Source organism: Phalacrocorax aristotelis, chromosome 19 (assembly GCF_949628215.1).
Source record: "Phalacrocorax aristotelis chromosome 19, bGulAri2.1, whole genome shotgun sequence".
NCBI lineage: Eukaryota > Metazoa > Chordata > Aves > Suliformes > Phalacrocoracidae > Phalacrocorax > Phalacrocorax aristotelis.
Genome location: NC_134294.1, coordinates 2,195,217 through 2,314,112, shown reverse-complemented (window position 1 = coordinate 2,314,112; position 118,896 = coordinate 2,195,217). Strand labels below are relative to the sequence as shown.

General features: G+C 46.6%; 5 protein-coding genes and 1 long non-coding RNA gene across 14 annotated transcripts; 4 read left to right on the top strand and 2 right to left on the bottom strand.

Moving 5' to 3' along the window:
- Positions 1-2,931: 2,931 nt before the first annotated feature.
- SLC66A1 (solute carrier family 66 member 1) lies at positions 2,932-8,360 on the bottom strand. Of its 4 annotated transcripts, none has more exons than XM_075114247.1 (9): positions 8,239-8,355; positions 7,796-8,119; positions 7,323-7,527; positions 6,495-6,624; positions 6,203-6,290; positions 4,937-5,091; positions 4,608-4,718; positions 4,023-4,208; positions 2,932-3,675 (listed from the first exon to the last, which is right to left on the bottom strand). In XM_075114247.1, the coding sequence occupies exons 3-9, from the start codon at positions 7,490-7,492 to the stop codon at positions 3,577-3,579; spliced, it is 939 nt and encodes a 312-aa protein (XP_074970348.1). In that variant the 5' UTR covers positions 7,493-7,527; positions 7,796-8,119; positions 8,239-8,355; the 3' UTR covers positions 2,932-3,576. The 4 variants fall into 4 exon arrangements, with proteins under 4 accessions (XP_074970348.1, XP_074970350.1, XP_074970346.1 ...); XM_075114249.1 differs by having other exon boundaries at positions 4,608-4,700; XM_075114245.1 differs by having other exon boundaries at positions 7,796-8,360.
- Positions 8,361-8,397: 37 nt separating this feature from the next.
- On the top strand, positions 8,398-11,887 carry AKR7A2 (aldo-keto reductase family 7 member A2). The gene is made up of 7 exons (XM_075114244.1): positions 8,398-8,623; positions 9,071-9,258; positions 9,728-9,832; positions 10,337-10,433; positions 10,534-10,633; positions 10,971-11,100; positions 11,370-11,887. The coding sequence occupies exons 1-7, from the start codon at positions 8,428-8,430 to the stop codon at positions 11,529-11,531; spliced, it is 978 nt and encodes a 325-aa protein (XP_074970345.1). The 5' UTR covers positions 8,398-8,427; the 3' UTR covers positions 11,532-11,887.
- A 240-nt stretch (positions 11,888-12,127) lies between these two features.
- MRTO4 (MRT4 homolog, ribosome maturation factor) lies at positions 12,128-15,307 on the bottom strand. Its single transcript, XM_075114252.1, has 8 exons — positions 15,174-15,307; positions 15,024-15,082; positions 14,699-14,802; positions 13,888-13,969; positions 13,595-13,662; positions 13,213-13,364; positions 12,672-12,748; positions 12,128-12,456 (listed from the first exon to the last, which is right to left on the bottom strand). Exons 1-8 carry the CDS (start codon positions 15,199-15,201, stop codon positions 12,307-12,309), a joined length of 720 nt encoding a protein of 239 aa, XP_074970353.1. The 5' UTR covers positions 15,202-15,307; the 3' UTR covers positions 12,128-12,306.
- A 43-nt stretch (positions 15,308-15,350) lies between these two features.
- On the top strand, positions 15,351-26,862 carry EMC1 (ER membrane protein complex subunit 1). Its single transcript, XM_075114243.1, has 23 exons — positions 15,351-15,476; positions 15,636-15,760; positions 16,041-16,106; positions 16,273-16,366; positions 16,827-16,955; positions 17,109-17,235; positions 17,607-17,756; positions 18,164-18,331; positions 18,929-19,000; positions 19,482-19,541; positions 19,787-19,909; positions 20,144-20,240; positions 20,654-20,770; positions 21,694-21,893; positions 22,144-22,293; positions 22,876-23,037; positions 23,276-23,395; positions 23,660-23,797; positions 24,163-24,336; positions 24,500-24,710; positions 24,936-25,020; positions 25,508-25,637; positions 25,856-26,862. The coding sequence occupies exons 1-23, from the start codon at positions 15,394-15,396 to the stop codon at positions 26,033-26,035; spliced, it is 2,961 nt and encodes a 986-aa protein (XP_074970344.1). The 5' UTR covers positions 15,351-15,393; the 3' UTR covers positions 26,036-26,862.
- UBR4 (ubiquitin protein ligase E3 component n-recognin 4) lies at positions 26,852-107,225 on the top strand. Of its 6 annotated transcripts, none has more exons than XM_075114238.1 (107): positions 26,852-27,268; positions 31,989-32,086; positions 32,838-32,941; positions 33,612-33,741; positions 33,847-33,986; positions 34,334-34,436; positions 34,977-35,118; positions 35,277-35,401; positions 36,065-36,189; positions 36,433-36,492; positions 36,623-36,813; positions 37,058-37,157; positions 37,247-37,384; positions 37,895-38,012; positions 38,446-38,633; positions 39,214-39,373; positions 39,507-39,592; positions 40,599-40,768; positions 41,432-41,714; positions 42,341-42,473; positions 42,894-42,973; positions 43,601-43,729; positions 44,167-44,349; positions 44,576-44,698; positions 44,788-45,017; positions 45,665-45,789; positions 46,364-46,461; positions 46,589-46,746; positions 47,495-47,704; positions 48,719-48,820; positions 49,688-49,788; positions 49,990-50,188; positions 50,418-50,606; positions 50,895-50,958; positions 51,143-51,334; positions 51,952-52,022; positions 52,160-52,307; positions 52,812-53,039; positions 53,262-53,432; positions 53,533-53,715; positions 53,995-54,153; positions 54,734-54,886; positions 55,254-55,481; positions 56,317-56,474; positions 57,521-57,692; positions 57,855-58,056; positions 58,345-58,508; positions 58,734-58,950; positions 59,351-59,567; positions 60,937-60,969; positions 62,114-62,177; positions 62,661-62,795; positions 63,453-63,627; positions 63,868-64,005; positions 64,420-64,541; positions 64,905-65,016; positions 65,543-65,673; positions 65,813-65,990; positions 66,178-66,282; positions 66,844-66,975; positions 67,645-67,813; positions 68,563-68,659; positions 69,098-69,205; positions 69,687-69,803; positions 70,967-71,176; positions 71,923-72,072; positions 72,774-73,001; positions 73,115-73,193; positions 73,649-73,891; positions 74,824-74,992; positions 75,603-75,747; positions 76,447-76,532; positions 77,052-77,139; positions 77,275-77,468; positions 78,518-78,757; positions 79,937-80,075; positions 80,618-80,743; positions 80,910-81,038; positions 81,491-81,834; positions 82,065-82,155; positions 82,510-82,594; positions 83,058-83,185; positions 83,885-84,014; positions 84,492-84,649; positions 85,188-85,297; positions 85,843-85,984; positions 86,744-86,825; positions 87,809-87,982; positions 88,413-88,534; positions 89,799-89,996; positions 90,123-90,203; positions 92,542-92,629; positions 93,021-93,148; positions 93,593-93,700; positions 93,929-94,048; positions 94,780-94,970; positions 95,320-95,493; positions 96,031-96,130; positions 96,685-96,903; positions 97,162-97,275; positions 97,604-97,746; positions 98,055-98,180; positions 98,956-99,150; positions 101,114-101,338; positions 105,272-105,362; positions 105,938-106,100; positions 106,834-107,225. In XM_075114238.1, the coding sequence occupies exons 1-107, from the start codon at positions 26,928-26,930 to the stop codon at positions 106,896-106,898; spliced, it is 15,726 nt and encodes a 5,241-aa protein (XP_074970339.1). In that variant the 5' UTR covers positions 26,852-26,927; the 3' UTR covers positions 106,899-107,225. The 6 variants fall into 6 exon arrangements, with proteins under 6 accessions (XP_074970339.1, XP_074970338.1, XP_074970342.1 ...); XM_075114237.1 differs by having other exon boundaries at positions 66,838-66,975; XM_075114242.1 differs by having other exon boundaries at positions 26,854-27,268; positions 66,820-66,975.
- Positions 107,226-111,449: 4,224 nt separating this feature from the next.
- On the top strand, positions 111,450-112,316 carry LOC142066605 (uncharacterized). Its single transcript, XR_012663745.1, has 2 exons — positions 111,450-111,581; positions 112,141-112,316. It is a non-coding gene; the product is annotated as an uncharacterized LOC142066605 (long non-coding RNA).
- The last annotated feature ends 6,580 nt before the right edge of the window (positions 112,317-118,896 follow it).

Sequence of the window (118,896 nt, the reverse complement as noted above, 5' to 3'; positions counted from 1 at the left end):
GGGGCTTGTGCCCTAAACGCTGTCTCCCGTGGTGCCTGGAAGCGGTCGCGGTGGCCGCAGACATGTACTCGAGAGCAAAGGCCGCGCACGTCGGTGCTCCAGACACCCAAACAGCTGCCGATTGTACAGCCCCAGAAAATGAGAAAGCTTTTCTTCCTTTCTTTTTTTTCCTCTTGCATCTGGGTGAGCTGAAACTCATTTGTTTCAAAGAGGGTGTGATGTAGAGGGCTGCTGGTCGCACAGGGAGCGCTGGGGAGCTGCCGTCCTTGTTTCCCTTCCGTTCTTCCAAGCTGCTGGGCACCGGGATGTTGGCATCCAGCTCCACGCTGGGGCTGATGCTTCAGGTGTCCGGTGAACACAGAGCAGGTGTATTTAGAGGAGGAAGATTAGTCCAGCTTTACTGGGTGTGTTAAAAATAGTCTTGGGGGGGAACCTGCGTGTTGAAACCTTCGGGCGGGGAGAGGTTTGCTCCGCAGTCGGAGGTGGATGCTCACCCAAAAGCTCCTTTGCTCGGTCCCTGTGAACCTCAGCCAGGCTTTCCCCCTCTTTAAACCCCCGGTGGTCAGGGTTACCGCGGGCACCTTCAGGTCCGCTGCCTACTTGGTCCTGCTTTGGTTACAACAGACTCGATCCTGGTGAAATTGAGAAAGCAAATACCTGCTGGGCTCTTCCTGCGTGTGGCCATTGGAACTAGCCTCTGGGTGAACCTATGCAAATTGAGACTGTTGGCATTAATATTGATTAATGCACTTCAATTTTGCTTTTCTAAAGTGACCTATTTCACATCCCGACATCTGCGGGTGATTACGGCCCCGTGTCGTTTTATTTACCCGCCGGCCTCCGGTCCGTAATGCAGCTCATATGGGATGCAGGCTGGGGAGAGGCTCCCGCGGGCCTGCCCCGGAGCCGGGACCCCCACGGGGAACATGTTAGGACTGTGTCGTCATTTCTTGGTTCTGTCTGAGGAACAGCCTTTTTTGAAGTCAGAAGTTTTTGTGAACTGAAGCTTGGGAACAGCGCGTTAGCCCGGGAGCGGGGAGACTCTCAGTTCCTCTCGCCTGCTTCCCGCTATCCCACGCTGAAGTTTTTGGGGGGTTTTTTCCTTCTCCAAAGCCATCTCTGCCTGAGCCAGAAAGGGAAGTGTCTCAGATAAATTTAATGTGTAGGCCCGGGGTGTGCAGACACCCCCCGCTTGCTGGTGTGCCGGGATATACCCTTTCCGCAGAGCAGTCGCGCGCTGCAGGACGGCTCCAACGCCTGCAGCAGCTTATTCCTCCTCAAAGCAGCGTACCCTGACGTTCGGGTGCTAACCGCCAGCTTTGGCTTGGCTGCTGCGGCCCCAGCCTCCCGTCCAGCTCTGGCCTCACTATCCTTCCTGGCCCGTGCTTTCTCTCGTTGAACGTTTGCCTCCACAACATCTTAAATCCCGGAGTCTTTTGGGGACGCGTTGCGCTGCAGCCTCAGAGGGATGATAACCTCAGCGAGAGCCTCTCCGCGACACGTATTTCCATCCGGCACCACCCAGATGGCTGCTGGCACATAAAACCACTTATAAGTTTTTTACCTCCTTGTATTAGGGGTTGTTTTTCTGGCTTTAAGAAAAGCTCTGGGCTAGCTGGTACATGGCAATTACCTAGCGTCATGAACCTTCGTTTCCGTGAGGTAGGTGTGCTAAATCCTATCCTATCCCCCTGTGTAAGCTCAGCTTAGTAAATCCAGCTTTCCGTAAACCAACTGTGCCTTCCCCAGCACTTCAGGGCTGAGCTAGCAAACGTGAGCCAAGGTTAAAAAAACACTCCTTTAATAAAACCAAGCCCTGGGGTCTTTATCCATAATAAATAAGTATTGAGGTCTAATGAAGCTGTGCCTTCTTATCTTGCTAGGAATCTGCTCATGGTTTGTGCTAGCACTGGATATGAACTGTTCTTCTGCGATTCCTAGGGAAGGACCGCAGAGGAAACCCTGCTGGCTCGAGGACGGGGAAGAGGTGAGCAGCCCCTTCGCCTGCGAGCCTGGAGGGGAAGGATTGTGAATTAATGGCGCGAAAAACCCACCCGCTTTGCTCAAGGGGCTCAAAGGGCCTGAAAAAAAAATCTGTTCTCTCCAAACCCCAATGGGTCAGCTCCAAATACCGGCAGAGCTTGTGTTTTAATTAATCTGCTGTTGCAGTCTGACTCCCATTTCACATACGACCTAGGCTGAGCTCTGTAATCACAGAGCTGTGGCTGGGCTTCCTCAGTGCGAGGACGAAGCAGGGAGGAGGGTGACCTCCTCAGGAAGGACAGATGGCAGGGGACTGGCTGAGGAATCGGAAATTAATGGTAGAGGTAAAGCCAACAGGCGCACGGAGCAGAGTGCGGCGTGGGAAGTGCTGGCTATCAGGAAAGCAGCTGGAAAGGGAGAGAAGGGGGGCAAAAAGAAGAGCTAATAGTGACTGCAGGAAAAGGAAAGTCCTTGTTTTTGAAATGACAGGTTGTGCCAACGTTTCTTGAAGGACCTACAAGTTTTGCTTGCTTTGCCTCTTGCTTGCCCAGTGAGACTGAGCTGCTTCCCCCCAGCAGAAACAGCCTGCGGGAGGGAGCCCGCGGCGCCGGGCTGAGGCAGACGCCACCGCTGCCCCCTCCCCACCCGAAAGCTTCTCTCCTGCCGGGGACACGGCTTCTTCCCAAACCGCCGCTGCTTCTCGTCCTACTGCGGTCAAGGAGCCACCGCGCTGGTATGCAGGGCCCCGAGAGGGCGATGGATTCATCAGCGTTGGGGATAAATTCGTTGAGAGAAGGCAGAACTAAAAACCAGACCGAGCAGAGAGGCAGCATCGCCTGGCTGGGTCACTGCCTCCGCAGCTAACCAGAGCGCGATGGAGCAGCCTCCCTGGGAAACCGTGCAATTAAAATGTGCGTGAGACAAAAAAAAAAAGAGAATTCAGAGAAATGGGGACTATGAGACGCATTAAGACAGAGGCAGGAGCTGCCCGATGAACCAGGAACATAAAACCAAAAGGAGGCATGTGGGGCAAGGACTTGTTTTACAGATGTGTGAGCCATGCTAACTAGAACAGGTATGCGTGGACTTCGGTTACGCTGCTCCTTCCCTTCCTCCTTCTGAACTGGCTCCAGCCCTGCTGTATCTTCCAGAAAGAGCGCAGCAGTAGAGATGTGATGCCCACAGAGGTACGTGGTGCTCATGTTTGTGAAAGGTTGGTCATCCCTGTCCCCTCCCCACAGCCCCTCAGGCTCTTCCCATGTTTGCCAGTACTGAGGAAGCTCCAGATCACTCCTGAGAGACAGCAGGTAAAGCAGAAGTGACCGGGCTCAGCTGTGGGGGCTAAGAGCAGCAGAGAGCGACCTTTTGAGGTATCAAATAATTCCCTGTTTATCCTGATAGCACCTTTGGTACCAAAGAGGCACAAGGTCTCTCAGCAGCGTCCTCTGCCACATGGCTGGGCTTAGCAGCACAACACTGGCTCAAGTCCTCCTCTCCCAGGAGCCACCAGGATGGAGGGGCCGGTTTGCCTGGCTTTAGGGCCAGCTTCCTCGTCTGCATCATCCTGTTCTCACTCCAGCGCAGGTCCCTTCGTCAGCTCTCCAATCTGCCACCCTGCTCGCCAAGAAGAGCATCCCTCTCTTCGCGGGTACCGGGTCTTCCTCTCTGATAAGCAAGGAACTGGAAGGAGATCTGAGAAGAGGTTAAGGCTCTTCACGCAAGCGAAGGTGGATCTACGCGACGCGTTGGGTCTCACCACCCAGAAAAGGGATGTTTGTGTCAGGAGAGGTGGAAACAGGACAACGAGCTTAATGCAAACAAGGGTCTGAAGCATTCAGCTGTTACAACACCATGAATTACTCACCGGCATGCGGGTGAGCAAGTACAGCTCAAAAGCAACCGCTGAGTAGCATCAACCCACCCGCTCCTGCCTAACTAACTCCTTCCTAACCCAGCCTGCCCTGAGACGGGATCACTCCCCGCAAAGCCTCGCTGGTGGGATGCAGTCCCGGAGGGAAGCACTGATGGGGAAAGGATACAACCACGTCGAGGGACAGGACGCCCAGGCTGCCCACCAGCCAGGGCAGGTGGTGCAGGACGTAGTTGCCTTCGCTTTGCCCTGGCTCAGGGTTCTTCAGGAGGACGCTGAGGCCGTAGAGCAAGTTCCCCAGCATCACCAGGGCAAAGAGAGAGTAGGAGACCCCGATGGTGGATTTCCTCTTGTACTGGAAGAGGGGCCAGAGAGAGGAGCTTGGGTGCAGCTCTCCAAAATCTCACTAGAAAGTAGTATTAATCACCCTCCCCCCCAAAAAGAGAAGAAAAAAGGTGGTGACTGAATGCCAAGAGCCTTTTAGTTCCCCTTTTGCTTGTAAATAAAGACAAAATGAAAGCCCCACCCTCAAAATATTGGTATGTTAAAGGGAAAGGAGAAAAATGAATCAGGTTTTGGAGCAGAAATACAGAAAAATAGTCCCTTGAGAAATGATCAGAGATGGGGGACCTGGGACCTCTGAGCAAAGAGGAGAAGGATGATCCCACCGCCCCTCTTCAATCTGGAGTCTCAGGAGCCCAGGGGGTCCCAGGACCAGGCTGCTGTCCTGTCCCGCTCACGGCACGGCGCTTACGTTCGTGTAGATCTGGGGGACTCGGGAGCACAGGTACAGCACGGAGGAGATGGAGCCGATGGTGAAGCCAATGACCTCGCTCCTGGTGAAAGGCTGCAAGGCAAGGAGGGGCTGCGAGCAGCCCCCACGTTTTCAGAGACGCGCTTACCACCCACGCCACGGCTCTACACGAGGCGACAGCGGGGCTAAACCCCAGCCTTTGATCTCCCCATCTATCCCTCGCCCTGCTGAGCACGAAGCGGGATCACACTGCTCCAGCAGGACATCCCCACCCCACCGGATAGTTTATCTTCTCTCCCCCCATCCCCCAGGTTTAGGAACCGGCTCACCTTTGACCCAAGCTCATCCACGTGAGCAGAGAGCAGAGACCTCCCTTTAAACGTCGCCGGGCCCTGCACCACGGCAGCACTTCTGCCCAGGAAGGAGACGGCCGACACCATCCCCAGGGAAAGGAAGACGAAGGCTGCGTTGATCTGGGCGGCGACTGCGGGGGATCAAGCGGAGGCTGGTTCGGGAGGGCTCCTCCAGCAGCCCCCAGCGCAGCCCAGCAGCCCTGGTGGGTGCCAGGACCCTCCCTGGGTAAGGAGACTTCCCTTACCTCTGCAGCAGCACAGCAGTCACTCGGGCAGTAGCTGCTGCGGGCTTTTTATCTCACAGCGACATGGGCAATTTGTAAGTTATCAGGGAGGAAAGGGCTCCTATCTCATCAGGCCGAGAGCACTCGACTTTCTTTGGCTGTAGGGCTCTTAAAAATCATCCCTCCTCTCTAAAAGCTTTTCACTGTCTTAACTCACAAGAGCACACATTCAGATCCCTGCCAGACCAAGCCCTGCTTCGACAGCCAGACTTGTATTATAGTCTGCAAACAAACTCTCCAGCGTTAATAAAACTATACGGTTGATGGGCCATCTATCAGTTGGTTTAATAAACTCAGATGGCTTTAATAAGTTAAATAGTTTTCAGGGTCCAAAGGGATGCCTGTTTGTAATTCACGGAAAGCTGCTACGCTAAAAAGTGGATTTTCTCTTGCTGTTTAAGCCTTGCAAGAACTGCAGAGCCCCATTCAGGTTCCCTTTTCACTCCATTCGATCAGGGAGGAACTCCTCCATCACATCAAAGCTGCCATTATTGCAAGAGGAGTATTGACCCCAAAACAGCTGGAAAACTTCACCCCGTCCCTCAAAGCACTGGCCTGATTCAAGAGATGTGGCTGTAGTTTCCAGCTCCAGGATGGAGTCACCAGGTAACTGTGGGTAAGTAATTTCTTTCTATGCTTAATGCAACTCACAGGGGGTTTATTTTCAAACCCGGACACTGTGCAGGGCTGTTTGCAGGGGTTTGCAGAAGCCCCAGTCACGGCCAGTAGCTATTTACTAGCTGTGGCTTTCATGGGTGCTCAGATTACCTAAGAAAGAAGCCAGCAAGCAACAAGGGGCATGTGATAGCTGCATCAGCGCATCTGCAAAGCATCTCTGCCCCGATGCATCTCTCCCAGGGATCGCTTCCTCCCCTGGCTTCGCAGCCGAGGACAAGCCGGCCCGAAAGACGTGCCAAGGGGAGCGCACAGCCCCGCTGCACCCGTAACCCCGACTCACATCCTCCGCCCCTGTTCTTCACTTTGTAATAACAGTAGAGAGACAGCATCACCAGGTCTGCGAGAACGTAGTAAATAGCTGTGTAAACCTGTGGGGAGAAGGATGGGGTGGTCCTACCTGCAGAAAGGCTGACTGCGGGGAGAAGGGAGCATCCCCGGGGCAGAAGGGAGCATCCCCGGGGCGTTTGGGTTGCTGATTCCCATTGCTGGACTAAGCAGCAACCATCCCATCCCTCCTCCCTGGAGCCTGGGGTGTTTGAGAGCTGACTCAGCCCCAGCGAGCTGGCCAGTACCTGCAGCGGCAGCTGATCGGCCAGGAAGGAACCGATGAGGTTTAGGAGGTCTCCGCCCAGCCATCCCAGCAGGAAATATATGGAGAGAGCCCGGTCCATGTTGCCTGTTTTGCAGGCTTGGTAGAACTGCCTGCAAAAAAGAGGGAGTCGGGCAGAGCCACAGAGCGTTACCTCCGGCCGGTTCAGCGCTACCTGGGAACCATCCCCAGGCTTCCCTGTTGTTCCCACCTGGGTCATTTTGCAATTGCCACCTGCCCAAAGCACTCGGGGGGGACGAAAAGGTGACATTTCCTCTAGCAAAGCCACGTGCTCCCCAGCAAACTGGCCCCTGTGAGAAGCCCTGCGACCCGCTGGGTGCTTGCAGCAACCTGCTGGGCTCAAGCCCTTGTGATCCGTCCCTCGTGCTGGAGCAGAAAGCAGCGAGGAGAAGCGACAGTTGCAGAAACCGCCTGTCTGGTTACGAAATAATCCGATGATACACTGAGACCGAGTGCGATTCCCCACGTCCCCCTCTGCCACGGTTGTCCCCAGCACTTCGAAGAAGCCCAGAGCTCCTGGAAACATTTCTTGCGCGCGTATGACCTGCAATGACTGCATTGCAGTTGGCTTACGTGGGTTATTACAGCTACCAAGCATAACAATAACAATATAATAACAAACAAGGCTTTGGGGCTGTACCGCCTGCTCCCTCTCCTGTTAAACCCAAATTTTCCAAGCCCAGATTGCTTTTGCTGGGTAGATTTAGTAATTCAGGCAGCTTGAAATTTGATTTTTAGAGAGGTGTTGTACCAAGGGAAGGGCTCGGCTGGGTTTGGGAGTGATACTCACGGAAAAGACGCAGCTGCGAAGCAGAAGATGGAAACCAGACCCAGGATGACGCTGGTGATGTCCCAGCCGTCCTGGGCGCATTCGTTGAACACGTCCATCACCCAGCGGGAGCCGTTGGGACAGTCGGAAAGGTTCCCGGGTGGGAGACCCCTCCAGCGCCGCGCGTCCATGGCCTCCGGCGCTCAGCTCCAAGGCGTGTTTAACGCTAGGAAAAAATGCAATAACATGGGGAAAAATGAAATAACACTGGAGAAAAAGTGTATCTATGTTAGGAACAGGCTCGTGGCTTCTCCGGCTGCGGCTCGGAGCTGGCTCGTGTTGCAAAAAACTCATTACTGGCCAATACACCTTTACTGGTCTTAATTTTGTGTCCGGTTGGATGACCCGGCCGGGAAGGCCGCCAGCCCGGCGGGATTTGGCCTCAAAGTAGAAGGGAAACCCAACCGGCGCGTCCCTGCGGAACAGGGACTTACCTTCCTTCCCTGACGGCTGTTTGGAAATTGGCTTTTTTTCCTTTGGAAACCGACTGTTTTCTTCTGAAACTTGGAGGTTTTTTTTCTTTGCCACTCCACTGCTTCTTCAGAAACTTGCTGGCTTTCCTTTGCAAATCCTTTGCTTTTTCAGAAACTCGCTGCTTGTCTTCCAAAGCCGCTTTTTCAAAAAAATGTTTTTTGTTCTTTGCCACTCCGCTCCTTCTTCAGAAACTTGCTGGCTTTCCTTTGCAAATCCTTTCCCTTTTCGGAAGCTCGCTGCTTTTCTTCCCAACCCGCTGCTTCTTCGAGAAGTTGCTGGTTGTTCTGCAAATTTTTTGCAAATTTACTGGTTTTGAGGGAAACTACTGGAGTTTTTTTTGCAAGCCTGCTGCTTTTTCAGAAACTTGTTGGGTTTCTGCAAGCCTGATTTCCAGGACACTTACCGCCCTTTGTGCAAACCCGCCGGTTTTGGGGGCACCGGCCGCTCCCGCCCGGCGGGGACGCGCAGGGGCTCGGGACGGACCCGGCGCCGCTCCACTGCGCATGCGCGCTCGGACCTCGCCCCGGCAGGCGGGGCGAGAGCTCTCCCCACGGTCCGCGCCCGGCGCGCATGCGCGGCGGCGGCGGCGGCGATGGCGGCGGGTTCGCGTCCCGGGGTGGTGCTGGGCGCCATGGAGGTGGGGCGGCGGGCCGGGCCCGAGGCGAGCGCCGCGCTTCTCCGCGCCTTCCTGCGCCGCGGGTATCGCCTCCTCGACACCGCTTACATGTACGCGGGCGGCGAGTCCGAGCGTATCCTGGGCACGCTACTGGCTGGCAGCACGGAGCCCGGTACGGCCGGGGCTGGCGGGGGCGGTCGCTGAGAAGGGTTCTCCCTGCTAGGCTGACGTTATCCCTGAGGAGAAGGGCCTTCTCCTGAGCCCATTCTCTGAGAAGAAGGATTGTCCCTGCCAGAATGACTCCATCCCTGAGGAGACGGGCCTTCTCGCAAGCCTGTTCCCTGTGAGAAGGTCCTACTCTGCCAGCCTGACACCATCCCTCAGGGGAAGGGACTCCCCTGCTAATGCTGACCCCCCAGCCTTGAGGAAAAGGCCCTCCCTCTCTAGGGCAGACCTGCAGTTCCTAAGGAGAAGGGTTGCCCCTGCTAGGCAGACATGGTTCCCAAGGAGAAGGGCCTTCCCTGAAACGCCTTGAGCAATGGTTGCATTATGCCCCTTATCCCCATTCCCTTCCCGAAGGTGGAAACATCCCTGCTCATTCTTTCTTCCTCTCTGCCAGTGGAGGTTGCCACCAAGGCCAATCCCTGGGATGGGAAGACACTGAAGCCCGAGAGTGTGCGATCGCAACTGGACACATCCCTGGAGAGGCTGAAGAGGACGAGTGTGGAGCTCTTCTACCTCCATGCTCCTGACCACGGGACGCCGGTGGAGGAGACGCTGCGTGCCTGCAATGAGCTGCACAAAGAAGTAAAGTGGGAAGTCCGAGTCTGGACCATCTCTTGATTCCCTTTTTAAACGAGGGCTGCTCGTCACGCATTTCTGCAGCGCTGGGTTTGTGCAACACTAGGAAGAGGGGACGCAGATGACCGGGGCAAAGCCAAACAACTGGCCCTCCATTGCGTGTTCACATGGTGCCCTTTGTTCTCAAAAGCTCTGGGAAACGTTAGAATATCTGAACTTTGCTTTCAGCCATCTTAACTGGCTGGGTTAAGATTAGTGCTGGTAATTAAAACATCTGAATTCAAAATGAACAGAAAACTGGAAATATTTTTGTCAGGTCTTGTAATTCATTGGTATCTAGAAGAGGTGAACAGGGGTGAGGAAAGAACTCGAATAAAATTTGGTGACTGCCCTTTTCACCATAGGCATCTTGCACCATCTAGGTACAAATGCACGTTTAAAATTTGGATTTGACTAGCCTTTTATTCCTCTGCAGGGAAAGTTTAAAGAACTTGGCCTATCAAACTACGCGGCGTGGGAAGTTGCAGAAATCTGCACCATCTGCAAATACAACAACTGGGTGATGCCAACTGTGTACCAGGTGAGGGATGGGGGCTTGCTGAGGTCCAGCAGATCTTTTGTGGAGGCTGAGATGGATCAAACTGAAAGAATACAAGGGTTCGGATCAGAACAGTGTACGGGCAGTTCTTGTCTGCTCACAGCAACGGTCAGCCACTGTGGGGAAGGGTCTGGGAGCCCCAAATCTTGGACCAGTCCCCAGTGGGCCAAATATCAACACAGAAAAAGGAGAGTGCTCCGGTTTAGTCTGGGAAGTCCTTTCAGGACACATGTGATTAGAAAGCTGAGTGAGATCACTGCTCGGAAAAAGCTGAGTACACGTTTTGTTGCATGAGTCAGTGACTCCCTTGATGTGGAACTGCGAAGTTTTTGCATTACTTGCAATCCTTTACCAAGTCTGTTCCTAAGCAGATAATAGCCTCGTGTGACCCGAAGCTGCTCTTCTCTGGGATAAGAGTATTGTCCGGGGAGGGTGGGGAAGGAGTTCCAGGGGCTCATAAGTTCTTTCTCCCTCATCTTTGTGCAGGGTATGTACAACGCAACCACTCGCCAGGTGGAAGCCGAGCTGTTCCCTTGTCTGAGATATTATGGGCTGCGGTTCTATGCCTACAATCCGCTGGCAGGTACGGGGAGGGAAAGGGTGAGACTTTGAGATAAAAACAGGCAAAACGGGGGCTGTAGAAGAGCCAGCCCATCACTAAACATGCTGCTGACCTTTTCCAGGAGGGCTGCTGACCGGCAAGTACAAGTATGAGGACAAAGACACCCGCCAGCCCACTGGAAGGTTTTTTGGGAATGACTGGGCTCAGGCCTACAGGGACAGGTACGTTTTGAGTTGACAGGCGAGCAGGGAGATGTGGCAGGAGCAGCTACATAGAAAAACCCCACACTAATCATCAGCTGAGAGGAAGCAGGATTGACCAAAGCTTGCGCAGTGATTACGTCTGCACATGTGGCTGGGGCCGTGGCTCATGACCAAGCTTTGCAGAGTGGTTTTTAGGCTCAGCTTCCTCCCGGCTTGCAGGGGGGGATTGCAGAAGTCCTTGGACGCTACCAAGAGTTGTGTGAGGCTTCCTGAAACCCTTTCACGCTTGATTAGAATATCAATTTACCATTACTAGAGGTCCCAAGGGCAATAAGAGCAATTTCTTATCTTGCAGGTACTGGAAAAAGCATAATTTTGAAGGAATTGCCCTAGTAGAAAGAGCTCTGAAAGATGCTTACGGTTCCAACGCACCAAGCCTGACCTCTGCTGCTTTGCGGTGGTTGTACAATCACTCTAAACTGCAGGTAAGTGCTTGGTGCGGCTGTAGCCGGCAGCCTGTGCAGCACCACTAGAATGGGGCAGCTGCTGCACACACAGATGGGGAAACGTCTCTGAACAGTTACCTGTTACTCTGCACGTCCCATGGGCTTGCTGGCGTTCCAGAGTGAATATTGCTGTACAGACTCTGCCAACCACACCATGTAGTTCTGTTCACAAGGCCAGAATGTCAGCAGCGGCTCGGGAGGTGAACTAGGTTTCTTCCGGGATCAGCAGCTTCTCTTTACCCTTCCAGGGTTCTCTTGGAGACGCGGTGATCGTTGGGATGTCCAACCTGGAGCAGCTAGAGCAGAACCTTAACTACAGTGAAGAGGGTCCCCTGCTCCCAGCTGTCGTGGAGGCGTTCGATAAAGCCTGGAACCTGACTGCACATGACTGCCCCAACTATTTCCGCTAGACACTAGGGTAGGGACAAGAAAGGGGGTGTCATGGGGGTGGATGATTGAGCACAAATCTCTCGGAACACGGGAGAGGTACGTACCCACTCTGCCCTTTGATTGACCAGTAAAATGGGTTGATTTTTCCCTGTATTAATGAAGCTTTGTAGGATCCACTAACACTGTCAGCACTTTGCCTGTTGGGCCATGCCTTATTCTCCCTCCCCTCACGGACCCTCAACCCTACGTAGCACGCACCGCTATTTAAAGGTGCGGTTAATCATGGAAAATAGACATGTAACTGGATGAAGGCTCCAGTTCTGCTTTAATACAGTTTTAAGTAATTATGTACAAGAATAAAACCATTTTCAATGCAGACCCTATCTCCTAACTGTACCTGTAACCTGGCTGGCATCTCCTTACTGGTGCTCGGTGACTTTAAGCTGCAGCTTTTAGCAGAAGATAAGAACAAACCCTCAGCATCTTCCCCAGGGTCACGCATGCCATGACGATGGTGCGTTACACTTGCATGCTTTCTGCCTGGCTTTCATGTCAGGGGGGGAATTTCCTCAGCCCCAGTGCACTTGAACGGTGACAGGCAGCAGCAACAACCAGCTCAAGTTTTATATATAGATTTGTATTTTTTAAAAAAAGCATAATTAGGTATCTTTTATGAAAAGCACATTTGCGCTGATCGCCCTTCTCCTCTGGGTGCGAACAGGGAAGGGAAACATCCTCCTCCTCTTGTCTCTAAAATAGAGTAGAACCGTCTAGAGTCCAAGCCAAGGACCGCAACTAGTCCTCATTGCTGTCTTCATCATCGTCATCCTCCTCTTCCTCCCCCTCCGCTGTGTCTCCCACAAGCTTCTGGAAGTCTCCCGTCTCAGAATTCCACACAAATTTGATGGTGACTTTAAACTCTGCCATCTCGTAGCCAAAGAGTTTCTAGGAAAGGACACAAATCAGTCATTCCTGTCTCTGGACAGCCAAACAAAAACACTAACAGGACATAACGCTTCCGGATGGGAACTGCAGCAAAGCCGGAGGCAAAATAATTGCTGCAGAGTTTTTGTGCTCATACGAGGAGTGTGTAAGGCTGTTATCGGGGGTGGGGGGGAGGCGGAAACGGGCTCTTGCAGATGCTGCATTATGTTACTCACCAGGACGCGGGCTTGTTCGGGGGTAAGAACGTCCCCTTCTTTGCAGACTTCGTAATCTGAAAGTAGCGTCACCACTCCTGCCAGAACAAAAGCTCATGAAAATAGGCTCCCAAATACTGCCTAAGCCCACCAAGGTGTGGAGTACAGAGCTAAGGCGCCCTCAGGCACTGCCCTTCGGAGCTGACACCTTCCTGGGCAAATACCCCTACACCCGAAGAGGCTGGGTGAGATCAACTCTAAAGAAGAAAAAAAGCCCAGGTCTGGTTTCTGCTTGGGATGCCAATGTGCTGGGTTAGGCTAGGCCTAGCTGTGTCCACTGGAAAAGGATTGTGTGTTGTAGAAAGTTGGCTGTTTCATTCATCCTTTGACATCCATTTGGGAAGAATGGTGCAAGAATAATGAGTTCTAGCACCAGCCCAACAAGGAGAAAGCTGTCCATCAGATTTTCTCAAAACTAAGTTCTACTTGGTTATTTAATGTTCTTCTTACAATGTTTTATCAGATGAAAAACAAAGCTTACCTTCGCGGCCGCTTCACCTACCTTTCTTTAACGCCGTCGGCAGTCCCAACTGCCGTAACTGAGGCTCCATGGAGTGGGGGAACTGCTCCAAGGGCCCCGTGTCCAGGCTCACCGCGTACGTCGCCTTGTTCCCTGCACGGGCAAAGTCCACCTCTCTGAATTTGGAGAACCACCTGAGACAGAGACAGGTACCAAGAGCTTTAGCTGTGGGAAAAACGTCCCTTGGGCCGAGACGGGATTACGGCGTAGCCTGCCGTAACGTCTTCCCCGCTGTTGCGGGGATGGCGCAGAAAGAGGAGCAGAAAAGCTAATTGCTTTAAGGGAAACATCAGTGGGCAAAGTAGTTGAGTGGAAAACAGACTGCTCAGCATTTCGAAACCACGGCCGAGACACGCATACTCACTCGTCCACCTCGTCCCTGGTGCGGTTAGTGAAGAGGAGACCGACTTCGCCTCTCAGGTGTTTGCTGACCTGAAAGAAAGAGGCTGTCCTGGGACTCGGGCAGCACCCAGGGACTAACCTCTTCCAGGGCTCAGTCCACAAAAGCTCTGCTAACAACAGAGCTTTTGTGTCACGATAGGGATGGATTCAAACAAAACACCTGTGGAGAGACAACCCAAGGAAGCTTCATCGTCCCCTGATGTTTGTTCCGGCTGCCACAGGTGAGGGGAAGTGTGAAGAAACCCCAGCCCCTACCTTGTGTAGGTTCTCCTTGTACTCGCTGCTCGGCTCACGTCCCAGTGCCACCATCATGACTTTGTTCTTCCCAAAGAAGATCCTGGGGTGGTAGGAGGAGGAGGAAGAGGAGGCCGTCAGCGCCCAGGCCGCACTTGCCCCTCAGGTGGCAGCATAGAATCATGGAATCATTACAGTTGGAAAAGACCTCTAGGATCAAGTCCAACCCCCAACCCAACACCCCCAGGCCTCCTAAACCATCTCCCCAAGTGCCACGTCTACACATTGTTTGAACCCCCCCAGGGATGGTGACTCCCCCACCTCTCTGGGCAGCCTGTGCCACGGCCTGATTGCTCTTACAGTGAAGACTTTTTTCGCTGATATTGAACCTAAACCTCCCCTGACGCAGCTTGAGGCCGGTTCCTCTCGTCCTGTCACTGGTGACTTGGGAGCAGAGACCAGCCCCCCCCTCACTCCAGCCCCTCTCAGGCAGCTGCAGAGAGCGAGAAGGGCTCCCCTCAGCCCCCTCTTCTCCAGGCTAAACCCCCCCAGCTCCCTCAGCCACCCCCCAGCACACTTGTGCTCCAGACCCTGCCCCAGCCCCGCTGCCCTTCTCTGGACACGCTCCAGCCCCTCAAGGGCCTTCTTGTCCCGAGGGGCCCAAACCTGAGCCCAGCACTCGAGGTGGGGCCTCCCCAGGGCCGAGCACAGGGGCCCCATCCCTGCCCTGCTCCTGCTGGCCACACCAGTGCTGACACAAGCCCGGGGGCTGGTCAGCCAGCACCCCCAGGGCCTTCTCCACCGGGCACTTTCCAGCCCAACTCGGCCTCACCTGCTGTGCTTCCAGGCGTTCCGGACATCCTTCAGCTTGTTGTTCCTCATGTTGGCGACGGAGAAGACGAAAATGTACTTGTATGTGTCCACGCATCGCCGCAGCTGGGGGGAAGCGGGATAGGTAAGCGGGGCACCGAGCGGAGCGGGGCACCGAGCGGAGCGGGGCACCGAGCGGAGCGGGGCACCGAGCGGAGCGGGGCACCGAGCGGAGCGGGGCACCGAGCGGAGCGGGGCACCGAGCGGAGCGGGGCACCGAGCGGAGCGGGGCACCGAGCGGAGCGGGGCACCGAGCGGAGCGGGGCACGGCACCGCGCCGCACTCACCTCGGCGATCAGCGCCTGCTTGGCCTCCAAACCCTTTCTGGGCGTCCGCGTCAGGGACACTGCGGGGAGCGGAGAGAGAGGCCGCGTTAATGCGGGACCGAGGCCAGGGTGGGGGGCGGTGAGAATGGCGGCAGGGCTCGAGGCACTCACCCTTGCGGTCTCGCTTGGACTTCGGCATGGCGCCGCCGTGCTTCGAGGTCCCCTCCGGCGCCGCGCGGGGTCTGCTGGGACCTCCCTCGGGCTGCCCTGCGCGCTGCCTGCCTCCACCCCAACGTGTTGACGCGTGTTTTTCGCGCAGGCGATGGAGTGGGCGGCCCCGAGGCGTTTAGGACCCCTCTCCCCCGACCCTCTCCAGAGGGCGGGCGCTGTCATGGCTGTCGTGCTGTGGTTGTTGCTGCTGTTGCCGCCGCTGGCTGCCGCTGTCTATGAGGATCAAGTGGGGAAGTTCGACTGGTGAGTGCTGGGGGAACGCCAGGGCCCTCCTTCTGTAAGCAGGCCCCGGGCCCGTCGTGCTGCGGCTGCCCGCCGGGCCTTCTCGCCCCTCTCACCCCCTCGTTCCCCCTCTCACCCCCTCGTTCCCCCTCTCACCCCCGCTCGCGTTTGCTCCCTCAGGAGGCAGCAGTACGTGGGGAAGCTCAAGTTCGCCTCCTTGGAGGCCTCACAGGGTTCCAAGAAGCTCATCGTGGCCACCGAGAAGAATGTCGTGGCTGCCCTGAACTCCAGGAGCGGCGAAATCCGTAAGCGAAGTGGGGTTTTGCTGTGGGGAGTGTGCCTGTGGCGCTGGGGCTAACACGTCAATCTCGTTGTGCTGTGTTTTCGTACTGGTAAATTAATGCTGGTGGTATTGATTTGTCAGACTGAGGATTCAGCCAGCAGTTAGTTCAAAAGCCATTGCTTAGGGCAGGCAGTGTTCTCTGTATAAGCTTATTGCCATAATGAATCTAGGTTTCAAAATAATAACAAACAAATGCCTTCGGGGGAACAAATCTTGTTCTCACTTAACTCTGTTTCTTTCAGTGTGGCGCCATGTGGACAAGGGCACCCCTGAAGGAGCGATAGATGCGATGCTGATCCACGGGCAAGGTGAGGAGAACATGCAGACGGTGTGCTGGGGCTAGCAGTTGTCCCTGTACCTTGATCTTGGCCACGTGTTAGGCCACAAGTTGAGCTTGCTAGAACTCATTGCCTTGTTGATCTGTGGTGGGACACAACTTCTGTGTTCACCTCCTTGTCTTTATTTCCCGGGCAGATGCCATCACTGTGTCCAATGCTGGGCGCATTCTGCGTTCCTGGGAGACCAACATTGGGGGGTTGAACTGGGAGATGTCCCTGGACACTGGCAGGTGGGCTTTTCTGTTTGCACTGTCTCTTTCCGTTTGTAACACTGGTCTAGGAAGGAGGAAAGGGGTTGTTATATTGTTTGGACTTGTATTATAGGGGAAAATTAGGTAGAGGGAAGGTTTGTGAAACAACACTTAGCTGAATTGCTAAGGAATGCCTGAATCTTGCAGTTAAATCTAATGCTGTTTCTTAGAAAACCAGTGAGAGGAAGAGATACAAATTTTTTCACGGGTGCATTTCCTCTTTAAATATACAATATGTCAAACCTGCATCTTATTTGGGGTGTTTGGATTCCAGCCTAATGGCCTCTGTTGAGGTAAGCAAGGATAGATAAAGTGGGCTGTAAATTGTGCTTCAAAATTGATGTTAAATGTTTGAAGAAGGTCTTTAGAATGATTTTTTTTTTTCCCTCCCCCTAAAAGAAAATAATTTTCTGACTTCTTGTCTCTGACCTGGGCTTAGCTTCCAGGTAGCTTGTTTGGTGGGGCTACAGGACACGGTGAAGTATGTGGCAGTCCTAAAGAAGGCCGCCATCTCTCTTCATTACCTTTCCAACGGGCACCAGAAATGGGTGGAACAGTTACCAGAAAGGTGAGAACGTGTTTTAAGAAGAATTGTAAGCTTCTGACATGGAGCCTGTTGCCTTAGAGAGGGAAGGAACTTGTACTCGCCTTACGCTTTTGAAAACATCTGGAAACAGTAACGTGAGAAGATGATGCTTCATGGTTGCTGCCTCTCTTGCAGTGAGAGTACTCAGTACCAGTTGTTGTATTCCCGGGGGACTGGAGTGATCCACGTGCTCGGAATCGTTCCCCAGAGCCACTTGAATGTTTTAACGTTCAGTGTAGAAGATGGAGAAATTACGAAACAGGTAGTGCTCGATTCTGGATCTAGAATACTGATTTTGATGTTAACAAATGTACTTTCAACTAGACGGGCTGTGGTGTGGTGTGGTGTGCAAGGTAATTAATCGCTATTGTAGCGCAGATAAGCTTCCCTTTCACTGTGGCATTGTCTAAAGGCCAATAAATGGATTTCACTGCCGTTTGCCCTGAAAGCAAAACTTAGTCTTAACAGGCTTACAGCTGTTAGTGAGGACAATCCTGGAAATCTCAGGCCAATAGGTGGTTTCTCCCAGGGTCATGGGAAAAATAATTCTGACTTAAATTGTGTCCAAGTTGGTTCTTTGAAGGTTTTGTTCTGTCGAGACCTTCATCTGTCTGCTTCTGTCTCGCTTGGCAGATCAGAGTAGCAGCCCCTTGGCTGAAGAGCTTAAACGGTGTGTGCGGCGTGGTGGGGGAGGCAGTGCTGGTGTGCATGGACATGGACACGCATTCGCTCTATGTTTGCTCCTTGGAGACGGAGCAGGAGATGAAGCAGATCCCGCTGCAGGTGAGAAGTGCTGAAAGAGCGCTGTACGTAATTCATTGTCTGACTGGTTTGGTGCCTGACTGAGCCTGGCAGCGCAGGGGGTTCTCCTGTTGGTAAACTACAGAGTGATGGAAGAGGTGTGGGGTGGAACATCATCCATAAATTGAGGGAAGGGAGAGAAAACGATATATTGTGTCTGGCTAATCATTCCTTCTGGACTCATGTCCCCAGAGTTTGCTCCAATGGGAGCCTAGTTATCCTCCATCCTGTGTCTCCTAGGTCCTACATCTCATACAGCTTCTCCCGTATGTTTGTCCTGACATGGGGAACCTTTTCATAAAGCTTGTATTTCTGCTAATAAAAGGAAGGTACTAGTTTCAGTGAAGAAAAAGTTCTTATGAACATATATGCTTGTCTCCCTTTCACAGTCACTTGACCTGGAGTTTGCTGATGGCTTCCAGCCCAGGGTATTGGCCACTCAACCCAACGTGATCAGCGCTTCGCGGACTCAGTTCTTCCTGCAGCTGTCTCCGAGCCAGTTCTCTTTGCTGCAGTACAAACATGGGCTGCTCAGCCACCTGCGGGACTTCCAGCAGGTAACCAAGCTAAATGGACACAAGCAAGAGGGCCAACTTCAGCTCAAAATTCTTTAAAATAAAGAAATATCCTTGTACTAAACATCCTGAACAAACTGCTGAGCTGCTCGTTTCAGTTGTGCTCTTGGCTGCAACACTAGAAACCCATTTGATTTAATTTATACTAGCTACTGAAATACTTCCAGACGTCAGTATAGGTATGCTTTGTTGCTGAGAGCTGTCAGCGTTGGGTACTTTCCTTATTCTGAGGTGGACAGAGACACACGTGTCTAAGTGGCCAGTGGTGCAGCACTACTTTTATTAGGCCAGCCGAGAGGTTTTGAAAAGCAAGCAAGCTTTAAAAAGCTCAGTAATGCTGGACATAATGGTTCAAAAGCCTGTGGCAGGTCAACTGTTTTCGTTTTTGAGAAGTATTTTTAGTCTTGTAACAAATAGTTTGTTTTTTACTTGGTGAAACAAAAAATCTAGAATTCGGCTGTGAAAGATTGTCTGGTTTTAATTCCAGTATGGCTTAACTTGCTGCACAGGTATTTTTTTGGTGGGGTTTGGGAATTTCCTTCTTTGTCTTATGATTTCCTTCTATTTTTTCCTTTTCAGGCAGCTCTGGTGAGTTTTGCAACAACTGGGGAGAAAACTGTGGCTGCTGTCCTGACCTGCAGGAGTGAACTGGTTAGTACCATTTGCCTGGACTGTGTCACCAGCACAGCTCCAGCACGGATCTGCACTGGGGGTGGGCTCCACAGGTGTTCACCTTCACGGGCCCAGGGATGGGTAGTAACTTGAGGAAGAGGAGGATTTTATTAGCTCTCAGACGTATGAAGACAATCGTAATGCAGGCAGATCTTGACTACATCCAGCTCAGGCTATCTCTGGCTTCGTGCAGCATGCTGTCCTGCATGCAGCCTGTTTCAGCCTTCTGTAAGGCGGGCATGTAACCTGGGAATCGGCTCTGCTGATCTATAGAAGACTTCAGTTCGTAGGGATACCGAACTTAGCAAGGCTTCATTTTGATTAGGAATAGAATAGAACAGAACTGTTTCCTGCCTGTTTTCAGAGTCAAGCTGAGGCTTGTCAGGCACTCAAAACGCTATCTTTTTTATACTCTTACTGGGGTCTGAAACCATATTATCTCTTCTCATCCTCATTTCAGAAACCTACGAGCTCTGATGACCTTCATGCTGGAAGTACTCTGGAGGATTTCCAGAAGCAGGTATAAAGCGCACTTGTTCCCAAGAACAGCAGAAGTTCCTGACAGTCTGTTTTCTTCTTCTGCACATGGGAACAGAATGAAAACGGTGTTACACCGTGTTTTTGGTGACTGTTGTTTTGCAGCAACTCCATATAAATAATCTAAAAATATCTTGAAGCCACAGTTCTTGCTCAACAAGAAATCCTCCTGCAGAATTTGGTGCGGCATGTATGTTTAACTCAGCTGTTTTCTGCCTCTTGTTACAGGAGCCCTTAACCTGTTCCAACCAAACCTACAATATTAATCTCTACCTGGTTGAAACTGGACAAAGACTGTTGGATACCACAATTACCTTTAACCTGGAGCAGAGCGGTGCCAAGCCACAGCAGGTGAGTGGCGAGAGATTATTTCAGTCCTGTGGTTTATCAGACTTGCAATGCCCTCCCCTCCCTGATTTGGCAAGATTTGTCTGACCCTTCAGGCAAGGTGAAAAGCATTCTGCAGACGCCCCAGATTACTGCCTGCAATCACACTGTCTGCTCTTCTTTCACCTGAAAGCTCTGTTTTCTCCAAGGAGGTTATGTGATCATTAACCTCGGTGTTTTGTTTGCTGTTTTTTCCAGCTATATATCCAAGTTTTTCTGAAGAAGGATGACTCTGTGGGCTATCGAGCCTTGGTGCAAACAGAAGACCACGTGCTGATGTTCCTCCAGCAGCCAGGTAACTGGCTAACAGCTAACCTACTCCATTTTTAGCAGCGCACACCTTGTCGCTGTAGGATGAGAGGAAGACTCCAAGTCTCAACTGATTATGTTTTTATCAATGCTTTATCTGGAATCTGGCAAAATGCATTTTAACTGTCCTAAGTCCCATGAAAGACACTGGTGACTCTTTCACCCTCACGAGACATTGGATCTGAGAAGACAGTTCTGCAGTGTCCTTTGTGTGGGCAGGGCCTTTGAATTTCACGGGTTTTCTGCAGATTTCAAAACTCTCTTTGCAGGAATTGGGTCTAAGTCCTCAAAGTTCCCTCAGAAAAGACCCTGATGGCAAAAATGTTAATTTGCAGAAAGGGTTGAAAGTCCATCTTGGCAACATAAATTTTCCCATATTCTGCTCATATTTCTTTCCAGGAAAAGTTGTGTGGAGTAGAGAGGAGTCACTGGCAGAAGTGGTAAGCTTGGAGATGGTGGATCTACCTCTGACAGGTGCACAGGCCGAGTTGGAGGGAGAATTTGGAAAGAAAGCAGGTAAGCCGTAGATTTAATGGAATTACCTTTGTGAGTTTGTTTTTCTTCCTGAGCGAATGTATGTATTGTTTTCTTTTTCCTCTGAGCTGAGAGTTAAGATTGACATTTCTACTAATGAGCAGAAATAAACTGATTCCCATCTAAACTTTTGAAGTCCGATGCCAAATGCAGATGGCATGAGCGCATTACATTGTTATATTCACTAAACAGTCAGCAGCAGTAGGAGGGATTTTGGCCATGTCTCCTAACTGTTTCCCTTTGACTCTTTCTGGAAGACTCACTTGCAATAGCTTTTGTTTTTGCTTTGTTTTTTGTTTTTTTTTTTTGCTGTCCTGGATGCAGCCATTCAAGGTAACCCCGACTGCATGCAGTGTTTTGTAACACTTCTGACTAATGCTTCCTAGTGGAACTTGATCTCCTGCCTGCTTGCTTTCCTCAGTGGTGAGATATAGCTGAAGCCTGATATTTCACTCCTTTCAAGAAGCTAAATATAAACCCTGATTGGGCAGAATTAAGTATTTTTTTACTTCAAGGGCTTCTGTAGCTCTGAGTAATGAGTGCAGAGGGAGATATAGACCTTGTGGGTGGGTGAGCTTTAGGTGGGCACTTGCTGTGAGCGTACCAGTGAGAAAGGAGGAATGCGAAGGAAGAGGTTATGTACTCTGCAGGAGGTTTGCTTTTAGTTGATGAGAGCATCTTTAGGGATGAGCTGTAGCACTGTGAGGTGGGAAGAGGTTGGTAAATGCCAGAGTCTGTCACAGAAATGATAACTGACTCTGCTATTCTGGAGTGGGAGGCAGAGGCAAAGAATTATCATGGGCTTGTGCATGGCAGCATTTCTTCTACTGGCTGAGACCATAATTCCAGTTGTGGAGTGGGATGTAATGTTTTTGCCCTCGTTATCACTGTTGATCTATTTGCAGATGGCTTGCTGGGGATGTTTCTGAAGCGGCTGTCCTCCCAGCTTATCCTGCTGCAAGCCTGGACCGCCCATCTTTGGAAGATGTTCTACGATGCCAGGAAACCCCGGAGCCAGATTAAAAATGAGATTAACATTGACAATTTGGCCAGAGATGAATTCAACCTCCAGAAAATGATGGTGATGGTCACTGCTTCGGGAAAGGTGAGGAAGGCAGGGTAGGAATCTGTTTCTAGACTGTAGCAAAGAGTCTCAGCTCTGAATTCATTCCCACTCCCATTTTTAGCCAGGCTTTGGGCAGAGTTCTGTGAGAAGATGTGCAGAATGTTTTGTGGTAGATTTGGAGAGGGACTAAGACTCTTCTGTCCTTGTCATATCCCGAAGAAAGATGCAGCTCTTGAATGGGAAGGGGGTGTTGTTCTAAACTTTGGCTTTACTGTGTCTCTCTGCTCAGCTTTTTGGTATTGAAAGCAGTTCTGGCACCATCCTGTGGAAGCAGTATCTCAGGAATGTGAGACTGGGCTCCTCCTTTAAGCTGATGGTCCAAAGAACAACAGCCCATTTCCCACACCCTCCGCAATGTACCTTGCTTGTTAAGGACAAGGTGAGTCCCTATCCTCTATCCCTCCGTTGAACTGCCTTAGCATGGAAATCTGCCCTTTCAACGGGCTGAACAAAATACCCTTTTGAGTATTGTCTGTTTATCACTGATGCGGGGACAGGAGGAGAGTGAGAGCTGGAGTGAAGCAGACATGCAGTCCTAAAGAATTTAAGGATGGTCATGTTGAAGCCTTTTATCGAAACAAATCATTTCATGCAGTTTCTTCGGTCGTGTGAGACAAGTCATGTGGGGCCTCCATCAGCTAAGCAGCAACGGCTGTCCTTTAGCTAGCTGCAGGATGTTCTGTACTCCGTACCTGAGGGAGGAGGAGACACTAGTATGTGTTGAGACTGCTTCAGCAGGTGGCGGGTAGGATTTAGTTAAAGCCGCAAACACCTTGTTACGCCACGGTATGGTTTTGGTAGCAAAACGTGGGATGGAGAGTATGTATGTGTCCAAAAAGAATATTTTGAGGATGGAATAGCTGAATCCAGGATATGAATAGTTGACACCAGCAGGTAACAGGTAGAAAAACAACTCTTTTGTCCCCCTTAGAAAAAGTTTTGTCTCTTGTTTGTTTTTTAGGAAACCAAAATGAGCTTTCTGTACGTCTTTAACCCCATCTTTGGGAAAAGAAGCCAAGTAGCTCCCCCTGTTTTGAAGCGTCCAATTCTTCAGACTTTGCTTCTGCCTATTATAGATCAAGACTACGCCAAAGTACTACTCTTGATCGATGATGAGTACAAGGTAAATTGCTTTGCCTGGAGGCAATTTTCTTCATGTTCTGTTTAATTATTCCTCTCTCTTTTGGAGCAAGATTTTTTTTTTAAAAAGCCATTGAGTCCCATTTCACACAAACTATGAGGTTATTCTGGTAAGACAGACCTCATCCTGGTAAATGTGTTCAAAGTCATCTGTCTGTGTTGGTTTTTTTTGTCTTTTGTGTGTAAGTTGGTTTTTAACCTGTATTTCAATTCTTTTCCAGGTTACAGCTTTCCCAGCAACTAAAAATGTCCTTCGCCAGTTAGAAGAAATAGCCCATTCTATCTTTTTTTATCTAGTTGATGCTGAGCAGGGAAAACTCTCTGGATTCAGGCTGAAAAAGGTATGGAAGACTCATTACAGTCTAAGTGACATTGTTTCCCTAAACGTCTTCTAAATGGTGGATCTCTTCATTTGGCTTACAGAGAATAGAATAGAATGTTCAGAATAGAATACAGAGCTCAGAATAGAAACAGTTCAGCCTCAAAATGTGCCTAAGAAACTTTTAAAATTCAAAAGCAGAGAAAGCTCCCTGCATCTTATTCATGGAGATGGTGTCTTCTGAGGACAGGACAAAACCTCCTACGCCGTGTTTGTTTTCTCACAGGACCTGACCACAGAGGCGAGCTGGGAGGTGATCATACCCTCCGAAGTACAGAGGATAGTGACTGTGAAAGGGAAGAGGTCCAATGAGCACGTGCACTCGCAGGGCCGCGTGATGGGAGACCGCAGTGTTCTCTATAAGGTGCCGTTGGAACTTTTCGTTGGCTTTTTGTTGAAGCATTATCTGATGGGAAGATCTCAGCACCGTTTCTAGGTGCTACGCTGAGATTAACTGCCCTGTGGTGCCATTGTTTCTACATATGCATCAGCGTCCACACCCCTCTGCAGAAGCCGCTAATTTTGGTGGACACTTCTTTTATAAAATGTTTTCACACAGCAATTAGGTCAGTCAAACATCTGATGATGGGAAAATAGCTACTTGATATCTTCAGGTGATCTGTGCTAATAAGATACTTTGTTATATGCCTAGTCCCAAATGAAATACAGATAAACACGGTGCCTGTGGCACTGAACTGGGGGGCTCGGTTGTTTTTTCTTTCTCTCTAGTCCCTGAACCCCAACCTGCTTGCTGTGGTGACGGAGAGCACGGATACACATCACGAGCGCACTTTCATTGGAATATATCTGATTGACGGAGTCACAGGCAGGATCATCCACTCATCGGTGCAGAAGAAAGCAAAGGGACCTGTCCACATTGTTCATTCAGAGAACTGGGTGGTGGTAAGAAGTTATTCTCACCCTCTCATTTGTTATGTTTGGGAGGCAGGGGTGGTGGCTGAACCTGTATGGAGGAGACTTTTTGATTATTCTCTGTGATTTCCTACTACCTCTCTATTACAGAGCCTGCTTGCCCCATATTCCTAAAAATCTTCTCTTGTTTCAGTACCAGTACTGGAACACGAAGGCGCGTCGGAACGAGTTCACTGTGCTGGAGCTGTATGAGGGGACGGAGCAATACAATGCCACGGCCTTCAGCTCCCTTGACCGTCCGATTTTACCTCAGGTTCTCCAGCAATCTTATATCTTCCCGTCTGCTATCAGTGCCATGGAGGCCACCATCACCGAGAGAGGCATCACCAGCCGCCACTTGCTCAGTAAGTGCATGCTGCTCTGTTCTGAATGCATTTATGCTACCTGCACGAGCCAGGTGTCGCACTGAAAACCAAGCAAAATGCAGTTTTCTGCCAAAAATCCTGCCTGTGGGTTGCCCTGGACTCCTGGCAAGTGCAAGGATAAACACCAAGAGAGCGTTTATATTTGCTGTTAGAAAATGCTGTCAGAAATGGCTGTTTTTAAGATGGATTTCTTTTACTGCACAGTTGGGCTTCCCTCCGGGGCCATCCTCTCCCTTCCAAAGGCTCTGCTGGATCCTCGCCGCCCAGAGATCCCTACAGAACAGAGCAGGTAAGGAAAGCACCGTAACTGCTGCTCCTGGGCAGCTTGGAAGAGTGATGCATTTTGTGTTTATTATGGTAGTGTGTGAAATAGAACAACTTGTCCTGGACAGATTCAGGGCAATTCATGCATGAAATTAAGCGAGGTTGCTTTGTTGCCAGTCTGTGACGATGGAATGCATTTCTCTGTAATGCAGCAGGTCTTACTGTTGGCAAACCAGCCTGTTGTCTGCATTCTGAGCAGCAGCAGTCAGAGTAACTGTCTGAAGGTTTTAGAATGACACTTATTTTTAAAACTTTAGAAGCCTAAAAGGAGGGTGCGGCAGTGTAGTCTGACCCAGCTGGTGCATTTATTTTTCATCTTGAAGCAAAAATGAATCTGTGCTGGGAAAATTTGCTGGTTTAGGTCAGCTTGTGATGAGCAGAGTGGGAAGTGCAGACAATGTCCTTTGTGTGCTGTTTGATTGCATTTTGATTTCTCTTTAAATGCCTTTCAGAGAAGAGAATCTGATTCCATACTCCCCTGATGTGCAGATCCATGCCGAGAGGTTTATAAACTACAATCAAACCATATCCTGTATGAGAGGGATTTATACAGCCCCCTCTGGCCTCGAGTCTACGTGTTTGGTGAGTACAGGGTGGAGGTTTCAGCATAGGGCTGTGGAGTTTGTGGGTAGAGCAGTGCGATATCGCAGCCTGTGGCAGGGAGATCTGTAACTTCCAGTCATGCTGCTGCTCACCGCTTAAATATTTTGATCAGAACTATAGACCCGAGTCAATGATTTTTCACGTATCTGCTTTTCTGCTGGAAGCTGCGTTACTGGCTCATGATTTAATCTCTTTAGGTTGTTGCATATGGCCTGGACATCTACCAGACCCGAGTGTACCCGTCGAAGCAGTTTGATGTCCTGAAGGACGACTATGACTATGTGCTGATAAGCAGCGTCCTCTTCGGCTTGGTTTTTGCTACCATGATCACAAAGAGACTCGCTCAGGTGAAGCTGCTGAACCGTGCCTGGCGGTAAGGCTGCGGGGAGAGGCAAGGCGGAGGCTGGAGAAGGGATCTGAGATTCGGACTGGATGAAGGTCTGCCACCCACTGCATTGCTGCTGGGTTCAGTTAGAAATTCCAGCTTGTGTGACTGATGGATGCAAACATCTGTATTATATTTTGGCTGGAAGATACTTGGGACGAAAGGCTGCTAGCGCAACATGACCATACGCTGTCTACACCTCTCCTAGTGAGAAGAAATGGAAAAGAGATGGAAAAGAGGCATGTTATGACTAAGACAGACATCTCCTAAGCCTCTGTTAAAGCCCTAAAACCTGCCGTCGTATCATCTCCAACATGTTAGCAAAGAATACTAAGGACGCATGTCCAATTGATCCTTGCCTCTTCCTCACGTCTCGGTGCGAGGATGGAGAGGTGAAGGCTAGGCTTGGTAATGCGTGAGCTGCTGTATGTGGGGCCTGAGAAGAGGAGGAGATGTTGGGTCATGTCGTTAGGAAGAAGGTTAGAAATTGTGTGGATGTTGGCGGGACACGGCCTCGTCGCATCGCATAATCACACAGCTGCTGGAGGAATTTGTCAAGTCTCTCCATCTTATTTATTTATTTATGATGATGATAACGTTGGTTTTTAAACCTCTCCCGCCTTTGGTGTGTGGCATGGCTCAGGAGCGAAGCCCTCATGCCGTTTCCCCTCCGGACCAACAACGCCGTTATTCTTCCTATGTGGATTTAACTTGTCATAACCCAGTTTCGCAGCACGTCCCGGCCCCGGGGCGAGGCCGTGTCCTACCAGCCGCCTCCCCGCGGTGCAGACCGCCCCAATAAAATCCCTGTGCCCAGGAGCAGTGCCTTTTTTCTTTTTTTTGCCTTTTTCGGGTTATTTGGAGACCGGGGTAGCGCCCCACCAATGCGCATGCGCGCCGCCCGCAGCCGCCGGGCCCCTCACAGCGCGTGCGCCGCCGGCAAAGTTGCTGACTCATCTACTGCGCAGGCGCTTGGGCCTGACCCTCTTCTTCCAATCGGGAGGCACGGAGCGCGCGTGGGCAGTGTATCACTTCCGGCCCGCTGCCGCCGCCACCGCCGCCCCTACCCCCGGGCCCAGCGGAGCGGCAAGATGGCGGCGGGCGGCGGCGTGGGGGCCGCGGCGGAGCCCGGTTGGGAGGTGGCCGTCCGGCCGCTGCTTTCCGCCTCCTACTCAGCCTTCGAGATGAAGGAGCTCCCGCAGCTGCTCGCCTCGGTTATCGAGAGGTGAGGGCTCACCGGAGTGGGCCGGGGTACCGGGGGGGGGCGGGGGGATTGCGGTCCGGGCCCTGCCTCCCCTCAGCGCCGTTCTCTCAGGGCGGGCGCCCGGCGCCATGGAAACCCTCGGGGTAAGCGCTGGGCGGGCGGGCTGCGGGTGAGGGGCTCGGGGGTGGGCAGGGGGCGGCGGCGGAGCCGGTGTCCAGCGCCCGCTGGGGCTGCCTTGGGAAAAGCAGCGCCCGGCGGGTTCCTCACGGCCAACCTCCTCCCGCTCTGCTGGGGACGGGGAGGCTCTCGGGGTGGTGCCCTCGGGACCTAATAAGCGGGGATGAGTCTGCACGCCCCGGCTGCTGGCGTTGGCTGCCGCTCGGCCACAGCTCCGGCACCTCTGACAGTTATCCCGCGGAGAGGCTTCGGGACGGTTCCTGCGGTTTTGCTTTTGTTCAAGCGCGTTATGCTTTCGCAGGCTGTGCGGTGAAAAGCGTTGCCTCACCTGGCCTGTCTCCTCTGGTGACAAACTCGTGGCAGGGGGTCACTGTATGGCATTGGCTACTCTTTAGGCTTCTACCAGTGAAATATTTGTGTTTTAAGGAGAAGTCACAGAATGGTGGGGGCTGGAAGGGACCTCTGGAGATCACCTCCAGAGATCTGGAACCCCGCTGCTTGAGCAGGCACCCCCAGAGCAGGGGCACAGGACCGCGTCCAGGTGGGCTGTGAATGTCTCCAGGGAAGGGACCCCACAGCCTCTCTGGGCAGCCTGTGCCCCTGCTCTGGCACCCGCACAGGGAAGGGGTTTGTCCTCATGTTCAGGGGGAACTTCCCGTGTTCCAGCTTGTGCCCGTTGCCCCTTGGCCTGGCGTTGGGCACCGCTGAAAAGAGTCCAGTCGCATCCTCTTGACACCCACCCTTCAGAAATTTATAAGCATTGATGAGATTCCTCCTCAGTCTTCTCTTGTCCAGGCTGAACAACCCCAGGTGTCTCAGCCTTTCCTCACAAGGGAGATGCTCTATCCCCCTGATCATTTCCGTAGCTCTCACTGGACTTGCTTGAGCAGTTCCCTGTCTTTCTTGAATTGGGTGGCCCAGAACTGGACACAGCACTGCTGAAGTACAGTGAAAAATGAGGCATGAAGGTGAAGCAAATCAAGTCTACCTTTTCTTAACCAGAAGGGTTAGACTCAGAGCATGAGAGCCTGCACTGGAGCTATTTAATTTAACGTAAAGCTTATTTTATGATGTAAAACACTACAACATTATGCTCAGTTACAAAGATATAAGCCTGACCACAATAAGTCACTAGGGAACAAAAAACAAACACTGTGCTAAGGAAGATGATAAAATAAAGCCTTGTGGTATTTTGCTTAATATAGAATGGCCAAGTGTACAAACAGCAGATGCTTCAAATTAACATTCTGTGCTTAAATACACACAGCAGTGGTTCACCTGGAAGGCTGCATATACTCAATATTTGTGATTTGGGCTGTTCTTAGGCTAATCTTTCTTTTAGGGACTGTTTTGGCTTTGCTTTTCCTTGCGGTGCTCCGCTGTCGCTGTTCCTATGGTTTGTTATTGGAGTGTTTTGGCAGAAGAATATCACATAATCACTTAAGTGGGCGCAGTTGATTTTTGGGAGAGGTCCCTTTTCTCCATTAGTGAGAACGAGGCTCCGTTTCCCCCTTGAGACAGCAGTTTGTTGCCTTGAAGTTGCGCTGCCCCAAGGTTTGAGCTGTGTGCCTGATGCTGACTGCATTTCAGACCCAGCAGGATTTAATGCGAACACGAGGCTTGTGGAGTCTTGTGGGAGGGTATCTTTTATTTCACGCCTTGATATATGTATGACATTTGGCAACTCATGGAGGAATAAGTCTATCTTGTTCGTGTTTGGAGCCGTGCTCTTCTCTTCTGAACAAAAAATCTAGCTTCACATTTCTAATCTAAAATATTTCATCTGTTCAATTTATTTTTAGATGATGATTGTTAGCTCTTGTGGTGATGCTGCTGTTTGACATTGTCTGCAAAGTGGCTGGATTTCCCCTTAACTAAACGTGGTCCAGTGACAGCAAAATCGCTAACATTGTTCTTTTCAAAATAAATCAATAAACTCCCTTTCCTGACAACTCGTATGTCTCATTTTTTAAGTTTAAACATCACCAAGTTACTGGAAATCCCCTGTTAGCACGTATGTTCAAGAACTGATAGGCTTTGGCCTCTTATTTGGCATAAGTTATGGCAAAGCTGACTTGGAAAGATGCAACCGAAGTGGAACATGGTTTTGCGAAGTCTGTGACGGGCAAATGAGGAAAAGGTTTTCAGGGAAGAGTTTTCAATAGGAGGAGAACTCCTGCACCTGCTGCTGTGCCTTTTCAAGGAGGAGGCTGCTTTTGTGCCTGCTGCCTTACATAAAGGGTCTATTTCGGGCCCGTTTAAGGTTTGGAAGCAGAGCTGAGGAAGGAGGTGGTATTTGTTGCTGACATGTTATATCTGATACTGACACGGAGGCTTCTTGCTTAGCGTGAGTGATGGTTTTCCTTGGGAAGCAAATGTTATTTAAGGAATAAATGACAATACGATAGCTGAAAGTTCTCATGAAATCTCACAGTATGTGCAAAACATAACTCTAGCACATCACAGATTAAGCTGTTATTTTTTTTTATGTTTATCTGCAGGGACCTGATGATTAGTTGACAGACGCCTTCCACTTTTCACTACCATAACAAGTCCATGACTTGTTTAAACGAAACTCAAGCCTCTTATTGTCCAATCCAGATGAAATTCCCTATCTTGCTTTTTGTGTTCTTATACCTCGTGGGTATTGTGTCTTGTACAGCTTGACCTATACAACAGAATGATAATTGAGGAGCTGCCAGTCTCTCCTGTACTCTGGTATTCCCAAATTGTTCTCACTTGTTCTCTTGAAATGCGTTGCATACACCTACTGCTACTAATTTATAGCTGGGCATAAGGAGGTAGGTGAGCAAAACTAGTTTCTAAGCATAAGAGAACATGAACTTTTTTGGACGTTCAGTCTCTGGGCTCGCTACCTGTCGGTGCATTTCTGGTAGGAGATGGTGAGGTGAAGCCTGGTGAGTGAGATGTTGAAACTCAGTCGTGTTACGCTGCTGAATATCTTCAAGTACAGCTTCTCGCTTCATAACAGCGACTGTGTTGTTTTGGCATTTGGGGTAGACTAAATGGAAAAAAACAATCTCAGAACTAGGAAATCAAAGCTACAAAGCTGCTGAGTATTCCTTTCGGTTCGTTTTTCCAGAAGAAATGGTATGTTTTACAGTGTCTTCTGTTTCAGCCGCATCTCCCACTATGACTGGAAATGATGACTTAGGATAGGCAAAGGGAAGGTGACTGGGTGTAAATCGGGCGCCGTTCACGCCAGCAGGGAGTGGTGTGTCCCCTTCCTCCTCCCACTTGCCAAAGTTGTGTGCAGGTGGGCGAAGGGGATGCATGGGTTCCTTTTGCCGTACTCTGCAGCAGCACTAGCCATTGCTGAACTTGAGACATCATGGTTGTAGTTGGGTATAGCATGCTGCGATAGCTGCTCCCCTCTGCTCCTCGCCTACCCTCCGGAAATAGGCTGTTGCCAGAGGTGGAGAAGTCTGTGTCTTGAGATGAAAAGGGGCTAGTGAAGTTCAGTCATATAATCCATCCTTCCAACTTGCTCATTTGCTTTGTGGAATAAAAGTTTCTATCATCTGAAAATGTGAAAGAAACTAATTAAAGCGTTTCATAGACACCTATCCACGTACCTTAGTTTTGTCGCAGGAAAAACCAAGGGCAGAACTAAGTGTGGAGGCAGAGCTGTGTTTCTGTTCTCAAGGTGGTTGCCTTCAGGTTTCTGCGCAAATGGGGTGTGGTGTGACACGTTACTGTGGCAGCCTTTAATGTGCCATTCCTGTGCATAAATAGGTGTTCTCCGTGGCCAGCGAGCCTCGCTGAGAAACCTTAGAGGCTTGACTTTCAGTGTGTTGATGCGTATTTGGCTTTTCAGTTTTTGCTGTTAGTTTGAGTCGGCATTACATCTTCCCTCGCTCTGAGCTGTGCTGATTTGTGTGCGGGGCAAAATGATGCAGATCTCCTAAGTGGCAAGTCTCTACCCATGAGGCTGGTTACAGTGGATGCCTCTTTCCCCGCTGTGCATTACCTGCCAAAAGCCTTTACTCCCCATCTCATTGCAGGCGCTGCCCTTGTGTATTTGTTGTTACTATGCAGTTGCCTGTTTGAATCCTTCTGTTTTGCAGGACTGAATAAACTCCAGTTGACTCTGTGCCTTGACAGAAAGGGAACGCCTGTGCTCTGCTCCTGGCAAACCCTGCGTAGCATTAGCAGAACACACAGTCCAAACTTTATGGGCAGCTGAGTTTAGAATAACTTAAAGGTTAATGAATCTCCAGCTGGGAGAGCAATTTTTAAAGAGGCTGACCTGCTGGTGGTATAAAGGAGAAACATTTGCAGTACTGGAACTGGTTCCTTACATGTCATATGTGGATAGCGATGCTGGTGCCCTGATCTCTCTGCTGCTGGAGGACTCGGTCCGGAGGACACGAGAGATGGGACACAAGGGAGAGAATTCTGTTCTCAAAACTTTGATTTGGGAAGAGCACGTGATTTTAATGGTCTTCTCTTACATCTGTGAATAGAGTAATGCATTCCGAGTGTTATGTGGTGCCCTGTCATGCTGAACACAACTGACGTATCTCCTGTTCTCCTGTTGCAGTGAATCTGAAATCCTGCACCATGACAAACAATATGAGCCTTTTTACTCTTCCTTCGTTGCACTTTCTACACATTACATCACTACTGTGTGCGGTCTAAGTAAGTGTTCCCCATACTTTGCTTCTATTGCTCTTGTGTTATGGTTAGGATATAGTAAAAGTGAACTAGAACAGAGCACAAGTAAGCTAGAACTGGGGTCCTTTTGGTGTTTGTCTCAAGCCCACTTTCTGAATCAGACTTGTGATGTGACAGCGTGCCAGGCCAGCGTTGGTAGCTTTTATACTGGCAAAACATGGTTTCAGGTGGAAAAGGCAACTTGCCGATAGGAGTGATTGGCCACCAAGTACTGGATGGCATTGCCTTTTTGGTTGCTTATTTGTTGGCCTGACTACATTTATGGAAAAGAATTTTTGGTCAAATGAAGCATTTAAATCTCGTTTCAGGATTCCTAGATTATTCTTTAGCAGTTATGTTACTATGTTGGAATTAACAATCCAAACATTGTGACTCAAAATATTGTATGTTATTTGGCTGACAGAATTTGGCAAGTTCAGCAAAAAAATGGTTTTGGTCAACTTGTTTCATGTTCCTCAGTGCTTCTCTCAGCATTAAATAATGTTGCTGGGGAAGCCATTGTATCTATCGAAATTACCTTGTTGGGTAGAAGGAGTAATCCTTGCTTTACTGACATTTCTTGTGTTACATTTTAATGAGACTGAATTTATGTTGCATCTGTGTGTTAGGCATGATAAATTGCGTACTGTTCAGTTTTACTGAAATCACGAAGAACATCTTACACTGAATTACGTAAAAACTTGTACTGAGTGATGCAAGCATCTGCTTTTTTCAGTACCAAGAAACCAACTGCAATCAGTGGCAGCTGCTTGTAAAGTCCTGATTGAATTCTCACTGCTGCGTCTTGAGAACCCAGATGAAGCGTGTGCTGTTTCACAGGTGAGCACAGATTTTGACCATGTGGGCAAGGCTGAGTGCGAAAATGGACTTTCGCCTCTAATTCGGAAATATTTGCTCTAATGTTGCATAAAGCAAAATTAATTAAGTTCATAATAGTTAAGGTGTACCAGTTTGGTAGAGACTGATACCTGCTGAATCTTCTCTGCGTTCTTTACTCAGAATTTCTGCTTGTGAACAAGCTGAAGTAAAGGTGACCTGAAGCCTCGGTTGATTCTGTTATAATTTCCTACAGTCTTATTTGGTTTTGTAGAACAACCTGGATCAAAACTGTTTGAGTTTTTAAAGACGGATTCTTCCCCAGTTGTATTTTAGTCTTCTGGGAAAGCTTAAACCTGTTTCAGAGGGGAAAGGCATGTGAGAAGTGTTCACATAATGTGGCTTCTGATAGGGCTGGCTTTAAAGCTTGGTGTGTCATAGGAGAGAGAGCTTTTCCTTAACAAGCACGTGGGACAGTGTTAGTGACCCGAAATACCTGCAATTAGTAACTGTCACGGCCTTAGGTATGAGCTCGGAGTGGATTTGAGATGTTGCAGTAGCCTTACTAGCTGAAGTTGCAGTACTCTTAATGCAGCTTCTTAGAATAAACGCTATTGAGGAATGATGGGAGTCAAGAGAGTGTAGGTTGTACTTGATGTCTTTTTCTTTGTAGAAACATCTCATTCTACTGATAAAGGGGCTGTGCACAGGCTGCAGCCGCCTAGATCGAACTGAAATTATTACCTTCACAGCAATGATGAAATCAGCCAAGCTGCCTCAGACTGTCAAAACCCTCTCTGATGGTAGGTGTTTTAATTTACAGTTATATCCCTGCGGCACTTGAGTTAGGGCATAGAATATACTCTGGGTTTGATGTACGAAATGATGTCTTGCTGTTTCCCCTGCAGTAGAGGACCAGAAGGAGCTGGCCTCCCCGGTGAGCCCAGAACTAAGACAGAAAGAAGTGCAGATGAACTTCCTCAATCAGTTGACATCAGTCTTTAATCCCAGAGCCTCCTCATCACCATCTATCACGCCAGAGACGCAGGTAAACAAACAGCCCTAGAATAGAAGCAGCCTGAATTTTAGCGTTAATATCGTTGGTGCAGGCAATGATAGAGGGCATTAATTGGTAGTTTTTTAATACACACGTGTAAAGAAAACCTTTCTTAAGTATGTGAATCCTACTTGGGTGTTGATGAACAGCAAATGAGCAAATACTGTTTGCGTTGTATTGGCAGTGGTAGTTTTGTTGCCTCATGGAAGCTGATGTTCAGTGATATTCATAGCTCTCGAGTTCTGCTGCTGATGAGCCTTGCTCCTGTGTAGAGACTTACTGCAATACCCTGTATTTTTAATGCTTCCATGATATATTTAGTACGTGCTTGCTTTTAGGTGGAGGGAGAGAGCGAGGATCAAGCTTCCACAGATCAAACCTCTGCGGCAAAGACAAAAAGCATATTCATCGCTCAGAATGTAGCTAGCCTGCAAGAACTCGGTGAGAATCACCTTTTTTAGAGCTGGGGGAAAAAAAAACACTAGAGCAAATGACTCTCCAGTGTTACACGTTAGAGCTCTGAATGGGAATAAACTTCCTGACCTCAGGCGTTTGTTCTTTAGGACTCACCCAGTTGCATGCTGATGTTACCAAGGGAGGTTCCGACTGTAATGTAGTTTTCCTCATTGCAGAGGAGATAAGCTCATTATATTTGTATGCAGTAGCTTTGTTTTTGGGGTGAAAAACAGGTGGATGATACAAAATAGCCTATGGGATGGATTACTGAGCAGGTATGAGTTATCCCTGGTGTGCCACGTAACATGCACACGGAGTTGTGTGACACCCGTTACAAGTACTGGCTGAAAACTTCCCATCTGCTTTGTGTGTTGTAAGCTAGTCTTCACCCTGTTGCCTCATCTGTGATGGTATTTTCTCACCGCAAATAATAATTAAGCCAATTGTTGATGACTGTTAGATCTGTTCTGCTTGGAAGCTCTCCAATGGAACGGTAAAAATAACACTGCTATTTTTGTTTGGTAGGTGGCTCTGAAAAACTGCTGAGAGTGTGCCTGAACCTCCCGTACTTTTTGCGATACATAAATCGATTTCAGGATGCGGTGTCAGCCAACTCGTTTTTCATTATGCCAGCCACTGTGGCAGACGCCACTGCCGTTCGCAATGGGTGAGAGTCTGCCGTCACTCTTCTCTGGTAGATGCTGGGTACTCTGCATGAGAGAAAATAACTGTGCTAGCTCTGCAGTATCAGTTATTGTGCTGCTCCTGTGAGCTGTCTGATGTGTTCATTGTATCACTGAACCTTGACGTGTGTCGTTACTGTAGATTTCATTCGCTGGTAATAGATGTGACCATGGCACTGGATACTCTGTCTCTGCCTGTGTTGGAGCCCCTGACACCCACACGTCTCCAGGATGTGACTGTTCTTGCTCTCAGCTGTCTCTATGCAGGTGAATGGATTTCCTATATTTTCTTTGGAGCTTTAAGGCGCTCTTGCTTTTGCTCTGCTTTGTTACCGGCACATTTGAGGCTCAGCTCACAAGTAACCTTGATTCTCACGAATATGAAAGCTGTGCAGCATACTGAGTAGTCTGTCTGGTGACTGGGTTAATACGAAAATTGTTACAAAGTCTGATATATTCTGCAGATGTTCTTGTCAGTAACTTAAAGAAAGACCAAGTGACTCAACACCTTAATAGCCTGTAATTTCTGCTCTTTTTTTTAATGACTTCAGCTTAATTGGTTATGCCCCAAATCAACCTCGTTTCCTAGGAGTGGTTTAAATACACCAGAATCCTGAGTGTTTAATTGGTATGGGTAAGATTTTAGAGATGTGGTAGTCAAATATGAATATTGCCCTAAAAATGGTATTGAATTACATGGTAAAAATATTTCCTCCTTTAATTGTTCTCATGCGTTTCTGTAAGAGAAAACTTGGCTCTTTAGGGGGGGTCCTTCAGAAAGATACTTATTTTTTTTTTTATCTCTCAGCTGTAATATTGGGTATTCCCAGCTCTGCCAGGTTTCTGGGCATGTTTTAATGTGCTAAGAGGAACATGGAGTCCTGATGCTGGCTCTTAATAAGAATGTTACCTCCACTTGTTTTCAATCAGGTGTGAGTGTGGCAACTTGCATGGCCATCCTACATGTGGGTAGCACTCAACAGGTACGCACCGGGTCAACAAGTTCCAAAGAAGAAGATTATGAAAATGATGCTGCTACTATTGTACAGAAATGTGTAAGTCGATGAGAGAGCGTTTGTTGTTTTCATTCTCGGGAAGTGAAGTGGGTAGAATTTATTTGGATTGCAATACATATCTGTTATTTCTAGGCATTAAACTTGCTGATAAAGGACGTAATGGGGAGGCTAATTGTAGAGCGCAAAATGCAATTGTAATTGGAGTTTTAAAAGCGTGTGTGGTGGTTTATTATTGCCCAGTGGAGCGCTTAAACATTACCGTGGTTTGGGATTTATTTGCAGCTTGAAATCTACGAAATGATCGGACAAGCCATCAGCAATTCACGCCGTGCAGGGGGTGAGGTAAGATTTCCACCTCGACAAGCCTTTTTCGCTGTTTTTGTGCTGATGTATTTTGGCATTTGGATTAATACTATTTTGTCTTTTTGGTGTTTTCCCCCCCTCCCCACCCCCTTCACTTTTGGGATGATAGCATTATCAGAACTTCCAGCTGCTTGGGGCTTGGTGTTTGCTAAACAGCCTCTTCCTCATCTTGAACCTCAGCCCCACGGCCTTGGCTGATAAGGGAAAGGAGAAAGATCCATTGGCTGCTCTTCGCGTCAGAGACATTATTGCTCGTACCAAGGAGGGCGTTGGGTCTCCCAAACTAGGACCCGGGAAAGGGTATGTAAATAGCCCATTGAAGTAATCATTGTCAATGTATCTAACCATGCCCAGCAAGCAACTACTCTGGGGTCTTGTCATCTTATCTGCATTTGTAATTCAAGTCTTGATTCTTGAAAAGATGGTAGTCTTCAGTTTAGCAAAGCAGTCACTTCACTCAACTTAATATATATATATATATACACACACACACATATATATATTTTCCCCCTGAAATTACATCATATCCTTTATGTTTCTGTAGGCATCAAGGGTTTGGTGTTCTGTCAGTGGTGCTAGCAAATCATGCCATCAAATTGCTCTCATCACTTTTTCAAGATCTGCAAGTGGAGGCATTGCACAAGGTGTGTAGGTAGCACGTATGTTCCCATGAAACATGTTGCTTTCTCCACTGAAACACACTTTAAATTCCCTTTTCAATGCCGTCCTCCAGGGCTGGGAGAGCGATGGTCCGCCAGCAGCGCTGGATATCATGGCTCAAAGCACATCCATCCAGAGAATTCAGCGGCTGATAGATTCTGTACCACTCACTAATTTACTGCTGACTTTGCTATCTACTTCCTACAGAAAGGTAGGAACTGGCATACAGCTAGAGAACTTCTGTAGCTGAACCGCTCCTACTAAGTGTCATCTGCGTGGAAAATTCTCACTTTACAAACTGTGCCTATGCTAGGAAGAATTTAGGATTCTTCTTTTGGAAGTTGTCAACTGGGGCCTTTCTCTTTCCTCTTCTCAGAAGAGACTATTAACTTGACCAGCTTGTTCTAAGAAAATTTTTCTGTAAGCTCAGTGGTATTTGTGAGTTTAGTGAGAAGACTGAAAGGCTGTATTCAAAACAGATGCCTTTGTTAGAGCTGTTACTTGAAGTGTTGCTTACAAGCTTCGCTTCGATTACTTGTTTTCAACCATCCTGCATAATTTTTAATACAACCAAAGGGGGAGAAGCTTTGAAAAACTGTTAATAAATTAGTTGAGTCAAATTTGCTAGAAGGAAATTAAAATGCATTGGGAAGTTACTCTTGTTTTCAAATTCTTATCTTTCATAATCCTAAAGCTTAACTCGTTCTGCTGTTCTTCTAAGGCTTGTGTCTTGCAGCGTCAGAGGAAGGGCTCCATGAGCAGTGACGCAAGTGCCTCCACCGATTCTAATACTTACTATGAGGATGATTTTAGCAGCACTGAGGAGGACAGCAGCCAAGGTAATGCAGTTTGCAGCAAGCAACTTAAGTCAGGATTTTACGCTGTCTTTCAGATTTAGTGGAAACCTGGCTACTGGTCTTATGCCTTCTTGGACTGGAATGCCATGTAATGCTGAAAATATGAAACAGTTTATAAGGTCGATTTGGCAGAAGTAATGCTGACTGTACTCTTTTATGTAAACTAAAGCCAGAGTGGCTGGGATTTGGCAGCGTTTGCTTACAAGGAGAGTGGAAATAATTTCTTCTTGTAAATTCCTGCTGGAGTGCTGCAGAAGTGCTTAGCCTTGTGATTTGGAAAGGAAAAATGAAGGTAGCAGCCGTCTTAACTGTGCTCACTGAAACTCTTTCAGGCCTTTTCTAAGCTGCATAGTTTGCATAAGGTAGTTGTTTATAATATTTTGCCTTTTTTTTTTTTCCTGCCCCCCTGCGTTAGATGACGACAGCGAGCCAATCCTCGGGCAATGGTTTGAAGAGACAATCTCTCCAAGCAAAGAGAAAGTGGCCCCGCCGCCACCCCCGCCACCACCCCCTTTGGAGAGCTCGCCTAGGGTGAAAAGCCCTAACAAACAGACTGCTGGAGAGAATGGGAACATCCTGGCCAGCCGCAAAGATCCAGAATTGGTATGGGAAGGTCTTCAGGCTTAATGAAATAACTGATGTGCTGTAGTGTTGTTCCCTTGTCAGTGGCTAGCTACTGTGACAGACAACACGATAAATGTCAGGTATTTTAAATATATGGCTGATGGAGAATCAGTGACTGTCTTGGCTTTGAAGAAAGACCTTTTCTCTACTCCTCCCTCAGGTGGAATATCTTCGTATTTGTTACTGCCAGGGAAGCAAAGCCTGAGGATAATATCTCTTTGGGTTACAGAGGGAGAGGGAAAATGAGAGCAGAACTATAAGTGAAATGTCTTGCTGATAGAATGCTTTTAGCTCCAACTCCGTTGGGTAAAGACAAAAATCAATACTGCGGTCGGGAAGTTAGAGACGTGCAGCCCTTTCAGAGAATTCTAAAATTGGTCCCGATATAGAACGCAGAGTGCAGCGAGCTGGATTGTGATGAGTAAACCCGTACTCCGCTGCCAGGGCTGGAGTTGGGGGCTTGATTTGTTTTGCTGGTGCTTTAGTTTTTGTTTAATCTCGTCTTACAGTCCCTCTGCTTTTGTTGCTTCTATAGTGTGTTTCTCTCTCTTCTTTTCAGTTTTTGAGCCTAGCTTCAAACATTTTGAACTTTATCACTTCTTCTATGCTGAACTCCAGGAATAACTTTATTCGCAACTACCTGAGCGTCTCTCTGTCGGAGCAGCACATGGCTACACTGGCTAGCATCATCAAAGAAGTGGATAAGGACGGTCTTAAGGGTGGGTGAGCAGGACTTCTCTGTTAGAGAAACAGACTGTAGGATTTATAGGTGTATGCTTCCTTAGTTTCACGTGGAAATTTTAAGCGTAGGAACTCAACGGTAGTAAATGGCTTGATCCCTGTCTATTGCAGGCACGTCAGACGAGGAGTTTGCTGCTGCACTGTATCACTTCAACCATTCCTTGGTGACCTCGGATCTTCAGTCCCCTGCCTTGCAGGTAAGTCTGGTTGAATGTATAAATAAAATGAAGAAGCGTTGGTGTCCATTAATGCGTCTACACGGACTCTCTGCACCTAGAGTAGTGTGTTGGTGATTCCATTTGGCCTTAGAGTATATTTTTTTGCAAACAGAAGTTGGAGTATTTTGGATCCAACAAGTGGAATGACCTTTGCAGTCATCCAATACCAAACATCCCGCAGAGTGTAAACTTAACATCTAGAGTTCAGATTAATCCACTGAGCTTTGAAGGTGGTGAAAGCTGGAAAGGAAATGAGTTTGTATACTTTGTTTTGGAGAGTTGCCTCTATCCATGCATTTATCAAGAGGCATTTCTGCAGATTTGCCTTGCTGTCCGGGCTGATGCCAAAATTGGAATCAGTCTCGTTCCGGAATTCTCTCAGGAGAGAATCAAATTAATCCTTCTGCTTTCATGTACTGACTTTGTAGCCTCTAGGTTTCTCTGCTAGGTCGTAGGCTGACCCGACTTAACACTGTAAGGGGAGGTTATAAATCTGCTTACCAACCAGTCAGTTCAATCCCTATACTTTTTGTTGTCTGTTTTCTCCTGTATTTAAAACACTGTTTTGTGTTTTGTTATTTTTTAAAAAGTTGGACTGTTCAGAAATCTGCCATTTTACTATATTTGAAAAGAAGCAAGCATTACTGTGATCGGTCAAAGAGGTGGTCTTCCAAATTCTTAGATACACAGCAGCATAATGTCTCCTGCTGCGATACTGCAGTAAATGAGTAGAGCTCACTAATGCCATTTTTACTGCATTGGCACTGAAGGTGAAAGTCTGTTGTGTTTTAAGTGGCAAAGTGACAGCGTAAGTGTCCCTCAGTCACCATGCCATATATTTGAGATAGGAGGGATACTGTTGTGTGAACCCTTACGAGCCCTGAGAGCCCTGCTGTTTATTGCCATCTGCATGTTCAGATCATGCTTTTAATTAAAGCATCAGGCAGGACTTGCCTTTCCTCAACAAGTCTCTGTTTCGTTCCAGAACACACTCCTTCAGCAGCTGGGAGTTGCCCCTTTTTCTGAAGGTCCGTGGCCTCTCTACATCCATCCTCAAAGTCTGTCGGTGCTCTCGCGACTTCTCCTGATTTGGCAGCATAAAGCCACTGCCCAGGGAGATCCGGATGTTCCAGAATGCCTTAAAGTTTGGGAAAGGTGAGATAATTTTATGTGAAGCAGAAAGTCATCTCTTACCTCTCTCATTTTCTGTCAAGTGAAAATTCTCTGGGACCACCGTAACAAGTGTGTGTGTTCTCTGAGCGGTGACGGTATGAGACACCTGGAGGAGCAGGGGGTCTGTCTTCTGCATTGCTGGAGTCCTTCACCTAAAGCATAGGAAATGAAATCTAGAATTGGAATTTAAGTGGGTGGAGGCTGAATTACTTACAACTGTGCTGGATTTAAAAAGGGAAGGCAAATGTCTTACTTCAGGTTTCGGGTGGGTTTTGTTATGAAGGTGCCAAGAGTTCTCTACGCCATTATCTGAATGCGGAAGTCTGTTCTAGCTGACTTAAAGCTATGGTGGACAGCCTTTCCTGGGGGAGCAAGTTCGCATCTCTTTTTCTCCCTTTGCATGATTGTTCATATTTTCCATCAAATGTATTTGCTGCTAATTGAGCTTTTGTAGGTTTTACTGTTTGCATAGTCTCATTCCAATACATCATGTAGTGAAAAATTTGTGAAATTGTTGGTATTAGAAGAATAAACAGAAAAATATGATTATGAAAATGTTTCTCAAAAATCTCTTTAACTAGAGTTTAAAAGAGGGATTAAGCAAGGAGAAAAGTAAACTTTTTAAACTTCCTCTCTCATTGTCAGGTTTGTGGGCACATTGAAGCAAAATGCCTTGCAGGGGACCCTTCCCAGCGACACAGAAGATCTGAATGTTGAACATCTCCAGCTGCTGCTGCTTATTTTTCACAATTTTTCTGAGAGGGGCCGCAGATCTATCATGATGCTCTGTATCCAGACAATTGTGGAGCTGACAGTGAACATGGACACCCAGCAATGCTCTGTGCCACTTATCGTGGCACGTCTACTCTTGGTATTTGACTACCTGCTCCATCAGTATTCCAAGGCCCCCATGTACCTGTTTGAACAGGTAAGATTTTCACATCGTGTTCTGGATATTTAGTTGGTTACCCAGCAGAAATCTGTACCAGGCAATTGTTCGGTGTGTTCTCGTGTCTTCGTGGCCTTTGGGAGTAAATTGGTTTTGATATTGTTACCGGCCTCTGGAGTTATAATGCGTGATTAACTGCAGCTGCTGATTCCTAGCAGCAGGTTCAGTTTGAGTATAAATTCCTTGTGTAACTACTGTCCTAATAAATCATGTTAAGGACAGAATAAATGCCTTGTCTTTCAAAATCTTGAGTATTTGGGCATTTAGGCACCATTTCACAAATACCTTGTACACTGTGTCCTTGCTTTAGCCTTTCACTGTTGAGGTTTTTGGCACTGCTCTCATTAAAGGGATGCTAGGAGTTTCCGTGTGGCCGTTCCAGCTGTTGGAAGCTTGACCATTGATTTAAACTGCTCACTCCAGAATAAAAATTCTCATATAGTGTCTAGGGCTTCCCTCAGAAGCTGGGAATGATTTATTTTAGCAACAGGGTTGTCTGTATTTTATGGCTGTTTTTCTGTTGGTGGTGGTGTTTTCCCCCCTACCCCTTAATGACAAGGATGCCATGGGTCGTTTTTTGTCTGTTTTTTGTTTTTTTAACTTAGGTGCAATATAATTTGCTGACTCCGCCCATTGGCTGGGTGAGTGGATCCCAGGAAAGCAGCAGACGAACGCCTGTCCCACTTTATCATGGGTTTAAAGAAGTAGAAGAAAACTGGACCAAACACTGTTCATCAGGTAAGAAAGAAAATGTAAGGAATTTTTTATTCCAAGATTTGCTTTTACAAGTAAATGAGAGCCCTTCCTGTGCCCTGGTGTGGGTAGCTTTTCCCCCTTCTAATGGGCATAGTTACAATAGATAAAAATGCATGTAATAATGCAAGAAAAGTTTTACTAAACAAAATAGTTGTCTAGGAGTATGCTACAAGTAATTGAAAATAAGTATGTATTTATTGTGCCAGGACTATATGAGTAAGAAAAGCTTGGCCACGTGTACCATAGGTTAAAAGCTCCTATAATGTGCCACGGAGCTAGCTTAGTAGAATCTGATATTAGTCTTAAAATGTGAAAGGTTGTGGGGAGGAGGGGAGAAGATAACACAATACTGCCTAATTATAACTGTCACTTTGAATGTTATTCTCTGTCCTCACATTCCAGACACAGTTCCACAGCCCCGGTTCTACTGCATCCTTTCCCTAGAAGCTTCTGAAGATGATCTGAACCGTCTAGATAGCACGGTACTGGGATTTCTGTTTTAAAGACCTTTCCGTAAGCCTCGAGGGCCGCGTTGATTTGACAAGCGCATGGGAAAATAGACAAGAAGGAAAGACTTGAAGCAGCTAGAGCAGGAATATTTCACTGGGTGGAGATAAGAGTAGTGGCTGAATCGGATAATACAGGATGCCTTTTTGTGCCCAGTTACATGCCAGGGAGGTCAGTATGCAAAACCGGCGAAGATGTGTTGGGCTACTTGTGGTAATGCTCGCGACTCCAATATGTGTGCTGTGACAGAGCGCCCTATCATACTCATGCTTACTTTTCAGCGCTGCCAAAACATCTGAGACAAAGACAGGTGGTGTTAGAGTTGCTTTCTCATCATTTTGCTCCATATTCTTCCTGGGTTTTGTTTCCTCGGTAAACTTGTTGTCATGAAGGCTATGGGCTTGCTCCACGCACGCTCCCTTATAACCTGTTCGTTGCTACTCCGACTGGGGAGAGAAATGCCTGACAGAACTAACTTCCTGAAGTTCTGTTTTGCATAGTTCTGGTCTGTGGGTGTTCTGAATACTTAAGAGCTTGACTGTATGTAAACGCAGAGCTGCGCAATTTGCAAAGCAACAGTCCTGACTTGTCATCTCTTGCAGGTTTGTGAGGTTCTTTTCTCTAGGACTATGAAGTATGATGAGCTTTACACAGCCCTGACTTCATTACTTGCAGCTGGGTCACAGTTTGATACACTCAGGAGGAAAGAGAACAAAAATGTCACTGCACTGGTAAGACTGTAGCTGTAATGTTGTCTGTACTGAGGACTAACAAGTTTTCAGACTTGGTATTTTCAAGCAAAGTATTTCGGGCAGTGGTTGGAGTAACGGGGAACTTAAAAATCCCTTAGCTAATGGTAGTTCTTATGGTGCAGGTACAGCTCATGTGAGTTTTTAATTCATAACATGTTTTAGACTTGGTGTATGTCTCTGGTAACTCCAGGAGGTCTGGCTAGAATATGATGGGGCAGAAGAATTGTGTGTAATCTTTCCTTTTTCTGTTCTCACTCTTCTTTGTTGCATAATTTGTTGTATAGTGTGACAGAAACTCAGTTCTCAGTATGTGGTCATCTGATTTGGCACAGCTGCAGGAGCCTAGAGTGTCTAATGAGACAATTTCAGTAGCTGCAACAATTGAAACTGCAATCTTTCTTTACTAATTTATTTAGGAAGCCTGTGCACTTCAGTACTACTTTTTGATACTGTGGCGGATACTGGGGATTTTGCCTCCATCCAAAAACTACATGAATCAATTGGCCACAAACACACCAGAGATGAGTGAATGTGATATTTTACACACATTGCGCTGGTCTTCCCGTCTGCGCATCACTTCTTATGTCACGTGGATCAAGGTACAGCCTCATCTTTATAGGGGTGTTTGGTGATGTTGTTGATGGTAAGAATGTCAGCCTCTTGGTCCTCCGTGCTGACTGCATGTGGGATTTGTTATGTGGGCATGGTGGTGAGGAATAGGACCTTCTGTCCATGTTTTCTAAAGTGGTCAAGCTGGTAATTGTCAGAGTGGTTTATTATAGAGCACTTTTACAGTATGACTGGTCCTTTTTTTGGCCTCTGTAGGATCACCTTATAAAGCAGGGCATGAAAGCTGACCATGCTGCTTCCCTCATTGAATTGGCCTCCAGCAAGTGCAGCTCGGTGAAGTATGATGTGGAAATAGCAGAGGAATACTTTGCTCGACAGGTAAGGTGGCATGAACGCAATTGTGCGTATGGAACTTCTGTTTTTGAGGAATGATTTACACTTACTGTTCATTCCCTTTGTATTTTAAGATATCTTCTTTCTGTGGCGTTGATTGCACAACTATTCTCCAACTGCACGAAGTTCCTAGTTTACAGTCCATTTACACCCTTGATGCTGCAATTTCCAAGATCCAGGTTTCTCTAGATGAGCACTTTTCCAAGCTAGCTGCAGAAACTGATCCACACAAGTCTTCAGAGATAACCAAGAACCTCCTGCCTGCTACGCTACAGCTTATTGACACTTACGCTACATTTACCAGGTACAGTCCTTACGGTCGCTGGGAGGAATACAATTTTCTCTGCATAGGACTTCCTTTGCATTTTGTTTGTTGTTCTCTTAGAGGTAGGTGCTTTCTTTTTATAGTCCAATATAATTACTTTAACTTTTGTCCTCTAGAGTGTCAACTGTTTTAGAAGAATAATAAAAAGTAGCTTCTCAAGCCATGTATGTGAAGTTGTTGTTCCTAAGTAGCCTGCTTGTCTGATTGTTCAAGACTTTCTAGCAAGCTTGCAAAACCAGCTTTTCCTCCAAAGACGAAACCTCCCCTTCACACTCTCTAGGATAGAGCTACTTAAGGTTATTTAACTGAGATAATATCGAGACTGTCAGACCACCAAGAAGGAGAAGGGGGTTTAATTCTTACATTAAGAGTCTGAAGTCTTCTAAACTCTCGTTAGAACCCATGTAGAAGAAAGCAAGAGTAAATCAGCTTTTTCTTTTGAGTGGGCACTTTTCCTGGTAAGTAGCTTAAGAGGAGATAAAAGCCCAGAACTCCCTTAGTGGTATAACACAAAGTACCGGGCAGAACTTCAGAAGTTTGCTTTCTTATCTGTCACTATATTGACACACTTTGTTCTGAAATGCAGAGCTGTTTCCTGAAATAAATCCTTTTCATCTTGAATGCAGATCTTACTTGCTACGGAGCCTCTCTGAAGAGGGCTCCACTGAGAAACAACCCTCTGAAGAGAAGCTCCAAGGTTATGCTGCTGTCCTGGCCATTGGATCCAGCCGTTGCAAGTCTAATACTCTAGGTGAGGGTACTGGATAGTTCAGATTTTGGTCTCTCTGTAGGTGAAGCTCTCTACAATGCTGCCAATGTTCAGCTCCAAAGCTCTGTGCTGGCTAATGTGTTCTCAACCACTTTGTTCAAATGAGTGCATTATCCTGTCAGCAGCAGACTGGGAAGTCTTTTCCTTATAGTATCCTAACAACTGAAACACTTGGGCAAACCGTGAAAGAGTAGCTATCTTGTGGGTTTATCTGGCTTAATGAAATGCTTTATAACCACATTGGTGCTCTGGTGGCATGGCATAGTAAGGGGAATTACGGCACGTTGATACGTTGAAGACTGCTGTGAATTAGTATTTCTGCCATGTTTCCTGTTGTTTTAATAAAGTGAAAGAAGCTGGGAAGCTCTTGAAAACTTTAGGGTTAATTTTGACTTGTAGAAAAGCATGAAACTAGCCCTTATTAGAATTACAGCTCAACTTCGATACAGTTGTGGCTTAATCAAATGATCTAGTTTTAAACTGTATTGTAGAAGCATTCTGGTTTTCAGTAGGACCCATGAAATTACTCTGACTTATGATTCCGTGTTAATCGCAGGTCCAACGCTTGTTCAGAACTTGCCGTCAGCTGTGCAGGCTTTATGTGAATCATGGAACAACATCCATACAAATGAGTTTCCAAACATTGGCTCATGGGTGAGTCTAGTGTCGCAGATTGATCTGGTCTGATCTTAACTCCATAAACTGCTGGGAATGGCAGGCGCTGTGTCTTTCCGTTAAAGATAAACGGTTCTGATTCTTGTGCGTGTGTCTCAATCCGTAGCGGAATGCCTTTGCGAATGACACGATCCCTGCAGAAAGCTACATCGGTGCAGTGCAGGCCGCCCACCTCGGTACTCTCTGCAGCCAAAGTCTACCTCTTGCAGCTTCCCTAAAACACACCCTTCTCTCCCTGGTCAGACTCACTGGGGATCTCATTGCGTAAGTGATGGTTTTTATATTACATTCTCGCTAGGTCTGCCTGCTCTTCTGAATGTCTGTCTTCATCAGACTGTTCAGGTGCAACACTTACTGAACTGGATCTGTATTTTGAACTAAAGCCTTTAATGGAGTTACTTCCCTGTGTAATTCTAGTTTTTAGTATTACTAAATCTAGTAAAAGTACACTTGCAGTGTACAATTCTAAATGAATGAAAAATAGCCTTTCTGTCTTGATCTGGTATCTCTAAAAGTCAGACTCCTTGGGAGAAACCTTTAGTCCTTTTTGTTAAACAGGGGCTTGAAGAAACTGAGACAGAAACTGAGGCAATGTGCGTCTAGTTAATTTCTGTTTTGTTATCATTCACTTGTGTGATGTTTTCAAAGCATAAGTGAAATGAAAGAATTATTTTTTTCCCAGGGACTTACTCTAAGATGTTCTGAAACAAAAAAATAGTTGTTGACGCTGCAGACAAGTCCAAAAGCCATACTGCCAGATAGCGTGGCTGTCTAGGAAAACGCTGTAGCTGTACATATGCAAAAGTAATGTGTGGAGTTTTCCAAAAGAGAACAACTTTTCCAAGAGGAAAAATGGCCAGGTCCCTGTATTTATCCTGGCTGTTCAAGAAGGGTTTTCATCACAGACTTCCATCCACACTTGTGCCTTACTTGTGTGACGTCTGATTTACCCAATAAGGATGTTCTCTGATACACCATACAGAGAATTAACTTGTTTTCTTTTCTTTTCAAGCTGGTCGGATGATTTGAACCCGCCACAGGTGATCCATTCCCTATTGCCCCTCCTTTTGGAGACCAGCACAGAGAGTGTGGCAGAGATAAGCAGCAGCTCCCTAGAAAGGATATTGGGCCCTGCAGAATCAGATGAATTCCTGGCGCGTGTTTATGAGAAACTGATCACAGGATGCTATAACATACTGGCCCACCACTCTGATCCGAACAGGTAATGGGCTGCGTGGCTTGTAGGTCTCTTCCAAGAAAGCCGCCCACAAAGAATCGCTACAGTATGTTTAAACAGCAGTGTCAGTTCTTGAACAGCACAACAGAAAGGCGAAAAATCAGCTCATTTTTATCTGTTGAAGACTTCTATAGGTGCAGACTAAAAATACAAGATATTTGGTTCACAGTACCAGAATTTTCAGCACTGCCGTTCAGGCAGTTTGGGTTTTAATCATCTCTTGTAACTCTGAATGGAGTGTGTATATATTTGCATAGGTTTTTATTGAAGCAAATAGAAAGCTATGTAAAGACAAGCACGAAATCAAAGCTGAAGATGCCAACCTAACTTGCTTTATATTCCTTTGTCTCTGTTCTTGCTGTTTATAAGGATGGCTAATCCGTGCTTTATCGTAGCGAACTAGCCAGATTTGGGCTTCCCACCCCTTTCTCTGTGTGTATAGAGGGAATAAGCTTGATGTGCAGATGTTGATTCTACCCATCTGAAACATAAAACCATTAGACACGATGATGTTGCCTCTTTTTAACACTGATCCTCTCTGGATGGAAGGTATTCAGCGGGAGATCTACTGCGTCGTCTGGTAGAGAATGTAAATGTAATTGGATTTTACTTGCAGGGTGTGTTGTGGAGTGGGGATGAGCACAGGAGAGAATGGGGAGGAGTAACACTGAGAGAGACTTAAAGTATAAAAAGAGCAGCCATTTAGAGTTTGTAACACGAGGAGTCTGAAAGGTCTAGATTATTCTAGGTTTCTGACTGTGTAACTTGCCTACAGCATCATGTGTCGGTTTTTTTTTTCTGAACATCTGGTGGATTTGTTGGTGGTTATGTATGTTTGTTCATCAATTATTTTCCTCCTGTCTCTTGGAAGGAGAGCTGCTTTCAGCTGGTGGAAAGTTTATTAGAATTGTATTAGCAAAAGTGATCACTTCTTGGCTCTCAGAACTGTTGAAATTGCTCCTATATGTTCGTATTTAATACGCATCTTCTGATCCTCAGTGGCCTGGATGAGTCCATCTTGGAGGAATGCTTGCAGCATCTGGAGAAACAGCTGGAGAGCAGCCAGGCCCGAAAAGCCATGGAGGAATTTTTTTCGGAAAGGTAGCCCAAGGACTTTATTTCTCTTCCTTTTCTGTTTTCTCTTAGCTTGTCACTGTTGACACCTAAGTGATGTTAATGCCATTGCACAGAAAGAGAGAGAAGCCTGTAAGGAGAGGATAGTCTTGAAGCAGCGCAGTAGAGTGTGAAAAGATTTTCTGTGTGGGAGAGGACCTAGATAGTTGTCGCTCCAAATAAAATATTCAGCGAGTTCTCATAGCGATCATCAGTGGGGAATCTTGCAAGATGATTGTGGCAAGGAGGTTTTTGGGAGATGCTGGTCTATAAGGCAGTTGCAAAATCCCAAATTCTCTCAGTGCTTCCCTGGGGCAACAGGTTGATAATTTTGAGGGTGGAGGCAGGGTGTTGGCCTGACTTAGAACTGTGAAGACAAATTGTGATGGAGACAGCACAGCACAACAGCAATGCTCTGAAGGGATGTGGGTGAACTGGAGGAAAGCTTTTCTCTATTAGAAAGCCAGCCATTGTCTGGTTTTGCTCTCTACTTGTTCAGTTCAAAATTGAAGCAGTCTGGTGGCTGACTGTTGCACTTTGTTAACATGGAAAGGTAAAATAGGCAAGAAAATCTTGCATTTTGGTTTGGAAACCAATACAGGCCATTTTGTGACTTGGTATATGGAGAGCACTGATCTGCTACGCAGGAGCTCACGAGATTTACAGGTTTTAGTCCAAGATAAGAGTTTGCTTTTTGTCTGAAAGCAATTTCTGTGGCTTGGCTGCTGTGCTGAGCAATGTTATACAAACTATTACTATCTTAAATGTGAGGGCAGATATAACTAAGTGCAAATGAAAAAAAGGAATGCGTTGTCTTTTACAAAGCTGTCTCAATTTCCCCCTCCATATATATAGTGGAGAACTGGTCCAGATCATGATGGCGACGGCCAATGAAAACCTCTCAGCGAAGTTCTGTAACAGGGTGCTGAAATTCTTCACCAAGCTCTTCCAGCTAAGTAAGTGATTGTGGAATCTTTTCTGTCCTGCCTTTCTCCACCTTACGCTGGTCTTGTATTAGACTGCAATATGAAGATGCCTGAAAAAAAAAAAAAAGCTGTAAAAGAAAGTAGAGCGACAGCTTCGTGCTTTTAATGGAAAACCATCTTCAAACATGGTCGTTGTAGCATCTGTCACTCACTAGTAATTTTCTCCACTAGCTGAGAAGAGTCCCAACCCCAGCCTGTTGCGACTTTGTGGCTCCTTGGCTCAGCTGGCTTGTGTGGAGCCTGTACGCCTCCAGGCCTGGTTAACCAGGATGACCATGTCCCCGCCCAAAGATTCAGATCAACTGGATGTTGTGCAAGAGAACAGGCAACTGCTGCAACTCTTGACAACTTACATTGTTCGGGAAAACAGGTGAAGTACAGCCTTTGTCATTTCTTTCACGTGCTGTTCGTTTCTTTTGTTCTCTGGATGCGCAAACTACTTGCGAGTTGCTGACTGGCTTCTTGCTGTCAGCTTTCTGTTTGCCAGGCCTGGCTGTTTGCCCGGGAAGCATTGCTGTGTCAGTGCTCTCGCGGAGTGGGGCTTAGCTGTATTTCAGCAGGTGACGTACCGTGTCTAAAACTTTCTTCTTTTTGATTAGCCAAGTGGGAGAAGGCGTGTGCACTGTTCTGCTGAGTACTCTAATACCGATGGCAACAGAGATGCTGGCCAATGGTGATGGCACAGGCTTTCCTGAACTGATGGTCGTGATGGCAACTTTGGCTAGTGCAGGACAAGGTGCGGGACACCTCCAGCTCCACGGTGCTGCTGTTGATTGGCTAGGCAGATGGTAAGAGTGTCCGTTTGTGTCCCTTAGACTGGTTTGGTTGTTTTTTTCCCCTCCCTGGTAAATGGGGACGGAAGCTCATGTCTAAGAGAGGCTGATCTGTGTCCCCCCATTAAGAACAATCATGAGGTTTCTGTGTCTTTTCTACTCTTGATGGTTTAATTACTGCATTTATGTTTCCTGTTGCTAATCTAAAGCAAACTGAATGCTTGAAGCTAGTGGTGAGAACTGAGTCTATACTTCCCAAAGACTGTCAGTTGTAATGATCTTCTCTGCTGTTCTGCATTACAGCAAGAAATACCTGTCTCAGAAGAATGTGGTAGAAAAAATGAATGCAAACGTCATGCAAGGGAAGGTAAGGCACGGGACTACTGCTTAACTTGCAGGAATAAATCCCAAGCATGAGCCATATCAGCTGTCCTGGTTTGGTTACGGAGTGGGAGTTTTAAAGCCACTTGGTCGGGGGCTGTTATATTTCATTGCCTTATCGCAGCTATTATGGGATCTAAGTTGCCTCTCATTTTCATTCATCTCTATAGCATGTGACTATCCTGGAGTGTACGTGCCATATTGTCTCTTACCTGGCTGACGTCACTAATGCACTGAGCCAGACCAGTGGCCAAGGACCAAGTCACCTTTCTGTTGATGGAGAGGAACGGGCGATTGAGGTGGATTCAGACTGGGTGGAGGAGTTGGCAGTGGAGGAGGAGGACTCTCAAGCTGAAGATTCGGTAGGCAATAGTTACAGCTAATGGTGCAAATGAGATGAAGATTCATTTTGCGGCTTCCAAATCAGAATTACTCAGGTTATAAATTAAGATTTTTGTTGTTGTTTATTCCTAATGTGAGACTGAGTGAAGAACTCCAGTTGTCAGATCTGGAAGAGAATATCTGTCATTTGTGCTCAGACCTGTTGGCTTTGTGAAGTCAACAAAAGTTAAAAGCTGCTTTTTAAGGAAGAAATTGAGTAAGATGGGTTTGTTCCTACCAGTTTGTTTGCTGGTTATGAGCTTTTATACCAACAAGCACCTTAGGTTAGGCTTTTAAGTGCTGTTGGGTGGGAAAAAAAAAAAAGCTGTTACTAATGCATTCTTTAAAATTTGTCTTCCCAATATATTATTTTTGTTACTGTTTTCTTGATTCACTTTTTCAAGTTGCTATAAAATGTTTCCATATCCTCTTTCCACGTGGTGGCAGCTGATACCAGCTGCCTTCTTTTAGCTAGGTGGTGCTAAAACTTGCTGTTCTTAACATGCGCGTTTAGTGTCTGAGGAACGTGCCCTGTGCCATGTGCCTTTACTGTAGCTGCAGTTCTAACACCTTTCTAAAACAACTGTCTTCTTGACAGGATGAAGATTCTCTTTGTAACAAACTCTGTACCTTCACTATCACACAGAAAGAATTCATGAATCAACATTGGTAAGGATCTCAAACTTGTGTTCAGAATTTCAGACTGATACTTCTGGCCATTGAGAAGGAAACAGCCTGTGGACTGCAGTCTGTGGAGCCTTCCTGAGGGACTGCATTTTATAACTCGTATGGCTTATTTTGTGCAGGTATCACTGTCACACTTGCAAGATGGTTGATGGGGTTGGTGTTTGCACGGTTTGTGCTAAAGTTTGTCACAAGGACCACGAGATTTCTTATGCCAAATACGGATCGTTCTTCTGTGACTGTGGAGCCAAGGAAGATGGCAGTTGCCTGGTAAAGTGTCTTCATGTCAACATACAAGCTGTGATCTCTTGAGTTTTTAAGGGCTTTTGCAGAGGTTTCTGTTCTGCAATAAGTTACATCATGATATGAGTGTATAAGAGCCTGAAGACTTGAAGGCCTTGGCTTTATAGTGAACCCTCTTAATTCACAGCTTGCCTGGCAATTTATTTTTTTTACACCAAATAAATGCATTGGCAAATCTCTGCCCTAGTGACTATTGGGATTCCACCTACCTTTACAGAACTTGCAAGGTAGCTTAAGCTACGCAGCAGTCAGATACCACCTTTTCCCATGTTTTCCACTGGAAGCAAACGAAGTAACTTTATTGTAAACACAAAAGGTTTTCTAATAGCCAGTGGAGAGTGGCATGCAGGATGCTGTTGTGTTTTTTCTTTAAAATTACATTAATCTCGCTGCTATTACAATGTATATTCATTTCGACAGTGGTAAAATTGAGGCTGGTTTGGGCTTTCAGCATTGCTGTGTCATTCCCAGGCTTTGGTGAAGAGAACTCCCAGCAGTGGTATGAGCTCTACCATGAAAGAATCTGCCTTCCAGAGTGAGCCCCGAGTGCCCGAGAGTGTCATTCGACATGCAAGCACCTCTCCTGCAGAGAAAGCCAAGGTCACCATCAGTGAGGGGAAGGGCCCTGACGAAGAAAAACCCAAGAAGAGCAGCCTGTGTAGAAATGTTGAGGGCTGTCGAGAGGAATTGCAGTCCCAGGTATAATCATCAGCAAGCTGTTAAAAGAAGCTAGGTTATAGTGAGGATCTTAGGCAGACTGTGTTGGTTATCAGCCAAGTTGCTTGAATTTTGTGCTATTCTTTATGAGAAGAGGGTTCATAAAAGTGGTGTCAGGCTTTAAAAACCAACTGACATGCAACTCTTGTGAAGACTCCCAGCAGGAGCACCTCATGCCTCACTTTCCTTATCTGTTTCTTGTAGGCCAACTTCTCCTTTGCACCTTTGGTGCTGGAGATGCTGAATTTCCTAATGGATGCCATTCAGATAAACTTTCAGCAAGCTTCAGCCATGGGGAGCAGCAGTCGTGCACAGCAAGCTCTCAATGAGCTACATACTTTGGACAAGTCAGTAGAGATGACAGATCAGTTGATGGTACGTTCTACAGGAGTAATTAGATTATGGATAGGTGGGATCGCTTTTAAACAGAAAAACTTCAGTGATGTACTTCTGTATGCTTTCACTACTGACTCAGGTTCCAACTCTTGGCTCTCAAGAAGGTGCTTTTGAGAACGTCCGCATGAACTACAGTGGTGACCAGGGCCAGACGATCCGGCAGCTGATCAGCGCCCACGTGCTGAGGCGGGTGGCAATGTGTGTGCTGTCGTCCCCGCACGGACGTCGGCAGCACCTGGCTGTCAGTCATGAAAAGGGCAAGGTGGGTTCCCTGATACTGTGGGGGATGTTGGAATGTAAAGGAAAATGAAACAGCCTTAAAGCACTGAACAACAAGCAGAATATGATTTGTTCTGCCTATCCTGAGATCTAGATCTACTGTATAGTATTGCATAGCTTAGAAAAGCCTCATTCTTCAGAGAAAAGAGTTCTTGCAGCAGAAACGGTGAAGACTGTGGGGACACAATCATAGAGCTGAAATTGAAATGCCTTTTTCTGCTTAGTTGTAAAGTTGGGCAGCTAAGTTCATTTTGTTCTGCAGATTACAGTCCTTCAGCTCTCAGCGTTGCTCAAACAAGCAGACTCCAGCAAAAGAAAACTGACCCTTACTCGCCTTGCGTCTGCACCCGTTCCATTTACTGTGCTGAGCCTAACTGGAAATCCCTGCAAGGAGGACTACCTCGCTGTGTGCGGGCTGAAAGTAAGTGCCTGACAAACCTTTTTCTAGGCAGTTGCAAACACCAGCTCAAAATCAGATGTATTTCTCTCCTCTGAGGAGCTAGCGAAGAGCTAACTAATTTTAGCTCATCAATCGCTTTCCTACTAGATATATGAAGTAAAAGAAGCAATACTTGTATGAATAATATAATAAATGAGGCAGTGCCTCAAAATAATGCTTTAAGACAGGAGGTAAGGTTTAGTCATGTGAAACTTAGTGTGTTAGAACTAGTCTATAACAACTAGTTTTGTAGCAATGACTCCTTTTCTGTGGATTCTCCCAAATTTAGATTCAGCTTTCACAGTACAGAATCCGCAAGTCTATTATTTAGCTAAGAAACAGCTGGACCCTGTGTGGTTTTGGTTTGGGGTTTTGGTTTTTTGTCTGTGTGTTTTTCTTCACAAACTTCATGTCATTCATCTTAAACGCAGGAATTTTCAATTCCTACTCTGTGAATCATTATTGACAGTAAGAGAAATGCTAGTTTTTAACTCCGTTCTTGGCTTGAAATGTTTATAAACATTTTGTCCTAATGCTTGACCAATCTTTTTTGTTACTCCAGGACTGCCACGTGTTAACATTCAGCAGCTCTGGGTCAGTCTCTGACCATTTGGTACTTCATCCCCAACTAGCCACGGGAAATTTCATCATTAAAGCTGTGTGGCTGCCAGGATCTCAAACAGAGCTTGCTATTGTGACTGCAGACTTTGTGAAGGTATGTTTGATCATAAGCTATTGATGTGTGGTCACCTTCTTTCAGGCGTTAGAGTCTAGATCTTTGTGGAGTTGCGCGCAGAAGGATGTGATAATATTCTTAAGTTAGGAATAAATTGGAAATAGAAATTCGTGGTGTTTGGCTACTGTTGCCATAAGAAAAAGCAAAACCAAAGAACCCAAAGAGCAAAAAAAGCTTTATTTTACAATCTCTGTCTATAGAGATTATAATCTATAAATATCTATATATAAATATCTATTTATAAGCTCTATCATAACATCTAATAGACATTCCCATGTCTCAACTCTTGTCCATTTGCACTGTTTTGTATTGTAGTAGTTAACTATTTTCTTGATTCTTCCCACAGATTTATGATCTCTCTGTAGATGCCTTGAGTCCAACCTTCTATTTCCTCCTACCGAGTTCCAAAATCAGGGATGTCACTTTCCTTTTCAATGAGGAGGGGAAGAACATAATAGTGATCATGTCCTCCGCTGGGTACATCTATACGCAGCTCATGGAAGAGGCGAGCAGTGCCCAGCATGGACCATTCTATGTCACCAATGTGCTGGAAGTCAATCATGAGGACCTAAAGGTACCGGTGACTTCCCTTTCTTGTGGTGTGGACTGCAGTGGTTTTCCCTCTTCTGTTTGTGCCTTACATTTGAAGGCAGAAGTTTCCTTTTTCTTTTTTTCCCTTTTAAGCCCCGTGATCTAGATCAATGCCATTCCTCTAAAGAGAGAAATATCCTTGCAGTGAAAAGGGGTTGGGGTTGAAAATTAAACCCCTTGATCCTTTCATCTAGAAAATGGAGCATGTTTTCCATGTTGGCTCTGAAGTCATGCCCAGCAGGATTTCTCAGCAGGGAGATGGCTTCAGAGCAGTGCTGTTCTCAGAGCGAGGCACCCCAAAGGTGTGGTAGCTACATACTGACCATTGCTGGGGCTGCAGAGGTGGAGCGAGCATTTGCTTCTGGTCACTAGCAGTTTTTTAGTCTTGGGGGCCACTTTTAAAACCTGTCTGCGTTTCACTCAGTGTTTTTACCCCAGCCTGCTCCAAAACAGGAATAGATGAGAAGGCGGCCCTCAGGAAAGCGCTTTTATGGGCTGGGAACATGGGGAGTGCTGCACGTGAGATTGTCATACAGCAGTCAAGCACACAGATGCAGTAGCTGAGGGCGCTGCCTACAGCCTCTGGCTATGCAGTCTCAGTATCCCCTTCAAAAGCCTTTGAAGTATCTGATGGATGAGTTCACCAAGGAGCTGAGCTTAGAAAATTGTCATTTAGGGCTGCGTTCTCTCACTGGTGGGGACGGGGCGGGAGAGAGGCTTTTGGAATAATTCTGTCATGAGAAATTTAAAAGCCTGGCAGAGTGTTTCAGAGCATGTGTGTTTATCTTAAATGTCGTTGCTTCTCTCTGATCCTACAGGACAGTAACGGCCAGGTAGCAGGAGGCGGTGTGTCAGTGTATTACTCTCATGTGCTACAGATGGTGTTCTTCAGTTACTGTCAAGGCAAATCCTTTGCAGCCACCATCAGCCGGGCCAATCTGGAAGTGCAGCGGCTATTCCCGATTAACATAAAGAGGTGAGGCTTATGTGGAAGGCTCCCTGAAGTTTTAATTTCTGTTTATTATTAACAAATATTACTAGTTATTCTTAACACCCCAGCTCTGAATGGCCAAAGCTTGTGGCGAAGATCCCCTTTTTGACTGATGATTTCTTGCTTGATCACGTTGCTCCTGCCCTACTGGCAGAATGATTTGAAACCAAAGCTGGCTGTTTCGGCAGTGGGGCACCGATGCGTTTTTTCCTTCCCATTAGGATTTCACAACAAAAAGGTGGCTTCAGAGCGGCCTTGCTGCACAGTGCGGAGCTGCTACTGGTGCAGCAGCTGGAACCGATGGGATTACCCACCCTCGTGGAGGCTGCAGAGCAGGAAGCCTTTGTTTCCTGTAGTGCAGTGGACCTTGTGTATTGTGCATATTAAGGCTTATTTTCAGGCTCCCTTGAGGCAAATTGCTCTCTTATGCTATGAATGTGACAAGAAAAAAGCTATTCTGTCATCTGTTCTGACAACCAGAGCTGGGCATTTAGGCCACAGGCTCTTCACTAGCCTGGCACAAAGCCACCGTCGTGAGTAGGCTCTGTAGAAGGGTCAGGTTCCAAGAGCTCGCTAGCCCCGCTTGAGTTTGGCTTGGTCTTTGTGTGGTTTTATTTTTTTCCAGCGAGCAGAGTCACACAGATCCTCCTGCATTGGCCTTTGCTTAGTGCCACTGGGTGTGTTGAAACATGGAACTGTGCATCTGTTCAGATAGAAAGATAGCTGAAAGCCATTTTAAAATTACTTCCTTAGTTCCAGGCATAAAATGTTACAAAGTGTCTTTCCTTGAGTTCTCAGGGTCGAGATAAGGACTGTGGATTGGGATGATGGTGCCTTCTGCCCACTGAAGTGACTGTCTCGGGTTTCTCACCTATAAACTGAGCCCTGATATTCCTGGCTGTTCATTAATGCAGTGCTTTGAATTCCTGCTGAGGACAAAGCTTTAACACATTTGAATGGTGATGGATTTTCTGTGTTTTCACTGTTGTTGCTTCTTAAATTAATGTCATCCTGTCCTTCATTTCTTGCAGTTCGAACGGTGGGAGTAAGACTTCACCGGCACTGTGTCAATGGTCTGAGGTGATGAACCATCCTGGCTTGGTGTGCTGTGTTCAACAAACCACAGGTGTCCCGCTGGTGGTGATGGTGAAGCCGGACACCTTTCTCATCCAGGAGATTAAAACCTTGCCAGCCAAAGCAAAGGTTAGTCATAGTTCCCTGCATTTTTGGCCCTACAAATGTGGTTTCTTGTTGTTCCATCAACAACAACGCTAGTCTTTGCAGCTGTTCTAATGCAAAGAGTTTGTTTCTTTAAGGAGCAGTTGGCCAGGTCCTCTCCTTGACCTGCGTTGCTTGCCTTTGCAGATTCAGGACATGGTGGCCATCCGTCACACAGCCTGCAATGAGCAGCAGAGGACCACTATGATCCTCCTGTGTGAAGACGGCAGCCTGAGGATCTACATGGCCAATGTAGAGAATACCTCCTACTGGCTTCAGCCCTCTCTCCAGCCCAGCAGCGTCATCAGCATCATGAAGCCAGTTCGCAAGCGCAAGGCAGCTGCTATTAGTAAGGGACTTCTTATACGTACCTTGTGCAAGGTAGCAGTGCCAAAAGTAGATGCAAAGATTGATCAGCATCATATAGATACTTAAGGCTTTTACAATTACCGGTTAACCTCAAGGCTAAGTACTGGCTAAGTCCGGGTAAAATGTTTCTATAGATATATGTAAAAAATTGTAGTTATGTGGCTCGCATGGGCATTTACAAAGGAGGCAAGCTCATTCTGCAGATTTCTTACCATAGCTTTGCCCGTTTAGAATGCATTTTGTCAAAAACGCACCTCTTCCCTTTTAGCAACTCGCACATCCAGCCAAGTGAACTTCCCTATTGACTTCTTCGAACACAACCAGCAGCTCACAGATGTAGAGTTTGGAGGCAATGACCTGCTGCAGGTTTACAATGCTCAGCAGATAAAGCACCGGCTCAATTCCACTGGCATGTATGTGGCCAACACAAAGGTAAATGGGGCAATTTGGGGATCCTCTTGGGCTTCTTGGTGATTTTATTGTCTGAACTTTTCTTCGAAGGTCATTTCCTTCAAAGGTCGTTGTTCAAATGACCCTGCACAAATCCCATGACACTGTTAGATAAACAGTGGAGGCACCTGGGTACAGACTTCAGATTCTTAGCTTAGGAGTGAATTTTTGACTTCACCTTTCTGAGCTGTGATTTGTCTTCTGCAGCCTGGGGGTTTCACCATTGAAGTGACGAACAATAACAGCACGATGGTAATGACAGGCATGCGGATCCAGATTGGCACACAAGCGATAGAGAGAGCGCCCTCATACCTGGAGATCTTTGGCCGCACCATGCAGCTGAACATGACCAGGGCTCGTTGGTTTGACTTCCCTTTCACCCGTGAGGAAGCCTTGCAGGCTGACAAAAAACTAACCATCTTCAGTAAGTCTTTGTTAATTGTTTGCTTTGACTAACTGTTGGTTTTGCTTGGGTGGGTTGAAGCTACTGGCTTCACCTCACAGCAGGGAGGGTTTCCACAAGCTGTTCGTTTGACCTGACTACAAAAGAGTTCGAGGGGTGGATCCTGAACCTGTAATAATTTTATTTATGGCCCAGTTTCTTGCTGCAGTGGATGAATGTGCAATAGCTCAGTTCAGCTCAGTAGTGTTGTGTTGAGGTTATAGAGGAGGAAAGTGGCCTTGGAAAGGAGATGAAGCAGTCAGAGTTGCTGTGTATTAATGATGCAGTGTAATGGCTATCCTGACCTTTTAGAGGCTACGCTTGTTTGTATTCAGACAAGATTGTTTTGATAATTTTTAAAAAATTTCTTTCATCGCTGCAGTTGGGGCTTCTGTGGATCCTGCTGGAGTCACAATGATGGATTCCATAAAAATTTATGGCAAAACCAAAGAGCAGTTTGGATGGCCTGATGAGCCTCCCGAGGATTTCCCATCTGCTTCAGTGAGCAACGTTTGTCCCCCGAACCTGAATCAAGGGAATGGCACTGGAGACACGGAGTCGGCCACCCCTGCTGCTGCCAGTGGGACTGTCCTGGAGAGGTATTTCTGCAGGCTTTCTTCCATCTCTCCGTAAGGATGGGTAGTTGCTCTAGAGGGGACCTAGGTACGCTGTGCGCCTTTCTTAACTGGGAGAACTCACAGCAGTTAATGATTCGCTCTCAGGGCTACACAAAGCAACAACTGAAAAGTCAATGATTATCTTCCAAGGAGGGCTTTGTGCTCACTCATCATTTATCTGGTGGAGTTGATGGATAGATCTGTGTGCATGCTTCACGTTGCTAAGTTCATTTGTTACAGCAGTCTTGAAGAGCTAAAAGATTTCTGCCTTCTTGGTACATTTTTCTCATTTCAAGCTGGCCCTTTTTCATTCCCTAGAGCTCACAAAGGTTAGGCCTCTCTGAAGTTAAGTTCCGTTTTGAGGAGGACTTTGTGCGTGACCTTGCTTTAGGCGAGTAATTCCCACCAACTTACCTTGCAGCCTGCATGTCTCGGGTTTAACTGCTGTGGTGGAGAAAGTCTCAGGTCCACATCGCCCCCAGTATCCCTACTGAGAGTCACATATGTCCAGCTCACCCTTGCAGTTTAACAGAAGAAAGAGAACTTTTTTTTTTATATCTACCCCATTTTCTTTCCCTGAGCTCATACAGCCTGTGCCATAAGGGTTGTAGAAAGCCTGGCAAGCTAGCAAGGATAGGAGGGAAACAGATCAGAGAGGAGCTGGCACTGCTGAAAAAACGAGCATTTTCAGGGATGCGCTGCTTGACTGAGCAAATGGTGGTTAATTTTGTCTTACTGAAATTCTCAGGTGGAGGTTCAGGGCTTGAAGTGGCAGTTATGTCCTTTAATATTTTGGCCATCCTTTAATATTTTGTCTAACAGTTCATGGAATTTTTTTTCCTGTGCTTAATTTCTCTTTTCTTCCCTCCTATGCTGTGACATCTCCACAAGATGTCCCTCTCTGCACAGACATGCTTTCTGGTTTTCCAGAGCAGTGGGATTATATTCCAAAAACTCAGAATCAAAAAATTACTCTTTTTATTTTTACTTAGATGTTACAGAATGCAGCATGGTTACTTTATAAATGTCCTCTTGAGTAGGAACAACAGGCAAGAGGCAGCTTTCCTATCAGAAGTTTGGTGCCTGTACTTCAAATTTAACCTTCCGTAGTGCTTTAAGTAATGTGCTTGGTTTCTCTGTGCTAGGTGGCCTGGGTCTCCTTCATTTGTTTTGCTATTAGGCAAGTGTCTGCTGCCCAGATAGAGAGAACCCTGCTTAGATTTACTGTATATAGCGCTCTCCCGGCTTCCTGATTCCCCCATTTAATTTGCTTTTTGCTTAGAATGTGTTCTAGGGAGTTTTTCTGTGAGCTTTACACTTTTTTTTTTCCTTTTTCTTTGCTCCCCCAAAGTTCTGAAACTGAGTCCCTAACCACCCTGGACCGGTTAGTATGCCATCCTTTTCTCTGCACGAATGGGTGTGTGTCAGAGAGACAGAACACATGATGTGGCTTTTGTTGACTGTTTTTTTTTTTTGTTTGTTTTCCAAGTGACATTTGCTTCTTTACATTCTGGTCATTGCATGGCAGATGGTTTAGCGAAATGTAAAGATGAGGTGGTTTGCGGATTTTTGCTGTATGCAGCGTAACTGTTGCTTATTTGACAGACTCCTCTTTTCCCTTTTTTCTCCCCTCCTTGCGTCTTTTTGTCCCACTTATATTCCCTTACTAGCTTTGTGGAGGGTGGCTGCGGGTAGGGGAACGTAATGTTATTTATCGCCACCAGACCAGACAATTGTTCCTTCTACCTCATAGCCAATCCTACACTGTTATTTCTCCCCTTAATGCTATCTCTTCCCTCCTTTTTCCTGTATTCTTCCACTGCTCCTTCTGGTGTGTCAGATGGCGTTTCAGGTAGTTCTACCACGGGGCGCGAAGTGGTGCTGCAAGGCAGATTCAGCACTTCGCCGCAAGTTGTAAATAAGGTTTTCCCCTTGGGGCGAGTGTTTTACTAGCCTGCCTTACCCCTGTCAAAAGTTTGGACTTTGGCATCTCTCGCTTGGGTCACACCCAGTGCTCCAAGTTAATTTTCCTCTGGAATATTTTGCGCTGAAACTCCAAATTGGAAGGAGCAACCTGTGTGAAAATAGCAAGCGAGTAGAATCTTGCTCCCTTAGAAAAGTCGGTTACGCTTTTTCCCATGTGTCATACCAACCCTTGATCTGCAGTCATATGTACGTCTGTGGGCCATGGTGAATTGGTACTGTCAAGACAATCCAAGTTATCCCTGCTGCAGGCTGTGTAAGGAAATGTTTTATCCTCTTTGGTAGAGAAAAGCCCCTGTCTTTCAGCTGTGGATTATTAAAGCAGTCCTAAGTTTGTCTGTGAGCGTGAGCCAGGTTTAACTCTGGTCTGTAACACAATGAAATGATATGCATGGTGCCTGTGGCAGGTTTTATCATGCTTTGATTTTGTACTTGGCATTCGTTAGCTGTCTCTGAGCTACTCATGACTGTAGCCCGCATAAAGCAAAGTGCTAAGGAGAGAGAAGAGTTGCTGTACTCAAGCCTGCTTTCCTTTCTCCCTTCAGGCTAGTAGTGAGTTCTTTAGAAGCGCTGGAAAGCTGCTTTGCTGTAGGACCAGTCAACGAGAAGGCAAGTAACTTTCTGAATACATTCTTGAGCTTTCAGAGATGGGGGAGGAGGGGCAAGATCAGCAGCACCTCCTGCAGCCCTGGGGGCCTGATACGAAAAGAGAGCTGCATCCGTTTTGCTCAGAGCACTGATCTGAAAGTTGACTTAGCGAAAAGCATTTGAAACTAGTTTAGAATGACAATTGGCATTTGCATTTAGTGCTGGTGGGATTGTTGTGCTGTAGAGTGACCTCGTTTACAAAAACATCAGAGTAGAAGCCCATAAATCTCAAAAGGGTTTTTCTTGGGTAGATATGTGAAGTGTTCCTTCAATGTCAAGGAATAAATTGATGAGGCTATCAAAACTGTATTGAAGGAAGGCAGAAACTTGTACGCACAGTGCGAGGAGGGGAGGGAGCTGCAGGTACACTGAGAAATCGGACTCATGCATCACCTTAATGGTAAAAGTACTGAAGAATGTATTTTGTCTGTTTTTTGGGAGCAGGAGAAGAATAAGGTGGCAGCTCAGGAGCTGGCTACTATGCTGCTGTCCATGCCAGCTCCTTCCAGCGTCCAGCAGCAGACCAAGAGCCTCTTGGCTAGCTTGCACACCAGTCGCTCAGCATACCATAACCACAAGGTAACGCGGTGCAGGGGTTTCTATGTCCCCTGTAACTTGCAAGTTTATGGTTGAGGTGCAGCACGTCCCGTCCCCACCCAGAATGCCCTTCCTCCATGTAGAGTAAACCTGCTGGCTGATTTTACTTTAGCCTCCTGCTGCCTGCCTTGCTTGCTTTTGTGTTTCATTAGAACTTTGCTACTTAAACTGCTTTTTGAAGATTCTGACAGGAAATAATCTAGAGAAATCAGGATCTGTGAACACATGAAGTTTGTTTGCAAACTGCATAGCTCTGGTTTTCGTTTGCACAGGCATCTGGCTTAGGGTGATAGGAAAATTCTAGGGTAAGTAGTGGTTAGGCTATAGGCGAACATAATTGCAGTAAATGCCCAGGTGCCTGCATGTTCGCTAACCGCTTCAGTGGTTATGTTTATACACTGGTCTTTCCATCCGCATTTAAGCCTGAGGGGAAGAAAATGTGAAAATTCATTCTCAAGCTAGATTTATTCTGTTACAGGATGATTTTTTTAATATTAGTTGTCCCTCTGAAATGACATTGGCCAGGAGTTAAAGCAGGAAGTGCCAGCATTCCCCAGGATCTATCCTGCAATTGTATTTCAGTCGTCTTGTGCTGCTGTCTGTCGTTTTTCTTTGCCTATGGTGTCTTTCACTTTACAGGATCAAGCATTGTTAAGTAAAGCCATTCAGTATTTGAGTTCCTCAACCAAAGAAGGAAAGGACCTTGATCCTGAAGTGTTTCAGAGGTTGGTCATCACTGCTCGCTCCATTGCTATTATGAGACCCAACAATCTGGTCCATTATACGGAGTCAAAGCTGCCACAGTTGGAAACAGGTAGAGGAAGTCTGGATTTTTTTCTTCAGTGTTTTCTTGTGATAACTGAATGCGTATTGGGGTGCCTGGTTCGGTGTGACAGGGACTGTTTGTCACACATTTGTTATTAGGCATGTAATAGGCCTTGTAATGAGGGCATCAGAGCCTCTAACAAAAGCCATTTCAAGGAAACTTGGTGTTACCCTGCTTGTTAACATTTTCCCCCGCACATATCTGACAACTGTTTTTAAATCTGTACAGAGAATGAAGAAGGGCAGGAGGCCCAGAAACACACCGAAGGAGATGGCTGCACATTTATTACCCAGCTGGTCAACCACTTCTGGAAGCTACATGCATCAAAACCCAAAAATGCCTTCCTTGCCCCTGCCTGTTTGCCAGGTGTGCCAGCTCTTCTTTTGCTATTTTAAAGCTTGTGTATTTTGAAGGAGCCTATTTTAAGTTTGTAAACAAAAAATTACTTATTCCGTATTACTCTTAAGGCGTTAATGAAGGAATGAATGCTTTCTAAGGTGTGTGTGTTGTGCTAGTGCAAAGGGACTGGTGATTGATGTAGTCACATTAACTTCGTGGATGCTGTTAGAGGACATTCAGTGGTGCCGGTGTATGCCGTGCACAGTATTCCATTAGGCAGACAAGACTGGTGTGTAAGCTCATTTTGGATTAAAACTTCAATATATCTGTGGTGTTAATACTGCGCCTTGAAGTCTACAACCAGAAGCTGTTTCCTGCACTGTCTCGCTCTATGTGCTGAAATGGAAAGATGATTACGGTCCTACTTTTGTTCCTCCTCAGGTCTCACTCATGTTGAAGCCACAGTCAATGCTTTAGTAGATATTATCCATGGATACTGCACATGTGAACTGGATTGTATCCATACAGCATCCAAGATCTACATGCAGATGCTACTTTGCCCGGTATGTAGCCTTGCTCTGCTGTGCATCAGCCTATAACACTGGTAATATGAAGAGAATTAAATACAGGTGGAATGCTGAAACTTAGTACGGATACAAAATAGAGGTGTGCAGCCAAAAACAGAGCCAGAAGTGAATGAAGGAGAAATTTCTCTCCTTGTATTTTAGTAACATTTGTGATGCGCCACATGTGGAACGAGAAGTATTGCTTTATTGCTGGGGGAATCTGGGCAGTTGGGCAGTGACATGTCATACGTGAATCATGACCAACAGAGGGTCATAAGTGTACTATGAGCTATCTTTCCAAATAATGTGAATAAGCACTTAAAGCTTAAGAAGTTTAATGTTTAACTATTAACCCTTCAGGATCCTGCAGTGAGCTTTTCCTGCAAGCAAGCTTTGATCAGAGTGCTGAGGCCAAGGAACAAGCGGAGGCATGTCACCTTGCCATCCTCCCCTCGGAGCAATACTCCTATGGGTATGCAAGATCCATTCATCTTTGCCTTTAAATGAGCACAACCTACTTTATTTGTCAGAAAAGACAAGAAAATAAAATAGTCTTTTAAATGGGACAAAACCCAGTCTTTTTCCTTTCTTTTCTTGCCCCTAAAAACCCTTTTTTTTTTTTTTTTTTTAAACATTCACCTCTTCTTTGATGTTCTTGGGTTCAAAGAGGGGATCCCTCTGAGGCATTCCCATTTCAGTGTTAGGGAAATCTGACTATTTTATCTAGGGGGCAGTAATCCAGACTGTCCTAGTATTTCTGTGCATATTTTCAAGCCTTTGTAAATCCGTTATACAGACGTGTGCAGACCAAAATGAGGGTATTGGATCTCTGTCCAAGTGATACTTTTTTAGCATTGACATGAATTGTAGTTGTCATGGAATCTATTAGCGACCAGGGGTGAACTGAGGACAGCTTAGGGTTTTCTCCAACATTAATTACCTTGTTCATGATGATGTGAGGAAAGAGCACATTTGTGAATGAATCCTTTGCAACTCAGGAGATAAGGATGATGACGACGATGACGACGCAGAAGACAAGCTGCAGAGTTCTGGGATAGCAAATGGCGAGCATATCCGACAAGAAAGCCAGGAGCAAAGCGAAGTTGATCACGGGGACTTCGAGATGGTGGTAAGTCCAGAGTGCTTCCCTTTGGAGCTTTTTAAGTATGTTAGGCACTTGAGTTTAATTTAGTTATGATGCATCAGTCTGTAGTGCTCCATTAGCTGGTGGTGGTTTGATGAAAGCTCTCACTGTTTTCTCTCCATAGTCTGAATCTATGGTTCTGGAGACTTCTGAAAATGTGAATAATGGGAACCCTTCTCCCCTTGAGGCTCTTCTGGCTGGAGCAGAGGGATTCCCTCCTATGCTGGATATTCCTCCAGATGCAGATGATGAAACAATGGTGGAATTGGCTATTGCCCTGAGCCTCCAACAAGATCAGCAAGGTAAAAATGTGTGGCATTATTGGCCATTAAAAAGGTAAATAGAATATGAGGAAACTGGGAAGGAAACAGCTGAAGCTGTTGGTGCCACCACCAACAAAGCAAAGATAGTAGGACTATGAAATGTACAGAGAAGGGTTAACATAATTCTCTCATAGAGAGATACTTAAAATTTGTTCTCTTCTTGCAGGGAGCAGCAGTAGTGCGCTTGGGCTTCAGAGCTTAGGACTGTCTGGTCAAGCACCCAGCTCTTCTTCTCTTGATGCCGGAACGCTCTCAGATACAACAGCATCAGGTAACTGTTCACTGTGAGGAATCAAGCTTTTTTGATTTTGACCTAAACAATGACTTAAAACTTGTTTGTAAATACAGTTTCAAAGAACCAAATTAAACCAATTTTGAAGCCAGTTGTTACTATTGGCTTCAGGTATTTTTGATAGCATATTTATGACCTTTTCCTGCTTTGATGGACTTTCGTTATAGGCCTCTGAGGAAGGAAGTTGTTTCCTCTTCTTAAAATAAAGCAGACAAAACAAACCATATACTGTGTTTCCTTTGCATTTATAAACAACCAGAGATCATTCTTCAAGGAACTTGTATAATTGTCTATTTGATGAGAAGGTTTCCTTCTCAGGGTATCTCCCCTCCACTGCTTTTAGCGGACTTAAATGTACAGATGGACACTTCTAAGTTCCCTTTTGATTTGTAGTTTTGTAATTGAAAATTAACACAAAACCCAAAGATATTTGTCTTTGTTGATATTCGTAGCTTTTCTTTCGTAGCATGTGCTTCTTCTGAAATTCTATCAAGACAGTGTTTTTACTTGTAACAGCTCTCTTTATTCTTTTAGCTCCAGCGTCTGATGACGAAGGCAGCACGGCTGCAACAGATGGCTCAACCCTTCGGACTTCACCTGCGGACCATGGTGGGAGCGTGGGCTCCGAGAGCGGTGGCAGCGCGGTGGACTCCGTAGCTGGTGAGCACAGCGGTAAGTGTTTCCTGCTGCGTCGGCGTCTGTATCTCTTCTCTACTGCATTAGGACTTTGCCAGAGCGAGAGGGCCTGGGTAATCCCTGGCAAAGAAGGAACCTCAGTTCCAAATAGGTGATGCTGTGCATCATTTTATGGTTACTGCCAAAGTACCGTATGGACTGAGTATTTGCTCACTTTCTGTAGTTTCCTGGAAGTGCAGAAGCTGCAGTAGGTTTGGTGGCCTGTAATGACAGAATGCAGTAGCCTAGAGCAGGACTGAAAGAATTCACTGTACTGCTGGATGAGTTTGGATTGGATAGAATTAATTTCTGTCCTTTTTGCTTCGACTGATACCCGAGTAAAACTAATCACAGACTTTTCTAAAAAAACTTTTGCCCATGCTGCCCATCCTGTGTATAACACACCTCTTCTGACTCAGTTTAAATTACTGCTGTGGAACCAGTTCACTTTGGGCCACCAAGGTGAGACTGGCTAACAAAAGAATGTTGGGGGTGTTAATTTACATCCATAGAAGTGAGTCTTTTCTAGCTTTACAAAGTAACCAAAGACACCATCTCCTTAGAACTGTCATCCCAACAGATAGTTGAGCTGCGTTAGTTGCTATGAAACAGGCAAGAGACACGTTCAGTTGTGCTGATGTTGTCTTTCCCCTTTTTCTTTTTCAGTGTCTGGCCGTAGTAGCGCATATGGGGACACAACAGCTGAGGGCCACCCTGCTGGACCAGGCAGCATCAGCTCAAGCACAGGCGCTATCAGCACTACCACAGGCCAGCAAGAGGGAGACGGGTCAGAAGGGGAAGGGGAGGCAGAGGGAGACGTCCACACCAGCAACAGGCAAGGGCCTTGATTTTCTTCTTCCAGAACAGCACATCTGGTCTGCAGCGTCATTGTTTATAGAGGAGTGGCCTGTGGGTGCTGAAATTCTGAGTATGATTTGTAACTGTGGGATAGTACAAATTGAAAGCCAGAAATACAGAATAAAGCAAACGGTGCCATTGACCGCTGCATTCATCGTGTGACGTTACACATACTTTAGGTGCGTCCCACAAAACTGCTGCCCGTACAAAGTGATGAAAAAATCCTGCCTGAGTCTATTAAAGGAATTTAAAGTCTATTAAAGTCTATTAAAGAGGAATCACTGAAATCTACAGCTTGTGAGCTTGTGAAATTCAGTGTTGGGAAAGAAGTATGTGCGACAAGTAAGTGCTAAGCACTTTGGGAAAGATTGGGAAATCTGCAGTTTTTCTTTCTGTGGGAGCAGATGCTCCATCATTTTTGCAGTGCTGTTTGGAACGGATTTGTAGTATCTGTTTCTGGACAGCTGAATATGCAGGTAGTCGTGCTAGGCAGTGTAGTTCCGAAGCGAAGAACTAAGTCCATTGTCAGAGTTGCTCTGCATCTTTGGCATCGCTTGACTGTAAAGTCTGAGGGAGTCCACTCCTGTCTGTGCTGGTTTGACTTCAGGATTTCTTCGTGCTCTGAGTTTATGTGGTAAATTCCAGTGCTCTGATAATCCTACTGGGTCTAATATTCCTTGTGATGTGTCTGAAGCCCTTTTTAATTGCTGGCTTCTGATTCCCCAGGCTGCATATGGTCCGACTGATGTTGCTGGAGAGGCTGCTGCAAAACTTACCTCAGCTGAGGAATGTTGGAGGGGTCCGGGCCATTCCCTACATGCAGGTAACTGAGGAGGGCTCAAGAGTTAAGCCTTGATAAAACAGCTAATCACTACTACTACTACTGCCAGGTTTCTCTTTGCACGTGCTTTTCCCTTTCTCTTTCCTGCCCAGTCACAGTGTGTGAGTCCAGCTCTGAAGTGCTTGATCAGTTGCGCGGCATTCCTCGCTCATAGATTTTTGCCAGATGTGTACCCTTTCTCAGTGTGGCGTTAGTTGGCGGCTGAGCCTAAGGACTAAAACCCCTGAATCCCGATGTGTTTGGGAGGGTCTTCTGGGTTTATGCTGAATGTTCATGTTAGGGTGTGATGGTGCAGGCAGAATTTGGGAAAGAACATAAATGAATCAAGATAAAATCTGCGGGGGTTTTGTGAAAGAGAATCTGTATTTATTTTAAAAACATGGAACGTGCCTTCTTTTAATTCCCTGACTTCTGTTCCAGGTTATTCTGATGCTCACAACAGACCTCGATGGAGATGATGAGAAAGACAAGGGAGCTTTAGATAACCTTCTGTCCCAGCTGATTGCGGAACTGTGCATGGACAAAAAGGTAAGCTCTGGTATGAGCACGCACTCTTTGGTTTGCTCCTTTTGGGCAGGGCTTCTTCCAACAGAGTTGTTATATGCATAGGAGTCACAGAAACACATTGCTGTATGGATGTGTTCAGGCAGTTTATTTCTCTTGGCTCACTTCACGTAAGGTAGGAAAATGACATGAGTGTAACTCTCGCAGTTTCCTGGTTCCGGCATCCACAAGTGAGCATGAAAACTCGTTCTGCCTAAATTCAGCTCTTAAAACAGGCATGGTCAGTGATGCATAATTGACATATATACCTTTTCATTTGTGTAATGCTTTTCACTGGCATCCAGGCCACTGTCTACCCTTCTACTGACGAATTTGTGCTGCTTTTTTGGTATTACTGTTTGAGCTTAAATTAGAAATGCTTCCTGAGGATCAGAGCACTGAGATGTAGATATTTAGGACATTGTGCTCAGCACTGTAATTAAGCAAGCAAGCTCTCTCCTTGCAGGATGTGTCTAAGAAAAACGAACGCTCTCCTGTGAATGAAGTGCACTTGGTGGTAATGAGGCTGCTTAGCGTGTTCATGTCCAGAACTAAGTCGGGATCCAAGTCTTCCATTTGTGAGGTACATTCTTCAAATTGCTTTGTCAGGGGGATGATGTGGTTGGGGGGCTTTTGTTCATCAAAGATGGTCTAAAAGCTGCTAACTGAAATAGTTGGTCTAAACCGGAAAAACAGTTAGAAGTGCTTTGGAAAAATTTATGAGGAATGTGTAACATTACTTGACACTTCTGAAAAAAGATCTTTGCTGAAACTCAGAATGGAGGAAGCCAACATTTAAAGACAACTGGATTCACTTGTTTTGTGTGTGGTTTCTGACTGAGCTAAGGGCAGCACATTAATGATGTTTAAAATCATCTAGCAGATTTTTTCCTTGCATCTTACTGGTGCTGAAGGGGTTAAAGAGGATTTGTAATGTGATTATTGGAAAGCAATATGCTGCTGTGTCAACGTAAAAGTCGCTAAGAGGATTCCTTAGATATTTGTTGCTAAAAGGTACAGTAATAAGGCATAAAAAGCAGTATGTGTGGTGGGAAGGAGATTAATAAAAAAGCATAGAGGTTAAAAAATTTAGTCTGAACTGCATCAAATTTTAATGAGCTTATGAGCTGTGGGGTTTGTTTGGATTTACAGGGCTGCTTTAATAGTTTTATTTACAGTAGCTTTTTCTCCAGCCTTTGTTATTCACTTTAGCTTCCCACAGAAATCAAAGCTCATCGTCTTGCAGAATGCAGGTGGAGCAATACCTGGGTGGAGCAGAGCCTCTGAGCGGCATCTGCAACAGGGACTCTTTCTCTACCAGAATTCACCCCCAGCTGGCCAAATCCCAGATAAACAAATAGAAATCCCAACTTAAAAAAAAAAAGGGGGGGGAAGAAAAAAGAAGGAAAAAAAAAAAGCCCTAGTCGTCTAATCCATGGCAGAGTGGCCTCTGGCACATGTGTCGAGGGGAGATTAGACTTAAGAGGAGATTTTATTTGTTTTCCTTTACTAAGCGCTTGTTCAAAAGAGTCTCTGTAAATATTTGAGTTGCTTTTCATAAACACAAAAAACCAAAAACCCAACCTCAAACAAACCCCAAACTTAAAAGCTGCCTGTAAAGTTTCATAAGAACCTGCTCTCTTATCCATACCGTCAGCAACTGCTGTCTGATTCTCACAGCTTCCCCTGCTTTTCCGACACGGTGGTTCTCAGGTGCTCTAGTAATCCAGCTCCCCTTCGTTTCAGTCTTCCTCCCTCATCTCTAGTGCCACTGCTGCTGCGTTGTTGAGCTCTGGTGCTGTTGACTACTGTCTGCATGTGCTGAAGTCTTTGCTGGAGTACTGGAAAAGCCAGCAGAACGACGAGGAGCCGGTAGCCACCAGCCAGCTCCTGAAACCCCACACCACTACTTCTCCACCTGACATGAGCCCTTTTTTTCTCCGCCAGTATGTGAAGGTGAGTCCTACCCTATGCTGTTAGCATTACATGACCCATATTAAAAGGCTGCTGCACAGAAGCAAGGAGAAGCATCTTTGCAGAACTGGTTTTCACTTAGTAGCACAATTAAAATCCGTTCCCTTAGCGTGTAGTTACGACTAGGATTGCTCAGAGTTCTCTGACAGAGCAGCCCAGCCTGCTCTATCCACCGATGCGCTCCTAAACCAGGCAGTTCTGTGGAGCTGCTGTCCTGTTTCTGGCTGAAGTGTTAATCTTGCTGAAGGGAAGCTACTCCGTCGTGTGGCTCCTTTTGCTTGGCAGGCAGAATTTCTGAACCGCTGCTACTTATTGTGGCAAGGAAGCCTAGCACTGATGAGGATTTCCACAGTAAATCCTAGGCTTGTTCACCCACCATGATGCCTTTAGGCCAAGGTGCCGCTGCGGGTGGGGAGGCTTTGATATACGTACAGGTGCAGTGAAAAAGGCCTAGTTAAATATAAGAATGTCTCCTAAGTTGAAAGTTCCTATATTAAAATGCCTTATTACTACAGACTAGCTACTGCTTCCTAATAGTTGCCATCTAGCTAAATCCTCATGCAGGCGTTTTGGCTTATTTTTATTTATCAGCTGGGAGCCGTTCTTCTGGCTGCACAGGTGCAGACGGGTTTTGTTTCAGAAAATCAATAAATGTACCCTGCAGCTTGTCATGACGCCACGCTGGGAGTGGTCAGTGCCAGAGCCTGATCGATTGCTCTTGCTTTCAGGGTCATGCTGCAGATGTGTTTGAGGCCTACACCCAGCTCCTGACAGAGATGGTACTGCGGCTGCCCTATCAGATCAAGAAGATTGCAGACACGAACTCCCGCATCCCACCTCCCATCTTTGATCACTCCTGGTTTTACTTTTTGTCTGAGGTGAGAACGTGATATACCTACAGGTTTTAACAAAAACTTCTAGTGATGTTACCTTTCATGGGAGAGATGAGCTTTTGTAGGTCTGATCTCAAACCCGTCTCATTTTGGTTTTTCTCCTCCTTGAAAGAAGGTGAACTCTCAGCTTTGTTTTACTTCTGCTGAACAGGAATCTATAGGAAAGCATATGTGAAAAATAAGATTGCTATTTGCTTTCTATACCTCAGTGTTTGCTGCCAGAAAACTGGAACAGAAAACTTTCTCTGAGATGGTACAATGTAACACCATGCTCGGCTGTTGGTATTTATCTTAGTCCTTAAAAAAGAAATCGGCAAGATATTTGGAGTGTATCTTTTCAGTTCCTTTGTTGTTGTCTAGCTTCCTACTTAAGATAAAAAGTTACCTTATATTTGCACAAGTTTGGGGAAAGATTTCTTAATTAGGCTTAATTAGCTTTTTATTTGAGGTGATAAGTGACAAAGAATGGTTTTCAGAGCAGTTTCATTATCTTGGCATGCTGCAGTGTCGCTGTGCCATGTTTCTTCTGCCTGTGACTTGCTTTTACAGGACCTTAAGGCTGGCAGACTCACAAAAGCATCTCCCATATCTTTTCTTTTCGTAAGAAAACACATTGTATTTTTGATGGCACAGGTTGCCTTCTGGTGAGTTCACCGTGCTGATGTTGTAGGCTTTTCTTTGTCTAGTACCTGATGATCCAGCAGACTCCGTTCGTGCGCCGCCAAGTCCGCAAGCTTTTGCTCTTTATCTGCGGATCAAAGGATAAATACCGCCAGCTCAGAGACCTTCACACCTTGGACTCTCACGTTCGTGGAATCAAAAAGCTCCTAGAAGAGCAAGGCATCTTCCTCCGCGCCAGTGTGGTCACAGCCAGTTCAGGCTCTGCCCTGCAGTACGATACATTGATCAGCTTGGTAAGGAGAAGTGTGCCGCTGTCCTGGGAAAACAATGTGTGCTGCCCTTCTGTAAGATGGCAGTAGTAGAGATGCTGACATGGTGTCTAATCCTGTCCCGTTGTGCCTTTCAGATGGAACACTTAAAGGCTTGTGCAGAGATTGCCACACAGAGAACTGTAAACTGGCAGAAATTCTGCATTAAAGATGACTGTGAGTTCTTTCTCTGAGACTATTTGGGGAGCAGCGGGGATGCGTTACGTGTCTTGCTTTGAATCAGGACTTCTTAGATGGAGCAGCTCAGCAGAGGAGAAGGGGGGACACAGCTGAGTTTTGAGTGGGACTGAACTGTTTCCAGGACCGATTACCACAGTGCTCTAATTCCATCTGTTCCTCAGCTAAAGAACAGAATATGGTATAATGGATAACTTGGAACGGGACTAGATCTGTGTTCTCTTGCTTGTGCTGCCATTGTGCCAGTGTGTAATTTGGGATGAAACACTGCCTTGGTGTACCCAAACGTTGTGCTTCTGTAGCACAGGGGCAGGAAGGTTCTGCGAGGTTGTGGGATGGTCCTTGTCATGTTCAAAGGGTTTTGGGCTGGGGATTTTATTTTTTTAATTTTTTTTTAAATTCAGACTTCAAAGATTTTCTTTTTCTCTCTGCAGCGGTTCTCTATTTCCTCCTTCAAGTCAGCTTCCTGGTAGATGAAGGAGTGTCACCAGTTCTTCTGCAGCTGCTGTCTTGTGCTCTGTGTGGCAGTAAAGTGCTGTCTGTGGCTTCATCCTCTGGATCATCAAGCACCTCTTCCACCTCTGCTCCTGCAGCATCTGGCTCTGGGCAGCCAGCAACACAGAGCAAATCCTCCACTAAAAAGAGCAAGAAAGAAGAAAAGGAAAAGGAGCGAGAGGGTGAGCTGCAGCTGTGTCCTGTTCTGTGGTGGTTTTAGGGATGAAGTCTGCTCCTCTCAGCCTTTCTTATTTCTATTTAGAGAGAACTGCTTGCTTCTCGTTGTTGTAAAAACCACTGTTGTGAAAGGGTCATGGATCATGGAGAGGGGACTTGCAAACTTCAGCAATCATTAGGATAGAAAAGCAGTTTTATCATAGGTAAATTAGAGAGGGGCAAAGATGAAGCAGTATGCCCTAAGACTTGGGGCTGAAATTGTGTTGAGCATCTCCCAAATGCACTGTGATTATTTATTAATTTAGTGGGCTTTAAGTTCCCTAATGTAAATTGCCTGTTCCAGTGATCAAGTAGCTTCCGCCTAATGTGGCTATCCTGGGTTGTAGGAGGTTGAAGTGCTCATGGGAATTAAACCAAGTACTGGAGATGCACACCCAGTTAGCTCTGCTCCTCAATGATTATGTTCAGACTTGTTTCCTCTGTCTGACTTGTAAGCTTTGTTGGAGCCAGGGCTGCTGCTTAATGGATATCCAAAGTCCTGGGAAAGTAATTAAGCTTTCCTATAAAAGTCATGGGCATAAATTCTCTGAATTCTCTCTTGGCTCTTCTTCAATAAACCATTTTGTCCTTCTCTATCAGATGATCGTCTGCAAGTCTTTCACTGCCCCGTGGTCCATCCTTTTCTTTTTATCAGGATGCGTAGCACATTTCTTACGTCCTTACTGACAAGTTTTCCAGCAGTTTTCTTCTGTGTTAGTCAGGAGTACTAGGTTATATTTTTGGAAAAAGAAAGGAACATTAAACTTGCTTGTTGCCTGAAACACAGTAATTTGTCCCCATTATCCTCGCTCTGATGTATAAAATAGGAAGCTGGCCTGCTTGTGAGATACTGCATTCATCTGCTTAAGTCTTTCTTGTGCCACCCGGTGTCCCCTAGGCGAGAGTTCGGGCAGTCAGGAAGATCAGCTGTGTACAGCTCTGGTGAACCAGCTGAACAAGTTTGCTGATAAGGAGACCCTCATTCAGTTCCTGCGTTGCTTCTTGCTGGAGTCCAACTCATCCTCTGTGAGATGGCAGGCCCACTGCCTCGCGCTCCACATCTACAGGTGAGCTGGGAGGGGGCCTCTGACCTGGCTCTGCGTTGCCACGCTCAGCTCAGTTATGGAGAGCTCTGTCCTTGTGTAAGAGTTCATGTTTGAGCCTCTGTCCTGAAGGACACTGGAGCTTGCAGATGATTGCACCCCCTTGAATTGCTCACGCTGGTTTGCAGTTGTTGGGGCTGGAGGTGGAAGTTGTGACTTATTTGTTACTGATCAACTTGAGTTGTCATCTGCAAGAAGCATTTTATTTCTGTCTGCGGAATCTGGCTCCTGGCATCTGTGGGAGTAGGTACTTGTGGGAGGGTGAATTTCTGAGGCAGATGCAGACTCGTACAGTTTAAAAGGTGGGAGTTATGTAGGAAAAGGCACACTTCAGGGTGCTGAACTCCTTCAGGACTATTCAGTTGTTGCAAGACAGCTGTTTTCATTTCAGAGAGTGCAGGAAAACTGCTGGTGCCAAGAGATGAGATTTAACTCTGTGAAGTCTGATGTACAGCAAGATAATAGTTTCCAAGTTTGGTGAACTGTAGCATGTCTTTTCCTGAGTAAGATCGTGTGCTATGCGCTCTATACAGCGATCTTTACAAGCCTAACCAATATACGATCCATTCAACAGAAACTCTAACAAGTCTCAGCAAGAATTATTGCTGGATCTCATGTGGTCAATCTGGCCGGAACTTCCAGCCTATGGAAGAAAGGCCGCCCAGTTTGTAGATCTCCTGGGATACTTCTCTCTGAAAACACAGCAAACTGAGAAAAAGGTACGGTGTCGCTCTGAAAAGGAGGTGCAGCGTCCCAAGTCCTGCTGCTTCCTATGAATTACGTTAGTGCTTGTTTGTAATACAGCTGGGGCAGATTTTCTGTCTGAAGAGCTTCTGGTGGAAATTTTTTTGTTCCCAAAATTTTGAATGTTAAAAAATGGCAGGGTCCTTAAAGTTGTGTGTGGTTTTTTTGCTTTATTGTTTTGGGGTTGGTTTTTTTTAATTACTATCATTATTTAGAAGAAAAACTTCTTTCCCACAGGAAACCTTTGTGGGAAAATACATTTATCTGCTAGCTCTAATTTTTAGACTTGATATTTCAGCTCCTAGAAATCTTTTGTAACCACAACTCTTGAACAAAGGAAGTGGTAGGATTTCTATGGGGACCAGCGGGCTTGAGAGCAAATAATTTAGACGCACTGATACTTGCATGCGTATGTTTAAAGAGCTGGGAATGCCTTATGAATCTTGGCAGGCATTTGCAGTGATAGGCTGACAAATAGCATTTTTATTGCGGTAAAGGTCTAATTTTAGGATCTATTACATTCCTGGGTAACGATTTAACCACAAAGTCCTGTGGGTGTAGTGTGTGCATCTTCTGGGGGGCCCGCAACGCCACAGGATGAGGTATCTTTATGTCTTTGTAGCAATAAAAAACCAAAATGTTGAGAAGACAATATTTTCCTAATTGTATTGCAGTTGAAGGAATACTCCCAAAAGGCTGTGGAGATCCTCCGGACTCAAAACCACATTCTTACCAACCACCCGAACTCCAACATTTACAAGTGAGTGAGTTCTGACTTTGATCCATTTCACTAAAGGAGCTTTTCAGCAGATGAGCTGCGATCCACGGGGAAATACACAGTCCTTCCAATAAAATCGTGGTGGAGGAAGGACCCCTACTGAGATCGCATGCTTGCTGCAGCTGGCCTTGGGAGAGGAGCAGGTGCCTTTCTGCCATCTGAAAAACGTGACATTCTGTGCGCTATCAACAGTAGCTTGGCTTCAGCTTTTTTGCTTTCATTTTCAGTAAATGTTACAAAATATTAGGAACAATTGGAGGAATATAGACTTGCAGAATTAGGTGTTGTGTTCTTAGTCATACCTTGGCAGTTAATAATTATACTAAAATGCTGCCTAGTGAAAACCAATAATTTTCAAGGTGCTTTATATCGTAATGTTTCTGTTACTAAATCTGGGACTGGGGACTACAGGTAAACTAAAGCTATTCTGATCGAATGGTGTATGTTTAAAACACAGTGAATGCCAAATCACATGTGTCAGTGTTCTTCCCCTCATTCCAGCACGCTGTCTGGGCTGGTGGAATTTGATGGCTATTACCTGGAGAGCGACCCTTGCCTTGTCTGCAATAACCCAGAGGTGCCCTTCTGTGTAAGTAACTGTGGTTCGGAAACCCTTCCCTATTATAGGGATCCCAGCCGTTTCCTGCAGCAGGATTTGCTGTGTTTCTGAGGTTTTTGGGATGTGATTATATATGCACCGTGTCCTTGGTTTTTGTCTTCTCAGTACATCAAGCTTTCCTCCATTAAAGTGGACACGCGGTATACGACCACTCAGCAAGTGGTGAAACTAATCGGCAGCCACACCATCAGCAAAGTGACAGTGAAGATAGGAGACCTGAAACGAACTAAAATGGTCCGAACCATCAACCTCTATTACAACAATAGGACAGTACAAGCCATAGTGGAGCTGAAAAACAAGTACGTTTGTCCATATTTTTTGTGAGCAAGTCTCTGAATTTGACATCACAGTTCCTACTGAGGTGCCTGGCTTCTTGTTTTAGCTGGTGTTCCTTTGTAGACTATTACTCGTCACTGTCAGCCCACATCGGGTGGGATTGTTCTGAATCTCCTACAATAAGTTGCTGAAGAAAAGATCCAAATTCCACCTAGAGCTTGAAATACAGCTGTAAAATCTGTGTATGCAAACTTTGTACAGGCTCGGCGTTAAGCACCTAACTTAATTGTGTGGCAACCAGTATTAGTACCAGGAGCACCTCCTGGAGAGTTTCACTCAGAAAGGGATTTGGACCTTGCAGTGTGTCCAGAAATGCAGAAAGCATTAACGTTACTTGTTTAAAGCCATAGAGTAGAATTAAAATTAGAAGTTGGATGGCCTAGCTCTCGGCTGCTGCTCTGCCCATGAAAAATGGCTCCTTTTCAATACATTGCTCAGTCTGGAGCCAGTTCTGCTTATATGCTTTCCCTTCTTACTTCTTGAGATGTTCTCACCAGAATCAGATCTCTTTGGCTTAGGGATTAATCTGTGCCTGCCGTTTATTGCTTATTTGAAGTCTTAATCCTCTGTGACATCACAAGTGGCTGCTGTGGAGAGGATTATGATGTCACAAAGAGAGGATTCTGACTTCAGGTTGAGAATAAGCAGTGGGAGCAGATGAGATCTTTAGAAATAAATATCCTGTTTTCATGCAAATGTCCTTACTAATAAAAAAATGGAGGTGAAAATCCCTAGAAAATGTCTGTAGAATTAAAGTTTTTCCATGAGGCATCAACAGCTCTTTAATCCTAAACAGTCTCTCTCTATGAAGAGGATAAAGGCTTAAAATGTATTTCTGGCTACATATCATGTCAATACAGAAGCTAAGGAAACGAATCCTAGAACTGCTCTCCATTCATCCCTTTTAAAGTAGATTTGGAGCTGAGACGGTTGCATTTGGCTTCCCTTCGTATGTGGGCAGGAAGGGTGCTTCCCCACTGAAAAACCACGCCGCTTTCTTGCCTTTTCCCAGGCCGGCTCGTTGGCACAAAGCTAAAAAAGTCCAGCTGACCCCAGGCCAGACGGAGGTGAAGATTGATTTGCCGCTGCCCATTGTGGCTTCGAATCTGATGATTGAATTTGCAGATTTCTATGAGAACTACCAGGCTTCCACGGAGACCCTGCAGTGCCCCCGGTGTAGCGCGTCCGTCCCAGCCAACCCGGGGGTGTGCGGGAACTGCGGCGAAAACGTGTACCAGTGCCACAAGTGCAGGTGCGTCATCCTTGTTCCTCCCCACGGAGCTGGCGCCGGGGGGTTTGTGGAGCCCTCGTGCTGTTGCCCGTGTTGGGTGTTCAACAAAATAGCCTGTTATTTAAATACATGATTCTGGTTGATACAACCGCCCAATCAAATTAGTCGAGAAGTATAAAACTGGCTTACAGGGATTTAATGTTAATACAGGCTAACAAAGGAAACCTGATACGGCAATACTGAAAGAAAGCAGAAGTTTCACATCAAGCCCTCAGAAGTTTAAAAAAGAAAATTCCCAGGAGGAGGTTATTTTTGGCCTGCCTGTTGAAGGGCGTGAGGCTGGAGTTCAATTTTACGATTGCAGGGGGGTTTCTCCACAGGCTCCCTGACTTAGCGTGCAGGACGGACAGTGCTGGCTTGTCTATTCAGAGCTTTTGTTGTACTCTCCTCATTCAGAGCAGGGCCCAGGGCGTAATTTACTGTGCGCTATTCAAGCTTTCACTACGGTATTATAAATCCTTCTCTTTTGTGAGTTTTGTCTCCTTATCTGATAGCTCTTCTCCCCTTATTGTTGTCCCATATTCCTCTCTGATCTTCATGGGATTCAAGGTGTTTAGCAGATTCTTCCCTTAGATCAGGTGATTACTGGTATATTGAAAGGTTTCCATATCCCTTCTTGAATTGTGGGAGCTCTGAATCAGTTCGGGTCATACTCTGGTCTGCAATGGGATAATAAGTATGCTGTAGCTAGTCCTGCTGCAACTGGGTAAAGAGTGAGAGCTATTGAAAGCCTCGACCTTACAAAAACAGTTTCTTTTTATCTGTGTTCTCGTAAAGGGCACGGTGCCCTCGTCTGACATTCTGCTGGGAATTGCTGTAGTTAAAGCAGAGTTGTTGGGAACAAGTTCACATCTGTTCCTGCTTTTTCTGGCCAGGATGTGGCACCGCTTCTGTAAAGGATTTTTTTTTGTTTGGTTTGGTTTTGGGTTTTTTTTTTTGTTTTTCCTGATTTGTAGCTTTTGATTCTCACGTACCTCATGTATTTCAGTTGCAGCTTCCCCAGGGCAGTTTGGCAGGTTAGACATTTTAGGGGCCATCCTTCTCTCTTACCTACTGAGTCCATTCACAGCTTACTTCATTGCCTCAGTTATGTTGGTAAAGCTCAGCTGCATTCTTTGACCTTTCTGGCTTGCCTTTCAGATCTATTAATTATGACGAGAAAGATCCCTTCCTTTGCAATGCCTGTGGGTTCTGTAAATATGCTCGCTTTGACTTCATGTTGTACGCCAAGCCTTGCTGTGCAGTGGATCCCATAGAGAATGAAGAGGATCGGAAGAAGGTGAGACTAATACCAGATTCATTAACGAAATGCTGTATCTCTTGGCCAGGTCAGCGGTGTAGGGACATCAGAAGCCCATCCCTCTTGGGAGTAACATGAAAAGCAGTGCTCTCTCAAAGCTTCTTACTGACTAATGCATTCCGTATTTACTGTCTTGTACACCAAGTAAGTAGTTCTTTGAAAGACATAATTCAGTGCTTCACTTCCAAGCTGGCTGTCTAGCACTGCATCTCTTTGTCCTGCTGTAAAAGGGGGTGAGTTTGGGTTGTACCGTACGTGTTACCATCCCATCTGAGGAACCCTGCTAATCAATGAAGAGCCCAGTGCAGTACATGGGCTGTCCCAAAGGATAAGGGTGCTGAGGATGGTGTCAGCAGAGTGGTACTCATGGCAGAAGCAGGGTGCAGGATCACAGTTTGTTTATTTTTTTTCCAGAAAAATGCAAAAGACAGAAGATGTGGAGTTTGGTGGTTGTCGTTCTGTAAAATTAAAAATTGTGTCTGAACAATTTTACAAATTTTCTTTCCTTTTTTTATTCTTAGGCAGTAACAAACATCAACACTCTCCTTGACAAGGCTGACCGAGTGTATCACCAGCTCATGGGACACCGACCACAGCTGGAAAACCTTCTGTGTAAAGTGAATGAGGCAGCTCCTGAAAAGCCACAGGTAACAAGGGGCAGGTGGATCTTGCACAGAGCCCCAGGCTGGTGAGACACTGGCCTTTGTACTGCCAGAGCAACTAAAGGTCCTTGCCTCAGATGCTGTTCTTCAGTTGTTACTTTTGCATGCAGCCTCCGTATATGATTCCCTTTTCTTTTCCCCTCTGTTCCAGGACGAATCTGGTAGTAGTGGAGGGATAAGTTCTACCTCAGCTAGTGTGAATAGATACATACTCCAGTTAGCACAGGAGTATTGTGGTGACTGCAAGAACTCTTTCGATGAACTTTCCAAAATCATCCAGGTATGATGTGCTTTGATTTGCATTTGTGTTACGGGTTTTCTTCTGTCACCAGATACGGTGCGTACCAGAAATAAAGTAATATGTTGCTGTTCTGCATTTAATATCATTAACAATAGGTGATCAGCTGCATATTTTTTGGGAAATAACAAAATAATCGTTTCTAAAAGCTGTGTTTACTATTAAGACTTTGGATTTGTTACGTATCCAGTGTTACATGGCATGTAACGTAGACAACAAGCCTCTAAACAGGGCCGATAACTGGGAATTAGACTGATGCTTCTGATGGATTTCCCAAGTCTGCCGTTGGCATGGAGGGTTTCAAGTTTTTGAGATAAATGGTTAAAGATGTTCCCGCACAAAATACACAGTGCAAATAACCTGTGAATGGGATGAGCAATTATGTGCTGCCTCACAATTCCACAACTTTCATTTCTCTTTTTCTGTGTTTCCAGAAAGTGTTTGCCTCTCGAAAGGAGCTCCTGGAATATGATCTCCAACAGAGGGAGGCAGCAACAAAGTCCTCGCGAACCACCGTCCAGCCCACGTTCACTGCCAGCCAGTACCGTGCCTTGTCTGTTTTAGGCTGTGGTCACACATCATCAACTAAATGCTACGGCTGTGCCTCGGCCGTCACTGAACACTGCATAACGCTGCTCCGGGCTTTGGCGACCAACTCTGCCATCAGGCATATCCTGGTGTCCCAGGGCCTTATCCGAGAGCTCTTTGACTACAACCTGCGCCGGGGCGCAGCCACCATGCGGGAGGAGGTCCGTCAGCTCATGTGCCTTCTGACCAGGTTAGGTCTGGCTCAGTGTTTGCAGCCCTCTGACTTTCAGTGAACTTTGGAAAGCCACGTGCTTGTAAATGCACGATCAGAAGGGAGTAGCTTCATAGGGGAGATACATCAGCAAACCGTAGACTGTAACTGCTTGTACATTTGTTATCAACTAAGCTGAAATCCCAGGAGCTTTCGGTATTTAGTACAAGCGCGGCGTAACAGCGTTCTCTTTTTCCTTCTGGAATTAGGGACAACCCAGAGGCCACACAACAAATGAATGACTTAATCATTGGGAAGGTTTCTGCAGCTCTGAAGGGACACTGGGCAAATCCAGACCTGGTGAGAGACTCCAGTGTTTTCCTGTTTCCTTTTTCTGCCCCACTGCAGCTCCTGGGGGTCAACTTGTAATACAGAAGGTGTTTGTGTCTTGATAGGAATGAAGATAAACATTAGAGCAAAGGACAGAATTAGGTGATTAGTTTATACCCAAGTTTCCTCAGGCAGTTCTGACTGTCTTGGCTGTTGCTTGCAGCACTCTCAAATATGGTTGCCCATCATCCCAAATGGGCATGGGAGTAAATTTACTTAGATCGGTGTGTTTTGAACCTGTGTGTTTTTTAAGTATCAGATGACAAAAAGGACTGCTGCGTCACCGAGACTTCTTAAGCCTTTGAACTTGTGTCTGTGTTACAGGCTAGCAGCCTCCAGTATGAAATGTTGCTGCTAACAGATTCCATCTCGAAGGAAGACAGCTGCTGGGAGCTCCGACTGCGTTGTGGTGAGTTCAAACGACTAGTGCGAAAGCTTTATTTTAAAGTGCTGTGCCCAGCTCCATGCACTATGGTAAGATCTTAAGAAAGGGAACTGATGCCAACTCAGATAGCTTGTGTAATCACAATTAAATGTGTTAATGGGTTAAATTTAATTAAATTAATTAATGAAATTAAATGTAATGGGTTAAAAATGTTGTTAGCACCAGATAGCTTTGTCTTGGGGTAGTGCTTGAAACAGGAGTGTTGAGAACTAGAAAGATGGAGGTGTGAAGGGAAGGGTTGCAAGACACTCTTGCTGTAATAGAAAATAATTTTTTGCCATCCATGGCTGCATGAGAATGTGATCGTTTTGCTTGAGGAAATGAGGTCTTACCTAACTCTGAACACTTCTAATGTGCTGTATAGAGCTGCGGAGGTGTCCTATCTGCAGATCGGGCAGGGGAATGAAAACTTACGTCTGTCTTTCAGCTCTCAGCCTCTTTCTGATGGCAGTGAACATTAAGACTCCAGTGGTGGTTGAAAACATCACCCTCATGTGCCTGCGCATTCTTCAAAAGCTGATCAAGCCACCTGCTCCAACTAGCAAGAAAAACAAGGTACTGCCTTAGACTGATGCTGAGCAAAGCGTCTGAAAATTTGCTGATTAAACTCTGGCACACTGATCTCAGTGATTAATAACTTTGTGAGGAAGCCAGGGCTTGCTTTTCCTGGTCACGGTTACTAGGGAAGCGCAAGTACTGCAACTCTTGTCTTTGCAGGCTGCAAATTCCAGGCAACTGCTTTCTATTTTCACTGTTCTCTGGCGGCTTTGACCACTACTATCCAAAACAGGGCTTTGCTTTTTTTATGCTCAGATTGAGGCATAGGGAAAGAGCTACTTCAAAGCTACGGCTGGATTATTTTTGGGAAGCTTTTTGTGCTTTCAACGGTTTTGTAGAATCAAGTACCTAAATGTGGTAAAATTAAGTACCTACAGAGAGTAGCTATAATTCTGATAAAAATTATATTGATTGGCTGCTTCTTGACTGTAATTTAGGATAATATTTGCAAGGGAGAAGGTGTGTTTCTGCTTTGATCTAGCTGTCTGATAATCACAAACAGACATCAAAGATGGGTTTACTGATACTTCAGTAGTAACTGGAGTGAGGCATCTCTCTTAGTTTGTCGTTAACAAAAACTGTATACCCTGCTGTTGTCCAAGAGCTGCACACAATCAGTGATCCACCTACAGGAGTTACTCTTAAGAGAACAGGCTGTGGCTTTCTGAAGAATCACAGAGCTTTTTTGTTTATTAGGATGTGCCTGTGGATGCTCTCACCACTGTGAAGCCTTACAGCAATGAAATCCATGCACAAGCTCAGCTGTGGCTCAAAAGGGACCCCAAAGCATCGTATGAAGCTTGGAAAAAGTGCCTCCCCGCCAGAGGTAGTCCTGTGCTTCTAACTTTGTGCAATTTTGTGAAGGAACATGTATGTTCCTCCAGGTTTAATAAGGAATGTACTTCTGTGGAGTTCTGTTAGCTTCTGTCCCATGACATCTGCTAGGAATCTTTACACTTGGCTGTGTAGTCCTTAGAGGTTGTAGGTCTGACTCTTCTAGGCTGCACTGTGCCTGAGGATAATCAGGAAATGTGACAAAATGAAACCTGTTGCTTATTTAAAACTATAAAACTATACGAGCCAACTGAAAAGCCGGTTGAATTCCCTGAGAGGCTGTGGGAATTGCGTCTGGCTTGGAGTTGAACATAGCTCCGCACAGAAGTGAAAATGGCAGCAGAAAGAAATGAGAAGCTACTCAGCCCCTCAGCTGGAGTTTGGAGTGTCCCACTACAAAGGAAATACAATGGCAGTGTGCAGTTATTAGCTGCTGATAGTTCCCTTTAAGCTGTGTTCAATATCGCAGGTATAGATGCCAATGGGAAATCTCCCAGCAAAGCTGAGCTTCACCAGCTCTACTTGTCAGAAAAATATGTCTGGAAATGGAAACAGTTTATGAGTCGCCGTGGGAAGAGAACTTGCCCTCTGGATCTCAAGCTGGGACACAACAATTGGCTGCGACAGGTAAACGTGGGTGAAAGCTCCAGCGGGACGGACTGGGCAGGGTTGGCACTCAGAGATTATTGGTTGTTTGCTGCATTTCGTGCACTTCGCAGATGATATGAGCGGTGATATTTGGGGAGAGTGTAATTGACTGCATCTAATTCCAGGTCAGGTTTGCAGCTCTGTTCCCTTAAAAATACTCCATTTAGACATTTATCCAGTAGTCTGCATGTTCTTAAACTCTGAACCTTTTATTGTCACGGTGCTCCTCCTACCTGACTACTTAGCTGCTCTTTTGACTACTGAATTTTCATAGGTCCTGAGCAAAAGTTTTTGTTCTTGTGTATGTGGATAAGTATGTCGCCTACGCAGCGCGCTGTTTAAACCTTTTGGCGGCAAGCGAAGTAGGCATTGTCACAGAACCAAGTGTTCGGAAGAACAAGAGAACACTGCCACCAGGTCACCAAACTGACCTATTGGATGCTCTGCCTTTTTGTAAGATACCACTAGTTTATCTGTCCACATCAAATGATACCCTATTTTAACGCTCTTGCCTTAGGTGCTGTTTACACCTGCCACTCAAGCTGCACGGCAGGCTGCCTGTACTATTGTGGAAGCTCTGGCCACCATCCCCAGCCGCAAACAGCAGGTCCTTGATCTCCTGACAAGGTATTTCTGTGTTGCCACACTTGACAGCTCCGGGATTATTTTTCTTTAATTCCCATGAGAATCTCTCTTTTCTTCCAACTTTTCTTACACCTTTCCCTTGTATACCTCTGGTTTGTAGGTCTTTTTGGGCTAGATTCTAAAACTTAATTATCTGGGATGGTATAGTTTTAGGAAGATCTCTTTTTTTTTTTTTTTGCTGTCTGGCAATAAGCTATTGCAGGTCTGTGCTGCTTCCAGAAGTAAGCAGATGGTGTTCAGCTGTGGGGACAACATTTCTCCTTCCTCTTAGACAGCGAAATAATAGGGTGAGCTCCTGTGACATAACTTACTCCGGTTGATGCTAGTAGCACAGTTGGGGAACTGTTTTTATGGGGCAAAATACCACTTCAGCCACCGAGTAATGAGTATCAGTTATGCTGTTAGCTAGGAGGACAACAGGGAGGATAGCGTTCTGGAGGCTTTTTCATTCTTTCCATGGTGTCCTTAATCTATGAACACCTCTTGTTACTGTGAAGTCGTTGTCAGCTTGTGTTTCTCTTTACTAGCTACCTGGATGAGCTGAGTATTGCTGGTGAGTGTGCTGCCGAGTACCTGGCACTGTATCAGAAACTCATCAAACCGGCCCACTGGAAAGTCTACCTGGCAGCCAGGGGGGTTCTGCCCTATATTGGCAGCCTCATCACTAAGGTATGGACTCGTATGGAGGAAATAGGTAGCAACAGAAGGCTTGTCCCTGACCTGTCGGTTTGGCTTTTTGCTCTGAAGTCTTCATCTTTTTGTTCGGTGCCCTGTTGCTGACCCTTGGCAGGTTTATGAAGTTCACCCTTCTGCGCTGTCGTCTCTGAACAGAAAGAGTTACAGTGGTTTTAGCCCCAGCAGTAGCATTCGTCAGCACAAACGGGCTGGTACATATTAATTAACTGCTCTGGGGGCAGCTATGCTAAAGGGTATAAATATTGCTACACTGTTTTGGCACCAGGTCCAAGCTGGAAGCTGTCGTAGCTGCCAGGCTGGACTCTAAAAGCCCTTAATGACAAGGGAGGATTAGGTGTGCTACCATTCCTCAAGTGTGTATTACAGCCTGTTGGAGAAGCACTGTGTTTAAGTTGCAGTTTTCAGAGTGCCAGGTCTCAGGGGTTTGCTGCGGTAATCCCCGGTGCGCTCCTAAGAGGCAGATGGCACACTCTGTATTAATGGTGGCCTTGAGTCCATCATGAACTGGAGCAAAGCATCCCCTAGGTATAGGGAGAAGACGAGGAGGATGAGTGGGGTAGTTTTTCTCTCTTCTCCCCCTTCCCTCCCTGCTGCTGCGTTGCAGTTCTGGTTTCTCTGGGGCTGGCTCTGTTTCTTCGCTGCTTACCTTTGCACCCCGTGTTAGCCACTCGCCAGCTAATCATTATTGGCATTGCAGTTTCTCGTCCTAATGGGCTTGTTAATTATTTTCAGGAAATAGCTCGTTTACTTGCCTTGGAGGAAGCAACACTCAGCACTGATTTGCAGCAGGGATATGCCTTGAAGAGTCTCACAGGTATCTGGTAACACCAGCACAAGTCCTGTAGTAGGATTAGAGATGGGGTGATCGCTGCTGTGTAGCATGTAGCAGAATTTGAGATGTGATTCAGTGTTTTATGATTGTCAGCACTGGATTGTTGCCATCAATTTAGCCCGTAATCCGTAACAGGTTTTTCTGTATTTTTTTGTGGTCAGTTTTAGGTTTTAATTACCTGAACTGTGGTAATGTATCATGAACAAACTTCGTCACATCACTTTTCTTCTCCGTTTCTTAATTGCGTTTATTGTACATTTATTCCCGGGACCATTGTAAACACTGCTCATTTATTCCTACCTGTTGTTTCCTACCTACTTACTCTACGGTAGCTTTTCGTTTTTGTATCTTCTAGTGCAGCTTTTTTCAAAAACGTGTTGGAAATGGAAGTCAGTCATTAGCTAGGTCACTCTTTTTCATATCTTCTTCCATGTTCTTCAAAAGTTAGTAGGCTGATAAAGCCTGGCTTCTTGCAAGAAAAAGCATGATGATGAATATGTCATGGGAAGGAATCCAAGTGTTAGCTGATTCTTTGTTACAGGAATGGCCAATTTGGTGATAGAACTGATAAGTCACGTACCGCGCTTGCTGTCACATCATCAGCGCTAGCTTAAATATTAGAAGGGGAGCAGTCTTCTGCTTTTGAAATGTCTTGTGACAGAAAAATGTCAAACAAAAATTGCAGAATTTCGTAGCAAGCACTTGGAAAGCTCCTTTCCTCATTCCCTCACCATGGTCCCATATGGTATAAATTATAAGGCAGCTCTTGCAGGCCAGGGGTTTTGCCTCCAACCATTCAGTTCATAGAAGTGAGCTTTAAACCACAGACTGACAATGGGAGTTGTAACAAGCCATTGCATCGTGCTGCTTTTATGATATTGTGCCCTATTTGCTGGCCACGTGAAATGTAGAGGTAAGAAATCAAACTCCCTCTCCCGCTTCCCAAATATCTCGTTGCTTTATAGGTCTTCTCTCATCCTTCGTGGAGGTGGAGTCCATCAAACGGCACTTCAAAAGCCGCCTGGTGGGTACAGTCCTGAATGGCTACCTGTGCCTGAGGAAGTTAGTGGTACAGAGAACAAAGCTGATCGATGAAACGCAGGACATGCTGCTGGAGATGCTGGAAGATATGACAACAGGTAAAACCACCTCAGTTCTGTAAATCCAGAGTCTAGGTCAACCGAAACGAAAAAGCAGATGGTTACAGCCACACAAAGACCTTCTTTCTAAAAGGCTAGGGTAGTGAAAGGTTTCTTTATGACTGGGACCTTCCAATATTTCCTCATGGCACAGAAAAGGTAAATAACATTCCTGGAGTTGTCTCTTGTGTTCCAGGAATTTAAACCTCCCCCTTTTTTTATGGGATTGCTTTACTGCAGCCCAAGCATGCAAAGGGTTTTCCTAGTAAACATACCAATAAATAGCCTTTCATCTTTTCAGTAGTGGATATGCAAAAGAAGAGGGCACCAAAGTATGGTGCTTATTGCAGACAGATTTATTGTGTATGCTGAGTTAAAGAGAACCTGTGAAATGGACTCCTGTGTCTTTAATACTTCTGTTTCTTGGCAGGCACAGAATCTGAAACCAAAGCATTTATGGCCGTGTGTATAGAGACTGCAAAACGTTACAGCCTCGATGACTACAGGACTCCAGTCTTCATCTTTGAGAGACTGTGCAGTATTATCTATCCTGTAAGTACAGAGATGGCTGTAGCATCGCTTAGAAAGTTAGATTTCTTAAACAGATCACAGAATCCCAGACTGGCGGGGGTTGGCAGGGCCCTCTGGAGCTCACCCTGTCCCACCCCCTGCGTGAGCAGGCACCCCCAGAGCAGGGGCACATGGCCACGTCCAGGCGGGGGGTGAATGTCTCCAGGGAAGGGACCCCACAGCCTCTCTGGGCAGCCTGTGCCCCTGCTCTGGCACCCGCACAGGGAAGGGGTTTGTCCTCATGTTCAGGTGGAACTTCCCGTGTTCCAGCTTGTGCCCGTGGCCCCTTGGCCTGGCGTTGGGCACCACTGAAAAGAGTCCAGTCGCATCATCCTGACACCCTCCCTTTAGATATTTATAAGCATTGATAAGATCCCCCTCAGTCTTCTCTTGTCCAGGCTGAACAACCCCAGGTGTCTCAGCCTTTCCTCACAAGGGAGATGCTCCAGACCCCTGAGCATCTCCGTAGCTCTCACTGGACTTGCTCAAGCAGTTCCCTGTCCTTCCTGAACTGGGGGGCCCAGGACTGGATGCAGCCCTGCAGCTGTGGCCTCACTGGGGCAGAGCAGAGGGAGAGGATAACCTCCCTCGCCCTGCTGGCCACACTGCTTTGAATGTAGCCCAGGACACCGTTGGTCTTCTTGGCCCCAAGGGCGCAGTGCTGGCTCAGGGTCACCTCGCTGCCCCCCAGCACCCCCAGGGCCTTCTCAGCAGAGCCGCTCTCCAGCAGGTCCCCCCCAGCCTGTGCTGGTGCGGGGGGTTGTTCCTCCCAAAGGGGCAGGACCCTGCACTTGCTCTTGTTGAATTATATGTTGTTATATATTTGAATTATATATTAGAACTATATTAGTTATATATAGTAATATATATGAACTGTATTCGATATAGTTGCCTGCATTTTGGCAAAAAAGAATACTCTTTACAATAATGATTTAATATTAGTCAGCGTAGAACTGTAGTGTTATGGTATCCCATTTGGGGGTTTCAGTATTCAGGTTCCCTGCTGTGACAGGCTCTGTACAGAAGAGCAGAACCAGTAGTATTGTTTCATGCTGAGGAATTTGCTTACTAAATGACCCTAGACATCCCCTGCATGCCCCATGTGTGGCAGTGTACGGCAGGATGCACCAGTGACGAAAGGAGTGGACGTTTAGGGACCTCCTGTCACTTGCTACCATAAAAATGCAGGAATGGGAGCATGGTTAGGGGAAAACTTACTCACTCTGTCTCTGCTGCTGTTCTTTAGGAAGAGAATGAAGTGACTGAGTTCTTTGTAACTCTGGAGAAAGATCCGCAGCAGGAAGACTTCTTACAGGGCAGAATGCCAGGAAATCCCTACAGCAGTAATGAGCCTGGCATTGGGCCGCTCATGAGGGACATCAAGAACAAAATCTGTCAGGACTGTGACCTGGTGGCTCTGCTGGAGGATGACAGTGGAATGGAGGTGAGAAAGCACAAGGGTGGATTTCTTGCGCAGATGCGTGGGGACGCCATATCTAGGCAGCTGACGATTGTTGGAACGGTGATGCAATGTGAGCTTGCTCTTGACTTTTTAATTTCTCCCTTTCAGCTTCTGGTGAACAATAAGATCATCAGTTTGGATCTGCCTGTGGCTGAGGTCTACAAGAAGGTGTGGTGTCCCACTAATGAGGTATGTGTTATCTTTATGTGTGTTAACAGCACAAGGCGCCTGTCCATGATATTAACAAATAAATGGTGGGGGAAGTAAAAAATCCCACGAGTCAGGATTTATTTTCTGGCATAAAATTTCTGGGTCAGCACGTTTTTGTGCTCTCCTAGGACAGACTGTTACTCAGTTCTGCAATGTAAAGTGATTTAAAGCACGTAATGCTGACCCGGGTGAATGTATGGAGCTTGGCTGTGCAGCGGATCGGGTACGTGAACTGTCTTTGCGAGTAACAAACTTTCTTACATTCCTCTGGGGGAAATAGCTGAACTGTGTGTCACAGCGCCTCTCAAAGCGCATTTCACACTCCATCTGCACGTGACAGTTTAATGCATGGGTACAGACAGGGACACCAGATTGCTCCATCAATCTGCGCTTCAGCGATGAACCCAAGTTACTTATGCAGAGAGAGCATCCAACATTTCTCTGGATTACTTTGCACTTCTGCTCTTGTGCTTCTCATGTAGGGATCTCAAGAAGTTGACAGGTTTCATCCTCCCAGTTTGCTCCTAATAGTGGGTATTTCCTGTTTTTCAGATAAAGAAATGGACCCAACAGTCTTAAGGGACTACTCCACCATGTCACAGTAAGCTTGTTCCAGAGGTGGACATGGTCCAGAACAAGCTTTTCCCTTCCTTTTCTTGTAGCCAATAAAATAAACTCCAACTGAAAAGGAATCCAGCAGACTCAGTCTTGTCATATGTTCCTTAGAGGCACTGCTAGTAGCTCCTGAGAACATAAAACAAGACTAATGTGCCCGGTATTTCTTGTTCATTCCTCATTTACTCTTGGGTCGCAGTCACCTTTGACTGAAACCTCCGTTTCCTGAAACCAATTGTTTGCTGTGCTTGTGGGGAAGGATTCAAACAAAATGCCTGTTTTCAGTGAATATGATCCAGGGAATGGTACTCATCAAGCTTTATTTAAGCAAAAAAGCCTTCTGTACTGCGAAGTCAAGCCCAAAGCTAGGTGACAGTGATAATTTCTTAGCAAGGTACCAACTTGCATAGGGAAGTGCGGTGCTGGTCTTAAACTGTGAAATCTAATTTGAACTCTGTCAGGTTACCGAGGGAAATCATTGCCTGCTCTGTCCCAGCCTGCCCGCCCGCTCGGAGCGGCGAGGTGCCGTTCCCGTGAGATGCCGAGCTGTAGCCGGGGTGCGGCTCTCCCAGGATGCAGTGCTGACGGTGAAAGGCAGAGTTTGCTCAGCGTTCCTGTCGATGAACAGCCTTCATCTGTCTTCCTTTGTGTGCACCTCCGCAAAGCGCTTCTGGAGCTGCAGCTCACGTTCCCTAGGAAATAGACAGGCGCACAAGAACGCAACCTCAGGCCCCTTCTTGTTTCCCTTGTCTCTCGCTGGCTTTTTTTTTTGTTCATCTGCCATTTTACCAGGGCCCCTGTGGTGTTAATTGCTGGTCTCTAGCATGGCCTTTGAGCAGATCTTCCCCCCGGGGCTTTCCCTGCGCTTATGTATTTGCTGTGACATTAAGCACTGCTTATTCCACATTAGGCTTAGTGCGCTCTCTGACAGGTTTTCTCTCGCAAGGTCTCCTGCTCCCAAATCTGGGATTTTTCTTTTCTGCTTTTTATTCAGACCTATGGATTAAAATGGAAAGTTTAGTGATATGCTGTCAGTATTTCTAGCTGGAAACGCATCTGGAAAACTAGCCCTTTCCCAGGGTAAAAGCCCAGCTGGTGCTTCAGTGGGTTTGGCTGTATCATTTTAGTAATATACTGTCTTACTGAAAGCTCGTTAAATTGCCTTTAACTCCTCCTCTTCCATTTTCCATCACTGCAGATTTTATCTGTTTGAAAGCACTCATGCAATTAGCTTCTCCTGCTTCATTTACTGGGCTGTGCCTGATCCCTGTGTTTCCCAGGTATGCAGTGCAATACCCTGGGAGGGAAAGGTTGCTGTGGAAAGCAGGTGCTTCACTATAGATGAACATGTTTTGCCTGGCTAGATCTTTCACTGGTGTTGAAAGAAACTGTTGGAGAAGATATAAGGAGGAAGAGACTGTTCATTACCCGCCTGTCCATCTAATTGGCAACGCTAGGAAAAGTGGACAGACCAATAGATGAGTTATTGCTGGTTTTGCAGGTGGTGGCTTTACTGCTGTTTTTAATACATCTCAGTAAGGGGAGAACAAGGGAGTGAAAGATTTCTGTGTTGTCGTCCGCAGTCAAAACAGGGCAAAGGAGAACTGAGGCTGGAGTGTCCCTTACACGCTGTAACGAGAACCAGACTTGTGTGCAAGTGTCCACAGAGGTATAGTTAATATAATGCTCTCCTCTCTTGCAGGGGGAGCCGATGAGGATCATTTACCGCATGCGAGGGTTACTAGGAGATGCAACTGAGGAATTCATCGAGTCTCTCGACTCCACTACTGGTAACGCACTTGTCTCCTGAAAGCTGGGATTAGATCTGAAATCTGCAGTTCGCTGCAGAGCAACGACACTATTATCCTTACAGCAGTGAGCTTAAAGTTGATTGATGTTGCTTTTGCTACATTTACCTGCTTCACCTAGAGCAGAGGAGGATTTTAACGCTTTAAGTCTGTACTTCAAACATGAACACTTGCGTGGCACAGGACTCTTCTGCCTGGCCCTTCTTCATATTCCTGCTCATAGCTCTTTTCAAATTTGATACAGTTGAAGTGACTTGAACTGCTGGGAAGTGTGTCCTACTGTACTCTCTATTTTGCTTCATTGTTCTGTCCCTGCACGAGCTTGCCATATTGTGACTGCTTCCTCTTTTCACAATCTGTGTCTGTCCTGTAGATGAAGAGGAGGATGAGGAGGAAGTTTACAAGATGGCGGGTGTCATGGCCCAGTGTGGAGGCTTGGAGTGCATGCTCAACAGACTGACGGGAATTAAAGACTTCAAACAAGGCCGGCACCTCTTAACTGTGAGTCTCAGCCTCTGTTCTTTGGGGTCAGGAGTTACGTGCTGGAAAATGCCACAAATGTTAGTGAAGTTTAGTTGCCTGCCTCGTGTTGCAGTTTAAGGGTTGGAGCAGAGCTTTCAATTCACTAATTTATGAAAATCTGAGAAATTGCTTCTTTCCCTCTCCCGTTCCTCTTGGTTAACAATTCTTTACAAAGACCTTGAAGCGTGTAAAAGCTGAGGAGTCGGTAAGACTGAATCCTGTCTTGCTAGGGTGATTGTTTTCTGCCTTGGCCTTACTTAAAAACCAAAGCTGTCATAAGGTTAATATTGGTCTAAAAATCTGGCTTGTACTTTGCCCAGGAAGTCTGGGAACTAGCTCTATTATTGGGTGCTTTTAGTTTCAGCAAAATCCTCCTGCTTGTTTTGAAGGTACTGTAAAGAATGCATTCTCTGTATTTTGTAGGTGCTGTTGAAACTGTTCAGTTACTGTGTGAAGGTGAAAATAAACCGTCAGCAGTTGGTCAAGCCGGAAATGAACACTTTGAATGTCATGCTGGGAACTCTTAACTTGGTGAGGACAACCAGGACTTCCATAAAGTGTTTTCCGTGGACTCCAATGAATTTAAACTACCTCTGTCTGTCATGCTGCCTTATGACAACTGCAAGAGATCTTAAATACTGCTGGACTGGCACTGCAAATTATCTGTTAGCCATTCCTTACCTGCTAGTGAGTGGAAGTGTGTGGGTCAGTTAAACCAGTTACTGCTGGTGTTAAAATAACTGCTGTCATCTTCTCCAGGCTCTGGTGGCTGAGCAGGAAAGCAAGGACAGCGGAGGAGCGGCCGTGGCGGAGCAAGTGCTTAGTATAATGGAGATCATATTGGATGAATCCAACGCAGAACCTCTGAGTGAGGACAAGGTGAGTGCCTGGGGCTCTGTGCACGAATGGAAATGTTGACTGGGATTCAAGGCTTGCAAATACCATATTACAGGGATGTTGAGCTTCAGGAGCCATAGAGGAGTGCTTAATGAGAGTCTAACCCTTGTTACGCTTGCTGGCATGTCTTAGCAGGCCTCGGAGGTAGGCCAAGAGGAGTGCCCTGAACCAAAAGCACTGTGAGGTTTCTTTAGGATGATTCTTGCACAGTCAAGGCAGGGGTTGTTAGGCACTGCTTGGATCCCTTCCTTGCTGCTTTGGGCCACAGGCCAGTGAGAGACAAGAAAAGACACAGCACTGCCCTGTTTTTTTTACTGTTTTCGTACATGTTGAAAACAGGATTGATTTTCCGGCTAACTGAGGATAAAAATTATATCTCAACTAGACTGAGAATGAGAAGAGCTTCTCACTCATCTTTTGAAACTATTGGTGTATAAGAGTCTGACAACCTTTGGGTTGGAATTATTAGACCTTTTTGACTGGAAAATGCTTTTATAGTAGGTGGAAAAAGTCATGTGTCCGCTAAATGAGCTGATACAGCCATTCTGTAAGATATTTGGGAATGAGGCTGGGCTTTGTTCTTCATCAGGCTGTCAGGGTCTAGACCTCTCTTCCTTCAAGACAGGAGGAGTCTTACCAGCTACTAGAGTGAGGGTTTTCTTGAATTTGTAGATTTATTCCTGAACATAAATCATGCTCTTCTTCCTTTGCAGGGTAACCTCCTCCTAACCGGTGACAAAGATCAGCTGGTAATGTTGCTTGATCAGATTAACAGCACTTTTGTCCGTTCCAATCTCAGCGTCTTGCAGGGCCTATTACGCATCATCCCATACCTGTCCTTCGGGGAAATGGAGAAAATGCAGATTCTGGTTGATCGATTCAAGCCCTACTGTAACTTCGATAAGTATGTTGTCATATTTCAGCTAAAAGCACGTGAAATCAGTTGTACTGACAAGTCCATTCCTTGTTTCCCCCCTCATTGATGTTTACTCCAGTGTAATGCAAAGCTTCAGAGACTCCTGGTGCATAAGCTTAATTTCCTATTTCATTTGTAAGCCATTTTTAAAAGAAATATGTGAGTGTGTAGCTCGAGAAACAGGGCTTTAGAGCGTATTCTGAGGTGACAAGGGTCTGAGTAGTTTTTCTGAGTCTCTGAGCTGAAGTAGGTACATGCATTCAGCGATAACATAATGAGGATTACAGGCAGAGATTCTTGGAGAGCCTCCAAGTTACCATTTCTTCTCTTCATTCAGGTATGATGAGGAGCACAGTGGAGATGATAAAGTTTTCCTGGACTGCTTCTGTAAAATAGCAGCGGGAATAAAGAACAACAGCAATGGCCATCAGCTGAAAGACCTCATCCTTCAGAAGGGAATTACGCAGAATGCCCTTGACTACATGAAAAAGCACATTCCCAGTGCAAAGAAGTAAGCGTTGCTACTTATTGTGTGTGATAATCCTGAACATCCTTCTCTCATTTGATCACAGCAACAATCTTCCAAGAAAGCCGTTAACAAGTCTACTTTCAGAAGCGTTTAGACTGAGTACGGCTGTGATGCAGAGGGTCTGGTGAGGCAGTGCCACTGTAGGGACGGGCTAAAAAAGCCTGTAATCTTCCCATTTGATACCCATCCGAGCTGATTTCTTGGATATCGCCATGCTTGTGTTTCCTGCTTGTTCCTTACCCATTGCACTGCAATGGAGCTTTTTGCCATTGATGGCCAGCTCACAAACATAAAGCAAATCCCAAGGCTAAGAGCCGACACTATGGCTATCAGCGTGCACAACGTGGGAAGTGGGAGTGTGAATGTCACTTCATTCATTAGCGGAGGAGGGACACAGGGGGAAGGGTGCTTGTCTTGCCTGCAGCCTGCACTCTGCAAGCTGTGCTGCTGGCTGACCGCCAAGTGCCTTTTTGGAACGGGTGACTGCCCTTCAGCTGCTGTCTCTTGTTTTCTGTGCAGTTTGGATGCAGACATATGGAAGAAATTCTTAGCTCGACCTGCACTTCCTTTTATCCTGCGCCTGCTCCGTGGACTTGCCACACAGCACCCTGCTACGCAGGTAAGGAGACTGTCCTGAAAGCCAAGCAGGACGTGGCTGGCTTCTTACGCTGCTTTTTGTGGCTGTAGCTAAGCAGTTATTTCTATAGTAGTTGATTCTACACTGTTTTTTCTTGGGCTTGGAGAGAGACACCAGCTTCAAGTATCATCTGCTGGTGTGGAAAAGTCTGAAGGGCAGAGATTTTGACTTAAATATCTTCTCGTTCTGTGTGGTGTGAGATTTACACACCAGTGTGGAGAGAAGGTAAATTAGGGCTGTGAAATATACAGTATTGATAGGCTTTTTCAGGCCTGATTGTTGTTTTAAGGATGCATTTCATCCAACATCCACATCTGACCTCTTAGTAATGGCCAGTATAGAGGCAAATTGCCCCAGTCTCGTACGCAGTTTTAGGGTCCATAAGGTAGGAGCATCAAAGAAGGAGGAAACACACTTGGCAAAAATTGTTCCAGATCAGTGCTGCTGCTCAGCTGTCGTGGGTGGGATTAGGGGGGATAGTTACTGTCATGTGCACCCTCTTCCTGAAGAAAGTTCTGTGTTTCAATCCCCGTTAGGTGCTAATAGGTACCGACTCGATTACCAACCTGCACAAACTGGAGCAAGTGTCTAGCGATGAAGGGATCGGGACGTTAGCGGAGAATCTTCTGGAGGCACTGAGGGAACATCCGGAGGTGAATAAGAAGATTGATGCTGCCCGGAAGGAGACGCGTGCAGAGAAGAAGCGAATGGCCATGGCAATGAGACAGAAGGCCTTGGGCACTCTGGGGATGACGGTAAAGGCTGTTTGCACTGACGGCGGACTAGCGATCTAGTGATCTTTTATTCCTGTCTTGCTAGAACTGCCACGCAAGGAATTGTGTAAAATGATTTACTGACAAATATTGCAGAGCTCAAGCCCATGCTTTGCCTGGTGCTGCTGGGAGAGTAAATACGGTTGCTAATAGCAGGCTGGGAAATGGCATTCCTGTTACAGTGGTGGGGATGGTGGTGTCATCGTTGTCCTTTTAACCTGCTTGAGTTCTCTCTCTCAGACGAATGAGAAGGGTCAGGTAGTGACCAAGACTGCGCTGCTTAAACAGATGGAGGAGCTTATAGAAGAACCAGGTCTGACTTGCTGCATCTGCCGGGAAGGATACAAGTTTCAGGTAAAGTGAGATACATTTGCAAAGCCCTTTCACCAGCTGAGGGGACTTGGCGGTACCCGGCTGCACAAGGGTTGGTGCGTTGGCTCTGGGAGATCAGGATATCTCAGGTTTGGTTCTTGGGATCAGTAATTCCAGAGGTGGTTCGGAAGTGGAAGTGAGTTGCCAGTGAAAGCTGGACGTTTTCAGTGAAAGCCAGAAAAAGATTTGATCAGTGTGAGCTTGTGGTAGGGACTGGGAGAGATTGAATTCAGTGCAGTGTCAAAATACTACAAAGTGTGAACTGTTAGAGAAGTGAATGATCTTTGACACCAGTGTTGTGTCATTGCAGCCTACGAAAGTCCTAGGTATTTATACTTTCACCAAACGCGTTGCACTAGAGGAGTTTGAGAACAAGCCCCGAAAACAACAGGGATACAGCACGGTCTCTCACTTCAACATTGTCCACTACGACTGTCACCTTGCAGCTGTAAGGTACGTTCTGATCACAAGCTGGATAGTGGTGGCTGACTTGATTTTCCAAGGTGGTTTGTGAGCGTGGCACTTGGCCGTGTAACTCAGGATGGGTTTGCTTATGAGTTGATCACTTTGCAGCCTGGAGACAGGCATAGGCTCTTCCATTGTAGCCTGCTTTAACATCCCAAATAGAGATCAGGCCTGGATGCAGAAAAATGAAGTCCGTAATTTAAAGAAGCTGCAGAATTATGAGGTTTTGATGGTTTCTTAGCCAAAAACTTGCATACTTCTAACTTGCCTGGGTGCGGCTTGTTTTGTCAATGCAGGCTTGCTCGTGGCCGTGAAGAATGGGAAAGTGCAGCCCTACAAAATGCCAACACCAAGTGTAACGGGCTCCTGCCAGTCTGGGGACCTCATGTGCCAGAGTCTGCTTTTGCTACTTGCTTAGCACGGTGAGTAGAAGTTACTTCTCAAGCTGTTTAGCATTTGGGTGGGTGAGTCAGTACATTATCACAGAGGCATGCTAGTTTCAAACCATGGAATCAAAGATGATAGCAGCCAAATCTTAGTAAACCCGAGCCATTTCAGATTCTGCCATCCAAGAGTACATCTCCTTAAAAAGTGCAGGTGTCTGTTTGTTCCTTGGCTTCGTATAAATAAACAAATTCGTTACCTCCGTAGCCCCCCGTGAGTCCTGAAGATGCAGTATGCAGTAACTATCTTGATTTGTTTGCGGCCCAGTGACCCCCTGCTTTACAAAAGAAACCTGTCTGACAGCAGCGGGTTCCCTCGTGCAGATTTCCAAACCCCCGTTGGATGGCAGTGAGTTACGGTGGCCTGACCACTTAACCCAGAGCAGGTGGAGATGGTTCATCCTGTTGTCAATATTCTGGTCCACCTTGTGCTGGGTTTGTACGGCCACGTTAGAAATCAGGCGTGGTAACATCTTTAATGCAGTTCAGCCAGGAGGCTGTATCCCAAGCCCTGGACATAGGAAAATAGTATCGATGAGCGTATATATGTATGCAGATGGAATTAGATTTGCCAGAGTAAGCTGAGAGCCTCCCTTTGGGGAGGTTAACCGAAGGTAGCAGTGCTTGCATTTTTATATCCTCTTCATTCTTTAAATCTTTTATGTGAAATACTTGCTTGGATTCTGAGCTATGCTGTGGAAGAAGAAACTTTATTAATGTTTTTAGTAAAGTAACACTTACTGCTGTTTTTCAGACACAACACGTACCTCCAGGAATGCACAGGGCAGCGGGAACCCACCTACCAGCTCAATGTCCATGACATTAAACTGCTATTTCTCCGTTTTGCGATGGAGCAATCATTCAGTGTAGATACTGGAGGAGGAGGAAGGGAGAGCAACATACACCTCATTCCCTACATAATCCACACGGTGCTCTACGTCCTCAACACGTCAGTACCTTTCTCTGGGCAAGAACCTCTGCCTTCCGCTCTTAAGTCTCCAAAAGGTCTATAAGGGCTGCAGCTGGGCTTTGTTACACATATGTGGCAAGAAAGGTGGGAAACGACACAAAAGTTTCAGGAGGATCGAAATTGCACATCTTAAGCAGACTGATAGAGGTTTACGTTGTTTGGAGTAAAGCGCTGCCGCCTGAACATGCAGGATAACAGGGAACCTATTGAGTAAAAGCAATTGGGAATTAGCTTCTCTTTCCATTCTAGATTTAATTATTACCTCTGGGGTGAGCAACAGGGTTATTAGATTAAAGAAACACTGCCAGCTTAATTTTCTCTGGAGCAGACAGAAGAGAGACACTATGATGAAGGAATTGTTGTTAGTTGAGAACTTAACACTGGTATCATTTTATCTGGTGTTAAACCATCACAATCAGTTTTGTTTCCAGTTTTGGCATACTGGAATTCTCCTTTAGTGTTCAGGTCCATCAGACCTTCCTGACATTTTTAAGATTATTATTTAATAATGATAATTGTTGTTGTTGTTATTATTATTATTATTATTTTGCCAATAAACAGCAGCATAGGAACACTTCTGCTGAAGTCTTTCAGTAAGGTTGTATTTATGCAAAGCACAATAAGATGAGGGCGTGCTTTGGCTTGACCCTATGTCGAAGTGTACAAATCTATAGGCACCTAAATGCTTTGGAATGCCTGAGCTGGTTCTGGTAATACAGTACCCCACGTGAAAATGTGATGCCGATACGCCTTTTATTTGTGTAGTTAGATACTAGAAAGTAATGCTAATTAGATGAGGGTATCAATGTTAAAAGATACGCCTCTTCAACCAAGGTCACTCCAAATGGAGTGCAATGAAATCTCTCTCACTTTCCTGCCTGGAACTAATCAATGTTTTGGCCCTAATACAATTTGTCTATTGTTTTTAATATCTATCTCCAGATCCCTGTGCTATTGTTTTCTGAGTCCCTTGGGAGACAAATAAATGAAACTATTCTTTTCATCTCGTTAGTCTGCTTACTGGCACCAGAGAGCCCAGAACCCGCTGTGCGGCTGTTGTATAAAAATGCATTATGTAGTTTCCAGACATAAATTTTTTTTCTCAAGACATGTGCGATATTAAATGGAGAAAATGAAGAGCTACTAGTTGGCTACCAGCTGCATCATGTAACAAATTAAAAGGTCGCACAACACGGGCACCCAGGCGCAGCTTTATCTGCTGGGGATACTACTTTATACCTTACTGATAGGGAGGGCGTATCTAACTTAAAAATCGAGGGACCTACCTGGCTGGCAGCCTCTTCCTGATGAAGTAGAGCAATAGACTGTGGTGAAGTGTGAAACATCTTCGCAAGGTCTACTGTAACACGGAGTTTGCACGGTCAGCTCTGGGGTGTCAGGACTCCTGAAGAGACTGGAGCTAGGGGAAAGGAAAAAATTATATATATAAGCTTACAGTAAATACATTATTTTCTTGGTTTTGAAATTGGCCTGTATCTTCTCCGTGATTGCTTTTGTGGTAGATGACTAACCTAAATTGATGCTAAGGTCTGGCTGTAGGAGCTGAACTCGCGTGCTTAGTGTCAGATGGGAGACTGACAACATGAACAACCTGAACACATGGACTGGCTGGCCTGGCTCTGGTTTTTTTCCTTTAAAAAAAGGAAAAAAAGCTCTACAGTGGTATTGTCCTATTGGGGCAATACCAGCTGCCTTGCAAACCTCTCCAGACTATACACAACTCCAAGGAAGAGAGTGAGTTTGCTAGGCTTGTATGCGTCACTGGGAGCAGATACTGAACCAGTGGAGGAATATGGGAAAATCCCGATAGTGCAAAGCTAGTGCTGCTTTTTCCTGTGTTTCCTTTATAAAAAGCTGCTGAGATGTAGCAAATGAGCGTGTAAGAGCCAGAGCAGCTGCTGAAGCTTTTCTTGTGTTTCAGAACTCGAGCAACTTCGAGGGAGGAGAAAAACCTCCAGAGCTTCCTGGAGCACCCCAAAGAGAAGTGGGTGGAGAGTGCCTACGAGGTGGACGGGCCCCATTACTACACCGTGCTGGCGCTGCACATCTCGCCCCCCGAGAAGTGGAAAGCCATGCGAGTGGAAATCCTCAAGAGGCTCCTCATCACCTCCCACGCGCGAGTGGTGTCACCAGGGGGAGCCAGCAGGTTAGCCACGACCCTGCTGCTGCTCCGCAGCTGCCAGCTTACTCACATTACTGTCACGGTAGTCAGAGCCACACGGCAGCTTACGGGGAGCTAAGGAAAGGAGCACGTGCATATTTTAGAACAGCAGATATTAACCCTTCTGAGTCGCTTTGTACTCGGCATTGCAGAGGTATGAGCAGGAGCATTCAATTCTGGATGTTTTTTGGAGCAGATCAGTCAGTTGGTCAGTAGAAATTATGCTTTTCCTAGAGGTATAGCTAAAAGTAGGAAAATGGTGAGATGCTTATTATTCCCCCCCCACCTCAAGTGAAACACTGTAGAAACTTCTGTTGTGTGGTGTTTCAGAGCTGCTAGCATGCCTTCTGCTTGCCTTCCTAAAGAAGCGGTTTCTGTGCTCTTCTGATGAATGCACCAGCTTCCTTAAATAGAAAAATAGAAATAGAAATAAAATGCCTTTGCTTTTAAAAAAGAAAAAAATCAATAGCAGCTGTCAGGCACTTGAAGTACAAGAATAAGTGGCTGTGCCTGCCTGACAAAAGCACACATTTCCAGAGAAGGAAAGAGAATTCCGGTTTCTGAAAAGAAGATTTTAAATAGCTGTCATAATTAGGAATAAATTCATTATTATTCTAAGTCGCCTTAAAGGGCATTCTTATTCTGATGACATTAATTATGTGTTTGATAAAGTCATTACATTGTACTAACACACAACACAGCATGCATCAATGCTATTAGAGGCATCAAAAGCACAAGAGCCCTTAAAGGGGCTCCTGTATTGATTTCTGTGCTAGCTTCTGCTGTTCAAGCTCAGCCTGCTCTGTGCTTGTATCTCCTATTTCCACCACCCTGCCTGAGTTCTGGGAAAGGAGGTTTAGCAGTTACAGGAGATAGTACGGTGGAGGTCTGCTTTCTCAGACACAAGGACATGCAGCTTTCCGTGTGGCCTGTGAAAGAGACTGGTAAAGCAAAGCCCCGCATGGGTTTGCTGTGGATGTTCGGTGTTTTTTAAAACCCTCAGCAAATTATTCTGTTCCCTTCCCAACTTATCTCTAAGCATGTATGTACTAAAAGCATATTGAAACAGACATAGCAAGAAGCTTCCAGCTAAACCATCCAATCTCTGGAATTTCAGGGGAAAACACTCAGAAATAGTTCTCAGGAATTATGTCAAGGTTTATTCAAGGGCTTTCTTTAATCCCTGCAGACTAAGAGAGCACAAAGCCTTCCACTGATAATACCTCTCAAATAGAAATATGGCAATTTTTATTTCCAAGGTCTGTGCTTATTTACTCTTGTGGAAAATCAGGAAGAGGGTGATGGATGGTGAAATGCTGTGCAGATACGTGCCAACACCTTGAATCTGTAGGCTAAGGCAAAGAGGAAGCTGGCGTCTGTAACGTCAGAGTAATATGTCTGCATACAAAAGATGAAAATTAGCATTCCACATAGGAGGCAGTACAAGGGTGTGAGCTGGGAGCACCACCGTTCAGAGTACACCAAGGCGGTGTGGACTGAAGGTTAAAGAGACACAAGGACTCACTGCAGCCTTTACTGGGGGAGATGGAAAAATGTCGCTATAGGAACCAACAGTGCACCTGAAAGTGGCCGAGGATCAATTTGTGATCCTAAAAAGGGCCTGTAAATCTTATTAGTGAAGATGCAGGCAATACTCTGCATTCCCTCATACTTAAATGAAGGCAACAACTACTGCCTGTGCCCTGTCCTGTGGTTAGGTGTTTTGTCCAACTGCTCAGCTGGATTAGTCAGTGTAAGACAGATTTGAGGAGAATCTAGCCAAAAATGTCTTCTTTTTTTCCTCCACCAGAAGCTACCCCTATTGCAGTTTGTCTACAAGACGAAAGTGAGGGATACTCAGTACCTTCTGGGTTTCGGAAATGCTTTGTATTTAAACCCAGAGGTGAAATTACCAGGATGGATAGGAGTTCTGGGTTTGTTCACAGAATTATTAAGGCTGGAAAATCATCAAGGCCAACCCCCAACCCAACACCCCCAGGCCTCCTAAACCATGTCCTGAAGTGCCACGTCTACATGTTGTTTGAGCACCCCCAGGGACGGTGACTCCCCCCCTCTCAGGGCAGCCTGTGCCAGGGCCTGACCCCTCTGGCAGAGAAGGCATTTTCCCTCACATCCAACCTAAACCTCCCCTGACGCAGCCTGAGGCCGTTCCCTCTCGTCCTGTCACTGGTGACTTGGGAGCAGAGACCGACCCCCCCTCACTCCAGCCCCTCTCAGGCAGTTGCAGAGAGCGAGAAGGGCTCCCCTCAGCCCCCTCTTCTCCAGGCTAAACCCCCCCAGCCCCCTCAGTCGCCCCCCAGCACACTTGTGCTCCAGACCCTGCCCCAGCTTCTTGTTCTTTTTTTTTTTTTTAAATATATTTTTAAAATTCTAAAGGACTGAATCAAGTGACCAATTACCTGCTTGTTATTACTGAACCAAGAATTCTGCCTGAAAAAAATCTATAGACACTTTGCAGTATAGCTTTTATCTGGAGTTTGGGAGGAAGATATCCCTTTGATTTTTTTTTTTTTTTCCTCCCTTTGCTCCTGACTGACCTTTCTAAAATATTCATGGGAGAAGCCAGGCTCCCAAAGTGTTAATGCCTTAACTTTCTGCTGGCAATCCATGCATAGCTGATGAGCCTGAACCAACTTACATTAATGAAAATGCAGCAGCTATTATATGAAGTAGCTGTTCCAGGAGGTAGCTACCAGACTTAACCCACAAGGGCCTTTTAGTTTTCAATTAAAGGAGCAGACTCCAATTAGATCAAAACCATTCACATAAAAGGAAACTGTCTTGCAGTATTTGGGAGTCTAGAATTAGCCTCGCTCTAAGTTGCTGTTCTTCCCGTGGAAATTTAGTCACCTTTACTAATTGGTTTTCCTTTAAATAATTAAGCCTAGCTGCCCAAGCAAACTGCCACCTACCAAGCCAACTGTTTTAAGGGCAGACACACAAATATAGCCTTTTAGAATAAGAGCAGCAAAATGTTCATTTCCCCGCAAAACCCCCAACTTTGGCAGATTGCAGTCAGACCCGTGGTCAGGTGACATCCTTTTGTCTTGCTGACTTGTGTCAGTGACAGCTGAGCTAGTTTGAGATGAATAAAAAAGGGCTTTTTTATTTTTTTCCCCCAAAAGCCTTTAAGCAGCAAGCGGCATGTGATGGAGGCAGATGTACCTGAGAAACACGTGCAAGAAAATTCCAAACCCATTAGAGTTGCTGGCAGGAGGTTCCACCTTGCCAGAACCTGTTTGTGATTAATCCTGTAAACTTCGGGAGCTGCTATCCCAGGACAGCTCTGCACCTTTTATAGCATTTCTCCAGCCAGTTACTGAATTTCCCAAAGCATGAGTCCTTTCATGGCGATAGGATAACCAAGAAGATATTAAATAGAAATTCCTCCATTTCTTCAAGGGCAAGATATTTTGCTCAGAGTCTTTCAAAAACACTTTGTGAGTTAGAAGCAAAAATACGTTCTCTGTCGTTGATACAGACTGTGTCTGAAACCTAGAGTTAGTTATTCCTTCAGGAATGTGCTGGAGAGCATACGAATGGGGGCTGTGTGGTGTTCTTTCCGACTTTGCTGTTGTCTTCCTACATAGTCTTAGCAGCACACTTCCCTCTCTGCCTGTTTTCTTCCGCTGAAATAAGGTTTTATTGCCTGTTTTGGTTACACTAGGCGCAGCTGGTAAAGCGACTTCCTACCCATAGGAATCGTTGCACAGAACTTACGGATGCCTAATGCTTGTTTTGTGTCTAAGAGCACACAGCAAAGCTTACTTGGAGCCATTCCCCTTGTGCATCATTGATAGGCTTTTTGGCCGCTTCAGTTTTCATACTATTCATCAAATCGGTTACCGAAGCATAGTAAAGTGATTAACTCAAAGATTGATTTCATTATCTTCCTAGACTGGCGGATAAGACAGTGAAGGAATACGCAACGTACCGCTCTGGCCTTCTCTTCTGGGCCCTAGTAGATCTCATTTACAACATGTTCAAGGTAAGAAAAAACATGGAAGTTCATCTGCATCAGCTTTCAAACCTGAGCACCTACATGCATTTGAAATAAAAGGTAGAGTTTGAAACCCCTTTTTCCAAGATCCTTGTAAACATAAAATGCCACCTTGTATGAGCAGAAAGGCCGCGAGAGGCTGCCTGTGCTTACTGTACCCCTTGCAATTTGGTGTCTGAAGGATTGAGGGACTTCTCCAGTTCGCAGCACTCCTCCTGTATTTGCTTATTTTTTCTGTTCATCGTTCACTAAAGCAAGGACATTCAGAGCTGGGCCAGGGAAGCAGTTGGGTAAGGAAGGAGGTAGGGGCGTCCACCAGAAAGAAACTTGCAGCTTCCAAAGAGGGTTAAATAATTAGGGTGAGGAAATGCCTGCGACCTTGTTTGCATTCTGTACAAAAAGGTTCTAGAGTCACATATGGGGTAACTTTCCGTGTGGCTTGCTTACAAGAGGCAGGGGACGCAAGTCCAAGAGCGACAGGAGAAGTCATCTGGGTCTGCAGTTACTCTACTAAATAGTTGGTTTTGCCCTGATTTGGTCCCATTTTCCCCTCTCATATGTAGAAGGTGCCTACCAGTAACACGGAGGGAGGCTGGTCCTACTCTCTTGCTGAATTCATACGACACAATGACATGCCAATACACGAAGCTGCAGACAAGGCCCTGAAAACCTTCCAGGAGGAGTTCATGCCAGTTGAAACGTTTTCCGAGTTTTTGGATGTGGCTGGTAAGTGTGTGCTTTCCCTTTTATAGGCTGTCTTATGCAACTCGTGACTGCTGCTTGCTTGAGACAGCAGCATTCCTGACACTGCTGCAGCAGCTTGTTTGTACGAGGCAGTGAGAGGAGAAGACCTCAGCCCTCCAGCTATTGCCTAAGCTATTTCAAAAACAGTTGGGAGACACGCTTGAGCATCCCCAGACAGGATAATTTCTCTCACTTGATCCTGCGGGTCCTCCCCCTGCCCTGTTAAACATACATACTGACGTAACAACTTAAGGGTGGGTTTGGGTACATGTGGTTTGAAGGCTGATAAACAGATGTGACAGAGGCAGTAGTTCAGTGCAGTGAGAGTTCCAGCCGTAGGGATTTTGGTATCCCCAGGAGACAGGAGATGCTGAAAATCAATGCGCCAAGAGGCTACTCTTCTTCCCTTAGGAGTTAGTAGTGTCCCAGGCCAGCCTCACACTGTTGAAGGCAGGCAGCTGCCAGGCAGCCAGCTAGCAGGGTCCCTGTAGTAGCTCTGTCGCACAAGAGCAAGTGCCATATGGATTTAACGTACACACTTTGGTCCCTTCTGCACATGCATCCAACAAGGGTTTATCTTTGTCTTGTCCATACTTAAAATAAGATTGCAGCTGTCGTTACTAACTTACACATGCCCTAGCACAGATCCCTAATGTGGGCAGGAGAAACCGCTTTGTGGATCTAATTATTCTGTATTGTCTTCTTTTGTTTAAAGGGCTCTTATCAGAAATCAATGATCCTGACAGCTTCCTCAAGGATCTTTTGAACTCCATCCCCTGAGCCGCCAGCACAGAAGCGTTGGGCAGAGACTACACTAGCTTGCCTTCCATCCCTTTGTGTTCCTGCTTGTGCAGTCTGTCCCTTCCCTGAGGATTGCTGCAGTTTTTTTGTTTTGGGCGTTTTTTGGCTTTTTTTTTTTTTCCCTACAGTTTTCGTTCTTGGAGTGATTTAGATTTGGTTTATCTTGTATTTCAGTGCTCCTATCTGTAAAGCCTTGTGTTATTGAAGCTGGTTGAAAGAACTTGTACAGAGAGGAATCCAAACCAGTAAATCTTAATGCTTTAGTGTGCACCTCTTTGAAGTTAAATAAATCGAACAAATGGGTAAGATGGATTTGACTAGTACTTTAACCATGCAGTAGCCTAAATGCCAAGCTCTTTCTCATCTTTTCTTTCAGAGCTCCTTCTCTCAGGGCTCAGAGCTGCTGCTCTTTCTGGCCCATAGTCTGGAGAAGGAGACACAGGAAACAAAAGGCTCGTAGCGAGCAAGGAAGCAGACTGACACTGTCTTTACTGATTGTACATGCAGAGCAGGTTTCCTCTTGTGGGACACGAGCCTTAGACTCGTGGACTGCAGGGACAGTGTTTCCTTCCACCCCTTCTTCACCTGGGTGAGGGCAGCTTTCCCAGCCGCAGTCACCTCCCCTGGCGCTTCGTGTTACCCCTCTCCGAGGCATGTTGCATATCACGGTGTCTTTCCTGACTTTACTCTCCCCAAGGCTGTATTCAGAGCAAGCACGCGGGGTTTTGCCTCTGGTCGTGTAGTACTGATGGCAACGTTCTCTCTCGCAGGGATGCTACTGACGTAGAATTTATCTTCTCTCTGGTAAAATTTTCAGCTTCAGCAAAACGCATGGAACACACATCTTGAGCCGGCCGCTTGCCCCTTCGATAGCTTGCATTTTGGTGTGCTTGCCCTGACCTGAAGCCAAGTACCTGCTCTGAATACAGCCTTGCCGTTTCTCACCCAGTTGTGCATGCTGGTAACTTACCTTTACCACCAGTTCTGCTGTCCTGTAACCCAGCTGCCACCTGGTTAAGCTGGAATCTAATAAAGCTTTCCCTGTCTTCCTCGTCTCTGTTTGAACTTGAATTTCCGCAATCCTAACACAGTCCCATCCCATAAATAGTAATTATTTTAGAGGCTGAATAACTCAGCAACCTATTTGATGCCTTTTGTTAGTGTTGAGCACGCATTATGATTTGGCAATTAGTGAACGGGTGAATGCGCAGTGTTTTTCTTCTCGCCTCCGTGGGAGCTTATGTCACTGCTGGCAGCCGGGTTTGGTTCTGGGGAGGAGTGCTGAGTAGCAAGCCACCTCGAGAAGTTGGGGTTAGTGTCTTGCAAGGGATTTGAGGACGTGGCAGTGGGCTCTTTGTCGCCTGGGTACATCTGCCTTGCCTTACAAAGGTACAGGACGGGGGCTAATGTGTGGGGTTTGTTCTTCTTCAGCACAGCGATATTATGCTACACCTGCCCTTTACCACATGAAAGAGGAAAACATACCTTGTTTTAAAAGCGCTGTAAAGTCAAACCTAACAGTCTTCTCTCCAAATAAGCAGCTGTAATATACCTCTGGGTGGATGCACAAGCATTGCTTACCAATACCGGTGAACGGTAGCTTGGGCAATACTAAAATCCCTTTTTGAGTAAATGACCTTCCCAATCAGTGCGATTCCTGAAAGCAGCGGTGAACAGGTAACAAGAAATCAGCTTTTTATGACTGTGGTTCTTATGCTTCTCACAGTACGGAGAGTTCAGTTGCAAGACTGAAACCTTAGTGCTTTTTGGCTTTGTATAAGATTGACGGGTTAAGCCTTGGACAAGAACTATTAATGTCACTCAGAAAGCTGGGGAGGAATGCTAGGCTGCCTTGCTACCTACTTATTGTCTTTTCACAGAAAAATACATGTTTTCCCCGTCAGCCCCAGCCCCAGCGTGGCAGCCAGTCCCTCAGCTTCTGCTTCGCAGCTCTTGCCTCACCCATACAAAGGAGGATGTTATAAATACCTTGCGCGGTACCTTTCTTCAGCTTACCTAACAAGGTAACTTCAGTGGAGATCCAGTTTTTGCTGATGCAAATCCTGGTATGGCTCCGTTTATGCTGGCACAGGTCTTTTGCAAAAACAGCCTCTGCTATTGCAGGAACTGGAAAAGTTTATACCAGCAGAATAATACTTCTTCCACCCGTGCCGTTGGATCAGCAGATCCTTAAACTTAGCAGGAGCAGAACACGACTGCCCTTTGTTCACCGATGTTACAACTGCGAGGAAGTAGGATCTTAAAAGGATGTCATAAACTGTGTCCTTACCGTATAAGCACAGCTGCAATAAACTACTCAGAGCTACCCTAGAGGGTTTTGCAGAGGCCCAAAGGTGTATTTTGGAAAATAAAGGTGGTGTATCGAGTGCCTCCCTGCCCAGAGCACACGAGCGCTGTGATTTATGGGGAAGCCAGATTTGAAAAGAAGGTGGAAACAGCACGATAGTGCTTCCACAGAGCAGAATAGCTTGGGAGGGAATAAAGACTTACAATAACAACCCCAGAAGACCTAGAGAGGGACAAGAACAAAAGAAAAGTGTTTTGGAAAGCTTCAGCTGACGCAGGCCACACACAGAGGCTCACATTCGCAGTACTGCACAAAGGCGACGCACTCTGGGCTGCAAAATCCCCCGCGGGCTGGGCTGGGGAAGTCGGCAAAGACTTCTGGGGGAAGCGTGATACTTAGATTAGAAGTAAGAGAGGAGCAAGACTGGGGGAAGATGCCTCAAAATGGGTAAAACGACCCAAACTGCTGAACCAAACCACTAGGTGAGCAAGAAAGAGTCAACCCCCTCTCCAAAAAAAAAAAACCAGTGTACTTGCAAAAGACGTTTTTGGGGGAAAAAAATCCTTTGCCATGCCTGAGAGCCAGCGCGACCTCCGCGATTGCTTTGAACCTGACCTCATGGGCGAGAGCTTCCCCGAGATGATCTGACGTCCTCGCGATGGCTGTTCGCACTGGGCCAAAACTCCGGTAATTGTTAATTAACCCTTGGAAGGACACCTCCCAGGGAGAGCAGAGCGCCCAGCCCTGCCCAGGCGCCGGCTTCGGCGGGGCCATGCCGCGCTCTCGCCCCTGCTGCGGGTGGAACGGCCCCCGTGAGCCTGAACTCGTTTGTTGCCGCTGCCAGGGCTTGCTCCTGCGATCCCACAAGCCCAGCGGGCAGGTGGTGCCCGAGCAAAACCCCCTGGCACCCAGGGCTTGTTCCGTAAGGATGGGAAGCCTTTGACCTGCTATTTCGTGATGGTTTCCTTTGTCCTGCTGCCTCCTCCCTTCGTCATTCCCTTTTTCAAGCCAGGCAAATGCCCTCCTGGAAGCTTTGCACGGCTGGGCACTCCTTCCGGCAGCTGTCCCGCTGGGATGGGAAGCCTTCCTCCCGCCCCTCCGCCCTGCTACCAACGCTTCTGACTAGCTCGCCGTCCAAGTTTCCCTCCTGTGTTTTGTCTCTTACTGTAATTGCCTGGAAGTATTTTCAAACAAGCAGTGGATTAGAGCTGCTGAGCATAAACACACTGTGAGCTGCAACATTTCGATGCCATAAAAGATTCCCTGGACTTTTTCCGATGCAGGAGAAGTGATTTGTCTCCCTGGACACACGTCCGCACGGTTTGTTTTTCAGGCAGGGGATGGATATGTGGATCACGTGCGTTCAGCAGGACCGTGGTGGAGCCTCGATGGTTACGTGGGTACGTCTTGGGGTTGCAGCGTCCGATGCAGAAATCTGGAGCAAGAAGCCTCTTTTCCCTTTGTCCAAAGGTTCTGGGGAGCCTTACTATGTGTGTACCTTACACGGTACCGAAAGCTACCTCAGTATTAAGTAGCAAAAAAAACCTCTCATACAAAAACATGGGCAGCTTCTGCCGAGGCGATGCTGAGAGGTTGCTCGAGGAACCCGCAGCAAAGAAGCGGAACACCAGACATGGGCCAACTGACCGCTGAAGCACATGAAAACAGCTCCTACGGCGGGGCTTGCACTTACCCTGGCAGAAAAGTTTGTGTCACGTGTTCGCTGAAACAGGGTTCGATGTTTTTATTTTACCAAAATGCTTCCCGAGGTGCCCGAACTGCTGCCTCTGGGAAGCAGAGAGGCTTTTCTCTGTGCCGGGCAGCTAATTCCTGGGGCAAGACCCCCTGCTTGCTCCTCTGAAGGGCACAGCCTAGGGCTGGGCTGTCCCTGCTGCTGCAGCATCGGTAGCTGAATTATCAGTCCCCTCGCACCAGCTCCTGGCTCTGCAGACCTCGTCTTGCTCTCAGCATCGCCAGCCACTGCACAGACACGGCACTGGCACCATCCCTCACGTGCACGAACCCGTATCGAGTCTCACGTGCTTATTTTGGCTGTTGAGCACCTTTTCCTGCAGGAAGACCACACCAGGCTCCGCCAGCCCGGCCCTTTCTGTCTCCGTTGCAGGAATAACCACTTTTGCCATGCCGTGAGCACAACCCTTGCAGTGCCCGCTGTGCAAACAGCGGCTACCGTCACGCCGGCTTTGCCGTCTGCCTGCGACAATAAAGCAAATCCGCAAAATTTCCTCCCTGCCTCGGCGTTGCTTTTTGGGCCAGCCCTGTTTTCAGGGCTTAATCCATACCGATTTATGCCTCATCGAGCTCAAGGACTAAATCAGGCATCCTCCAAGCAGGTAAGTGACATAAATGAGTACAAAAAGCACCAAGTCCAGTTTCCCAAATTGCCTGTCAATTCACAAATGAAACCAGGCAAGTTTTTAGCTGCTCCGGAGAGCGGCCGCCCTGCCAGCCCGAGGAGCCGCTCTCCCAGCGCATCTCAGGAGACCTCCCGTGGTCTTTAGAAGCCGCCCCTTGGGTCCCGTTTCTCCTCCCTGCCTGCCTCCAGATAAGAAAATCAAGATCTTGACTCAAGATCAAGAAAATCAAGGCCTTGGCTTGTTTGCCGCACGTTGCTGGGGCGCAGCCTGGCCACATATCACCCCAAGCAGGGATGATTCACAGCTCGTGCGTACAGAATCGAGGGCACGGAGAAAAACAAGCGTACAACTTGCAAGGGCCGCTGGAAAAGATGCTTGAGCAAATTAAGTACAAAATCACATTAGGGATGTTCCCCCTCAGCTACGCGAAGCTGCTGGGAGAAGCCAGCCGCAACTGCCCGAACCTCCAATGCTGGTTTCCAAGAGGGGAAAAAAAATAATGGTTAAACCCCCATTTTTGGATTTTTTTTGGCAGGATTGATTCTGCTGTTTCGCGTTGACTGCTCAGCTTGGGGAGGAACCGCCAGCTCCAACCCTTTTATCGAAACCCTGGAGATCAGCAGAGATCCCTCTTCCCCTCCCGAAGGGGAAGGTGCCGGTAGGGAGAGATGCTTTTAAGTTGAAATTAAAAATAAAATGGTGTAAACGACACGTCGAGGGGAAGCCCTTGCGCTGTGTTTAGTTGCAGGGACCCGAGGCAGGCTGGGGGCCCCCAGGCATCGCCTCGCAAAGGCAGCATCCCCAGAGACTGGGATGGCGTCTGTGATGAGGCCTGGCCGCTGCCTCTGGAAAGATTTTTATTTCTTTTCATAGTGCTTATTAAGCTTTTATTAGAGCAGGATAATCCCATGCTCAGTGCTATTCCCTCCGCCCAGGCACTGTCAGTACAGCTCCCAGATTCGCAGCAGGGGTTAGAACCTCTCTCCAAACCTCCTCTCCTGCCCTGCAATGATTTTTCCCTTAGTCCCACCATTGCCACGGACCTGGGAGGGATCAGAAAGGTTCCCTGTACCCTAATTCACACAGCGGGGTGCCGCAGAGCTCTCCTGCCTATTCCTACGTCACCCGGGGAGCATCGGGCACCTCACAATGAATTTCCCACTCCAAAAAAGCAGGGCTTTCCTTCTGGAAATGTGCCACCGCCCCGACACTCCTCTGCCTGACTCGGCCTGCTCCCTTCCCTTGTAAAATAGAAATCACTTTTAGGTGAATCATAACCGAGCCTGAGCTGTGGGCGAACAACAGCCAAAGCTGGTGCAACCCTGCAGCAAGTCCTCAGTGACCTGCAGATGTCCAGGGGGGCCCCGGGGCCGGGAGAAATGGTTTCGATGTACAGAGTCCCGGTCTGCTTTTGTGGCCGCTGCGGTTAACCCCGACCTGCTCCGCAGGGGGAATGCGCTGATATTTTTTTTGCATTGGTCTCATGTCACTGGAGAAGCGGGATAACACCATCCCTACAGCCCTTCTCTGCTGGGGAAGGTGTATGATGTAGAAAAAGGGCACATATTAAGCAGAAACTGCAAAAATTGTGCTCTTTGTGGTTTAAGTTCAGCTTTGGTATACGAGGAGAGGCTGAGCTTTTAAAAAGATATATGGAAATATCAAGAACATCATGTTTAGTCTCGGCTGGTCTTGCCAGCAGCGTTGGGTCCAGCATCGTTTGCATCTTTCCCTGCTGTGGGGAAGCGGTGAGGGCTGGAGGAGGTGGGAGAGGGATAAAGGAGGTGCTTTAATTTGGGGAAGGAGGCGGAGGGCAGGGCAGCCAGGGATACCCGCTGATTAATGAGCTGTCGGGCTCGAATCATTTAGATGCAGAGATCTTTACCGTAATGATGATAACCTCAATAATTACTGTTATTAATAATAATCCCGCTTAGCACTTGTTCTTCCCCAAGTGTTGTGGCAACAGGACCTCAGTGACCCGCGGCACATGCCCCTGGGGTAAGTGCATGCTGTCCTCGCCCCGCAGATGGGGAAATTGGGATGGGAAAGGGCTCGGGATGCTCCTGCAGAGGCTGAAGTCCTCTGGGGCTTGAACACAAACTACGGCTCTGGACAAGAATGAAATCCAAAGGCAGTGCCCCAGGAGAGCACGTGTGCCCAGCTGATAAACATCTCGTTTTCAGGCCCTAATGGGTGTTTGTGATGACGTTTGTGTTGGTGTCTCTGGTTATCTGGTGTGTTGGCGTTGGTGCTTGCCACATCGTCCGGGCGGTTGAGCACCTGCGTGTCGGGACACCCCACGAGCCGTTCTTTGGGCGTTTAATCCCTGCAGCTTCTCCCGGGCTGTTTTTTTAAATCTTATTTAATGAACAAATATGAGTGCGTTCTAAACCCAGCACCATCCTTTAATTATTCCTAGTATTTGATGACAAAAACCTAATGCCCAAATGATGATATCAGACATTAAAGACGTGTCTCCTGAATGCCAGGTCATTACTATTTCTCTTCCCTCGGTCCGTATTTCGCCTGCTGTAAGCAGTTTGGATATAATGAGCTCGGTGACTGCATCAGCTGGCACAGTGGAAAGGTATTTACCAGCCATAGGCCACCGGGCTGCATTACGGGCTGGGAATCATTGAAAACTGGGCGTCTAGCTGTCAAGGTGCTCCACCCGAGGACCTCTCCCTCAGAAACGCTCCAGGACATTGGGAAATCCAAGAGGGGAGCTGCTCCGAAAGCTTTGGCTCATTAACTCGCTCGGCTGACACCAAGTTTTTTTGCCACCACGAGCATCCTTCTGGGTTCAGGATGGGAGGCAGAGGGCTGGAGTGGTCCAGAGCGAGATCCCCTCTGTATGGCAGATGCCGTTGTCCCATGCCAGCGGAGAAGGAGGGGAGGCAAGAAATGCCTGCCCAGGGAGCGGGATGCTCAGAGGAGACCCAGCCCCGGAGCAGAGCAGGTGCTCAAGCCAGCCACATCCAGTACTCCCGTCACCAACTCCCATCAGGAAGCTTTTCTTCATCCTGCATTGCACAAACCCCTAAAAACCCCACAGTACAAAGAATGAAAACACTCAGTTAACAGCTTCTGGAAGAGAGATTCAGATTGGGAGCTAAAAATATATCCCGATTCAACTTAGCCGTCTTCTGCGCTCTGAGCTTTGCTGCTCAACCCATCGCTGAGCCCAGCACGTGTTACAAAGTCCAGAGGAACAGAGAAAAAGAAATCGTATCATATATTTTCCCGAAAGACAAAAATTCTTTGAAAGATGTTCCACTTTTAAATTAATCAGGCCAGGGTCTGCCTGCTACCTGCAGAATGAAAAGCTTAGCACCGACAGGATTGAAACTGCACGTGGGCATGCACAAACGAACGATGCAGCATCCTGCAATTATCCTCAGCGAGCTGCCAAAGTAATCGCTGTGTCCTAAAGCACACCTGTGGCGGCCTGTACGGGCTTATCGGTGCGTATTTGCCGCTGTACTCAATACAGATGCAAATATTTGGTTACCAAGGAAGCAATGAATATTGCCACAGTCTCCAAGGAAATACTATGGCTTGTCTCAATCGCTCCGAGTTAGTGGATGCTTTGCAGTCGCCCTCAGCATCTTTATCTCTTGCTGCATCCCTGCCTCCTGAGTTCACCCGCCTTTTGGGGTTGAACTTGGTGCAGAAGCTTTTGTTTCCAAAATATTTACCTGATATCTGTAGAGACCATCATCCCCAGCCCGGGCAAGAGGGGACGACGGATGTGCTGACGTCACCCAGCCCGGGTCCGTCCTTCGTGTCCCCAATTCACTGCTGATGGCCTGAGGACAAATTTAGCTCTTCGGCCGCGTGTGAGCAGACCCTCGGTATCCCTTTCTGCCACTGAGCTCTGTTTTGTGGTGCTGATGTACATAAAACCCCCAAATGTGGTAAAATGAGGTTTTTATCTCCAAAAAAGTGACTGGAGCGAAGGAATAGACCTGCAGTGGGAGAAGGTGCTGGATTTAAGCAGCAGCCCCTATTTCACATGAGCTGATAGAACTGGTAGAAAAAATATGGGCGAAAAACCACTGTTTGAGGAGGAGAAACTTCCTTTAAAGGCAATAAGAAACTTGCAGGGAGGAAAAAATGCTGGTTTTGTAACTGCTGATGTAACTCATTCCTCCTGCATTATCGATAACAGCCAACCTGCCAAACACCTTCTGTTTCCACAGCGTGACGTGGTGACCGATGCAATTCCTGACACGATCCAAGGGCTTCCCTTATACGGATTGAAACGACAACCCCGGGGGCTGACCCGGCCCTTTCCCCACCGAGCGACACCTCGGCGATGTGCAAAGAGGTGCAGCCTTTGTGTCTTCGTGCAACGACCGGTTGTGTTTGGCGGGGTGTGAGTCACCGGGGCAGCCGGCGCGTTCTTGCCCGTCTTCCCACGTGCCTGTTGCAGGGCACAGGCAGGCAGGGGTGGTTTCTGCTTCCATTTCTGAAGAAAGAGCCCCGATGCTGGTGCAGCTACTGGAGCGTGTGGGGAAAGGGGCTGGCTGCGGTCAGAAACGCTTTGCCAGCTGAAAAATGCAGCCGGGATGCGGCAGGACTCGTAGCAACTCATCAGCCACTAATCCCATCGCCCCGCTGATGCTGACGCACCATCACACGGATCTGGGTTAAAAACCAACCATTTTGGGGAGGACACTTAAAAATTCTACTTATTTCAGCAGCCTGGTTTGCTCAAATGCCCTTATTCAGGCAGCAAACCGCAGTGCAAGTGCCCCAGGTGAGCAGTACTAATCCCAGTTTAACCACTGAAGCCTGCTGGTTCTTAAATGGCAGCCTCAGGAAGAAGCTACCTCCCGCAACTGCAGAGTCCAGGGTGAATAAATCACCCTTTTCCATCCCTGAGGTCGGTGAAGAGCTCAGGTGGTTACAGCAGCCCAAGGGAATCCGAGGGGGGATGAGGGAGGGATGCTGCAGGTCACCAGGGGCTTTGAAGGAGATGCTGCTTCACCGCCGTGCTGGAAAGTCGGAGCTGAGGTGGGGTCCCCTCTTCCCGCTGAGGTTGTTGAGTCGGGCATTTTCGAGGGCTGGGGAGTTTTACGGATATTAAGCCAAGGGATTTTTTTCTTCTTTGTTTTAGAGGGGGATTTATTCAAATACACAAACGGTAACTCAGTGGCGATCCACATCAGCCCAGGGAGCATCATGTATTAGTGGTAACTCGGCACAGTACGTGTTTGCTGGCAAGGCTGCTGAGTTTGGGTGGGTTTGGCTGAAATATAGTTATTCAGAAGGAAGACAGATCCAAGGGAACAACAGCTTTCCATAAGTGTCAGACTAACAAAGCTCCAGTGTATGATCAAACCCAGGAAAAATAAAATTAAAAGAAACTAAGCAGGTGGAGAGAGCAGTCCTGAATAGGCACAGAGGTTTGGGAGTGAAGGATGCTAACAGAGTAAAGGTGAAAATGGGTGTAAAAATCAAATCCAAGGGTCCAAATTCCTCAGCCCCTGCTCCAGCCGGTGTGTGGTTGAAGCAACTGGGAGCCCAGATAAATCCAGTGCATTATTATTAGCATCGCTAGGGCTGGTCACTGTTATTTAATTGCTGAATAGTTTCTGCGTTCAGAAATAGCACTATTTCCCATCCCTTTTCCTCCCTGTCCAAATAGGAATGGACTAATCAGTCCTTCATTATTTATATCTGCAATTGGCAGGCAGCGGAGAGCTTTCCATGGCAGGAATTGGAGGAATCCCTACCGGAATGTCCCCAGCCGCCACAGGGTATCCCATGCGCTGCTCAGCGTGCCGTCGGTGGCAGCGGGTCAGCTCTGCGGTCGCACGAGCCCTCGTGGAAGAGGGATTCCCATTTCTCCAAGCCTAAGCCTAATTAATTGTCATGATTAATTCAGGATGATTCACTTTCAGGGGCCGAGAGCGGTGGAGCAGGGTGCCGGTGGTGACCGTAAGCATCCCGGGGATGAGCCAAAGCCCATTAGGAAAAAGACTCATTGATTTAACAACCTTTGGATGGGGCCGTGGCGAATCCATCCTCACCGCTGTGGCTCTGGGTGCTGCCTAACGAGCAATCATGATATGCATTGTCTCACCGGGCAGGTACAAAAGCATTAATTAGCTGGCTGGTTTATCATTCCCGCTGATGTTTTCCTGCTTCCTTACGGGAAAAAAAGAAATCTCTTGTTGTTCAACAGGATTTTCCCAGCTGTTGACCACACGGTTTTGCTGGGTTCGGAAATCGCCCGCTCTTTCCAGCATCACCGCCTGCCAGCAAGGCTGCCGTGTGCCTAAAAAATGGAAACATTACTCAGATCTGGGAGAAACGTGCTCCTGGTTGGCTTCTGCCCCTACTAATAACCTTATTATTGGCAGTTTGAGCCTATTGTTGCTCTTTGCAAGTGTTGCTGTGACTCTGCGGGGCAGTACACGCTATGGAGACGTTTCCCAGTGAGCTGCAGTTTTTTTCTTTATGAACAGCTCCGTTTGATGCGTCGGCGGTACCCCACAGTATCAGTTACAGCCCTGCCCTAATGACCATGGTATTAAAGGCCTTTTCCTGTAACCTCAGCGATGAACGCAGGTTACAGTCTACACAAACTGGGGCTGAAGTGTTCTCCTGCTCAGGAAGAGATAATCTTTTCAGGTGTTTCTTTGAGTCACCCTTTTCATAAAGTGCCTCCACCCAGTATGTTTTTTTGGTTTTGTTTTGGTTATTTGGTTTTCTTTTTTCCAGGAGGTGCTGGGAAAACATGGGCTTGTGAGACGTTAACAGAGCCCTTTGAAGAGCCTTTGGTGACGGCGCTGAGCGCGGCTCGTGGGGCTTTCAAGCAAGTGGATTCTGCTGCCCGTGTAATTTAACATAAACGTTGCCCATGTATTTTCATATAAATCTTACCTGGCAAAGCGCCGTATTTTTATTTCAAAACCTATTTGAGCAAATAGCGTTACTACAGCATTACACCAGCATTACTGAAGGTTTTCCGTGCACTTCGCTCGCCCACGGAGCGTCATTCTGATGCGCGGCTGTGCAATGGAGTAATCGCATAATTCAATTAAACAATATCCTTTGATTGCTGAGTGGCTCAGAGGTCCAGGAACAGCAGTGGGGAAACACTCATTTAATAACTTAATTATTATAATATCGATGTTATTTAGCACTTGGGCAGGGCTCTGTATCTGGATAACAAAATTCACCCCTTATAATTTTATCTTATCAATTAGGTGGTTTGTCCTGGGAGGTGAAAGCAGCGATACAAAGGCTGGGGAGCATTTCCCAGGGCAGAGCAACG

Bases quoted from the DNA above. Each gene is read 5' to 3' on its own strand.
- SLC66A1 (XM_075114245.1), bottom strand. From the start codon at position 7,492: ATGGACGCGCGGCGCTGGAGGGGTCTCCCACCCGGGAACCTTTCCGAC. The intron at 6,625-7,322 runs GTGAGTATCACT...TCTTTTTTGCAG, and splicing joins TTCGCAGCTGCGTCTTTTCC to GCAGTTCTACCAAGCCTGCA. The intron at 6,291-6,494 runs GTACTGGCCAGC...TTCTCCCCACAG, and splicing joins CCGATCAGCTGCCGCTGCAG to GTTTACACAGCTATTTACTA.
- AKR7A2 (XM_075114244.1), top strand. From the start codon at position 8,428: ATGGCGGCGGGTTCGCGTCCCGGGGTGGTGCTGGGCGCCATGGAGGTG. The intron at 9,833-10,336 runs GTGAGGGATGGG...ATCTTTGTGCAG, and splicing joins TGATGCCAACTGTGTACCAG to GGTATGTACAACGCAACCAC. The intron at 10,434-10,533 runs GTACGGGGAGGG...GACCTTTTCCAG, and splicing joins TGCCTACAATCCGCTGGCAG to GAGGGCTGCTGACCGGCAAG.
- MRTO4 (XM_075114252.1), bottom strand. From the start codon at position 15,201: ATGCCGAAGTCCAAGCGAGACCGCAAGG. The intron at 14,803-15,023 runs GTGAGTGCGGCG...GCTTCCCCCCAG, and splicing joins AGCAGGCGCTGATCGCCGAG to CTGCGGCGATGCGTGGACAC. The intron at 12,457-12,671 runs GTGAGTAACATA...GTCCTTTCCTAG, and splicing joins CCGAACAAGCCCGCGTCCTG to AAACTCTTTGGCTACGAGAT.
- EMC1 (XM_075114243.1), top strand. From the start codon at position 15,394: ATGGCTGTCGTGCTGTGGTTGTTGCTGCTGTTGCCGCCGCTGGCTGCC. The intron at 22,294-22,875 runs GTGAGTCCCTAT...TTTGTTTTTTAG, and splicing joins CCTTGCTTGTTAAGGACAAG to GAAACCAAAATGAGCTTTCT. The intron at 23,038-23,275 runs GTAAATTGCTTT...ATTCTTTTCCAG, and splicing joins TGATCGATGATGAGTACAAG to GTTACAGCTTTCCCAGCAAC.
- UBR4 (XM_075114242.1), top strand. From the start codon at position 26,928: ATGCGCATGCGCGCCGCCCGCAGCCGCCGGGCCCCTCACAGCGCGTGC. The intron at 62,178-62,660 runs GCAAGTAACTTT...TTTTGGGAGCAG, and splicing joins TAGGACCAGTCAACGAGAAG to GAGAAGAATAAGGTGGCAGC. The intron at 65,991-66,177 runs GTAAAAATGTGT...CTCTTCTTGCAG, and splicing joins CCTCCAACAAGATCAGCAAG to GGAGCAGCAGTAGTGCGCTT.